Genomic DNA, 144,179 nt, shown 5'->3' on the forward strand with positions numbered 1-144,179 from the left:
AGAATTGAAGAGTCAGTGAATACAGGAGTTAATCTTCTTGATGGGGTTGTGGTCAAGGTTACTTTCCTAGAGAGAACAAAGTAATCGGCGGTGTGGGAAGAAAGCTGATTTCTGAAGAACTTGAAGGACTTCTCTGTAGCACTGAAAGGATCTTGGCATGGGTATTATTGTAGTACTTGTCATTGACTGAGCTCTGACGCATGGCAACCTTGGTATACAAGCAAATAGACCAGAACTTTGCCCGAACCCGTGCCACCATCACAATTGTTGGTATGTTTGTGTGCCTTGCTGTGGCCACTGTTTATTGTGAGTGACTTCGAACCCAAGGTATTCATCCACCTGCATAAACTCAGACAATGTGCCTTCTTGATCCACAGGCTTTTCACTAGCCAATTTTCAGAAAGGGACCACCAGCTTCTCTGCCTAATATACCTTATTCTGGAAGTTCTGCTGAAACCTGGCCACCATGGATAACCTTGCTGGTAATTGGAATATTGGTAATATAGCTTTGAGCATGATACTCACTGCCATTGGGTAAAACCAGACTCATAGCAAGTCATTGTGACCGTATATGTCAGCATAAACCACCCCTTGTGGTTTCCAAGGCTGTGAATCTTTGGGGAGCAGAAAGCCTCCCGTGGACCAGCTGGTAAAGTCAAACTGTTGACCTTGAAGTTAACAGCTTAACTATATCTTCACTGGTCTTTTATCAGCTTTTTCTGGGGAATTCATAGGACAGAATGAGTGAGTCCTGGGGACTCCGGCAGTTGGGTGAAAGTGAATTAGACTCAGTGTCACCTACCAGCAACAGCCATCAGGCACAAAGGTGTTCAGAAAGTGTTTGCTGTTAGGTGCCATCAAGTCAGTCCTGACTCAGAAATCAACATGTGCAACAGAATGCAACATTGCTCAGTCCTACACCGTCTGCATAAATGTTATGTTCAATCCAGTGTTGTGGTCACTGTGTTACTCCCTCTTGTCCCAGGTCTTCCTCTTTGCCACTGTGCCTCCATTTTACCAAGCATGATAAAGGCAATATTTTTTTGACAGTTGAAGTCCATGGTATTTTTAATATTTTTAGCTAACATCATAATTTAATGCATTAATTATTTGGTCTTCTTTGTTCATTGTCCAGATTTCACATATATATATGAAGCTAGTAAAAATATCATGGCTTGGGTCAGGCATACCTTAGTCCTCACGTAATATTTTTGCTACTAAATACTTTAAAGAGGTTGTACAACAGACTCACCAAATGTATTATATGATTTGAAATCTTTTTAAACTTTTGATAAGTAGTTGATATTTCATAATTTCATCAACATATAATCATCATACATTCCAGTAGCTCAAAATTCATAGGAGTTGGGCCACTGTCACTGCAAGCAATTCTAGTGCACTCCTTCCTTGCACTCGTTGCTATTAGCCCCCATTTCCTGCCAGTCTCCCCTGTCAGATATCTTTGAATCTATTGATCTAGTTGCTGTCTCTATAGGTGTATCTAATATCGGTTTCATATACAGAAAATCGTACAAAAATCAAGATGGAGTAAAAAAAAGCCTAACAATAATGACAGAATGAAACAGAGAAAGACTTCAACCAATCCACAACAAAACAGAAAATATTGAAAACTGGAACAATTATACCTTGAATCAAGAGGGAGACCACTGACAAGATGTCACCATGTGTCCTAACTAGACTTTCAGTAAGCCATCCTGCAATGTACTCTGTCTGGTAACAAGGCTTTCCCATCTCTAGTCCATAGTCAGAGGGGATTCACTAGTGGCTCAGTAGACCCTGGAAATGGGTTTGGGTTTTTGCTGTCATCCACAGACTTCTGCAAATTGGGTGTTCAGAATTTAAGCATTAATATTATTCCCTCCTCTGGGGTTGTTTACAGTTCTTGGATTATACAGGCTGGTATGCTTTTTCATGAACCTGAATTGATGCCTCCCTTAGATGGCTGCTTGTGTGAAGACAAGCCATTAAGATCCCATTCTAATAGCCAGGCACCATATGTTTTCTTCACCACGCTTTGCTCCAGTGTCCATATCTTCAGTGATCACTTAATAGGGGTAGGTATTGAGCAGGGCTATTTCATAAGAACAAATTGGTCTGAGATTGAGGCTCCAATTAAACGTGACCTCAAAATCCATTCTTATAACTATAGTTTATATATTTCCCTGGTTTACTTTAAAGGCATAATTATTATTTTATTCTACCATTTATCAGTCAATATGTCATACTGTGCTGGCTTGTGTGTTGCTGTGATGCTAAAAGTCATGCCACTGGCATTTCCATTGTCAACAGATTCACCCACAGTGAACAGCGTTCAACGGAGCTTCAAGACCAAGAATGGACGATGAAGAAGGAATTGGCTGCAGACTTAGGAGGAAACAGCCACTGAAAACCTTATGTATTGCTTAAAAACTTTTTAAGATTCTTAAGGCCTAATAAATGGAAGAACATTGTCAGAGATAGTTCCAGAGCCTTGGCACCTCAGTTCAAAGGGCACTTGAATATAAATGAGGAGAAGCTGATTTTTTTTTCAAGATAAAACATGAAAATCCAGATCACATTTAATTAGAGTTGTCCACAGTTAGCAATGGTGATTTTCTTGCTGGTCTTGCCATTCCAGGAACCAAAACGCTCCATGGCTTCCACAATGTTCATGCCTTCTTTCACCTGACCAAAGACCATGTGCTTGCCATCCAACCATTCAGTCTTAGCGGTGCAGATAAAAAACTGGGAACCATTCATATTGGGCCCAGCATTTGCCATAGACAGGATGCCAGGACCTCTGTGCTTCAGGATGAAGTTCTCATCTTCAAATTTCTCTCCATAGATGGACTTGCCATCAGTGCCATTATGACGTGTGAAGTCACCACCCTGGCACGTAAATCCTGGAATGATTCTTTGAGCTGAAGAGGTGCAAGGAGTCTCCGGGAGAAGGCACCGCTGGGAGCGCAGGCTACATGGTGCTCAGGTTGCAGGCGCTCCTCTGGCTCCTTGCGTCGAAGCTGATTTTTTTAAGAATGGAATTGATTGTGATAAGAGTGGAATTGACTGTAGTGACACAAGTGGGACCTATAGAAGTGGAGTCTCTGGAATTTGCTGATAAGGTACAAAACAAGGTAAGGAGAAACAGCTTCAAAATTTATAATGATTGGAACTTGAATGTGCAAAGTATGAAACTAGCAAAATTGGAAGTTGTGAAAAATGAAATGGAACACATAAAAATTGATATCCTAAGCACTGCTGAGTTGATATGGGCTGGTATTGGTCATTTTCAAACATAAAATCATATGACTTAACTATGCTGGGAATGAGACAATCAAGAGGAATGGTATTGAAATTATTGTCAAAAAGGACATCCCAAAAATAAAATTTGAAGTACAATATTATCTATGATAGGATTACATCTTCCCACCATCAAGGAAATCAAATCCATACAACTGTTATTCAAATTTGTGCACCAATCACAAGAGCTAGTGAAGAAATTGTTCAATTGCTTCAGTCTGAAATTGATTATAAATGCAATCACGATGGATTGATAATTATTGGTGATTGATATGTCAAAGTTGGAAACAAAGATGATGGTATAGCAGTTGGTGAGGGAAATGAAGCTGGAGATCCCATGGTAGAATTTTGTAAGACCAATGACTTGTTCATCACAAATACCTATTTTCAACCACACAAAGGGCAACTAAACACATGGACTTTTCTTAATGGAATACACAGAAATCAAATAGACTCCCTTGTGGGGTGAGATGATGGACAATCTCAGTGTTAGCAGCTAAAACCAGGCCAGGGGTACTATATAGAATAGACTATCAATTGTTCATATATGTGCTCAGGTTACGACTTAAGAAAATTAAAATAAGCCATGAGAGACAAATAAGACCTTCAGTCTATCCCACATGAATTTAAAGACAGTCTAATGAACAGATTTGACCCATTGTACACACATGACAGAAAATCTGATGAGCTGTGGGAGGTCATCAAGAATATCATTCGTGAAGTAAGCAAAGGGTCATTTAAAAGACAGGAAAGGAAGAAAATATAAAAGTGGATATCATAAGAGACTCTACAACTTGTTCTTAATTGTAAAACTGAGAAGGCAAAGAAAGAAATTATGGAGTTGAAGAGCTGAATAGAACATTTCAAAAAAAAACCCAAAGAGCTTGAGATGAAGTCAAATGTTATAATGAAATCTACAAAAATCTAGTGTTAAAAGACCCAAAAGGAAGAGCAGGCTTAGCATATTTTAAACTGGAAAAACTGAAGAAAACATTCAAGCCTTGAGCGGCAAGATTGAAAGATTCTATGGCAAAATATTGAAAGGTGGAGGAAGCATCCAAAGAATATGGAAAGACTCTATCACTGTTCAAAACTAACGAGTCAGGAAGTGGCATATGATCAAGAATCGATGGTACTGAAAGAAGCTCAGGCGACATTGAATGCATTAGCTTAGAAACAAGGCTCCAGGAAGTGAGGGAACACCAATTGAAATGCTTCAACAAACTGAAGAAGCACTGGAAGCACTCACTCCTCTCTGCCAGGAAATGTGGAAGACAGCTACTTGGGTACCTGACTGGAAGAGATCCATATCTGTACCTATTCCAAAGAAAGGTGACCCAACAGGATTCTCAGACTATAGAACAGTGTCATGGATATTACACGCAAATAAATTTTTGCTGAAGCTCATCCAACAATCGTTGCAGCAAATGGACAAGAAGCTGCCAGAAGTTCAGTCCAGATCAGGAGAGGATGTGGAACAAAGGATACCATTGCTGATTTTAAGAGAATCTTGACTCAAACAGAGAATACCTGAAAGATGTTTCCTTGTGTCATTGATTATGCTATGTAAAGGCATTCAACTGTGTGGACCAAAATGCACTATGGATAACACAAAAAATGGAAATTCCAGAACACTTCATTGCACTCCTGCAGAACTTGTACATGTGTCAAGGCAATTGTGTTAACAAAACAAGGGAATACTGCATGGTTCAAAATCAGTAAAGGGTGCGGCAGGGTTGTATTCTCACTGTATTTGTTTAATTTGTATGCTGAACAAATAATCAGAGAAGATGGTTTATATGAAGAAGAATGTGGTATTAGGATAGAGGAACCCTTAGTAAAAACCTGTTATATACCGATGACACAGCATTTTTTGCTGAGAATGGGGTGGAATTGAAACACTGGCTGATCTAGATCAACAAGTGCAGCCTTCAGTATGGATTACAACTCAATGTTAAGAAGACCGAAATCCTCAAAATTGGACCAATAACTAGCATCATTCTAAACATAGAAAAGATTGACGGAACCAAGGATTGTGTCTTGCTTGGATCCACATTGAATGCTCATGGAAGTAGCATTGATGTCAAAAGCTGTCAAGACACCAAAAGACAAGTTGCATTAATTAAATCTGCTGCTGATGCAAAAATACAACACCTCTTTAGAGTATTGAATGGCAAGGTGTTACTCTGAGAACCAAGGTGAACCTGACCCAAGTCATGGTATTTTTCATTGTCTCATATGCATGTGCAAGTTGGACTTTAGGGAAGATGGAAGAAAAATTGGTGCATTTGAATTGTGGAGCCGGAGAAGAATATTGAAAATACCACTGACTGCTAAAGGGACAAACAAATCTGTCTTGGGAAAAGTATGGCCAGAATTGTTTGTTAGAGGCAAGGATGAGAAGACTTCATCTAACATACTTTGGACATATGGTCAGCAGAGCCCAGTTCTGGAGAAGGGCATCATCCTTGGTAAAGTGAAGGAGCTGTGAATAAGAGGGATACTCTGAAGGAAATGTGTTGACACAGTGGCTGCAACAACTGACTCAGGCAGAGCAACAATGATGAGGATGGTGCAGGACTGTGCAGTGTTTCATTCTCTTGTGCATATTGGCTGGAACCAAATTGATGTCACCTAACAACAACAACAACAACAACAACCTATGGGCTGCTTCACAGAATATCTCATCATGGAGCTGACCACACTATGTTAGATCATATTACTCTATGATCTAACCTGGCATACCCAGTTGAAATAAAATCTATCACAAATGTACACTAATGTTGTTGTTAGGTGTTGTCAAGTGTGTTAGTCTGAGTGACTTAGGGAAACAAATCCACAGTAACTCATATGTATATAAGAGAGAGTTTTATATAAAGGGTTAGTGTACATTAAGAAAGCATCCCAACCCAGGCTGTCCAAACCCATTAAGTCCAACATTAGCCGATAGAGCCGACACCAATCTACAAAGTCCTCTTCCATCTCACATATGCAATGATGCCAACTGCAGGAAGAAAGCCAAATCAGTGAGTGTGTAAGCATCTCAGCACTGGCAGGGGTCTTCACGTGGCTGCTCCAGCACCCAGGGTTGCATTGGGGTAGGTCCATGCGACTTCTCCTCAGGGATGTCTTGAAGGAAGTGAGTCTTTCCAGTTGAAGCAGGGAACTGGCTAAGGCAGCTGCACCCTGGTCCAACCACCAGAAAACAAAAAACCTGAGAACTAGAAAGGCGAGGCCCACCAAGCCACTTATCTCTCCACCCTTCAGTTAATCCCACATCTCATCAAGTCTATTCTGAGTCATAGTGACCCTGTGATTAACAGAATTAACATGGCCTGGTTCTGTGCCATGCTCAGAGTTGTTCTTACATTTAAGCCCATTATTGCAGCGACTGTGTAAATCCACCTTGTGGATTGCCTTCCTCTTTTTCTTTGCCCTTCTACTTTAACAAGAATTATGTCCTTCTCTAGGGACTGGTCTCTCCTGACAACATGTCAAAGAATGTGAGAAGACTTGCCGTCCTTGTCTCTAAAGAGCATTCTGGATGTGCTTCCTCCAAGATAGATCTGTTTGCTCTTTTGCAGTCTGTAGAACTTTCAATATTCTTTGACAAGACCATAGTTCAAGTGCATTGATTTTTCTTAGGTCTTCCTTATTCATGGTCCAACTTTCACATGCTTATGAGACAATTGGAAATGTCATGACTTGGGCCAGCACAACTTAGTCCTCAAAGTAACAAAACAATATTTTTACACTACTTTTTACAACTTAATTAGAGGAACTAATAAAAATGAAGAATAAAAGAAATAGAATTTTTAAAATGACTTGAAGTCTTCCTATTGAAAAGATCCAACAATTTTTTATCAAGATGAATAAACATCCGAAATTCCTTGACACCCTTACAAATTTCAGGACTCCAAGAAAAAAAGATTTTGAATATTGTATAGTGCAGGAAATACTAAGGAGTGGGAATTAGCTGTCACATGTCAGAGTAATCCATTGGGACAAAGATCCAAAATGAAATCAATAAGTAAACCTTTAATCACCTACTGATGCAGTGTGAGTAAGATGTTAGAACAAGAAAGAAGGTTCTGGGCTCCCTCTTCCACGTTTCTCCAGGAAGCGGTCCAGGAGGGAGTTGGGTGGATCAGCACAGACATGGGATTTATCACATTGCTTAGGGAGCCCTTCACAGATGACTCTTCTCGGTACGATTCCAGGGCAGAGGTTGGGAGAAGAGCTAGTAGTTAAATTGTGTCTTCAAGCAGGTCTTCTGCTGAGGTCCTTAAGGAAATCATCTGTTGAAGATCTGGTCTGAAAAACATCACCTGAACTCTTCCAGAATAAACCGAGTTTTTTTTTTTTGCTGTTGTTTGTTTGTTTATTTTGTTTGCTTTAAATAAAGTGTCACCTCCTTGAATAATTAGCAATATCAGAAAACAGAGTCCTCACAGGAGGCTTCAATCCATAGGAGGGGGAAAAAGAGGTCTGTGTCTAGAACTGTCAAAGGACTGATAAGGACTTGAGGGCAAACTCCAAAAGCAGATGGAACACAGAGGAGGGGCTCATAAGTATCTGTCCCAGCTCCTCTCAAGGTCCTCACCCACTCTGAAATCGTGCATGTAACCCATGAGACTCTAAGGCGCTGTAGCAGCCAGCAGAGGCTTGGGAATAAAGATCTGAATAAGATTTCGGCAGCCATATGATGCTGGCCAGAGGCAGGACTAAGTAGAAGACCTGTTGGAGTGGCTTTGTTTTTTATTTAGTCCGGAGAAGACTGTCTCCTAGGAGTAAGGGTACACCTGAAATTAATCAGCCTGAGAAAGCAAATGCTAACTCTATTTTTCAGAGTAAAGCTGCTCTGTAGGATTTTCCATGGCTGATTTTTTAGGAATACATCACCAGGCCTTTCTTCAAAAGTGCCCCTGACTAGACCTGAACCTCCAGTCTTCCGGTTATCAGTCAAGAAAACGGCCGGAATCTACTCAGCAGCACCTAGGGCATGGGGGGTGGTGGGGGTGGGGGGGAGGGGTTAGGTAGGGCAGAAAGAACCATCAGCCCTGAATAGAGTTAAAGGATTCTGCTTGTATTTTCAGTAGAAAATTCAGTCCTTTGAGGAGACAGATAGCATAATTCAAAGCTCTTTAAGTATACAATTTTAATATACAATTTCATATATCTCTTGAAAATTTGATATATAGGTAAAAAAATCAATCCCAAAATTGGAAAGCCAAAAAAATAAATAACACAAGTGATTCAGATATTGAATTAGAAGTCATTCAGACAAATGAATCAGGTAGAGATTCAAAATAGCCATAATTCATCTGTTCAAGAAAATAAATTAAAAAGGTGGAATATTTCAATAATGACCTAGAATTTATTTATAAAAAGTAGGATGAAGAACATAGCTTAAAATTTTAGTGACTGTGGCTCAACTAAAATAAAAGTTCCAGGCGAAAAAAAAAATTAGTGACTGAAACTAATGTATTAGCACATAAATTAACCATTTAGACAGCAGAAAAGGTATGTGTTAGACAGGGTTCTCCAGAGAAACAAAACCAGAGTGCTAATAATTACAGATAGATAGATAGATAGATAGATAGATAGATAGACAACATAGGAAATAAACAGCTAATTAAATTATAAAGCAATACAAATGGCTCAGTGCTAGTAACTCCCGTGAGACAGTTGTGAGACACTGGTAGTCCTTCAAGTCTTGAGGGCTGCCAGGTAGTCCTCTGTAGAGCAAGGCAGCTGCATGCTGGTCCGATGATCAAAGAGCAAGAGGCAAGGCTCACTGAACCATTTATATCTCTGCCCTTCAATTAATCCCACATGCATTTATCAGCCAGGTTGGCACAATGAACTAGCTACCTCAAGAGATTTAGTGAATTTGAAGAGTATCCATAGAAAATACACATACACACACACTAACTAACTAACTAACTATATATATATATATATATATATATATATATATATATATAGAGAGAGAGAGAGAGAGAGAGAGAGAGAGAGAGAGAGAGAGAGAGGGGGGGGGGGGTTGAATAAGAAGGAGGATAGAAAATTCAGAAAGGAGCAGCAGAGACGTGAAATGGTCAACCTATGTATAATTAGAGTCTTATAAGGAGAGGAAGGAGAAAATCAGACAGGGAAATATTTGAAAGAACATAGTATAACATTTTCCATAAAAATGAAAGCATATCAAACAGACATCCAAGAGGCTCTGCAAATCTTAAATGCAACAACTTTATGTGGGCACATAAAATATCAATTTCTGAAACCAAAAGACAGAGAGACTATCTTATAAGAAATAAAATGGTGTGTGTTGGGGGAGGAGGAAGGGAAAATCCATTACCTTCAAGGAAAAGATAGCAAGATAATGGATGAATTTTCAACTGAAATAATGAAGCTAGAATACAATGAAGTGGCATATTTAAATGCCTGGATAAATTGCCAACTCATAATTTTTTCCTGGTAAAAATAATTCAAAATTAAAGTATAGATAAAGTAAAATATGTTGTTGCCAACAGACCTGTTCCACAAGACATGCTAATGAGAATATTTCATGCAGAAAGCTGATTATTTATATGAAACCATAGAAATTCAGGAAGGAATATAGAACACCAGAAGCAAAAGAGTTGATCAAATGAGTTAAACTTTTAGGTTCTTGAACTGTTTGTGAAGCGGAAAATGTTTTCATTAATTTAAGGTCGAGTATAATGAGGATTCTTGGTGATGTAGTGGGCAATGCGCTGAGCTCATGGAAGCAACAGTCAAAATGTCAAATGACATGTTGCATTAGGTAAATCTGTGGGGATGGCCCCTATCACAGCTACATTGACTCCCCTCCCCAGAAGAATACACTACAGAGGACAGAACTGAAGATAGAGCCTGGGCAGACTGGCAGGTCTGCCCAAACCACACTGGAGAAAATTAAAAGGGAAAGAGAGAGGGAGAGAGGACAGCAACCTGGCTCATCAAGCTTAGAGGACAGCATTCCCACTCAGAGCAGCCAATGCACAGAGAGGATCTTAGGGTTGGCCTCACCATGAGACACGATGTCCCCATACTAACCCAAAGTACTATGAGGGCAGCACCGGAGACACAGTTCAGGAATTGTGGCTGGTCTGACCACCCCACACTAGGGCGTAACAAGAGGGGAGGATAACAGAGCAGCAAGAGGAGCAAAGCAACAAAGTCCCTGAAGAATTCTAAAAATAGACTTCAAACTCAGGGGCAGAGCTTGGCACTGACTCACACCCAATTTAAAAAAAAAACATTCATAAGGGTCAACAGACAGACCTGAAACTATTCAAACGGGTATTTTGAATTTTTCATGTCTATCTATTTAAGATAGGCAGGATAATTAGTCCCGAGGAGAAAACAATGGGACCAATGGTTTGGAGGAGACAGGAGAGAGGAGGAGGTAGTGGAAAGGAAGGATGTTCCAACAAACCCAGGGACAAGGGAACAACAAGAGATCTAAAATCTATGGTGAGGAGGGCATAGAATGCCTGGTGTGATTTGATCAAGTGCAATGTAGTCGAGAGGAAATAAAGAGAGCCGAATGAAGGCTGAACATGATAGTGGGACAGGAATAAAGTAAAAGGAAATAATGGAAAGAACTAAGAGACAAAAGACATTTATAGAGGTATAAACATAGATATGTACATATGTAATTATATTAATATATAATGATAGGGATATAGGTCTATGTACATATATTTATAGGTTAAGTACTAAGGTAGCAGACGGATATTGGTCTTCTACTCAAGTTCTCCCTCAATGAAAAAACATTTTGTTCTAATAACATGACAATCTGTGATGCTCACCTTCCCCACACTGAAGACAAAAGGGGTACGTACATAAGCTAATGTGGTAAAGAAAGCTGATGGTGCTGACCATTGCATCTGGAATCTTAAAGGCTTGAAGTTAAACAAGGGCCATCTAGCAGGGAAGCAACACAGCCCACATGGAAGAAACACTCCAACCCACATGATCACAAGGGTTCGACGACCAACCATGTTTATGTGAATGAGGGGGTTTGGAATGGAGACCCGAAGTCCATTTGTAGAAAATTGGACATCCTTTCGCAAAAGGGTCACAAGGAAGGAATGAACCAGCCAGGATAGCACTGATGAAACACAACATTTCTCTAGTTCTTTAATGCTTCCTCCCACCCACTATCATGTCCCCAGATCTACCTTCTAAATCTGGCTTGACTACAGCACGTACACTGTAACAAATAAGAGCTTTTGACACACAGATTCCAGGACATACGAACCACTCAGGACCAATAAGGAGGGTAGTGATACCATGAGCCAGGGAGAAGGGGCAGGGGGAAGTGGGAGAAAGGAGGAACTATCACAGTGATCTACCTACAAACCACGCCCCCCATGAGTATGAAAAACAGTAACATTAGTTAAGGGAGACAGCAGATGGTGTAAAATATGAAAATAAAATAATGCAAAAATTATCAAAGGCTCAAGATGATGGGGGCTGGGGTGGGGGAAGAAGGGGCAAAAAGAAGAGCTGATACCAAGGCCTCAAGTAGAAAGAAAATGTTTTAGGTAAGATAATGGTAACATATGAACAAATGTGCTTGATTTAATTGATGTGTGGATTGTTATAAGAGCTGCAAGAGCCCCCAAGAAAAGGATTTATTTATTTTTTTAAAAAGAAAGAATCAACAGGCCTGTCTTGGGATAAATACAGCCAGAATGCACCTTAGAGATGAAGATAGTATTTCACATACTTTGCGCATGTTCTCATGAGAGACCAGCTGCTAGAGAAAGACATTTCTCTTGATAAAGTAAAGGGTCATAAAAAATAAGGAGAATGGCCCCTGACAAGATGAATGGGCACAGTGGCAGAACTAGTGGGTTCAAACATAGGGACCGGTGCGAGGGTGGTTCAGGACCTGACCGTGTTTTGCTCTCCTAGACTTGGGATCACTGTGATTTGGAACCACCTGATGCCACTTAACAACACCAACACCACAAACAGCAATACTTACTTACCCTGTTTTCTTAGGCTGACTTCTCTAGAGAAACAAAAGCAGTTATATATCTATATCAAATTACTGCCATCGAGTCAACGCTGATTCATAGTGACTGCCTGTGGGTTTCCAAGACTGTAACTGTTAATGGCAGTACAAATACCAGTCTTTCTCCCATGGAGCTGTTGGTTGTTTCAATCTGCTGACCATGCAGAGTGTAGCCCAATGTGCAACCACCACACCACCAAGTTTTGTATCTAAACAACTCCAACTTACTGCCATCAAGTGAATTCTGACTTAATAGCAACCCTATAGTGCAGGATAGAACTACCTCTCTGGGTTGCCAAGAATAGAACTACTTATAGACATAAAAGCCTTGTTTGTATCTATCCCATGGAGCAGTGCTTTTGAATTGCTGACTTTTAGGTTGGCTGCCTAACACATAACCACAATGCCACCAGTGCTCGTTTTACACACACACACACACACACACACACACACACACACACACACACACACACACTGCTATATGTGCAGTTATATACCGTATATACTCGTGTATAAAAACTCTTGCTGAAAAACTGAGGTTCGGCTTATATACAGGTCAGTGGTACCCCAGTGAGATGAAACATCTCCCTGGGTCCCCCGAGGTAATGGGTCGAGCGCCCATTGTCTCGTGGGTGATTGCCATTTGTCTGCTGCTCATTCAAAGCCCCGCTGACACTGAAGGGCTTTGAATGTTTATTTACTCACATTTAACCAATCAGAGCCGTCCTATGACAGAAGCACCCGTAGTGTCTCTGGATGTACTTTGAATAAGGCTTTTAAACACCATGTGCGAAGGATGTGGCATGAATGGATGTCATCTGGTCAAGCCCGACTAACAAAAGGAGAAATCTCATGAAGCCTGACATAGAGTTAATAACAAAGTGGGTTCGAGATGCATGGGAAGACATTCCAGAAGACATGGTGCGATATGCCTTCCAGAAATGTAGTATTAGTAATGCTGTGGGTGGCAGTGAGGACTGCGCTTTGTATGAAAATGACAGCAGTGATGGTGATGACGGCGATCTCAGTGAGGACAGCGTCTATGATGACCTCACACCAGCTGAAGCTCTGCACTGGGATATGGATGATGATGAGGAATGCAGTCTTGGAGGATTTTAACTCTTTACATTTTAGCTTGGTTGCTGATTGAGCTCAGGGAATAGTACTCCTAAGGTATCATTGTTGATACCTTATTGTTTTTGTTGAGCCTATTTTCCACTTACTATGCTGATTTACCAATGTTAAATGACTTGCTGTCCTTTTATTTATGTTTTTTATTTAAAATAAATATTTAAATACATCATTCCACTGATGTCTCAATTTTTAGTAATTTTATTTTCATTTGTTTTGATTATTGAAACTCACCAATAGCTTCTGCATTTTCAACCCTAGGCTTATACTCGAGTCAATCAGTTTTTCTGATTTCCCAGGTAATAATTAGGTAACTCGGCTTATACTCGGGTCAGCATATTTTTGAGTATATACAGTAGTTATAAATATACTATGTTTATACATTGTATATATTTTAATACATATTTTTTATTTTATATACTTATAACACAAGTGTAGAGGCAGGCAAGCCCCAAGACCATGGGTCAGATGTTAGGCTCGAAGCTTCTCTTGACTTTCATAGTATAGGAGCTAATGAACCCAATATCTATCAGCAGGTCAGACAGCAGGATTCTGAATGCAGAAGTAAATGAAACCAGGGTCAGGATGCAGCATGCAAATTGATGCTATATCTCAGGATTGGCAGGCAACACAATAGGCTGTGGACTCAAATTTAAAACTGTGCAGGTTAATTGGTGAGACATATGCAGCATCTAGATCCAGCAAAGTAAGCCGGTTTCCCCCAAGTATCCATTTGTTTTGGAAGTTGGCCACACTCCTAAGGAAGGGGTCTTTCAGTTTATTGACTGCTGATAGCATATCTTACCATTGGGGATTACTATATTCTAATTACAAGATCTCTGAGAATGCTGGCTCAGCCAAGTTGACATAAAACCTTTACTATCACAATTGTAGAAAAATATCTGATATGATTTAAAGGTGGAATATCAATATGTGATACAATATATTATTATGTAATAATAAATTTTGGTATATTGAGCAGGAATATAAGTAACTTTTTAAGGGAACAAACAAGGCTGTATTCAATATAACTTTTTAAAAACACATTTTGCTGATGTTTGTTGTTAAAGTAGAGTTGGTTCAACCCTATATCAACAGAAGCAAGAACTCACTACTCATTCTCTGCCATTCTCACCATCTTTTTAAAAAATCATTTTATTGGGGGCTTGTATTGGACAGGGTTCTCTAGAGAGACAAACCAGATTGCTAGTAATTATATATAAATATATTTATAAAGATAGATATAATTCAAGAAATGAACCGTTAAATTATATACAGATAGATAATACAAAAAATTAACAGTTAAATTATAAAGCAGTGAGACACTAGCAGTCTTTCAAGACTTGAGAGCTGCCAGTTGCCAGTCCCCTTCTGTAGAGAGAGCTGGGTTATACATACCCAGGCAACAAACAGCAAGGCAGGTCCCCAACTGTCATCAACTGTCAGTCCCCAGCTCCAGAGATGAACATTCCAATCGTGTGGGCTTAAAGGGACCTCAACTTACAGCGACACAGTTCACAGGCTAGGCATCCCACAGGTAGTGTACCCCTTTAAACTGAGGCACAGAACAACCAAGGTGAGACTCACCGAGCCATTTATCCCTCTGACCTTCAGTTAATCCTACTTGTGTTTTTCGGCCAGGCTGGCACAATAAACTATAGCAGGGCTCTTACAACTCTTATCACAATCCATACATATATCCATTGTGTCTAGTACATTTGTACATTTGTTTCCATCATCGTTCTCCAAACATTTCCTTCCTATTTTAGCCCTTGGTATAAGCTCCTCATTTTTTCCACCTCCTTTTCCCACTCTTCTTCCCTCACGAACCCTTGATAATTTATAAATTATTATTATTTTTCATGTCTTACACTGTCCAATGTCTCCCTTCACCCACTTCATGGTTATCTGTCCTCCAGGGAGGGGGCTATATGTAGATCATTGTGATCACTTCCTCCTTTATCCCCCCCACCTTTCCCTTTACCTCCTGGTATCTCTGGTCTCATTATTGTTCCTGAGAGGTTTGTCAGTCTTAGTTTCCCTGTTTTTCTAGCTCTGATCTGTACCAGCGTACATCCTCTGGTCTAGCCAGATTTGTAAGGTAGAATTGGGATCATGATAGTGGGTGGGGGAAGAAGCACTAAAGAACTAGAGGAAAGTTGTATGCTTCATTGGTGCTGTACTGCACCCTGGCTGGCTTGTCTCCTCCCCGTGATTCTTCTGTAAGGGGATGTCCCGTTACATACAGATGGGCTTTAGGTATCCACTCCACATTCCTCCTCATTCACAATGATATGATTTTTTGTTCCTTGATGTCTGATACCTGATCCCATCAACCCCTTGTCATCACACAGGATGGTGTGCTTCTTCCATGTGGGCTTTGTTGCTTCTTAGCTAAATGGCCGCTTGTTTATCTTCAAGCCTTTAAGACCACAGATGCTATATATTTTGATAGTTGGCACCATCAGCTTTCTTCACCACATTTGCTTATGCACCCGCTTTGTCTTCAGCAATTGGGATAGGGTGCATTATGGAATGCCAGTTTAATAGAACAAAGTGTTCTTGCATTGAGGGAGTACTTGAGGAGAGGCCCAATATCCATCTGCTACCTTAATACTAAACCGATAAGTGCACGTAAATCTATATGCATATAGATCTATTTCCTCATCATATATATATATTTTCATATATACATGCCTATATTTAGACCTTTATAAATGTCCTTTGCCTACTAGTTCCTTCCTCTATTTCCTTTGACTTTCCTCTTTTCCCACTATCATGTTCAGCCTTCATTTGGGTTTTGGTATTTCTTCTCAGTTACATTGCCCTTGATCAAGCCGTACCAGGCCTCCTAAACCCTCCTCACCATCGATTTTGGAACACTTGTTTCCTTGTCACAGGAGTTGGTAATACCCACTTCCTTTCCCCTGCCTCCCCCTTTCCCATATACCCCCAGAACCATCGGTCCCGTTCTTTTTTTTCCAGATTGTTTATCCTGCCTAACTCATCTAGATAGACCTGCAAAGATAATAATATGCACAAAAAACAAGACAGAGCAAATCAAAGCAACAAAACAACAACAAAAACCAATGCCAAAAAAGGAGAAAAGCCTGTTAATAGTTCAAGGTCTGTTTATTGGCCTTTAGGAGTGTTTTCTGGTCAAGTCTCATGAGTGCCATGCCCTGGCCCCACAGTCTATTTTTTGGTATTCTCTTGGGACTTAATTGCTCTGTTCCCTTTGCTATTCTGTTACATACCCTTAGTGTTTCGCCTCAGTATGGTGGGGTCAGATCAGGAGCAATTCATTCACTATGTCTCCAGTGTTGTCCCGCCTAGCACTATGGGTCAGTGAGGGACATCATGTCTCATAGTGGGGCTGGCCTATGGTCCTCTCTGTGCGTTGTCTGCTCTGAACGGGAATATCATCCTCAAGGCTTGGTGGGCCAGGATGTGTTCCATTCTCCTTCCTGTCCCTTCATTTGCTCCTATGTGCTCTGATCAGACATGTCCCTCTCCTTTGTAGTACTGTGCAATAGTTCTTTGGATTTCATTAGGATCTGTTGTTATGTCCCCTCTATCATCCCTTATCCTTGCTATTGAAATTTGCTCCTTTCTTTGGTTTTCTAGCAGTCTATTGATTTTGTTTCATAGAACCAACTTTTAGCAGCAATAATTTTTTCCATAGTTTTCTTATTTTCTCTATCCTGAATCTCAGCCCTGATTTTTATTATTTCTTTTGCTATTAGTAGGATTGTCTTGTTGACTCTGCCTAGTTTCTGAAAAATTTGTGCCAGCATATCAATCATACGTGTGTGCATGTATTGCTATGAAACTTCCTCTGATAACTGCCTTTACTGGGTCCCATAAGTTTTGGTACATCATGTCCTCATTCTCATTGGTTTCTAGAAATTTCCTAATTTCATCTCTGATCTGGGACAGTACACACTCCTTTTGCAAGAGTGATTTATTCATCCTCCAATTGTTTGCTCTTGTTTTCTTCATGTTCATTTCGCTGATTTCCAGACTCATGGCCTAGTGGTCAGAGAAAGAGGTCTGTATCATATCAAAGTGCTAAACTTATTCAGATTCACCTTATATCCCAGCATATGATCTATCTTCGAATATGTGCCACGTGGTCTTCAAAAGAATGAGGATTTTTTGTATTTGAGTGAAATGCTCTGTAAATATCTATTGTCTATTGTAAATATTGTCTATTGTAAATATTGTAAATATTGTAAATATCTATTGTCTATTGTTAAATTGTCTAATCGTAGTGTTTCAATCTCTAGCCTTCTAGTGGAGTTTCTCTCCATGTGATCTGTTTTTCTCAGATAGCAGTTTATTGAAGTGCCCTACTATAATTTTTGAGACTGTGATTTATTTTTTCATTTTCTTGGAGCATTTGGTTGACGTATTCAGCAGGTCTCTCGTTTGGAGAATCTATGTTCAAAATCATTATTGATTCTTTGTCTACTGTTCCCTTAAGTATTATATAGTACCCCTCCTTATTTTTTTTATGGTTTGCACTTTGAGCTCAATTTTATCCGAGATTAGGATTGTAACCCCTCCTTTCATTGAATTGCTGTTTGGTTGGTATGTTTTTCTCCAGCCTTTGATTCTCAGGCTATTTTTGTCTGTAGTTTTGAGATGTGTCTCCTGTAGGCAGCAGATTGATGGGTTGTGTTTTCTAAGCTAGTCTGCTATCCTCAGTCTTTTAGTTCAATCCATTGATATTCAGGGATGTTACATCCCACTGTGGACTCTGTCATGTCATCTTATATCTTTTGTGTTGGGTGTCTTCATAACTCCCGTTCTTATAAGTTTAGTGTGTGTGTGTGTGTGTGTGTGTGTTTCATTTTCATTCTTGGCTTCTTTTCACCCTTAAGCTATCTTGGGAGCTGTTTTCTCTTTGTTGTCCACTGAGTGGGGTTGTTATATGTGGCAGTCTCTTATTTGTGCTTGGTGAGTGCTATTCTTCTGCCGATACTGGGTCGGAAAGGATATTTTGTAGGGCTAGGTTTGTTCTTATGTATTCTTTGAGTTTTTCCTTTTCTGGGAAGACGCTTACTTCTCCATCTATCTTGATAGATAATTTGGCTGCATAGAGTATTCTTGGGTTTGTGTTATTTTCCTTCCATTTTTGAAATATGTTACTCCACTCTCTCCTCTTCTTTATATTGTCCACAGATAGGTCTGAGCATATTCTTATTTGGGATCCTTTATCTATGATTGCTTGCTTTTCCCTACCGCCTCTCATGATTTTCTCTTTTCCCGCAAAGTTGGATAGTTTAGCTATTATTTGCCTTGGTGACTTGTACTTGGGATTTAGTCTAGCTGGTGTTCTTTCAGCCTCCTGAGTGGTTGCCTAGTTTTCATTCATTAAATTTGGGATGTTTTCCTCCAAGAATTCTCTCACTATTTTTGTAGGTGACTTCTTTGTTGTGTCTTCCTCCAGTAATCCAATTATTCTGATGTTGTTCCTCTTCATAGGATCAGGCATAACTCTTAGGTTTTCTTCAGCTTACCTTCAGGACATTTTCTGACATTGCCTTTTGTTTCTCTTGTTTTTTCTTTGAGGTCATTTGCACTGGTTGGTGTTTGCATTGTGTTGTTTTAGAAGAGCCAGGTGCAATTTTCCAGAGACTCAGAGAGCACTGGGCTCTTTATGGAAGACTCATAGGAATGCTTCTTTGAAATACCTGTAGCTAATTGCACTATGGAATTGGCTTAATGCTTTATCCTCCTGTGACTTCACTCTGTCTCTAGTATTGGAGGGCAAGTTGGTTGGTCCTCTTAGAGGACGCTGGATGGATGGTTGTGGACCCGCGAGAATGGTATTGCACTGAATGATCTCACAAGAAGCCATGATGGTGTGGCCCATGGCAGCTTGGGGAACCTCACAGGGCATGCAAGAGTGCCTACTGCAATTGGAGTGCCACAGAAGGCAGGGAAAATGTGGGTGGGAGATCCCCGTCCACATGTTAGGTCCTGCAGAGGGCAGGCCAGTGGAATTTCCCCTGGAGGAAGATGGCTGATATTTCCTCCAGAGGAGGGTGAACAGGACTTTTCTGGCAAAAGGTGAACAGGAAGGCGTTGGAGGAAGGTGGGTATACTTTCCCCAATTCAGGCTACACTAAAGAGACTTGAACTCTACTAGGTGGGTTGAGGGCAGGTGTAAATTTCCTAGGCTAAGGGGAATGGTCTGGAGGTTGGCAGTGGTGTGTGAGATAAAAGGGAAGAGAAAATGAAAATGAACGAAAACAGCCCACTGAGATTGGGGGTGGGGGAGAGAAGAGAGGGAAACAAAAGTAACAGGATAGCTGAACCCCAATTCCTGACAGAGGGGCTGGAGGTGTTTAAACCCTGCCCCAAGGCAGTGGCAAAATATGTCTGTATTGATATAATGCTCTTGGGTGGCCTCCAAATGATCCCAGCTCTGGCCAAGACAGTGTTGGGGCTAAGGTTAGACCCTAGCTGGCCTCCACTGTGGTAAGACAAAAGTCCCCAGCTCCTCAAAAACCTAGTGGATCGGTGCCTACTTATCTTTATGATGCTCTTCCTGTGATCCAGCAGTGTGGAATTTCCCTCTTAGTAACTCTCTGATGCTGATTTCTGCAGAGTCCCTTTGGTATGTGTTATTCAGTTGTCATCTTGCTGGAAGTCCTCATTAGTAACTTTTTTTTACCTTCTAAAGATTCATCATAAAATGGAAAACATCAACAATTAATAATAATTGTCTCTGAAGGGGTAACAGATTACAAGGATCTACATAAAACTCCTACTTGGGGGCCAGACAGTGGAGAAGTGGGTGAAGGGAGACATAGGATGGTGTAATATATGATAAAATAATAATAATTTCTTAATTATTAAGGGTTCATTGGAGAGGGGGGAGCATGGAGGGAGAGGAAAAATGAGCTGATATCAAAGGCTCAAGTAGAGGGCAAATATTTAGAGAATGATGAGGTAAACAAATGTACAAAAGTGCTTGACACAATGGATGGGTGTATGGATTGTGATAAGAGTTGTATGAGCCCCCAGTAACATGATTAATAATTGTCTCTGAAAATTGGCATAACAAACTTAAGCTTTTTGTTTTATGGCCGTATCTGCTGTTTGTGTTTTTTTAATGCAAGGAATAGTTAGATCATTACACATTTCCAAATAAAAAATACATTGAAAAATCATATAGTTTACCTCTGTTTTAAAATATTTTTAGCATAAATTCATTGGAAGTCAGATACAATTCTTTACCTGTGTTATTCATTACTTCTTTAAGAGTAGTAGATTTTGCTGTGAGGCAATCACTCTCTTGGTCAAACTTAGTTGTGCTCTTCTCCCAATTTGTTATGGTGTTTTGTAATATATCTCTTTTAATGGTTTTGTGTCCTTCCCACTCTTGATCTTCAAATGTGTTGCTGTTCAGTCAATTCTGGCTCCAATGGATAAAGTGGAATGGCTTATATCACGTCAAACCTCGGTGAAAGTCAGGGACTCCATAGCTTTTTTGTTTTTTCTCAGTATCTCCCTTCACCCCCTTTTCTGTTGTCCTCCATAGCTTTCTTTGCTTTTGAAATTTAACTTTGTAATTTGAAAAGAATTTATCATGAATCAATTTGCCTTTGTTGTTACCCCTTTCAAAGTAAGAGATTAAGGTAACCTTTAATGAAATAATTTAAAAGGAATATTAAATCCATCCATAGTAAAATAGTGAAGAGTGAGTTAAGAATTATTAAGACTTTTAGTCGTTTAGTGTAATTTACTATAATTTCCTCAGCAGTAACAATAGAAACAAAGAATAGCTTGTGATTTTAAGCAAGAGAACAGGAGTGCTTGTTAAAGGGTTACTGGACTGAAACTTGCTCTTTGATTCCCCAGGAAAAAGCAAGATACATCGTTCCATTGTGCTGCTCCCACTCACAGCGCAATGACCACCAACCATCAGAGCAGAACATAGCATAAGGAAGAAGTTCTTATAGTTATTGAACAAAATCCCATAACTTAGTTGCAAGATTATTAATAACTTAAATGAAAGCTATTATTCTTTTCCCCAATCCCTTCCTTATATCAAACACCCTCTTTTCTTTGTTCAGGGAGGCAGCAGAGAAGCAAGTCTCTGGCTCCTACGTGTTACACATCTCACAGATAAAACTGTCTTTCTTCTGGACCAAAAAAAAACACCAAACAACTGTATTTGAGCATTTGGGTTGGCCTCAGTGGCAGGTAATTTTCATAGTGATATTGCCCAAAAAGGTTTTCAGAACTGTAAATCTTTACAGAAACATACCACCACCTCTTTCCCCCACTGAGTGGGTGGATACCTGACCAAACAGGACTCCTTAGAGTAACCCTATCTAAAATTCACTGCCAGGGATGCTGACTCATAGCTAGTGACCCTACAGGACAGGGTAGAACTACCTCCATGGGTTACTGAGATAGACTTTTTCCAGGAGTAGAGAGCCAAGTCTTTCTCCTACAGAGTGATTGGTGTTTTAGAACTGTGGACCTTGCAAATATCAGCCCAATGAATAATAGCTATGCCATCCAAACTCCCAGGAATCCCATAGCAGGACTGATTTCTTCATTTTATTTTTCCCAGTATTTAGGAAAATGCAGACAGCTTTAGATGATTACTTGGTGACACTATAGGGTGAGATAGAACTGCCCCTGTGAGTTTCCAGTACTATAACTCTTTACAGGAATGGAAAGTCAGGTCTTTCTCCCACAAAGAAGATGGTGGTTCTAAACTGCTGACCTTGCAGTTAAGCAGCCCAAGACTTACCCAAGGGCAGTGAGTTTGCTTTTTTTTTTTTTAGACGATTAATCACTGAATATTGAAAAGTCATGATGTCTTTCTATTCCTTTCTATTAGACCTTATTCCAGGAGAAGAATTTCTGTCCAAATTCTTGTTTCCTACAAGGGCTTTGAGCATCTTGTTTGGCTTATACTGTAGCAAGCTTGTTATGCGTCTGTGCTACATGAAGCGGTTGTGTAGTCTTAATGGTGATTTTTCTCATTTCTCTTTCCTGGTTATTCTTCATCTAACCACATCACTTGCACTTGTTTAAGTTAATTGATTATGTTAAACACCTACAATTCCAATAGAATGAAAGTCAATTATGCATTTTGTACTCTCAGCCCCTTTCTTAGATTATGGCTGTTTCATGATTAGCTTTTTTATATGGAATGTGACAAACATTTACAGAAGAATAGTATAAAGAACTGATATGCTCATCATCCAGTGTCAATAACTATCAATAAATGGTAAATCTTGTCTCAGCTATATTCCCATCTACAAATCCTCCAAACTATTTTTAATAAAAATTGACACATGATATTTCATCCATAAACACTTACATATTTTAAAATATATAATAATTTTAAATATTATAAAATACCCAAACTCCACATTTCCCCATTGTCTTCTAAATGTATGTATGTATATATGTATGAGAATATACACATATATATGCACATGTTTGTATTTAAAAAAGCTATGCTCACTGCCATTAAGTCAATTTCAACTCAGAGTGAGCCTATAGTAAATGTATTTAAAACAAAATAAAACAAAAATGGAGTGTCATTGAGTCAATTCTAACTCATGGCAACCGTGTGGGACAGGGTAGAACTGCCTTTATGAGTTTCCAAGACTATAATTCTTTACCAGAATAAAAATCCCAGTCTTCTTCTGTTTGAGAAGCTGGTAGTTTTCAACTGCTGATCTTGTGATTAACAGCCCAACACATAACCACTACTCCACCAGGGCTCCTGTAGTGAACCAATATGACTGAGTTAAGTGGCCTTTTGGGTTTCGAAGACTTTAAATATGTATGGGACTAGATAGTTTCATCTTCTTCCTGTGGATCAACGTGAATTTGAACTACTGATGCTGTGGCTAGCAACTCAATGCATAACCCAGTCCCACTGCACATGGTGGCTTGCTGATATATGTATGCAACTGAAATTTCTATGTGTTCTCCTGTAATCTCCTTCACCACCACCACCCACCACCCTTGCAATTTTGCTGTTGTCAAAGAGATTTGAGTTTCCCATAGCTGGAGTTTCTTAATTCACTCACTTGGTACATTGAAATATAACCTGTTGTTCCTTGAGTGCTGTAATGGTAGTTGTGTCTAGAGGCTTCATTGGATTCAACACCCACCCCCCCCCCAACCCAACCCTTCCCACAGACACACGCAACTTTTTGCAAGGTGTGATAGTTAGACTTAGTGTAAAGCAGGCTGGGCCAGGATTCTCAGTAGTTTAGCAGTTGAGGTCTCTTCCACAATGTGGTTTAAACAACTCCATGATGGGCTCTGGTGTGAGAACCAAGTCGCTTTAGGAAGTTTAGATGGAGTGCCCCCCTTACTCAGGGCACAGCCTTGATGGTGTTTCTTTGGAGGCCTGGCCTACTTCATATAGAAGAATAGGTGGTATGGAAACTTCTTCACTTGTTGCTGGTCTGAAACTTACATCTGGCACAGCAACTCTGGTCCTTGGGACTTGAGCCAATGGCCCCACTTAATCACCCACTGACTCGGAGACCATCAGAGCTTCCCATCTGAGCTGATGACCTTGTATTCATCTGCCTCTGCATCCCCCAGCCTTGGTCTTGCAGCTTCCTAGTTGGTCAGTCCGGGCAGTTTTGCAAGTCCAGTAAAGTCCCCACCTTAATACTTGACCCATGGACTGAAACTGGACTAACCGTATCTGTTTCTAGAACTGCTTGAGCCACTTCCCTGTTGAAAAGTGCTTTCTGTACACGTAGCTAAGCTTCACTGCTTTTGCTTCTCTAACTCACCAGGCTATCTCATAGATGGTGCCTTGTGTTCTCAGCAGAAGGTACATTTCTTATAATTACCTGTCTTATGATATAACTAGTCATTAGATTTGTTAATAAAGGTTACAATGTAATGGTAGTCAAATCTCAGTATTACATCTTTATTATCTAGGACATATTTTAAAAATCATTTTATTGGGGACTCATACAATTCTTATCACAATCCACACATAGCACAACATCTGTTGCCATCATCATTCCCAAAACATTTGCCTTCCACTTGAGTCCTTAATATCAGCTGCTCATTTCCCCCTCTCCCTCCCCACTCCCCCGCCCTCATGAACCCTTCATAGTTCATAAAGTTTTATGACTTTGACATATGTTACACTGTCTGACGTCTCCCTCAGCCCACTTCTCTGCTGTCCACCCACCAGGGAGGAGGTTATATGTAGATTTTTGTAGTCAGTTCCCCCTTTCTACCCCACATTCCCTCCACCCTCCAGGTATCACCACTCACCATTGGTCCTGAAGGAGTCATCTGTCCTGGATTCCCTGTGTTTCCAGTTACCATCTGTACCAATGTACATCTCTGGTCTAGCCAGATTTGTAAGGTAGAATTGGGATCATAATAGTGTGGGGAGGAAGCATTTAAGAACTAGAGGAAAATTATATGTTTCATAGTTGCTACCCTGCACCCTGACTGGCTCATCTCCTCCCCACACCCCTTCAGTAAGGGGGTGTCCAGTTGCCTACCAATGGGTTTTGAGTCTCCACTCTGCACTCACCCAAATTTACAATGATATGATTTTTCATTTTTTAGACTTCTTAATGAACTCAAGTTTTTAATTTTTTTAAACAGAAATGACTGACATTTTGATATACTTGATACAAGATCCTAAAACTTCTCTTTATTTACTTTGGTGTCTCTGCTAAAATATTTGAAAGACAATCATAAAAAATTAAGGATAAGTGTATGAACCTTTATTTTTCCATACCTGTTTCCAAAAATAATGAGTGTTTAGTACTTATTTTTTAATTTTATATGAAATCCAAGATTATTTATATGTTTCAATGCATCTGTTTGGAAATTACCCATCTTTTTTTTTTTCCTGTGGTAACTTCTTAGTCTGAACTAAGAAGTTCCTGGGTCACTTTTAATCCATTTTACTTGGAACCTGTCATTTCTCTAAGAAATGTACAGTGAAAAAGGACTCAAATTACACTGACACAGCAGGCTTAAACTGGGACTCACCTGGGGAAATTGGAGTGCACAATTGTCTCAATTGTGGGGTGTCTTATAGATTAGTAGTACTGCATAAAAGATTCTTAGCTCCGGTCAAAGTGTGTGTTGAATAAATTGTAGCTATTATTGTTTGTGCTTTCTCCCCATCCATCTTTCTTTGCTTCCTCATACTTAGCTTCTGACATTGGAAACCATTTAAGCTAAGGACACTAATATCAGGAAAGAAAAGATATCTCATGGTTAACAAAAAAATAAATCCGCTACAGTTGAATTCAATCCCACTTATTATGACCCTATGTTGTTCAGTGCCATAGAATTTTTTCCCAACATATAGTGAACCTGTATTTTGTGCAATAGCACAAAACATTACCATATTCTGTACCATCCTCATTAGGACTCCTATTTATGAGATTTATGAGTGCATTGTTATGGCCACCGTGTTTACCCATTTAACTGAGAGTCTTTCTTTTATGCAAATCCTCTGCCTTACAAAGCTTGATGCCTTTTTACTATTAGATTGTCCAAAATGTGTGAGATGAAGTGTTACCTTCCTCGCTTCTAGAGAACATTCTGGCTAGACTTCTTCTAAAAGATAATGTTATTGGGGGCTCTTACAGCTCTTTCCATAGAGTTTCAAAGGCTGTAAATCTTTCAGGAAATAGAACACCACATGGCTGAGTTTGAACTGGGGTGAATTTAAACTGCTGCCCTCACAGGGAAACAGCTGGCCACATAGCCAACTGTGTCACCGGGTCTCCTCACACATCCTTCTGTTGACAAGCACTATGTATTGCTGCGAGTTACAGATTGTCTAGATCCTTCCTAGATTGCTCAGACCCTATCATTTCCATGACAACTTCCAACTGCCAGTATCTGCCTCTCTGTGCCTATGTGTGTGATAGACTTAAATAACTAGAAAATTAGTATCCTCTTCAATGAGCCCTCAATAGCTAACTGATGGCAGTTGATATGTATATATCCCAAGCTGCTAGCTTCTTTAATATGATAGTGATATGTCTGTGTTTTCCAAGAAACTTCCCACACATGTCACATCAGTGTGGCAGTTGACTTAATTACACACCAGATTTTGGCCGCCAGTCTTTCCCTGTGGCACTTCTCCATTCCCTTTTCCTTTGTTCATGAAATTAACAAATTCCGGGACAGCGTCTACTTCTCAGAGGACCCAAACAAAGACACGGATTCGTGTTGTTTTTATGAGTTCGCATGGCCAAAAAGCAATTGTGTTTTGGGGTTGTATCAATTATTCCTTATTGAAGGCTAAAGAAAAATAAATACTAAAAAATTTTGTGTTGCTTTCCCCACAACCTGGAATTCTCCTAGTATACATGCTAATGTCTTGGATATCTCATCAAGGTGCATGGTATCTTGAACCTGCTGCAAGGCATTGGCATCTACCAGCATGGATATTTCTATAAGGTAGATGGATTAATGGAGAAGAAGCATCATCAGAGAGTGTGGGAGTAGTTACAGACAGCATGGTTAATTGATTGTTTTACTGCTTCATCATTCCTGCATGAAAATTTCTAACTTTGCTAATTGCCTTGAAATAATCATGTGTAGGTGTGACAGTTAAGTTTTTCATGCCAATATGGCACCTGTGATATGATTTGGGGAGAAATTAGCCTATCGATCTTGTCTCAGCCTGATGACCTCCCTTGGAAGTGTTACTGTGATATGTAGCCCAGCCTCTCTCTCTTTCTGCCTTGATATTCCTGCTTGCTGACCCAGAGGGCTGCTGTAGCTCTGCCATGTTTCCACCAACCTTGGATCCACAGGACTTTGCACCCACCAGCCTGTGATCTTCCTGCATTTTGTATCATTGCATGTGGCTACATGAGTCTGAAGAGGGACTGATGGACTAGTATGGAATTTATGGCTTGAATTTGACTAGGTTGGGATGTTATCCTGATTTACAATAACTTCTTGATATAAAGCTCTTTCTTACACATATATTAGTGTCACTGGATTTGTGTCTCAAGTCAACTCATTCTAGCACAGTAGACTATAGGTTCATTGTATAGTTTGTTTACTAAATACAAAAGACAGCAAGAAATCAATAGATCAAAAGAAATTGCATGGATGCCACAATAATTTAACAAAATATATACCTTATGTTGAGTTCATTGAGATTTCTGACAGAAAGAGCAGAGGACACATTTTTCTGAGTAGGAATAATTAATATAGAAATTTCCTTGGGTAATCATACCATCTATGAGGCCATTGAGATAAAGTTCATGATGTCTCACAGATTATTATCTCAGGCACCACCACTGATCCCAGGCATTCAGGTCACTTACCATCAGGTCACTTGTCATAACCTATAATATGAGATTTTTCTTTCCATGGTCCCCTTCCAATTCTTCCACAGTGGTCTGTGAAACTTTAACAATCTGGGTTACAAAAATGTCCTCCTTTTTTCAACTCTCTTTTAAATGCTCCTTTCTTATTTCTATGTTCCCAATTCTACCATTAGTCTGTCAATCTATTGGGCTTTGGTGGCTTGTGTGTGCTATGATGCTGAAAGCAATGTCACCAGTATTTCAAACACCAGTAAGATCACCCAACGTGAACAAGTTTCAGCAGAGCTGCCAGACTAAGAACAGACTATGAAGAAGGAACAGGAGGTCCTCTTCAGAAGAATCAGGCAACTAAAATGCCATGAATGATATTGAAACATTGTCAGTTACTAAAAACCTCTCGAATATAAGTTGAACCTTTTCCAGAGATGGGCAGGCCATACAAAGAGCCCCCTCAGGTCAGAAGTTGCTTGAAATATGACTGAGGAAGAGCTGCCTTTTCAAAAGCAGAGCCAGCCACAAAGATGTGGATGGAATAAAGCCAGCAGAGTAAAGCTTTTTGGGCCTTCATTTCTGGTGCGACTTGACGCAAAATGACAATAAAGAGTGCAAATCAATTAATCATTGGAACTTGCCATGTATGATGTATGATTCTAGGAACACTAGAAGCTATTAAAAATGAAATGGAATTCACAAAGATCAGTATTCTAGAGGTTAGTAACTGGTGCTGGCCATTTGAAATGAGGAAATTATCTGGTTTACTGTGCCAGGAAATGAACGATAGGAATGGCGTTGCATTCATCACCAAAAAGACACTTCAAGATGTATTTTGGTGTACTCTGCTGTCTGCAATAGAATGATATCTACACTCATAAAAGTAAATTAAATGAATATAATTAGTATTCCAATTTATGCACCAACCGCTAAAGCTAGTTATGCAAATCTGGAAGAATTTTACCACCTTCTTCAATCTGAAATCGATCAAATATGCAATCAAGATAAATTGATAATTATTGCCAGTCAGAATGCAAAAATTGGAAACAAAGAGGGAGGAATATCTGTAAAAGAATATGGTCTTGGTGATAGAAATATAGTTGAAGATTGCATGATAGAATATTGCAATACCAACAACTCTTCATAGCAAAGACCCTTTTTCAATAACACAAAAGATGACAATATATATGGTCTTCACCAGATAGAATACATAGAAATCAAGTTGACTACATCTATGGGAAGCGACACTGGAGAAGTTCCATATCAGCAGCTAAAAGCTGGCCAGAGACTGACCGTTAAACAGGTAATCAATTGCCTTTCTGTAAGGTGAGGTTGAAGTTGAAGAAAATGGAAACAAGTCAATGAGAACCAAAATAAAACTTGAGTCTATCCCACCTGGATTTTGGGAACATCTCAAGAACAGATTTCCTTCATTGCACACCAATGTCAGAGGACCTGATGACCAAGAATATCGGACATGAAGGAACCACAAGGTTATTTAAGAGGTATGAACAGGTCCAAGTGGATATCAGAAGAGACGCTGAAATCCGCACTTATGGTAGGCTAAGGCAAAGAGAAGAGAGGATGAACTTAGAGTCGAATAGAAAATTTCACAGCACAATTTTAGAAGGCAAAGTACAATATCGTAATGAAAGTGCAAAGCCCTAGAGTTAAGAGAATCAACAAGGAAGAACACACACACCATGTCTTAAACTGAAAAAACTAAAAAAAAAAAAAAAGAATTCAAGAGTTGGGTTGCAAGATAGAAAGATTTGTATTGGCAAAATATTGAATAAATGCTGAGAGCATCCGAAGAAGATGGAGAGACACCAGTCACAGCACCAAAAATAACTAGATGACATTCCACCATTTCAGGAAGTAGCATATGAGCAAGAACAAATTGTACTAAAGAAAGAAATCCAAGTTGCCTTGAAACAGCCAAAAACCAGTCTCAGAAATTGATGGACTATTGATTGAACTGCTGCAAGAAGCTGGTGAAACACTGGAAGCATTCACTCATCTATGCCTGGAAACTTGGAAGACAGCTACTTGGCCAACAACTTGGAAGAGATTCATATTTGTACTTATTCCAAAGAAAGGTGGTCCAACCAAAGGGGCAAATTATGGATTCACTGATATCGCATGCAAGTAAAATTTTGCTGAATATCAGCCAACAACAATTGCAGCAGTGACAGGGAGCTGCCAGTGGTTCAGGCCAGATTCAGAAGAGGACTTGGCACAAGTGTTATCATTGCTGATAACAGATGGATCATGGCTGAAAGCAGAAAGCACCAAAAAAAATGTTTACTTATGTTTTATTGACTATACCTAGACATTCAACAGTGTGGATCATACAAAATTATGGATAGCCTTGAGTAGAATGGGAATTCCAGAACACTTCATTGTACTCATGCAGAATGTACACATGGATCAAGAGGCAGTGTGTGAACAGAAAAAAGGGGGTTATTTCATGATTTTAAAACCAGGAAACGTATCATGTCAGGGTTTGAGCACCTTAACATAATTATTCAATAAAAATAATATTCCTCACCCCCAATGGTTCCCTTACATTGCATGTATGCCCTGCCCTATCTTAAAGTGCTTTTTGTATTCACATTCCCTATTCCTCTGATATGTGTCCTCCTTGAAGCTGCCCAGCCATAGATCCTTCTCACTTAAATAATCAGTTTTTAATTAATATTCACATTTTGAGACTATCTTAAGATATGTTCTCTAAGAAAAGTAAAATCAGTGAAGTTGATAGATAGATAGATAGATAGATAGATAGATAGATAGAGATTTATATCACAGCAATGAGTTGCACTGTCATCGAGGTAGGAAATTTCCAGGTCCATGGGTCAGCTACCAGGCTGGAGGCATCTCTTGATTCATGTACATGGAAGGGCTAATGACCCCAAGATCTGCAGCTCAGAAAGCTAGCTTCTGGTAGCAGAAACAAATGAATCCATGGTTAGCAGGTAACATGGCAGCTGCTCCTGATTCAGGATCAGCAGGCAATATGGCAGGCCATTGGCTGAAGGCTAAAGAACCAGAGGTCAGAGAACAAGCAAGGTGCAGTGTGCAGATCCAGAAAAAAGCAAGCAAACTTTGCAACAGGGTCCACTTAGATTGGAAGCAGACCAAGGCAACCCCAAGGAAATTCCCTTTTAATAGATTGTATCAGGGCTGTGATCTGAGTAAGAAGTCTGCATTATCTTCTTATAAAGGATTGGCTGTTGCTTGCTCTTGCCGTCATTGTGGAAGTGATTACATTGTGTTCCATTTCATCATTGAGCAGTATTAGGTCTTAACAAACCAATGAGAATCCTGGCCTAGCCAAGTTGATACAAAACTTTAACTATCACAAAGATTATTTTTAGCTTCCCATCCTCTTTTCTATTTCAGCCCACCTTTTACACACCTCATCACCAAGGTTATATAGAATCTGGCTCTTTACCTTTCTCTCTACCTCTACTACCAACATCATTCATGGTGACACCAAGCAACATTTTTTTAACTACTCTGCCAAAACCTAGGCAGAGTGATGTAGTTTTGTGGCATCCTCACTTTCAATGATCACTCCTTCAACCAACTACTTTCTTGGTTATATCTCAGACTATATAATCACTTTTAACTTATACTCACTTAAAAAATCATTTTATTGGGGGCTCATACAATTTGTACCACAATCCATACATACACCCATTCTGTCGAGCACATTTGTACATTCATTGCCATCATCATTCTCAAAACATTTGCCTTTTACTTCAGCCCTTAATATCAGCTCCTCATTTTCCCCCTCCCTCCCTACAACCCCCTCCCTCATGAACCTTTCATAATTCATAAATTATTATCATTTTGTCATATATTTTACTGTCCAACGTCTCCCCTTGCCCACTTCTCTGTTGTCTATGCCCCAGGGAGAAGGTTATATGTAGATTTTAAAAATCAGTTTCCCCTTTCCACCCCACATTCCCTCCACCCTCCAGGCATCACAACTCTCACCACTGGTTCTGAAGGGGTCATCTATCCTGGGTTCCTGTGTTTCCAGTTGCTATCTTTACCAATGTACATCCTCTGGTCTAGCGAGATTTGTAAGGTCGAATTGGGATCATGATAGTTGGGGGGAGGAAGCATTTAAGAAGTAGAGGAAAGTTATATGTTTCATTGTTGCTACCCTGCAGCCTGAATTTTAATTGTGCTTGAAAACGTCTTGATTTCAGGCATCTTACTTTCTGGTAATACCTCCTCTCCTACTAGTTATTTTATCCTATTACTCCTACTCTAATAATTCGTTAACTTCTTCATTACCCCCAACATATTAGCCTGCATGTACTTGTTCATTTTTTTCTCATTAAAAATATGTATTCACTCCCTTGCTCATGCAAATTAAAATTCTGTGGTTCGTTAGTACAATTAATCTTCTACTTGTGCTTTCAATTCTCCATTTCTTATACATAGCTCTCAAAACTCCACTCACTGCCATCGTGTCGATTCTGACCAATAGCTACCCTGTAGGAGAGGGTAGCACTGTCCCTGTGCTTTTCAGAGACTGTGAGTATTTATGGGAGTAGAAAGCCCCACCTCTCTCTCTGGTAGTGCAGCTGGTACTTTTGATCTGTTGACCTTGAAGTTAGCAGCCCAACGAATAGACCCCATGCCACCAGGGTTCTTGTCACACATGCCAGTGGCTTCAAGACGTTTGTGCAAAACATCCGTCACCTTTTAAGTTCAGGTTCATGATCTTTTTGCATTCTCTTCATATCAAGTATAAATTCTAACATAGTTAAGGTAGGTACCTGCTAACTTTATGTCTAAGCAGCTGAAATATTTTGGAGAAAATCATAATTATTTTCATTTCTCTTCCACAATGCTCATACCTCTAAGAAGGCATCTAATACCTTGTTTGGGTTTTATTATACAAAACCTTTAAAAGATTTATCTTTTCTTCCACCATATTTTCACCTTCTCTATCAGTCTGGATCTGATCAGGATAAAGAGTGACATAATTATTGTAGGCAGAGGAAATGGAACATGTCCTAATCCTGAGTACAGAGCATTCTTGATTAGTGTGGAAAGATGTCTTTGTATGGTGTCTGCTTTTGGACATTATTCTTTTTTGTTTGTATGTTTGCTTGAGATGAACTTATTTGTCAGTAAAAACTACAAGTCCTTTCCAATTTTCTTTTAGGGGAGGGGCATGTTTAAGAAGCATACTATACATATTTTCACAGCCCACCTCAAGAAATGAAATAAAAATATATCTTGCTCATCTCTTTATCTATGGGCACCCCCCACCCACACACACACACACACACCAATCTCTTATTCTAAGCACAAGTGAGACAAAAAGTTACATGATGTGATTTGTGGGGCTTGTTGTTGTTGTTATTGTTATTTTGTTTTAAAAAACTACCGTCTCTTTTTAAATAAGAAAGAATAGAGGCTTAAGAATAGTGGGGGAAAGCTAGCCCCCACTTTAGGGTTACTGTTCGGATTCTGTATCAGTTGGAGTGTGGGAGAAGAACATGCGGGACCTTTGATGCACCCGGATTGAATTTTGGACAGAACGAGAGTCTTGGGGATGTTAGAATGTTCTAGAGAGGAAGAGGATAAAGAAAACAGCACAACTGTGGTCTCGGAAACTAGTGTGCAAATTTGGTCTCCTAATATTGGAGGGAAAGTAAAAAGGCTTTCCAAAGACTGTGAAATCACAGGATCATTGTTTGATGCTCCAGGGACAAGATCTCATGCTGGGAATTGGATTTCTCCGCTTCCTCCAGGTACACAGCTTGAGTTCGTAGCTTTAAATGAAAGTAAACTTGGCAGCAACCATATACAGAGGCTAAACAACTCCCTAGGGAAGGCAGTGCTCCTAGGAGAGGAAGCATTGGAAGATGCCAGATAGATAATTGAACTTGTTTCTCAACTTGTGTCACTCTTCTTGGCTCTGGGAAAAATAACTGAATGAGACATGGAAAGAAAATTATATTAGGAGATAAGAGTTGATGTCTACATGATTGTGAATGATAATACAATAAGGAAAATATTTCAGTGACTCGGCATTGCTCTTGGTGTACAGCCAAGGTCTAACGCTGCATATTAGACCCTACTGAATGTTCAGCCTTCTCCAGACCCCTGCAAACCATCAAGCTTAGCTGCACCTCACCATGTCAGTCCTTGGAGTACAGCAGGCTGTCTTATACATAACAGCTGACATTCGTGAATGCTACTTCTTCTGCCTGGACACCCATGCCATTTTTGTCTTGGTTTAGTGATTCATATTCATGCTTAAATTTTCATGCTCAAAAGTATTTTCCAGAATGGACTAACTGCTACCACATCCTTAGTTAGGTACTGTTCATCCCAGCCTGCCAGACACTCCCACGTATGAGAATCCCAGGGCACTTCCTAGATTGGAAATATATGCATATTTAATTAAAATACTACTAGCATGAAAATTCATGACAAGGGTTATTCTGTATTTTGCTAAACTTTTTTACTTCTAGGCTAAGTTCCTGCAACTGAGCATGTATTAAAATATTTATTAAATGAAGAAAACCTAGAAAATGGAAAGCAGTGGGAAGCAAACAGGATACAGGCGCAAAGCAAGTGGGAAACATTGACCAGGATCACGATCCTTCCTTCAGATATTAGGGATAATTCTCAATAGCAGCTCCTTCTATCTTCCCCTTTGAGTCTGTTCCTGAAGCTTTTCTGTTAACGTTAATAGAAGGCACTGTGCTATCTGCTCTGTTCAGAAAAGAACTATTGTAAGGCTTTACTGTGCATTCTTCCAGGCAATATTTCCCGAGAAAAGTATTTTGTAGGCACTGCGCTATGTCACAGAATGATAAATAAACCCTTTGCCCTCAACTAGCAAAGATCTTAGCGAGGAGAGGATCACATATGGAGCGGATCACATATGGAGAGGATCACATGTCGAGATGATCACACGTGGAGAGGATCACACATGGAGAGGATCACATGTGGGGAGGGTCACATGTGGAGAGGATCACATGTGGAGAGGGTCACATATGGAGAGGATCACATGTCGAGATGATCACACGTGGAGAGGATCACACATGGAGAGGATCACATGTGGAGAGGGTCACATGTGGAGAGGATCACATACAGAACTATGTGTGATTTCAATGACTATAATTGTTTGCGGAAAGAAAGTAATGTATGAATTGTATCTTGAAAAAGGAGAAAGGGTTTTTTAGCCCGTGCCAAAGCTTCTCTAATTCTCCACAAATACCCTATATCTTTAGCTCTTTTTTTCAGGAATATTAATAAGAACAATTCTGTGTCTTCTCCTTTGGGAAGCATCACATTTATTGCTGGTGTCATTTCTTACTCCCCACACCCCTTTTCTCTGCCCTGTATCTCCCTCAGTTAGGACAGCTACACACTGATACATTCTCTTCCAAGCTTATCCTTCTGTAAAGTTATAGCATGAACCCTCCACCTATTGACAGAAACCCATATATCAGGATAACTAAAATAAAATGAAGACAAAAAATAAGTATTGATGAATATATTGAATAAGTTGAACCTTCCCACATTGCTAGTTGGATTGTGAAACAATGGAAACATTTTGGAAAACAATTTGCAGTTCTTCAAAATATTAAACATAGAATTACTGTATAACTAGTAATTCTACTCCTATTTTTAAACACATATATGCACAAAAAGTCCACGTAGGAATATTCCTATTATTGATATTCATAGCGACCTAAATGAAAACGACCTACCCTAGACATCCAACAGCTGGTGCGTGGGTAAACCATGGTACATACATGCAATGAAATGTTATTTGCTAACACAGAAAGAAGTGTAGTACTGACACATGCTTCAACGTTGAGGAATCTGGAACACAGTGTGTGAAAGGAACAGTCACAAGAGACCACACATATTGTATAGAATGTATAGATTTAGCAAATCGTAGAAACAGAATGTAGATTAATGGTTTCTTGGGATGATTGAATGGAAATATGTGAAATTATTGCTAATGGTTTCTTTGTGTTACAGTCAAAACATTCTAAAATTAAATGCTGTGATTGCATAAATGAATATACTACAAACCATTAAATTGTTCACTTTTAAAGGGTGAGTTTTCTGCTGCTAATTCTATCTCAATAAAAAGCAAACAAACTTATTGCTATGGCTTCCATTCTGATTCATGGTGACCCTGCATCCATTGCTCTAAATAGATAGATACCCACCCACCCACCCACCCCCCAAAAGAGGGTTTTTTTTTCAAAGCTATGTAGTTAACCTTTTTTTTTTTTTACAAAACAACTTTATCACCTTCAAAGTAGTCTCCATTACACTCAATACATTTGTCAAATCTGCAATTCCATTCTTGAAAACATTTTTCAAACTCATCTGTTTGGATGGTTGACAGCCTGTCCCTCTTTGTTCTTCACCTCTTTTATGTCATCAAATCACTGTCCTTTCGTGTCCCTCTTCATTCGTAGAAACAAAATGAAGACACACAGAATGAGGTCAGATGAGTAAGTTGTGTGGGGCAAGAGAGGCATGATGGTTCCCCCCACCCCCAAACACTGGTGAACCGAGATAGCTGCATGAGCAGGTGCATTTTCCTGGTGGCAAATTCAGTCCCCCTTCTGCCACAGGGTTTTTTTTTGCCGCACACTGTTACCCAATCTTCTCAGAATCTCTAAATCCAACGAATCTCTAAATCCAAATAGAAAGTTTGATTAACAGTCTGACCTGGTGGAATGAACCCCAAATGCACTGCAAGTCAACATTTTCATCCGTTCAGGAAGTTGATAGACATTCAGACTGAGATTGTCATCAATGGACATTTCAGCTATTTTGAAATGAGAAAACCACTTAAAAAACATTTTATTAGGGGCTTATATAACTCTTATCACAGTCCATACATACATCAATTGTGTAAACCACATCTGTACATTTATTGCCCTCACCATTTTCAAAGCATTTGCTCTCCACCTAAGCCCTTTGTATCAGGTCCTCTTTTTTTCCCTCCCTCCCCACTCCCCCTTCCCTCATGAGCCCTTGATAATTTATAAATCATTATTTTGTCAGATCTTTCCCTGTCCGATGTCTCCCTTCAACCCCTTTTCTGTTGTCCATCCCCCAGGGAGGAGGTCACATGTATATCCTTGTAATCGGTTCCCTCTTTCCAACCCCCTTTCCCTCTACCCTCCCAGTATCACCACTCACACCCCTGGTGCTGAAGGTATCGTCCACCCAGGATTACCTGTGCCTCCAGGTCCTATCTGCACCAGTGTATATCCTCTGCTTTATCCAGACTTGCAAGGTAGAATTCGGATCATGATAGTTGGGGGTGGAGTGGGTGGAGGAAGCATTTAGGAACTGGAGGAAAGCTGTATTCTTCATCGATGCTACATCACACCCTGACTGACTCATCTCCTCCCCTAGACCCCTCTACAAGGGGATCTCCAGTGGTCAACAAATGGGCTTTGGGTCTCCACTCTGCACTTCCCCCTTCATTCACTATGGTAAGATTTTGTTGGTGTTGTTGTTCTGATGATGCCTTACACCAGATCCATTCGACACCTCGTGATCGCACAGACTGGTGTGCTTCTTCCATGTGGGCTTTGTTGCTTCTGAGCTAGATGGCTGCTTGTTCACCTTCAAGCCTTTACGACCCAGACATTATCTCTTTTGATAGCTGGGCACCATCAGCTTTCTTCACCATATTTGCTTATGCACCCATTTGTCTTCAGTGATCATATCCCGAAGGTGTGCACCCAATGATATGATTTTTTTGTTCTTTGATGCCTGATAACTGATCCCTTAAGAACCACGTGATCACACAGGCTGATGTGTTCTTCCATGTGAACTTTGTTGCTTCTGAGCTAGATGGCCGCTTGTTTACCTTCAAGCCTTTAAGACCCCAGACACTATATCTTTTGATTGCCGGGCACCATCAGCTTTCTTCACCACATTTGCTTGTTGACCCGCTTTGTCTTCAGTGGTTGTGTTGGAAGGGTGAGCATCGTAGAGTGCCAATTTAATAGAAGAAAGTATTCATGCTGAGGGAGTGCTTGAGTAGAGGCCCAATGTCTTTCTGCCACTTTAATACTAAACCTATAGGGCATTTATAGAGGTCTAGACAAAGACATGTACATATGAAAATATATATATATGAGGTTGGGGAAATAGAGAAAACCACTTTTACACTTGAGTTTTTCCCATAGTGCTGTCCTTGTAAGCTGTGTTCAACATCACAATAGTTTCTGTGGTATTATTCCAAAGCAGGAACAAAATTTCACAGACACACATTGTCCTCTTAAATCAGCCATCACAAAAATAAAGTTTGAGCAAAACTGCTTTTATGAAAAAATTCACCAGAGAGAACCTTCCCAGGCCATGCCACTGGGTGCACTAACTCAGAGCAAGTTTCTAGAGTCTTGCTCAGTGGGAAAAGTGTGTACTATGAAAGGTCTGTCCAGTGGAGCCTTTTACCTTTAAAAATATTTTTGGTGGGGAGGGTGGCTACCCCCTAGTAAAGCTGTCATTTTTCAAAATGTGGTTAGAAAATTTTGAAATAATAAAGCAGCTGTGACTCAACAGAATTGATTTATGATACTTGTCATTCAAAACTAGTCACTTCTGGATCAAACGCTTTGAAAACATGTCTCTAAAACACCACATTACGTTCCACTGAATTTCTTGACAGAGTTAATGTTATGTAATTGCTTATAACAAATTCGATAATAGTGAAATGTGGAAAATAGAAAGAAGTAGGAAATATAACTCCAATATGAAAACCTCTCCATTTAATTTAGAAAATTAAAACATTTTAAGTTTAACAGTGAAAATTACCAATAACACTTGTTACTATTTCACAACTCCAAAGTAAACTCTAATTGTTATTCTGGTTACATTAAACTGCTTTCGATACTTTGGGTCATTGCCTTTGCAAAACATATTCAATACTTCCCAAAACAGCACAGGGAAAATATGACCAGCTACATACAGAAATGAAAGCATACAAATAGAAGAGAATTACATATTTCTAGAAGCTACACAATATACAAAGTTTTGCTCATTAAAGGTGAGACAGCCCGTAGCAGTAAGCACCAGCTGCTGCCCATTTTACTCATATTCCATACATTTAGGAGAACAGATTTGTCTGACACTGGGCTCTGAATAGCAAAATCTCTAAAGTAAATGGATAGACTCTCACCATGTGAAGACTGGTGAACCTCAATCTATGCATCAGGAGTCTGGCTTGAGTCTTCTTCTAATTTACATGGTTGCAGGAGGTGGAAACCCCAAAATTGATGAGGCTGTGGAAGCTGGCCAATCTCAAGATCTTCAGGTCAGGTGACACCCAGGTGCCACAGGTTCTAAGAAGCAGAGATCAGAAGATGATGTGTGAGGTGTAGATTCAAAGACAAATGACTTTTGCCCCCAGTCCACCTATATTGGTTGCAAATCACATCTACAAGGAAACCCCAATTTCACCTGTTAGCTACTCACATCAGATCATAAAATGGAGCATGATTACATAATATCTGCCAAACCACTGAAAGTCATGGTGTAGCCAAGTTGACATATAACCTTAACCATACCAAGCTGTAGTAATGAATTTTAGTTGTAGAACTACAGGTGCAACCAAGACCTGCCATGGGGTACCATGATCCCCAAGAAGAACATCACAGGGCTGGCTTTGTGGATGCTGTTAGTGTCCCTCAAGTTCATGCTGACTCCCGGTGACTCCATGGAGACAGAGGCAAGCTGCTCCATGGGGTGTTCACAGCTGTGGCTTTCCAGAATGAAATCTGCAGGCCTATGTGCTGAGACGCCTCTGGCTGTACTGGAACATCGACCCTTTTCATTCAGCTAATGGTCCAGAGCTCAACCAGATGGACTACTCTGAGGGGGCTTCTTAGGGGTTTCATGTTATTTCTCTACCAATTAGTCTTGTTTCGTGCCCTTTCCACCTCTGTTCAAGCAAATCTATCTTTGAAGAAGGGCGGCCAGACACCATTGACAGAGGCAATGATGGTGAGACTTTCTCCTATGTATTTTAAATGTGTTTCCAGGCAGTACCAGTCATCAGAGAAGGACATCGTGCTTGGTAAAGTAGAGGAGCAGCAAAAAAAAAAAAAAAAAGTCCTCAACAAGATGAATTGATACAGTGGCTGCAACAAGGGGCTCAAGCATGGGACTTGCCATCAGCAGTGTTTTGCTCTGTTGTGCCCAGGGTCGTTATGGGTCAGAACCCGCTTGGTGACAGCCAACAACAACAGCTTCTGTGCCTAGATTGTCTGGCACAGCAGCATTCACACTCATATTGAAGTACAAGGAGAGCGAAGGACTCAGATCAAGGAAGTTAGAACATGGGTCATGGGAAAAAATAAATCAAAGTAGAGAACCAAAGATTTAAAAGGTCATGGCCCACATCATTGTTGGCCCAAAACTTTCTTTAAAAATCTTAATGCAAGTATAAGCCTCTAACATGACATTGGGAATTTCTTAAATTGATAGCCGTAATTATGTGCCTTTTGAGATGAAGAGCCAGGCATAATTATGTTTGCAAGGTATAAAAACACTTATACTCATTATCTGTTCTGACCTGCCAAAAATGTTGTTTTCTGAAGTTGCTTACTGAACTGGCTGAAGTTGCTAAGTGGTGTTTCCTGTGTGTTCTCAAGACACTCTAAGGCCCCACTTGACTCTTCAGCTTTCCGTAATGAGCAACTGAAATTCAGGGTCAGCAGGATTGAAGCTGGCTGTCTTGGAAATGCCAACTGATAACTCAGCATCTCTGCTCAAGAACTAATTTCTGGTGTGGATTCTTGAAGGAGCGAGAAAACAAAATGCGCTTTCTCTGTACTCTTTAAAGACCAGGGTTTAGGATGCAAATTATGCTTTACCAATTAAATGCACACGGGTGTGATTGGGGAGTTGGGAATAAAGCAGAAGCCATATTCCTGTACTTTTACCAGGCTTTTCTCTTCCGGAAAGTAGTTACGGAGATCCGGGGTTTTCCTCCTATGATAGAGTGTTCATCGTAGAGTGTTGTCATTGGAGCAGAGGTGACTACTACTGGCTTTTAAAAAATCCCTGGATAACATGTATAGTCATGTTTGTGTTTGTTTGTTTTAATCTCCATTTTTCTACTGGCAGTCTCTTGTTTATTCAACTGCCAACTTGTGAGAGAGGGACTAGCTTCACACGTGGATCCTTTCTGCAGGGTGCTGAGTCAATCTGGGCCTCTTTGTAGCACAACCTAGTGTTCACTCGTCCACTGACCTGGAAGGACCTACTTTCCATTGGTACATCTGTTTCTGATAAAAAAGACCTAGAGGTATTCCTGATTTTTGGATTAAACATTGATTTCATGGCCAACAGATGTCATTAATTTTTAAGATAAAGCAAAGATTTCAGTACTGTATAAAATCACGTACCTTATAAATTCTGGTACAGAATAACTCAGGGTTTTCTGACTGCGTCTAATCTGCATCGACTGTGACTAATACGGAACACAATATGATTTTAAGCATCTTCGAAAATGAAATGAGTTTTCCTGAATCTTATGGAAATAGATGATTATTGTTTGAATGGAATGCTGTTTTTATCTCTGTAGAAAACCTGAAAATTCATATTCATGAATGCAGAAAAACATATTTAAGGAGGAAATTGCAACCAGAGAAAATAAGATGGATTTTGTATGAAAATGTATATATAACCACTCTAATTTGCATACCAATCTCTCAAATGTGTTGAATTACTTTGAAGCTTTTCTAAATATTAATATTGTTTAAGAACCTGAATTCCAGACTTAGCAATGCTTTAATGATCCTTGGGTAAAATCTAGAATTCAAGGCTCTAGAGGGGAAAGGATAGGAAGCAGGGTAGATGAATACATTTTCAAAAAGGAGCATAGAAGAATCCAGTGCTACAGACCAATCAGCTTAATACATCTTGTTGAATTACAGGTCTGATTATTAACAAGATATTTGGAGTTTTAGAAAGGAATTAGTCAACTGCTTTCCTTATTAAGAAAATGGAATTTTAGGAAACAATGGCACACGGACCTCAAAAAAACACTCTTCTCTAGAATTGCTATTGAGGTAAATCGGGACAAAAGAGGTATATGTAAAGGCAAATAAGTAGGAGACAACCTTGAGCTAAAAGTGAGAACACTGCAAAGATGATGGCAATTTATGATAAAATTGCTTTCAAAAGGCAAGTGTTACTACAAGTCCATATAACACAATACCTGTGGAATAATTGTCTCAAGAAAGTGAGCTGCAAACCTGCTACATATTAAATACTGCCTGTGAGTAAGTCAAATATTTAATTGGCACTATTAAAAGGAATGTAAAATGGTGGATATACTTTTACCTACAAAATTAAAAGTTTTAACTGATAGTATTCTTTATTGTTTTGGAATTAATGTTCAGTAATGTTTGTTATCATTTACAGTGTTTAGCACAATGGTTCATTATCTGTTTCTCATCTTCAGTTTATTCATTAATAAACCCTGGTGACTGTTTGGTTAGCATTGGACTGCTGTCCACAAGATACATATTTCAAAACCACCAGACACTCCATGAGAGACCAGGGAGGCTCCTGTGAAGATCCACAGTCTTAGAAATCCCATCTAGGTTTGCTGTGGATCAGAACCCACCTGATGGCAGTTGGTTTGATTTGGTTTATATTTGTTTCTTAAGTCCACTATAAATTGGCCCTCTAGCCTACCTTTTATAACAACTTTATTTTTGCTCAATCTCATGAAAAACTTAAAAATAATTCGTTAACCTTGGGACTGCATTTTATTCTCTGAAAAATTCATTCCTTCTTTCATTATCTGGTGCTGCTCTCCTCCTTCTTTTTAGAAGTATAACCCTACAGTGTTATACAAATGATATCAGAGATGAGCAATACAGGAAAAATAAGCAGGTTACCAGGATAATATCTCAGTTACCTTTTGCTGTTATGGAGCCAGTGCTAACTCATTCCTATCCTGGGTGGGTTTTCTGAGACTCTAACAGTTTATAAGAGTAGAAAGCCCAGTCTTCCCCAGAACTGATCTGCTAGTGGTTTTGAACTGCTGACTACGTAACCTTTATTGCACCAGGGCTCCTAGTGTAGTTTTAATAAAAATACCACAAATGAATGGTTTTGCCTAACATGCAAGTGAACTTGGCAATCTGGCTGAGGAAATTGTAAAGGACTCACCTGGCTTCTCCTTAGTGATTGTGCTATGATGTCAAGGAAAGTGACAGACTTAAACTGTGCAAAATGAAAACACACCTTTAAGATGTGGAAAATTCTCTTGTACAACTAATTTGAATGTGTATCACGGCATGCCAGAAGAATGAGCAAATCTGCCTTAGGAGAACTTTCCACACACTGAACACATTGTTCTGAAGTTTGTCTGTTGGCTCATTGATGGAAACTCAGTGATTAATACATTGCCTGGCACATAGTAGGATTCCAATGGGTGAATAAAAATATCCTTATACTCCCAGTATACATATTAAAAATAGTAGTGTTGCTTACACAGACAGTGTAACATATGTATTAATAACAACATATGATTGATCAGGGTGAAGGGAGGGGAAAAAGAGGAGCTTATACCATTGGCTCAAGTAGAAAATGTTTTGGAAATGATGATGGCAACATATATACAAGTGTGTTTTACACAATTGATGTATGGAATGTTATAAGAGCTGTCAGAGCCGCCAAATAAACTGAATTTTTAAAAAAAGAAACTAATGCAGAAACTGCTCATTTTAACAGAAAAGCAGATGTTTTATTGACAAAACCTTATGTGTTCTAGAAAATAAACATTGTTTATTTACTGGAATGGAGAAAACATCTGGGATTCGCCTGCGGGTATTAGGAAGAGAGAAGGTGGGTTGCCATGGAATGTGAAAAGTTGGCTGAAAACTTCTTAAACACTGAGACATCCTTCAGATTGATTTTTTTAAACAGTGAAATGAGATTTCCTTTGCTAATCTGTAAAATTTATATCAGAGAAACTGTAAGTGGTCCTGGTATAAATTCAGAAAACCAAGGCACAAATAATAGTAGCTAACAGTAATTGAGTGCTTATGTGAGTATGTTCTGGCTGTGTCATGAATGGAATTTGTCGTCAGGTCCTTCCAAGTCAACTGTGAATCAATGATTGTGTGTATAACAGAACAGACCGCTGTCTAGTCCTTGAACACCATTGTAAGTGTTGCAATGTTTGAGTCCATTGTCACAGCACTGAATCAATCCATCTCATTAAGGACCTTGCTCTTTTTTGCGGATCTTCTGTTTTACTAAGCATGATGTCCTTCTCCTAGAACGGGTCCACCTGGTGACATGCTCAAAGTGATGGAAACCAACTCCCACACCATCCTCACGTCTGGCTATGGTACCTCCTAGACAGATATGCCTGTTATTGGTGAACCCACTTGGCATCAAGTCAATTCTGATGGCTGATACTCTTTCCAGCAAGCCATGGTATAGTCTATAGTTAGGCTTACTTGTTGTTGTTGTTACTGTCGTTAGGTGGCCTCAGGTCAGTTCTGACCCATAGTGACCCTATGCACAATAGCACAAACCACTGCTTGGCTCTGCTCCATCCTCACAATGATTCCTACGCCTGAGACCTTTGCTTCCATCACAGTGTCAACCCATCTCCTTATGAGCTTTTTTCTTTTTTGGCCGTCCAGCTTCATTTCTATCACCAAGTCCATATTTTCCAACTATTGTTCCTTACTCTTTGTTTCTAACTTTTGCATTTCAATGGTCAACAATTATCCATGCATCTTGAGTGCATGTTTGAGAAATTCCTCACTAGAGTCATCAGTAGAATTCCCCAATTTCTTCACCACTGTGTTTCGTGGTTTATGCATACAGTTGAATGGTTGTTGCCTTGAGTGGATATCCTTGAAAGTGGACAGATAAAATCCTATCACAGACAACATCGTGCTTCAGGATTGATTTTAAAATGTTCTTTTTGACAATGGATATCACCATTCCTCTTAATTGTATGGTTCCTGGCACAGCTAATCATGCTTTTCTGATTCAAATGGGCCAATACAAATCCATTTCAGCTCACTACTACCTAGAATATCAATTGTATGCATTCCATTTCATTTTTGACGACTTCCAATTTTCCTAGCTAGATCCATACTTTGCACATTCCCAGTTTTAATCATTATCCAGTTTTTGTAGCTGTTTCTTCTTACTTTGAATCCTGCCCCATCAGCAAGTGAAGATTCTAAAAGCTCCACTCTCCCAGGCTGTCCTCTAGTCACCTCACTGTGGCCGACTCCATGCCGAGAAAGCAGCTCCTCCTCAGCTACCTTCCCAGTGCCCTCTGCAGGGATGTGCCCACCCTCCTGCACTAGCTCTGGCAGTGTTTTGCCACCATTCACTAGCCCTTCAATATCTGACAATTTGTCAAAACAACGTGTAAGGTTTTCAGTGACTACTCCCTATAAGGGGCAGTAGACTCCTTTTTCTTTGTCTGTTCTTGGTCTGGAAGCTCTGCTGAACCCTTTTCACTTAAGGTGACCCTGCTGGCATTTGAAATAGCTTCCAGCATCACAGCAACACACAAACCGTCACAGTTGGACAAACTGACAGACAATTTGTGGAACAGTCTCACTTATGTACCTTAAAAAAACATATTGTACCAGAATTTAAAGGATATGGCCTTAGGGATCTTAGAGGCTTGAAATTAAATAAGAAGCCATCTAGAAGAAACAAAGCCCATATGGAAGAAGCACAACAACCTGTGTGATCATCAGGTGTCAATAGGAATAAGTAGCAGAAATTCAAAATCAAGCAACAAAATTGACATGGACAAAATGGAGACCCCAACCCACCTGTAAGATAATTGGACAGTCCCTCACAGAAGGGTCTCATGGAAGGGATAATATATCTAGGGTGCAGTATAGCACTGATGAAATATATAACTATCTTCCAGTTCTTTAGTATTCTTCCCCTTACTATTATGGTCTTTGCTTTTACCCCATTAATCTTGTTAGACCTGAGTTCATTTGTATGACAATAATCCTTCTATTCACACAAGCCAAGATAGATAACTCTTCACAAACAGTAACAGGAGTAATGATTCCTTGAAGGTACAGGAAGAGGTGGGGGTGGGGACTGATACCAATGATGACTGTATAGCCCCACCAAGGTAAACGAATAACAGAATTGTCGGTGAATACATACATTGGATGATGTAAGATATGGCAAAATAATAATAACTATATATATATGTAATACAGGTTTCTGTGGGTATGGTGGAGATGAGGGGATAAAATGGAGCTGATATCAAGTTCAAGAAGAAAGAAAATATTTTGAAACTGATTGTGGCAGCAATTGTAAGACCTCCCAATAAAATGATTAACAAATTATATATATATGTGTGTGTGTGTGTGTGTGTGTGTGTTACATAATCTGGTATCAATTTGGGACTTGGGAGGATTAAGAATTAAGAGTGAAGGGGTGAAGTCTAGTATGTCAATCAGATTATAGCCAATGAGGTCTCTGTGTGGGCATGGCCTTCTCCGGAGAATTCTGGGAACGCCTGGATTTCTTCCTGGGAGGCAGGAGATAGATTCTCTTTCTCCTCACTCCCTTGGAGACTCTCTACTGATCAGACTGACTCCCTGCAAGACATCCCTGAGGAGAAGTCACATGGACCTACCCTGATGTAGTCCTGGGTGCTGGAGAAGCCACGTGGAAATCCCTGACAGGGCTGAGATGCTTACAACGCCACTGGATCCAAAGATGTTCTACCCACTGGCATGTGATATTCTTGTCATTGTATGTGTTTTGTGAGTCTTGAAAGTATGTCATAGATTCATATCAGATATATGGGCTAATGTCAGACTTATGGACTTGATCTGGACTGGGCTGGGATGTTTTCTCAATATTCAGTTGCTCTTGTATATAAATTTATTTCTTATATACATATGTGTGCTTATGAATTTGTTTCTCTATTCTACCTAGACTACTAACACAATATGGAAGTCTTAATACCTGTACCTGTAAATATGACCCAGTTGGGAAATAGGGTGTTTGTTATAGTAATGGCTTAATGCCACGGTACATTTGCTTCATCTCATTGACTGTAATTCCTACAATGTAACATCATTTAACCCACTTTCTCTTTTTTGCTGTTGCTATTCTTCCTCCTTTGCTAACCCTTCTGAGCTTCATCCTCAGGTAAATGCTGCACTTTGATCTCAAATAGTTGATTATTCTTAGGTGTGTGTACCTCATTAGTTGTACTTCCCCCTTACAGACCTGTCTATTTGGCTTAAAATTGAGTCATGGGTTGAATTTTTCATGAAGGATGACTAAGGTCTAGAGCCTCCTCAGTTCTATTAGTCTCTATCTACACAGTAAGCCATTTTTAAGAAAATTTAATATTTTAAAATTTTATTCAACATTCTTCTGCTTTATCCAGGAGAATCTGATGGATTTCTTTCAAAGGGGTTGGTAGTGGTAGCTGGGCACCAAGTAGTTCTTCTAGCATCAGTGTTGTGAAGATTGATGTTGGTGTAGTTGTTTTCATGTGTCTGATGTAATAAGAGGATGGTTCATAAAAAATGATGGTGGTAGGGGAAGATCCTTGGAAGAGTATATGCTTAGAATAATTAATCCGAATGCATGATTCAAACTAAGGAAGTGTCACTGTCTATCTGTTTCTTTTCCAGAGAGAAGGAAAGAGAGAGATGGTTTAAGGATATGTGTTGTAAAGTAATCCTCCTGGAACATGATTTCTTGCATAGAAATCTCCATCTTTCCCATCTTGGGAGAATAGGAACTAGAAATCTGAGACGGAAGGCATCATCTGAGTAGAATGACTTTTGAACCACAATAGCCTAATCCTGTGAACAGGAGTTATTTAGAACTTTGATAGCATTTGGCTTGTGTGATTACATCTGTGCCCAGCAACATAGCAGTGAGAACAAAGTTCTTCCTGTTCCCTTTTCCTCAAGACTTCTGAATTTCATGTGAGGGAACTAACTATCTCTCCTATGGTCACGTTTCCCTGCGCCATAATAGAAGGACTAAGGATTTGTTATTGTTTTAGTTGCATTATTATGTTTCATGAGTTAATTCATATAAAGTTGGTCACAATATGTTGGGACACATTGATGAGTTTGGATTCATAGTGTCTTTGATTTCTAGTATGGTTGAATCAAAATTTATTTTTGGACTATACCATATTTCTAAAGGAAAATAAACAGCAATATTCTGTAGAGAAAATATAAAATGTGTATCTGCGTGGCCAAGTCGGATATTGCACTAATATCAGATGATATCTTAATATGGTAAAACCTGTGAGGACCAGAACTTGACAGAATTGCTGTTTTTACCATATAGCCCAAGTTTCCCCCATTGACGAGGTGCGCTCTTACAGCTTTCTAATTTAATGTGAAATATTTTAGTTTTCTTTTCTGACAATTCTCATACCATATACATATTCCAATTTCTTTGTTTTACTATATCTTGTATTGGAAAGTTTCTGCAGAATATCAATATATTTGACATACTTATAAGCTTTGGATAATTTATTCAGTATTTATTCAATTTCTAGTTCAACAGGGATTTGAAGCAGATTTAAAGAACAATGTTGTCTCCCAATACTAATGAATCTTTGATTACTTTAAATAAATAAATAAATAAATATCCTGTATATATACATATATCCTGTATTTTTTTCTGGCAAAAAGCATTTAATATATTTCATTGACATAGAAAAAAACCTGAATTTTCATTGTACTTGTTTGGAATTATTTTATATACATATATATGTGTGTATATATATATATATATATATATATATATATATATATATATATATATATATATATATCCACTTTAAAATAAAGCTCCTATGAAAAACCCGTAAAAGAAAAGTCAAGGAGCATCCCAGAGCTGTTAAAATCATAGAGCTATTTGGAATTAGGTAGTCCTAGTTTATAATTCTGTTTTTGTCTGCCTACTGCTGTTGAATTTAGGGGAACAAATTAGCTGGAATAGTCTTCAATACTCTCCATTTGTCTAATGGAGTTCTCTTTTTGGGTAATTGAGCCATTAACTTTTCCCTTCATTTATCTCCACTAAGTTCTCTGAAAATATTTTGAAGTTTTCCCACTAACCTCAAAGGAAAGATTATTAAGAAACAGAAACTACAGGACCGTCATTGACTTGACCCTGACTCACAGTGACTCAACGACAGATGACACTGTGCACATTTGCGGGAGCTCACGATCTCCTTTTCCTCCAACAGAACTTCTTGTGTGTTTGAACTGCCAAACTTGTAGTTAGCAGCCTAACTCAAAGTGCTACCAGAGCTCCTAAAAGAAAAAAAAAAACATTGATAGATAGATAACCAAACCCATTGTCATCAAGTTGATTCTGACTCATACAGACCCAATATAAGGTTCCTGAGGTTATCGATCTTCATCAGAGAAGAAGGAACCATACAGCAAACATTAACTACAACTTTCCATGCTCCTTCCAAGTTCTCAGAGGCAGAAAGCATCATATAGAAATGTATGGTTTAATGGCTCAGTATTCCCTAAATCCTCACTTTCTCCTGAATATGATTTTAGTCATGTTGAAATTTGCTTGTTTTCGTTTTTATTCACCATCTGTTTGAATCTTCGACTTCTCCCTAATATTAAGTGCCATTCATCAAGTTGGTTCTGACGTTTCGGGCCCTTCTATGTAACAGGACAAAACGTTGCCCCAACATTCCGTCGTTCCTGTGCCATCCTCACAATTGTCCTGTTTGACCACATTGTTGCAGTCACGTTGCCAATCCAGCTCATTCAGTGTCTTCCTCTTTTTAAGACTGATCCTCTATTATACCAATCATGATGTCCTTTCCTAGAGACGGGTTTCTCCTCTAATACCATGTCCAACGTACATAATACAGTCTTCCTACTCTCTCTTCTAAAGATCCTCCTGGTTATATTTTTTTCCAAGACAGATTTGTTAGTTCTTCTGGAAGTCCACAGTATATCCCTAACAGCACATTTAATTTATTTTTTTAATTTTTCATGCCAACAGACAATCAGGCAAGAGAATCTGTTGATAGGGACATGGCAAGTGTCAAGCATGAAGTCTGTTCATGTTGTCCACACTGTGGGCTGCAGAACACTCAGACAATTCCAAGAGGGAACTGCGCTCTGAGGAAGCTCACCAGTGAGCATGGATACATGGAGCTGAGGAGCTACCCTGCTCTGGGAAGCCAGGACTGGCCTAACAGCAGCACAATTTAAATGCACCAATTCTCAAGTCTTTCTTTTTCGCAATCCAGTTTTTGCTTGCGTGTGTTTAAATACAAACATGAGGTTAAATAATATGTAGAATATTTTTAAAAAGTCTTAGTTTTATTGCTTCTACTAGTGACTAGAATGCTCAGAAGTAATGTAATATCCTTTAAAAAAAAAAAAAGAAAGAAAACCTCACCACCATCTTGTTGACTTTGACTCCTATTGAACCCATTGGACCGAGCCGAATTGCCCTTTTTGGATTTCTGAAACTTTAAATCTATATGGAAGTAGACAGCCTCATCTTTCTTCAGCAGGGTTTGAACTATTGACCTTGTAGTGAACAACTCAGTAATGTAGGTATTTTCAATTTTATTGTTGGGTTAGAATAAGAAATTAGAAAAAAGGACATAAAGTGTTTTTGTTGTTTATTTCCAGTTTCTGTGTTAAGTTTCCGTGGCTGTTAGATTTTCTATCAACTTGAACCTGTGTGAAAGTTTAAGGACGGAGTCCAACCTGTCAATCAGGTCCCAGGATGCTGATGCCTGGGGGCGTGGCCACTTTACAATAGCGACCAGAGGAACTTCTCCTGAATTTCTGCCCTAAGCCTTCCTCCATGAAACTCTGGGTCTGCCTCCAACGCCAGTCTCATGTGGGATGCTGACCCAGGAGCTGTTGGTAGCCTGTCAGATCTGAATGGCCGGGGATCCACGTGACACTCCGCCCACAAACATGTGACCTCCCAGTTTCTCACGTCACGTTTCTGTGTCATTGACCTGCAGCTATTTGAGTCTGAAGAGGGCTCTGGCTAGTATTGGACCCAGGGACCTGAATTGGACTGGGTGGGGATGCCTTCTTGATATAAAATTAAATCTTGATATAAAGTTGTTTCTTAAGCATATATGAGTGTCACTGACTTTGTTTCTCTAGGAAACACAGCCTAAGGCACGTTATTCTGATAAGACTTTGGGCTGGCATTGAAACTACTGCTGAACTATTCACCATGGGGAAAAGTGAACCATTATAAGGCAGAGTATCTTGAATTTCCCCAAGGTGGAACTACTGCTGTCCTACAGTATATTTATCAATAGATGGTAAATTTTTCTTTCATGTGTAAGTACTAAAAAGAAATAAGTTGAAACCTTTATTTTTATGTTCTGGAAGCAAAGTAAGTTTGCCTAAGCAATCAAAATTCACTCAGGGCTTTAGGGTAGACAAAAAAAGATCTAAGCAAATCAACACTAAGCTTTAAGTGATTTGAAAATGCACCAAGAAACACTGGATTTCAAAGGTTACTTGGCTTAGTGATTAGGGTGATTTATTTATCACTTTAGAAACAGCAGGTTATTCAAAGCCCTCTCAGATCGACTTAGCACCAGTAGTGTGAAACTTCAGTCTTAAGAGATACAAACATATTTTGTTTTCTTCACATAACTTTACTGAAATAATTGTAGCTATTACATAATTTAGCCATTCTGTTCTTTCACCTCCTGAAAAGATAATGTGATAGATTTAGCTTGAAGATAAATAGGAAAAGTGAGAAACAAAATAGCTCAAATAAATTAAAATATTACATCTTTCTAGACCTGGAGTGACAATTGTTTGGTGGATTTTTATAATTTCTCTGTGCTTTGATGAGACTTAAAGTTAAACAAAAGAGCATAAGCAACAAGGACAAATTAGATTAGCTGAAGCTCATCAATACTGAACTCAACCAAAGACTGTATTGGCTCAGTAGAAGCAGCCTACAGATTGGGGAACAATTTTTGAGAACTATATAGCTGATAAAATTTTAATATAAAAAATACATAAAGAACTACCACAACTTAACAACAAGAAAACTAATTGAACAACTAATTGAAAAAATGGACAAAGGATTTGAATAGATATTTTAGCAAGGAATAAATGTTAGTGGTTAACAAACATATGAAAAGATGTTCAGTGATATTAATCATTCTTATGTTTACTATTTGATATCTAATTGGCTAGACTTATGGAGATTATATAGAACAAAGTGGTAACCAGTCCTGTGTCATCTTCTTAATTAGTGCTTCATTGGTCATTAGAAAAATTTAAAAAAATCATAATCAAGATGTCACATTTTACCCACACTTGTTTCTGACTCACAGTGAACCTACATAGGGTTTCAGAAGTGTACATTTTATATGGGAGCAGAAATCCCAGCTTTCTAAGTTGGAGTAGATGATGAGTTTGAACTGCAGACCTTCCTATTAGCAGCCCACTGCTTACCCAGCAGCACACCAAGATTCTAAAGTCGTTATAATTACAAATTCAAAAACAGTTTGTTGGAGAAAATATAAATTCTAACCCGCATTCATGGCTGATGGGGTTGTAATAAAGTACAGCTGCTGTGAACATCCTCAAGGTGTTAAGCACAAAGTTCCCATGAAATCTTCACATCTGACTCCTCGGAATAGAAATAGATGAAGTGAAAGCAGAAGCACAGACAGGTGCGGACCAATGACCATTGCAGCACCTTTCGCCATAGCCCAAAGATGGCGGCAACGGGAACACCCCTCAACAGGGGAATGAACAAAGTGCGATGCATACACTCAATGGAATATTATTCATCCAGAAAGTCCTGATATGTGTTACAACCTGTATGGACCTAGAAAACATTATGCAGGTGAAAAAAGATCAGTCACAAAATGACAGGTGATTGTATGATCCCAAACCCAAACCCAAAAAACCCCACCTCACTGCCATGGAGCCAATGCTAACTCATAGCAATCTGGTAAGAGTTTCCAAGACTGTAACTATCTCTCTCTCTCTTTTTAATAATCATTTTATTAGGGGCTCTTACAACTCTCGTTACAGTCCACATATCAATTGTATCTGACATAGTCATACATATATTCCACCGTTCTTTTCTAGACGTTTGCTTTCCATTGATCCCTTGGGATCAGCTCCTCAGTTTTCCCTCCCACCCCTCATTCCCAGAGCTCGTGGTCCCTTGATAGATTGTAGATTGTTAATTATTTTCAAATGTCACATGGACCGCTGTCTCCCATCACCTCTGGTTTCTGTTGTTCTTCCCCCTAGATGGGTGTGTGTGGTTACTTGCCATTCCTTGTGATCCGTGACCCCTCTCTCCTCACCTCTCCACCCTTTCCCCCTACCCTTTTGTTACCTCTATTCCCCTTAGAAAGCCCATCCCATCTGTCTCCTGCAGAGCAGCTGGTGCTTCCGAACTGTAGACCTGGTGGGTCCCAGCCCAATGCATAAAATATCTAGAATAAGTAAGTGAATCGAACAGGGAAGAGATCCATTGATGGACAATAAGTGCAGGAAAAGGGAGGGGAAAGGGACCACAATCTGTTTAGGGGACATTGAAATTGACAGCCCAAACCAAACCAAATGCGCTGCCCCCAAGGTGGTTCTGATGCAAAGAGAGCCTGCAGGACAGTGCAGAACTGCTCCAGTGAGTTTCCACGATTGTAATATTTACTTCATTAAAAGATCATTTTACTGGGGGGCTCTGAAAGCTCTAATAGCAATCCATACATAATATTTGTACATATGTTTGTCATCATTATTGTCTAATCATGGACTCTCTATTGAACCTTTGGTATCAGTTCCTCTTTTTTCCCTCCCTCCCTCACCCACTGTGTTAGTCTGGGTACGTCAGAGAAACAAATCCACAGAAACTCATGCGTAAGAGAGTTTTATATAAAGTGTAAGTGCACAGCAAGAAAACACCCCAACCCAGTGCTGCCCAAGCCCACAAGTTTAACATTGGCCCATTAACCCATATGTCCAACACCAAATCACAAAGTCCTCCTCCATCTCACAAAACACATGCAGGGAACTGGCTAAGGCAGCTGCACCCTGATCCAACCATCAGAAAGCTCAGAAAGCAAGATACCTGAGAACCAGAAAGGCGAGGCTCACTGAGCCATTTACCCCTCTGCCTGTCAATTAACCCCCACATGTGTTTATCAGCTAGGTTGGCACAATAAATTAATTACCTCAACCACCTTCATGAGCCCTTGATAAATTATAAATTATTATTATTTTCATATCTTACACTGGCCACTGTCTCCCTTCCCCAACAGTTTCTGTTCCTTGTCCCCCTGGGATTGCTTCCCCCTTCCGCCCTCCCTTTCCCTCCCCATCTTCTCCCTGACTTCCTGGTATTGCTACCCCCATTCCTGTTCCTGGATTCTTTGTGCCCTGAGCTCTTATCTCTTATCTGTACCCGTAATTCTGTAATACTTTCTCTTTTTTTCCTTTTTGGCAGGAATTTTATATATATACTTTATATATGTAGATATATAATTTTACTGGGGGCTTTTACAGTTCTTTTCACAATCCATCCATCCATTGTGTCAATCACATTTTTGCATATTCATTCATCCTTTTCAAAACGTTTTCTTTCTACTTGAGCCCTTGGTATCAGCTCATTTCTTCCCCTTCCCCACCCTCTCTCCCTCATGAACCCTTGACAATTTATAAAAATCATTTTCATGACTCACTCTGACCTCTGCCTTCCTTCATCCACTTTTCTGTTGTGCTTTATGGGAGTAGAAAGCCCTGTCTTGTGTCCCATGGAGGCACACCACCAGGGCAAGTGAAAGTGATAATGGGAGCAGAAAATTAGAAAAAGATAATGGTGATGGTTGAACAACATAATAAACACAATTAGTGCCACTGAGTTGTATGTATAAATATTTAAAGGGAACTATTTATTACACTTTAAAAATTACATGTATATGAAGTAGCTCCAAAAGTTAATAGAAAATAAGGACCACCTACAGAGGAGGTTTTTTTGTTTTTGTTTTTTTTGTTAGGGTAGCGGTTAATGTTAGGGGTTAGGCTTAGGGTTATGGTTGGGTTAGGGTAAGTGTTAGAATTAAGGTTAGGTTTTGGGTTAGGGTTAGGATTAGGGGTTAGGAGTTAGGGTTTATGTTAGGGTTAGGGGTTACGGGTTAGTGGTTAGCGTTAGGGTTAGTGTAAGGTTTAGGGTTAGATTTAGGGTTAAGGTTAGGGGTTAGGGTTAGGTTTCAGGTTAGGGGTTAGGTGTGAGGGTGAGGGTGAGAGTGACGGTGACCCAGAGGAGGTTTTATTAAAAGAAAAATCCTAGCTTAGGCCTGCCAGATTTTTTCCTAGGACCCACTGATCAGGGCGTCGCTTGGGCTGACAGGCAGCTGCCAAATGATCGAGAGTTAACTTTATATGTGCAGAAGCCCTTCGGCAAGCACATTACCTTATTCCCCATTAAGTATTCTGATAACCCCACCTCCATGAGCTCAACATGTAAGCCAGCAGAAAGCCCTTAAGTATACATATCCTGCAAGATTCTTTAGCTATTTTTAACCCTATGGAGTTTGATACAAATTAATTCAAAAAATACATTGCAATTAACTCTTTTGTCCAGTTTAATAAAAGATCCCTTCATTTGGAGAGGTTTGGAGAAATAAAAAAAAAAATAAGGAGCTAACCCAAAGGGCTCAATATAAAGTAAATGTCTAGAGAGAATGATGGCCACATATGTTGATAGAATTGATGTATGGGTCATTATGAGTTGTAAGAGCCCCCCCAATAAAATTACCTTTTAATAAAAAGTATATAATTGAATTTTTTCATGAACTTTTGGAAATCCCTATTATATGCCATAATAATAAATTAATTAAATACATGACCAGACTAAATTTCATTGTGCTTGCATAGGGGAATTTGGTATTTCATGTTTTTCCCTCAATTCTGTATTACTAATCCAAACCTAAATACACTGCAATGAAGTCCATTCCACCTCATTGCAACCCTTTGACTGCAAATCCTTATGTGAGCAGACACCTTCACCTTGCCCCATTGGAGAAGCTTTCTGCAGTGAACCATCAACCTTACAGTTAGAAGCCCAGCCTGCATCAGTTTATAATAAGCCAGTGGATTATATAGTGTGAGCCATCAGCATGCACAGGGCTTCATAATTTGTCTGTGAGACACTCAAATAATAGAATTATATTATTGATGTTGAGTACATATTTAGCTTGCCATCTTCTGAATTCCAGGATAGTAACATAAGTGTGCATGAATTGGATTTTTGGGGTCACACTTTTTAAATTTTATTTTGAAAGTTTAGTAATTTTTCAAAATGTCCTCTAAGGGACATTCCAAGAAGTAATGAAACAAAACAGTACTGTGCAAAGGCTGGGGACAGATGACTGGGTTCTTTGCTCCTGATTGCCTCCTTTGTGAAATAAAAATAAATAAAAATCCAATGTTTGAAACGGAATCTAATATAAAAAAGCATATAATGTATCTTACATAACTTTTATTTTTGGAAGAGCCAGGAATGTTGAGTTGAACTTAAAACTTCTGCCTTCATCCAAAGGGCAAAATGAGTGTCCTCTAGTCAAGTCAAACATCAAGGAAAGTATAATTCCACCCATAAGATCAAAAGTGGAGTGGAAAGTGGAGTTTCAATATTGGAGAACAATAATAAAGTTTAGCTCAGTCATGCATTTTTGTCATAAATATTCACTTCCCTTCTGTGATGAGTTTTGTGCCAACTTGGATGCACCTATAAAAAGATACGGGTAGAGTGCAACCTTTCACTCAGATCGCAGTCTAATGATGTCTCTTTGGGTGCACGGCCTATTGGAGGTGCTACTAAGAACTCTTTCTCTCTTCTTTCTGGTATGGACCTTGTGCCACTTCCAGCACATTGAACTTGGATCATGACCCACAATGTCACGTACCAATCTGGGGTACTACCAGTCAAGTATATTTAGTATGCCAATTTGACAATGCCCCACCACTTCATGATATTCTGGCTTTCTGGCTTTCCATGTTTGTGGTTTCCCAGCCCCAGGCAACCAAGAGAGTTATGAAAAGCTTCCAGCTTGATGGTGCCTGGCTATTAAAAGATACAGTGCCTGGGGTCTTAAAGTCTTGAAGGTAAACAAGCAGCCATCTAGCTGAGAAGAAACATTGCTCACATTGAAGAAGCACACCAGCCTGTGGGATCATGAGGTGTTGAAGGGATCAGGTATCAGGCATAATCAGAACAAAATATCTTATCAGTGTGAATGGGGGGGAGGTGGAGTGCAGAGTTGAGACCCAAAGCCCATTTGTAGGTCACTGAACATCCCCTTACAGAAGGGTCGTGGTGAGGAGATGAGCCAGTCAGAGTAAAGCAAATGGGAGCAATGATGAAGTCAACGAGCTGAATGGATTATTCAAATGGAAGTTTGAGAGAAAAAGCCAAACACTGTATGTACAAAGACATGGTCAAAGAACTAGATCTAGAAAACCAACAGAGAAGAACACATTCAGCATATCTTAAACTGAAAAGAACTCAAGAAAAAAAACCAAGTCTCCTGGTGCAATATTGAAAGATTCTATGGTCAATATAATGAATGATGCAATAAGAAGCAAAAGAAGATGGAAATACTACATACAGTCCACTGTACCAAAAAACACCTACTTAACATTCCACCATTTCAGGAGATACCATACAAGGGGGTCACCCCCCCAAATATAGAATTTTTTTCAAAGCTATGTATTCAATTTTACAAATCAACCTTATCACGTTCAAAATACTCTCCATTGCACTCCATACATTTGTCAAATTTGTGATTCTATTCTCAGAACCATCTTTCAAACTCATCTGTTTGAATAGCTGACAGCACCTCCTTGTTTTTGTCCTCACCTCTTCACATCGTCAAATCTCTGTCCTTTCATGGCCCTCTTCATGTGCAGAAACAAAACAAAGTCACACGAAGTGAGGTCAGGTGAGTAAGATGGGTGGGGCAAGAGAGGCATGTTTTGGGGTTTTGTTATTTTTTTGCCCAAAACTGGTACACTGAGATGGCTGCGTGAGCAGGTGAATTGTAATAGTGGCAGAACCAGTCTCCTGTCTGCCGCAAATCAGGCCTTTCTTTGTCACACACTATCCATGCAATCCTTTCAGAACCTCTAAATAGAAAGCAGATTAGCAGTCTGACCTGGTGGAATGAACTCCAAATGTACTACAAGTTGACCTTTTTGTTCATTTGGGAAGTTGATGGATGTCCAGAACGAAGTTTGTCGTCAATGGCCATTTCACTTTTTTCAAATGAGAAACCCACTTATATACTTGAGTTTTCCCCATAGTGCTATCCTTGTAAGCTATATTCCATATCACAGCAGTTTCTGTGGCATTTTTCCTGAGCAGGAAATAAAATCTCACAGCTGTACACTGTTCTCTTAAAGCGGCCATCACAAAAAACGAAGTTCAAGTAAAACTGCTTTTTAGGAAAAATTTCACTGTTACCAGAAAGAACCTTCCCAGGCAATGCCACTGGGCGCACTAACCCAGAGCAAGTTGCTGGATGCCCTCCTAGCAGGAAAAATGCTTACTAAGAAAGCTCTTCTCAGCCCAGAGAAATTCAGAGGGTTTTTTGGTATCCCTTAGTAGTAGCAAGAACCCATGAAGCAGCACTGAAAGCAGTCAAGCCAAGGCTGCAGTACTTGATGGAACACTAACTGATATGTTTCAACAAGCTGATGAAGCACTGTAGGCACTCACTGGTCTATGCAAAGCCAATTGGAATAGAATTCCAGAGAAAGGTTACCCAACAGAATTAAACTATAAAATGATATCATTGATATCGCATGTCAGTAAAATTGTGATGAATACAACCTAACAACTATTGCAGCAGTACTTTGACAGGGAGCTCCTAGAAGTTCAGGCTGGGTTTGGAAAAGGACTTGGAACAAGGGATATCATTGCTGATGTCAGATGGATCTTGGATGAAAACAGAGGCTACAAGAAAGGTGTTTACTTGTGTGTTGTTGACTATACCAAGACATTCCATTGGGTAGATGATGAGATGATCTTGAGAAGAATGGGAATTACGGAACAACTCACTGTGCTCACGAGCTTGTCCATGGATCAAGAGGCAGTTCTGAGAACAGAACAGGGAATATTTCATGGTGTAAAATCAGGAAAGGTGTGCTGCAGTGTTGGCTCCTCTCACCATACTTATTCAAACTGGCTTAGTTGAAGAAGAATGTGGCGTCAGGATTGGAGAAAGACTTTTTAACAATCAGTGATATGCAGGTGACCCAACATTGCTTGCTGAAAGCAAGGAAGACTTGAAGCAATTGCAGATGAAGAGCAAGTATTTAATTCTTTAATGTGGGTTAAAAATGTTAAGACCAAAATCTTCACAACTGGACCAATGGGTAACAGGATAAATGGAGAAAAGGTTGAAAATGTCAAGAACGTAATCTTGCTTGGGTCCGCAATAAATGCTCATGGAAGCAGCTATAAATAGATCCAAAGTTGAGTTGTATTATATAAATTTGCTGCCCAAGACCTCTTTGCAAGCTCACTGCCAGCGAATATATGCTGACTCATTCCGCTTTGTGAGTTACCCAGACTGAACTGCTCAGGAGAGGAGAAAGCGCCATCTTTCGCTTGCGGGGCAATTGGCAGTTTTGCAATTCTAGCCATGCAGATCCCAACTCAAAGTGTAACCATGACACCACCAGGGCTCCACGAGGATATTACTGTGAGGACCAAGGTACTTCTCATCCACGTCATGGTATTTTCAATTGCCTCATAGGCAGGTGAAAGTTGGACATTGAATGAAGAAGCCTGATGAAATAGCGATTCATTTGCATGGTGGTTCTGGAGAAGAATGTTCAAAGTACCACAGACTGCAACAGGACAAATAGATCAGTCTTGGAAAAAGCAGGGCCAGAGTGTACCTTAGTAGCAAGGATGGCAAGGTTTCATCTAACATATTTTGAATATGTAGTCAAGAAAGACCAGTCCTTGGAGAAGGACATCGTGTTTTGCAAAGTAGAGGGACAGCGACATAAAGGAAGACCCTCACGGAAATGAATTTCACTGTGGCTTCAATGATGGGCTCACATTAGAAATAACTGTGGGGATGGCACTGGACGGGGCAGCGCTTTGTTCTGTTGGACATATGGTTGCTAGGAGTTAGAACTGACTCGTTGACATCTGACAACAACTACAACAATAATAACAAGTGTCATTAGTTTTGCTTCTCTGGAAAGCCCAGCCTAACACACCTTCCTTCCATAGACAAAATATGTCCAAGGAAAACAGCAGAAAAATCATAAGATCAAGATGCTAGTTTCTCTCTTTCTCTTTTGCAGTTTTGTTGGCACATAATTTACATATCGTAGAATTGAATAGTTCCATCATTCAAACATATCAAGGGGGACTTGTACAATCACCACCACATCCATCCTAGAGCATTCCAAGTTTAATATTTTGAGTCTGGACATAACTCCCCTAGATTGGAAAACCCATGAACTAAAATAAAAACAAGCACTTCAAGTCCTATATACAATCCTGGAATAGACCGCGGGGAATTATGATAAGCTTATCGATTTGGAAAGAAGTAGAATGAGAGGCACACACAAGTCTCTGGTTTCATGGCAACTCTGAAATTCTGCTGGAGAAACATTGCCGGGTGTGGATTTCTCCATTAAGTCCATGACTTTCCCCCCTGGGATTCACTCCTCCATCCATTTCAATCCAGATTGGTTGGTGCTTTTGTCCAGGAAACCCTCAAAATGTTCTCAACTATTTTGCTGTTGGTGTTTTGCTCTTTGACTCGCATGACCAAGTTAAAGGCTTTTACAGTTGAGGTTTATTTGTTTTCTATTACTACTTCTTTCATTTTTTGGTCATAATTTAAGAAGATTATTCACCCTGAGAGTGCATTTGTTAAGCACGCAGCAGCTCCACAGTTAAAGACATGGTGATTTACTCCCATAAGAATATATCCTGGGGATCCCTAGGGACAGTCTTCCTCCACAAGGCAGTCACTTTGAATCAGAATCTGGAGGCTTAACTGGGAGAAATGGTGTTTCCAAACTCACCCAGCAGCCAGGAAAATTCATTTCCTTGTGATTCGAGGACTGAGGGCCCCAGTTTCTCACAGACTGTATCCCTCATTTCCTAAAGGTTGTTAGTAGTCCCTTGACATTAGATCTTTTCCAAAAAAATCTACTAACTTTAATAAACAAGCAAGGAGTGCCTCTTGTTAGCACAGCAGAATCTTAATAACGTGACATCATCGTGGGAGGGATATCAATCACGTTTGCCATCTTCACTGGAGAGTTCATGGTAGAATTCTTGCCTTGCCCTCTGGAGACCTTGGCTCAATACGGGGCCAGTGCATCTAATGTAGAGCCATCACCCCCTAGTAGCACCTTGTATGTGGCTAGAACTTCAGGACAAAAGCAGCCTGAGAAGAAAGTCCTGGCAACCTATTTCTGAAATGAGCCATTGAAAATTCTACGAATCACAGTGAGCTGCTCCACAATCCATCCTGGAGATAGGGCGGGACTGGCTAGTATGTTGCTCTGTTGTGCACGGGGTTGCTGGGATTTGGGAGCCAACTGAATGGCATCTAACAACAACAATCTGTTAGAAGGATGTAAGAAATCTCACCCACATTTAAGGAGAGGGAGTTACATAAAGGTTTGAACACAGGACCTTGGGACCTTGGAGGGGAGGCCACCTTAGAGACTGCCCACTAGCAGCAGTAATGACGCCTTTTGCTCTACAGTCCATTTCATACTCTAGTAGTGCATGCCCTTGTATTGGGTTCACATTGCTGGGTGTGGACTCTTTCATGTTTTTCTTTCCCTTCCCTTCTTCCACAGTTGAGGGGGGAGGAGCCGCTCTACCTTAATCTTCCTTTGCTCTTTACCACATTTAAACACGTTTCACCTGATTTTTCCTTTCCTGCACACTACAGATTTATCAAAGGACCCCCCCATATTAACTTTTAAGTTATCGATTCTGTGTGTTCAAGGACTACTCTTCCACAGTTCAGCATGTATACTTGCCTAAACAAAGTTTAGATGCAAGCAACATCTAAGTGAGCCCATTGAGATTCAAGGACAGTAGACCGCTTTTACTCAATTCCCTTGCCCATCTACAAACCTATTGCTGTATAACATTAGAGTTCCACCGTGCTTCTAATGGCTCACCGCAAGAGTTATTTCTATCATTTTTCAAAGAATGCTCAATTAGGCTTAACAGCATGTTTACCGATGTCACCAATCACGGTTGCTTTTTGCACAGCATTTCCTCTGGGATTCAATTGCCTGTGCACTAAAAACAAACAAACACAAAAGACATTTCTTTCTGTACTGTTGGGTGAAGAAATGATCCCAGTCTGGAAAGGCCTGAAAATGTTTGGGCCGTCATTTGGGCTGTTACTTTTCTGCACGTAGAATTCTAAGCTGATGGCTGTCTTTCAGTAGTCTGAAGGCAGCACTCTGTTGCTTTTGTCAACTATTGTTGCTGTTGCTGTATTCATTTAAAGTACAATCATCATTCTTTATAAGAATCTAGCTTTTGTGTGTTTTGCAGGAAAAATAGTTTTTCTCTGGACTTTTTTTCTAACATCTGTTGTTATTATGTTAAACTTCTGTCTTTTTGTTTCAATAAGTCCACATACTGATTGGCTTTGTATTTTTGCTTGTTTTGTTTGTTTGTTTGTTTGTTTATTTGAAACTAGCTTGTGTGTCACAAATAATTTAAGTCAATTTCAATTTTACTTGTCTCCTCTTATGACCACCCAGACCAGTGTTTAGATCTGACAGGTATGGAATCTGGAGGGTTTTTTTTAGGCTGCTGCCCATCTGTTTTTCCCTCTTAAACACAATAAATTTATACATTTTCAAAATTATTGTTTCCCTTTGTAAAATATAATGCATACAAAGAAAAATACATTATATATAGTCACACAGCCCCGCTGATCCAATTGGTGAGAGTATGCCAGTGAGATAGTTAAGGTTTATTGTCCCAACCTGGCCGATAAACACATGTGGAGTTAATTGAAGGGTGGAGAGATAAATGGCTCAGTGAGTCTCGCCTTTCTAGTTCTCAGGTCGCTTGCTTTCTGATAGTTGGACCAGGGTGCAGCTGCCTTAGCCAGTTCCCTGCTTCAGCTGGCAAGGCTCACTTCCTGTGAGACATCTCAGAGGAGAAGCCACGTGGACCTACCCCGATGCAGCCCTGAGTGCTGGCACAGCCACGAGAAGACCCTTGCCAGAGCTGAGATGCTTACATGTTCATTGATTTGGCTTTTCTCCTGCAGTCAGCGTCATTGCATGTGTTTTGTGAGATGTAGGAGGACTTTGTAAATTGGTATAGGACATATGGGCTAAGGTTGGACTTAATGGGCTTGGACAGCACTGGGCTGGGATGCTTTCTTAATGTATACTTACCCTTTATATAAAACTCTCATATATATGAGTTTCTGTGGATTTGTTTCTCAAATGTACCCAGACGAACACAGCCATTAAACCCTCTGTCCATGTAGTTCTCTATTCTCCTTCTTCTATTTCATTTCCTCTTTTCCCACTCACTCTCCCTCCCTGCTTACCTTCCTATCCCTGCCCCACCCTCCTCTCCCACTTCTCAGACCTGGTGTTGTCTTGAACGTCTTCCATTGGTGTGATGAACTTTCTGGAGGGCCCTTGTATATATAACATCGGTTGATCCAGAAAGAGAATACATAGAGAAGAGATGGAGAAAAGGCAAATTGTTGACTTTTCTTTTAAAGTAATATCCACCCTTTCTAAATATTTGTGATCCACTAGAACAGCGGTTCTCAACCTGTGGGTCACAAGGGGGTTGAAGGATCCTCCCACAGGGGTCATCTGATTTATGACAGTAGCAAAATTACAGTGATGAAGTAGCAATGAAAATAATGTTATTTATGGTTGGAGGTTCACCACAACATGTGGGTCACGGCATTAGGATGGTTGAGAGCCACTACACTAGAACCTCTGCCTGCAGCAGCTCTTTCTGAAAAATGTTGCTTGAAAAAACAGTGAATGCCAGTAAGTATACTCTTTTTCTATTATTCAAGCAACCATAAACCCTTTTGTCACCATGTGCACTCAAGTGAAATTACCTACTATGGCTCTTCTATCCATGGTTTTGTAACTCCCATCAAATAACGGTGTGAGCATGCAAATATGGTATACGGGACTCGAGCTTGGACGAGGGTCAGTTTTGCCATTCTGATGGGCAGTCAAGAGAGCCAGTTCAAGATACCAGTTCCCATACCTTTCAAGAAAGAAGAGTCACCCTAAGAGGGTGTGTAACATCCTTACCTTAAGGGATGGAGGCTGCAGAGACACCAGAGGCTGTAGTGGTGAGACCACGAGACAGAGCAGAGAAGTAGCACTGACCATAAGGTAGAATGATGACTGGGTATCCTTGTCCATGGACTGAAACAGAAGCCAAGGGGTCACATGGCTGAGAGACAAAGACGAGAGAGAGAGACATGCCTGCCAAATGTCTCAGAAGTGCACTGGACAGAATAAATGTATTTTAACATTTTGTGTCCCCATAATTGTGAGTTCAGTCTATGAGTCCTGTGTGCATTTGCAGTGAGTTATAGAAGAGAAGGCGTGTGCTATGGGATGGCAAGGGCAGCTGGTGGCAGGATAGGGCTTAGAAGAAAGGAAGGTGGAAGCATGTATACCTTTGCCTCATGCGAATTAGCCTCATGGATTTGCATTCTCTTGCCTCCTTGTGTAGCCTTAGCTGGTCAAACATAACCTGCACATCATTTCCTCACCACGTATCACACGCATTGGTCAGCATTGTCTTTGAAAGTAAAATCTATCCGCATTTGAGCGCATTGTGGTACTTCGCATTAGCCATCTTCCAGAAGGTAGAAAGAAGTTTCAACAGAAAAGGAAAAACAACATGTCATTAGACTTGAAAAATACCGTCTGTCAATCACCAAAATAAATAAAACTTGAGCCTATACAAGTCTAATAAATCAGGATTATTATAGTAAACATTATTTGATTTAAGTAAAATATATTTATCTGCCATTTTGGATAGCTGTTATATTTTTATTTCTAGCTTTGGCTAGCAAGAATGAGCTTTTATGATTATCATTGCTTTCTTTTCTCTGTTTTCTTTCATTTTTATCTCTAGTTATATACTTTTAAAAAATGAGGCAATCAAACACACTGCCATCGAGTCAATGCTGACCGATAGTGACCCTGCTCTGGGTTTCTGAAGTTGTAATTGTTTGCAGGAGTAGAAAGCCCTGTCTTTCTCCTGCAGAGCTATGGTGGTTTCGAACAGCTGACTGTTTGGATCACAGTTCAATATTTAACCACTACACTAGCAAGGCACCTCTAATAAGAATGAGATTTGCTTATCAATTGAAAGCTATGCTCAGAAAATATTTCTTCTCATATAACTGTAATTTCCCTGATCTCTGAGAATTTTAGTTTGTTGCTACAAAATGGGAAAAGAAGACTTTGATATATAAAGTTAGTATTTCACTCGCATAAGACCCTTGACTCAGTGGCTGCAGCAATGGGTGCTCACCTGACCCTTGTGACGCTGACATAAGCCCTGGCAGTGTTTTCATTCTGTGGTCCCTGGAGGCACTAGACTTGGAGTGGGGGGTGGAGTGGAGTGGAGTACTTGTCCGTGCAGTGATTCCACCAGTCACTGGTGCTCGGGCGACAGTCCCAAACCACTAGCCCTCCTCCGTTGGAGAAAGACGAGGCTTTCCATTTCTAAAGAGGTAGTCTCAGAAACCCACGGGGCAGTTCTCCCCTGTCCTGTGGCATGGCACCATGAGTTGGTATGGCAGTGAGCTTGGTTTGGGTTTGGAACATCGACAATGTTAGACAATCATAAGTATTATAGCTTCTCTACAAAATTTTCTAATAGAGAAATGAGGCTGTTTAAAAAATTATTTCCTATGACATCTTGAACCCATTTCACTATGTGAAATATGCATAATTTTATTACCATTGTGTTTTTGTATCCAGTATTGAATAGAAATCCTGTATTAAAATTTTTAAATAAGTGAAGTGACTATCATTGGTGACTCTTTTTAATAAGGTCTGAAAACTAGTTGATCTCTCCATGGGGTTGTTATAAGATCATTTATTTGCTCATTGCTAGCTAATCTGATCTCTTTCAGGGAAAAGTAGGTGGATGGGGGAAATAAAAAGCTTCTATTAAAGCTTTTCAAGGCTGTTTGGAATTCTGCAAACATTACCCTGCTTCTCCAGGGGCCAGGCCAGCAGTGAGGAAGGTATCATCTATGAAGAGCCTCTGTCACTTTGCAGATGCATCATAAAGAGGGTGAGAGAAGAGTTATAGGATGCACTGCAGTTTTCAAGATGAGCAGAAACTCATTGGAAAGCTCAAGACAAGCACGCACACGAACAAAAGCCAGTCCGCCGTCATAGAGTAGATTCGGATTCGCGGAGGAGGAGGAATACTTTCCCTAATGTTTTCCAGCTTGTACTTGAGGGACAGGTGTTTGTACTACATTATACAAGGCATGTGTGTGCGCCTCAAAGCAGTTGAGACTTACAGTTGCGTGTGGATGTGCTAGAAGCAACTCAGGGAGGAAAGCATCGTATTTCATCCTTTAAATATAACACTTGGATTTTCCCTTCATTACTTTCCTTGCCTTCTAGGCACTAGTGTCTTTAAGCATGCATGCATATATTTAGAATTTAACATATGGCTAATGCTCTCGGCTGCCAGCGGAATGGTTAGAAGGACATATCTTCACAGAGGGACCTCCGAAGGAAGACCTAGTTATCTACATACAGGAAACTAGCTGCCACTGAAAGCCCTCCGGGGCACAGTTCTGCTCTCCACACACAGGGTTTGCCATCAGTCAACTTGGATGCGACAGGAGCTAGTATATGCTCCTATTGCACAGAATTTTAATGCAGCCTTTGACCTACGCTTTTTTTGTTCCACATCTTTTCTGCCTGCTCTCCTCCCTCATGAGGACATATTCTTTCCTCTTTTCTGCTAGGTAGATGGAGATAGTGAGAGAAGGCTTTCTACGCCCATGAAGAGTTACGGTCTAGGAGACTCACAGCGACAGTTCTGCCCTGTTCTAGAGGGTCACTATGAGTCAGCACCGAATCCATGGCAGGGAGTTTTTTGTCTCTTTATATGGATGGGTATAGAGTGTTTTCTTACTGTTGTTTAAAATATAGACATTTTTTCACATTGCTTTGCTCACGCACCAGAACCTTACAGAAACCCCCAAATATACAGGTCTATAAGTTCTCTATTTCCTGTCTCAGCGATGTTAAAATATGTGGGTGTTCTTGTCCTTGTTCAACAATGGCAATGTTTCCCTCTGTTTTAAAGAGGCTTGTTTTGAGTCAGAACTGATGAGTTGGTGCCTAACAAAAACAAACATCCTTATTCTTATCTTCTTATTCCACCTTACTTTAATATCATAGATTAGAATTCCAGGATCAAAACCTATGTGTAGTTTAAATAGAATAAGTATTGATAAATGATTATTCAAGCTTTATTACTGTCTACTTTCCTCAGGATATTAAAGGAAGTGCCTTACTTACTAATCCCAATTATTGTTTTATTATATGCTTAAGTATTTGTCAGTCTAACAAGTGTAAAATGATGGTTACCTATTACTTTATTTTGTATTTTCCAGGCTGAAATTTTTACACACGCACACTCGCCATTTAAATGTGTTCTTCAGCATCTTTTATCTATGTTTCTCTTCTGTGTTGTGCTAGAATTTGACATCTCATATTTCAAGAATACATAGAGTGCAGATATTAACTCCATCCTGTGATGTGTGTTACAATTTCCCCCCTAATATATCATTTCTAAAGTACTTTGTTTATAATTGGTCAGTCATCTTAAAGTTTTTTTCTAAACAAATACACCTTTATTAATCCTTTTATGGATTTACGTTGTTTGATAAAAATGTTATTTTCTGCTCCTGGCTTTTAGTTTCCTAAGTTTGATTGCAAGGTTTTCTTTTTTTAATTTAATTTTTACATTTCATTCCTTGGCCTATTTTAAAGTCATTTATTTTTGTATATCATATGCTGTTGCTATGAGCTTTCATCCATATGGACAACTGTGCCATCACAATTTTGTCCAATATCTGTTGATGTCTCATTATTTTCCATGTTTCCTTGATCAGATACTGAGTCTTCATGCATACAAGGGCAAATGAAAACATATTGTTACTGAGATTCCAGTTAATACATAAATAGGCTTATTCCACACAAGACATGTTTAATGTGTCTCTGCAGTGAGTGCATGGCTGCAGACAAGTTCTCTCAGGGATACACTTGTCTTAAGCCCCTCAGGGCCCTTCAGCAAAAGGTTGACCCAGAACAGTGGCTTCAGAGGATATTTCCTGGGCTGGTCAAATCCAAAGCAGAGAAATCAGCTAAGAAAGTTGTGTCTGCTTTTTTGGAAATTCTAATTTGCCATAGATTTTCTCAAAGGTCACAGGATAATAACAGTGGCTTATTTAAAAAGAGATTTTAAAGCAATCGGAAATGACATCATTGATAAAAGGCCAGGAAAATTTGGCAGAGGAATTTCTTTCTATCACCACAATGTACCTGCTGACTGTTCAAGGGCACCAAGGACTAACCTACAAGCATGGATTGGTAAGCCTTTCTCCACTCACTGTATAGCCCTGATCTCATCCCATTCAGGTGGCACTTTATTGTCTAAATATGCAGAACATTAAAAAGAAAACAAACAAACAAAAATCCAACAGATTTGACTCCCTCAAGAAAGCCAAATCAACCATTTGACTAGTATAAACCTAAGAGTGTAGAATTCTCAGGGGCAGACTTAAAGAGATGGAAACATCGCCTTCAGAAGTCTATAGACCTAGATGGGAAATGTATCGAGAAATAATAGTGTCACATTTTTATAGTGGCGTTTGGTAAAGGTCTCTATGGTTCTGTGGGAGTAATCTTGACACAGCAGCATGCTCGCATACATAGTGGCTTTAGGAAAGTTTATGGAAACAGAATGAAAGGATAAAGGAATTTCCCATGAACCTTTGAAGCCCCTTTTGTATTTATTGAGGTCTCATTTGCTTTCTTTATTAATACCAAATATTATGACTAGGGCTTCTGATAAAGCAGGTTGCACCTTCTCTTTATTTTAATATTTTTAAACCAATTCCAGGAATTGGTTTTTCATATAAAATTTAAATTATCCTTGCTACTTGAGCTATGTCAGAGTTTCTGCTTCATTCCTTTACCAACGATGCCAATGAAATAGTCGCCATCTCTACTGTTGCCTTTTCATAAGAAGAAAAACAGGACTTGAGAGGCTCTATTGCCAATCATGTCTGCTTTTGCCTGAAAATGAAAATCATCGAATCTTACCACAACTCTTAGGTCAGAAGTCATCAACACGGTTCTACAGGTTGTCAGCCAGATGAAGGTGTCTTCAAGAGTGATCAACCACAGGTTCAGAGGAACGGAAGAGAAACATTTGGTGACCTTTAATGATAACCACAATGATGTGCCATTATTAATTTGAGAGCTCTATTTTTAAGTTAATCTTTCATATGATCTTTTTATAAACAAAGAAAAACAAACCGTAATGCCAATATTAACTTTAGACTCGGTGTACATTATAGTTCAAAGTTTTAATGAAAGTGAAGGAGGGTATTTTATGCTGCTGAAGCTCATTAGTTTTAATTTTCATAGACCCTACAATAGCCAAAAAATTAATATAACTAGCATACTATGAATCAAATTTTATTTCCCCAAACTGTATGTTATAACCCTAAGTGTGACTGTTTGGAGACAGGGCCTGTGAAGATATTATCACTAATTACTATGAGGTCATATGCTGTGGTAGTTCAAGTCCTATTATAATGTTATTGATAGCTTTTGTGGTGAAGAAAAATTGCTTGGTATGACTCTTCTGTTCAGAGTCTTTGTAACTCCCATCAAATGACTGGGTATCGGCATGCAAAAAAGGTGCCGAGGACTCTAAGAAGGGGATTGGTCAGTGTTGCCTTTACTTTAGGTATGAGAGCCATCTCACAAGCAGGAATAGGAATCCCAAGACTATCAGGAAAGAAAGGCCACTAGTGCACAGGCAGGAGATCCCTGCTTGAAGAGGCAGAAAGCACCGAGGTTCCAGAGGCCTGAGCACCAAGACCAGTAGCAGAGCAGAGGTGTAGCACAGAAACTGTGAGGCAGATCAATGGGTGGGCTCTCTGTCTCTGGCTAAGGGCCATGTGTCTGAGAAGCAGAGAACTGGAGAGAAACATGCCTGCCAACAAGACTGAGCGGTGCTGCAGACAAGTTGTACTTTGCAGATTGCAACCTGCTAGCTTTCCCAATAACATTCCAGATCATAAGTACTGATAGTGAGTTCTGTGTGGCCCATTGTCTTGGATTATCAAACCCAGCAAAGAAATTCAGGGTTGTGGGAGGGATGGTTGTTATTACAATAGGGAAGAAGAAGTTGGGTGGTGGAGGTGTGTCTGACCTCTGCCGCGTAGGAATCATCCTTGGACAGATGTGTAGTTGGATTTTTCTTTCCTCTTGCATCTCAGACATGCCCCGCCCCCACACTTTATCCTTGCAAAGAGATGAGGAGAGCGATAGGCACAGAGAGACCCAAAGTGAAGAGAGCGATGTGAAGATAAACTTCATCTACAAGCCAAAGTACGTCAAGGATAGACAGGAACCATCAGAGATAGAAAGAGGCGAGAACAAAGCTTCTTCAAGAATATTCAGCAAGCGCGTGGCCCTGCTAGCATGTTGGTTTCAGACTTTTACCCTGTAGAACAATGAGATAATAATTCTCTTCTTCTTCTTCTTTTTGAAATCATCTACATTGTGGTAATTTGCTATGGCGTGAAACTAATACATAGCACACTCCCCAAATAATTAGATATTTAAGGAAGCTTTCATAAAATAATTATATGACACGATATTTGAATTGTAAAATTAATTAACTTTGCTTATTTATATGCCCATAGCTTTTGTTTTTCTCTTTGTTGGTAATGTATTATTTTTTTGGTCAGAAAGTTTGAAGTATTTGTTTCTTTATTAAGAAACAAGAACTTAACTTTCAAAAGGATATATTAAACACGTTATGACGAAGCAGATTCTAACCTTTCCCACATGAACACTGTGAAAAGATATTAAAAATGTGCACTTAACCCTATAAGAATTCTGAGAACGTAGGCAAAAAAAAAACAAAACCTGACAGAAAGTAGTCATGAAATGAAATAAGGTAAAGGAAAAATCTTACCAGTAGAAAAAAGCTCTTTATCCATTGGCTCTACCCCCTACTCTCACAAGTCAACAGTTGAAACGTTTTGGAGTCCCAGCTGCAGCCCCAGGGGACCAAGGACTGTCTTGTGCACTAAGATAAACAAAATCCAAGCCACCGCCATTGAGTCCTTCATACTCAGAGCAATCCCATATGACAGAGTGGAGCTGCCCCTTTGAGTTTGTGGGCCTTTAAATCTTTATGGGTGCAGACAGTCTCCATGTTTCATCCGAGAGCAATTGGTGGCTTCACACAACTGACTTTATTGTGAGCAGCTCAGGGTCTAACTCATTCCACTGCGCAGGCTCTTTGTAGCCTCAGAAGTAACTAGGTTCGATCTTGCTAGCAGTGCTCAGGTGTATACTGTAACCAGTGTAGGAGTGAACTCAGAGGTGGAAACCTCAATGCTGTTTGATTCAGAGATTTCACACCGCTGAGGAAGAAACAGAAAACTAAGATGGAAGGCTGTGATGGCCTGAGGGAAGATTGAATGATTGCTTGTGAGTGTGTGTGTGTGTGTGTGTGTGTGTGTGTGTGTGTGTGTGCGTGTGTGTGCGTTTTCTGATGAATCTAGAAGTTGCCTGAAGTACTGAGATCACAGTTTGGCTCGAACCTGACCTTTCACAGGTAGGGGCGGAAAAAGCAGACTGCGGCTGTGCCTGGCTAAGATTTTCTTGCATAAATTAGTGCTTTCTGCACGTTGTATATGCAGACGACTGAAAATGCTAACACCTTGCAATTTTCTAATCTCCTGGCATCAACAAAAACAACATAATCACAAGGCACACAAAGAGACCGGAAATGGTGGTCCATTCAAAAGAAAAAGACAATGAGAGAGAAAACCTTTTATTAACAGAAGGCTGGCTAGTGAACAAATTACAAAAGTTTTAAACAACAGTATTTAATAGTTTTGAGAACTAAAGATAATTAGAAGCAAAGAACCCCAGCTAAACAGGAAAATAATGCATGAGAAAAACAACCCAGTACTAAACCTCCTGCTATCGAGCTGCTTCTGACTCATTTGTGACTCGATGTGTTTCAGAATAGAACTATGTGCCCTGGGATTTTCCACTGCTAAAAATCTTCTACCAGTAGATTGCCTTTCTACAATGGCATCTGCGAGTGGATTAGGCCTGCCAAATTTGAGGCAAATTGTTGAGGCAAATAGTTTCTACCACCCAAAGCTGTATATGAGCGGCAACAAAAATATTTAAATAAGTAGACACAGAAAAAACCGGAATTAAAGGATACAATGAATAAAATGAAAACCACATGGGAAGAATTAATAGGTGGTTTGAGCTGCCAAACGAAAGAATCAGGGGGCTAGGAAATAAAGTAATTGAAATGATGGAGTCTCTCTGCTTTGGAGATGAACTGAATGGAATGATCATTGCGAAGAAACGCTCCACTCTCCTCACTCAACAATGTATCATTGGAGAGCGTACTGTAGTTCATGGATGCTGGTTTAGGGCTCACTGGAATCTCTTTAAGTGCTTTCATATTGCTTTAAAATATATCAAACATAGGGCATTACCTCACCCAGGGGGAGAGTATTGATGGTGTCTCCACAGAATTGGAGTGTGCATACGGACCCCACCAAGGCACACCAAGCCAGGAGGGCAACGTAACACGTGGAGGAATCATGAAAAGACTGGACTACTGGTCGGCCCCAACCAGAACCAGCCTGACCTCTACCTTGGACATGTGTGCTACAGAGAGTGACACTGGACCTTCTGGTGGGGGAAAGGAACCGATCTACCATGCCCAGATGGGAGCAAACCAGGAAGGAAAAAGAGAAAGGGGCAGCCGGTCTAGACTCCATATGGGCACACCAAGCCCAGAGGATGAGGTCCCTGCGTGGAGCTGCTGGGGCACAGAGAGGACTGTGGGACTACCAATAGCTGAAGACATGTTGCCCCCTAACTGGAGCATACACAGACAGGGGACAATCATGGGACACCCGGTGGGGAGACTGTGAGAATGGAGAATAATAGATCATCAGCCAGAGTATAGCCAAGCACAGAGCCCCTGAGGAGCCCCAAGAATGGACTTAGGGCAAGGAGGGGCAGCCCCCGGATACCCCTCAGGACGAGCAGGGAGGGTCCCATGGGGACCAGCACACAGACCTGGACCTATCTAGGGTCCTTTTTCTTTTTTTGTTTTTTTCCTTTAAAAAAAATCAATTTATTGGGGGCTCATACAACTCTTTTTAAAAAAAAATTTATTAGGGGCTCATACAACTCTTATCACAATCCATACATATACATACATCAATTGTATAAAGCACATCTGTACATTCTTTGTCTTAATCATTTTCTTTTTTTTCTTCTTTTCTTTTTTTACATTTTATTTATTTATTTATTTTTAAGCATTTTATTAGGGGCTCATACAACTCGTATCACAATCCATTCATATACATACATCAATTGTATAAAGCACATCTGTACATTCTTTGCCCTAATCACTTTTTTTAAAAAAAGGTCTTTTTTCTTTTCTCTCATCTTTTTCTCTTCCCTTTTCTTTCTTCACCGTATGTTTTCTTATTGTACAGACCAGGACATGGATGGATTGCCTGATTATATGGGTTGGACCATGGAAGGGAAGCCCTGGGAGAAGGTAATGGGACCAATGGCCTAGGAAGGTAGATGGAGAAGGAGGTGGGGAGAAAGGGGTGGTGAGCAGATGGTGTCATGAACAGGGGACAACTAGGGAAATGAAACCAGCAGCTAGGAGATGGTAGAGATCTTTTGAGTATAAGAGCAACACCAAGTTACTGAAGAGAAAGCACTAAGGGGTAGAAGAAGGGGGATGGTGATGGCAGGGTAGGAGGAGGCAAAAGCAAATGGAGGCAAGCTCTAGGAAGCAAAGGCATAGATAGGGAGATTAACTGAGGTGTGCACTTATGCAAATACATCAATCCAACAGTGGTATTGGCCTTTGTACATATATTTATAAGGCAATACACTGAAGCTGCAGACAGGCCGTGGGCCTTGACTCATACCTCCTCTCAATACAAGAACACTTTTTTATAACAAATTGGCATTCTGTGATGCTCACCACCACCACCCCACTCCACCCCCACCCTCCACACACACACTCATGATCACTGAAGACAAAATGGGAAAAACAGAGTATGGTGCCTGGCAATTAAAAGAGATAGTGTCCTCCTGGTTTGGCGCATCTTGGTGGGGTCTGTATGCACATTCCAGTTCTTTGGGGACACAACCAATACTCTCCCCCTGGGTGGATTAGTGCCCTATTCCCCCCATGTCATCATCTCAGTTTCTCCCCACCCCATTCTCCCCCTCCTTGCTGCTTGCCCCTTCTTTATGTTGGACTCACATGTAACTCCCTGGGTGTGGTCTGCCCTCGCCCCCGCTCCCAACTACCTATGCCTCCACCCATTTATTTCAAGATAAGTGTCTTTTCTTCTATTCCTGCCATGCTGATTGTACTTACCTCAGGGGACTCATGTTACACCTGCCCTTTTGAGACTGGCTTACCTCATGTAACATAATTCCTTCCAGCTCTTCCCATGAAATGGTGTGTTTCATGTGATCATCCTTGCTTTTCAGTGCTGCATAGTACTCCATTGTGTGTATGTGCCAGAGTTTACTAATCCACTCAATGGAGGAAGGTGGGATTAAAAGGGGGAACTGATTACAAGGATCTACATATAACCTCCTCCCTGGGGGATGGACAACAGAAAAGTGTGTGAAGGGAGACATCGGACAGTATGAGGTATGATAAAATAATAATGTATAAATTATCAAGGATTCATGAGGGAGGGGGAGCAGGGAGGGAAGGGGAAAAATGAGGAGCTGATGCCAGGGGTATACATGAAGAGCAAATGTTTTGAGAATGATGAGGGCAACGAATGTACAAATGTGCTTGACACAATTGATGTATATATGGATTGTGATAAGAGTTGTATAAGTCCCAATAAAATGATTTTTAAAAAACAATATAGTGTCTGGGGACTTAAAGACTTGAAGTTAAACAAGCAGCCATCCAACAGTGAAGCAACAAGCCCACATGGAAGAAGTACACTAGCCGGTGCAATCGTGAGGTGTTGAGACTGGGCAAAGGGCATCAGAAGATTCACAACAAACAGTAAACAAACAAACAAAAACATACTGGTGAGAATGGAGGGGGTTGGAGCAGAGACCCAAAGCCCATCTATGGACAATGGAGCATCCCCCCAACAGAAGGGTCGCAGGGAGGGGTGTTTGAGTCAACCAGGGTGCAGTAGAGCACAAATGGGTCACGCAATATACCTCTGTTTCCTTGAGACCTCCCCACCCCCCGCTATCATGCCTTCAAATGGCACCTCCCTATCTAGACTAGACAGGAGCATGTCCATAGGTATAGGCATGAGATAAAACTCACAACACATGGAACGCAGGAGCAGGAATGGGAATAGAGATACCAAAAGGGGAGGGGGAAGGGAGGAAGACATTTCCTATACAAAGGAGCTTTAAAAAGTTTGTGGAAAAACTCCATTATCCTTTCCTTTAATTTTTCCACAAACTCTTTGAAGGCCCCACGTATACATTTATGAGCAGCGTATGCATCCAGACACAATCGTTTTATGTTTAGGTTATATTGGACTGCACACATACTTTGACATTTACATTTTTCACTTGACTTTGTGTTTGTAAAGTCCATCCGTGTTGAGAAGTTTAACTGTGATTTCTACAGGAAGCCCTGGATGGGGCCAATACTTAACACCCTTAGCGTTCAGGGATAAGATTGGAGGTTCAGATTTCACTTAGGGGCTTCTCAGAGCAACATTTGGTGATCTAATTCTAAAAAGTCAGCTGTGCCATCTGTTGGAATCAACTTTATGGCAACAGTTGTCTGTTGTGAGTTATGAAGACTAGTCCAGGGTAAGAATTGACCACATAAACAACACACTCAGAAAGTCTAAAATTTAAATTATAGGGTGGGCTAAAAGAAGGAATACAAATAAATAGAATAAATAGATAGGAGGAAATTAATGGTTAGATAATTTAATTAAATCCACAAAATTTGAAGCATCTGGACCTCTACATTGAAAGAGATGAACGTTTGGCATCACAAATGTGAACCAAACTACACCTAAGCTCATCATTATGACCCTTTCAGAAGACTGGCTTTAAAAAGGAATCTAAACTTTCAGAAACCAGGAAGCAGCCATATGGGATGAGGAATCAAAACCCAGACAGTTCAGCACTATTGTGATTCTCAGGTGCCATCCAGTGAGTTCTGGCTCGTAGTAACCGTATGCACAGAGCGGAATCCAGCCTGCTCCTGTTCCATCCTCACAGTTGTCCCTCACAGCACCCATTGTTGTAGTCACTACAGCAAGCCTTCTCTTTTCACCTGTCCTTCTCCAGGGACGGAACTCTTCTGACAACATGTCCAAAGTATGCACGATGAAGTCTTCCCACCCTTGCCTTTAAGGAACATGCTGGCTGTACTCATTCTAAGATAAATTTGTGTTCCTTCTTCCAGTCCACAGTGCTTTATTCTTCTTCTCTAGCACTACAATTCAAATGCATCCATTCTTTGGTCGTCCTTCTGCCATGCCCATCTTTCACCATGCCTAGGAGGCAATTGAAAATACTGTGACTTGAATCAAGCCTACCTTAGTCCTCAAAGTAACAGATCACTTTTCAATACTCTAAAGAGAACAGTAGATTTATACAATTTAATGCATTGTTTGATCTCTTGATTATTAGCAGGGTTTGAAGCTGTTTCTTTTTTTTGTTTGTTTGTTTGGTTTTTTTTGAAGCTGTTTCTTTTTACCTTGCATTGCCCCCATCAGCAGGTGAAGACTCTGAAGGCTCTGCTCATACAGGCTTCACTCCATTCACTTCGAGATGGTGGACTGTGCGTTGAGAGGGCAGCTCTTCCTCTGTCATATTTTGAGTGCTTTCCAGGAAGAGGGACTCCGCTCCCGACACGATCTCTGACAGCGCTTGACCTCTCTGCATGAGGTTTTCAGTATCTGGCCGTGTTTTGATGAAATCCATGTTTTTTCAGTAGTCAATGTCTCAGAAGTGGATAGCCCATTCCTACATCATCTGTTCTTAGCCTGGAGGCTTCCTGAAACCGGCTCCCTCCTGGAGTGACCCTCTTGGAATATTGAAATAATCACTGGCATCGCTTCCAGCATCACAGCAGCACAAAATCACAATACACAGACAGACAAGCTGTGGCCCATTATTTTAGTCCTTTAGTATTTCCCAGTCTTTCCTATGATTGGCATATCTTTGTTGTTCTTTGTGCTTGGTGTTTATTCATGTTCATGCTTTAAGTTCCTTATTGAGAATCTGCTTATTGTAAACACTTTTCTTTCCCTGAGGGGAAAAATCTTTATTTTTATTTGAAATGGTTTCACAAGATACAACATTCTAAATGAACAGCAACTTTTTGTCAGCTTGGTTGCTATTGATAATGATGGCTGGTAGAATTCAGACATGGTCTTCAACATCCTACCCCATGCAAGTGATACTTGCACTGTACAATCCCCAGAACTGAACTTGAGACATTTCACTCCTGTGATTGGGTTCCAGTTTATGCCACAGAGAGATTATCTGGTGTCTCTAATCCCAGGAGACATTTAAAACCAGAGAGAACCTTGTGATGCACAAAAGCATCAACTTAGGAAAAAGACTGGTGAGATTTTAAGCCTTTTCTTGTCATTCAAACCTGTGTGAAGTTGGGACTTTTCCTGGCCTCAATTTTGACATCTGAAAACTGAATGATCTCTCCCTCATTGTGCTGTCTGTGGTGTAATGGGTTCACCATGAACTGCCAACTGCAAGTTCCATGGCTGGTACCAACCATCGTGCTCCATGAAAAAAAAGATGGATCTGTCTACTCAGCCTAAAGTCTTAGAAAATCAAAGGGAAAATTCTATTCTGTCCTGCAGTCACTATAAGTCAGAATACATTTGAGGGCAGTGGGGTTTGTTTGTTCATTTTTTGAAAGGATAACATAACAAATACTACAATATGCATGGTTGGCCGTTTGAAACCACCAGAAGCTCAATGGGAGAAAGAGTGGGCTTTCTGTTCCTGTGAACAGTTACAGTCTCTGAAACCCACAGGGGTTGCTATGAGTCAGCATGATTTGATGGCAGTGAGCTTTGTGTTGGCTTTTTAAATACCTTAGAGCAATGCCTCATACATAAAGTATTCAGTAACAGCTGCATTTGTACAACCATGTCCATCACAACATTATTCACAATAGCAAGATGTTAGAAACATTCTAAATGCCAATCAGTGGAAGAATGCATAAAAAATCATGGCATACAGTGGAAAATAAGATGAAAGGATAATGACATAGCTGCAATACACCTCATAACACAGAAGAATCTAGAGGGTATCATGCAGAGTAAATAAGTCAAACACAAAAGGACAAATACCACGAATATAAAAAAATTAAGAAAAAAAGTTTCCACACTAAAAGAAACATTATTTGATGGCTCACCAGGAGCGGGGAGGAAAAGGAGAATAAATCACTTGCTGGGGGGTAATCAAAGCCCAATCACTGCCATAAAGATAATTCTGACTCATTGCAACTCTCGTAGGGCTTCCGAGACCTAGCACATTTACAGTAGCAGGTTGCCTCATCATTCTGCTAAGGCACAGTCGGTCTGTTTGACCTTGCTGACTTTCTATGTAGCTGTCCAGCACTTTCTCGATACCACCACCCTTACGTTTCATCAATACTATAGATATTATGACGCACATCTGAACTTGTCTTCATTTGCTATTACTCCCTCGCCACTATTCTAACGAGCCACAGTAGTGCAGCGATTAAGCATTCAGCACTAACGTTTGGTGGTTGAAAACTAGAGGGTAGATACATATTAACTCAGGTGATGGGGAAAACTGTACCAAAAGGAGGTCAGCAAAACAAATAAAGGTAAAGGGAGACACTGAGAAAAGTGTAAGAGCTAAAGGTAACAGAGGTAAATACTACTATATACACAATCATCGTAATAAAAATAATTTGTGAGTGGATACATCGATGTGCAAGTCTGTTGAAAATTGCACAGGGTCAGATAAACCTCCTCTGGCTACTCAAGGGTGAGGGAGCACCCCACTTCACACACAAACCCGATTTCCACAGGCAGAGGGTCTTCAGGCCTCCATCCTCCATCCTTCTCTTACCCTATTCTGACACCAACCGTTCCTTTCACAACACTCTACTCAGCCGGGTCTGGCAATTCATTGCAATGGTCATACATAGGTCACAGACAATACTCAAAATTAAAGGGGGTTATTTTGGAAGGTAACAGGTTACCGCAACTTGGGATCAATAAATAGTAAAGATACAATACAGACCTTGATACACAGCGGTGCCTCTTTTCAGTTAATAGCCAAGTCACCCTTTGCTATTCAGTTTCTCAGCCACATGGTCCCTTGGCCTCTGCTCTGTGAACCAGAGGCCAGTCTGCGGTTTTACCTCCTAGTCTCCTAGTCTTGGTGCTGCTGTGCTCTGTTGCATCATCTCCTTGCTTCAAACTCTGGCCTTCACCTGGCTTCTTTTCTCTGTCCACGGTCTTCATGCCACTGTCTGTGGTGCCTCCGGTCTCAGCCTCTGCCACTGCAGAGAGAGATGTGAAACAAGCACCCTTGGTGGGTTTTCCCCAATGATTCAGGGATCCAGCTGCTTCTGAGATGTCTCTTATACACCGAGGAATGGCTTTGGTGAAGGTGTGACTTTTGTCTTTCACAGAACGTATCCCCAAAGAAACAAAGTTCAATGGCTCGGTTCACACCCTCTAGTAAAGTGGAGACAGAATAACTTTAATCCTGCCCATTAGCATAGGAAAGGACTCCCTCCAAAATGGAATTATTGTCATGGGCATAGAGGCTAGAATTGTTAACACACCACATACGGAATTATCGAAGAGTCCCTTTAATTGCCGACATCTCAAAGTCAAGTCAGTGTGGGAAGGAGAATTGGATTATGTCTATGAATAAGTGAGGAGGACTTGAAGCACTTGCTGATGAAGATCGAGGACTGCAGCCTTCGGTATGGATGACAACTCAATGTCAAGAAAACCCAAATCCTCACAACTGGACCAGGAGGTAACATTATGAAAAATGGAGAAAATATTGATGTTGTCAAGAATTTTGTCTTGCTGGAATTTTGTCATGGCTCATGGGAGCAGTGCATCTGTTGCACAAGACCGCTTTAGAGTGTACTGAAAAGTGTGGATGCTGCCATGAGGACTAAGGTGTGCCTGACCACAGCCATGGCACCTTCAACTGCCTTACATGCATGTGAAAGTTGTATATTAAATAAGGAGAATTGATGGGCTGGGATGACTATCCTTGCAAAGAACATTGAAAGTACAGTGGGCCGCCGAAAGACCAAGCAAATCTGTCTTGGAAGAAGTACAGCCAGAATGCTTCTTAGAGACAAAGGTGGCAGGACTTCATCTCATGTACTTTGGAGAGCTCAGTCCCTGGGGATGGACAATTGCCTTGGTAAAATATAGTGAAATATCAAAATGGGAAGATCTTCGATAAGGGCTTGACTCAGTGGCTGCAGTGACGGGCTTAAACATAAGGGCAATTGTGGGCTGGTGCAGGACTGAGCAGTGTTTCATTCTATTGCACACAGGGTTGCTATGGGTCAGAACTAACTCCACAGCAACTAACAACAACAACAACAGCATAGAGGTTTGACAGGGGATATTTTTATTTATTTATTTTAACAATTTATTGGGGCTGATACAATTCTTTTCACAGTTCATACATATACATACATCAATTGTATAAAGCACATCTGTACAGTCTTTGCCCTAATCATTTTTTTTCTCTTTTCTTCTTTTACATTTTATTAGGGACTCATACAACTTTTACCACAATCCATACATATACATACATCAATTGTATAAAGCACATCCATACATTCCCTGCCCCAATCATTCTCAAGGCATTTGCTCTCCACTTAAGCCCCTTGCATCAGGTCCTCCTTTTTTTTCCCCCTCCCTCCCCATTCCCCCCTCCCTCATATGCCCTTGGTAATTTATACCTCGTTATTTTGTCATATCTTGCCCTATCCGGAGTCTCCCTTCCCCCCTTCTCTGCTGTCCCTCTCCCAGGGAAGAGGTCACATGTGGATCCTTGTAATCAGTTCCCCCTTTCCAACCCACTCACCCTCCACTCTCCCAGCATCGTCCCTCACACCCTTGGTCCTGAAGGTATCATCCACCCTGGATTCCCTGTACCTCCAACCCTCATATGTACCAGTGTACAGCCTCTGTCCTATCCAGCCCTGCAAGGTAGAATTCGGATCATGGTAGTTGGGGGGAGGAAGCATCCAGGATCTGGGGGAAAGCTGTGTTCTTCATCGGTACTACCTCGCACCCTGACTGACCCATCTCCTCTCCTAAACCCCTCTATGAGGGGATCTCCATTGGCCGACACTTGGGCCTTGGGTGTCCACTCTGCACTTCCCCCTTCATTCAATATGGTATGTATGTATATATATATATATACACACATACATACACACACATATATACATACATATACACACATATATCTTTTTTTTTTTTGCATGATGCCTTATACCTGGTCCCTTTGGCACCTCGTGATCGCACTGGCTGGTGTGCTTCTTCCATGTGGGCTTTTTTGCTTCTGAGCTAGATGGCCGCTTGTTCACCTTCAAGCCTTTAAGACCCCAGACACTATCTCTTTTGATAGCCGGGCACCATCAGCTTTCTTCACCACATTTGCTTATGCACCCATTTGTCTTCAGCGATCCTATCATGGAGGTGTGCAGACAGGGGATATTTCTAGCCTCCAAATATCCCCACAAATATAGTAGAGCATACATGAGGCAAAGTAACGAAAGCTTCTTAGCTATAACCGAACACTTTGGGGGGACACCAATGTTAACCGATATAACACAGTCCACCTGGACATCATTCTATATCCTACTTTGCTAAGTGGTGACTCAGGACTTCCATGCTCATGAGGGGCCATCTGAGGTGTACACATTGGTTTCTTCCTACCAGAACGAAAGGCAAATGAAGAACATTGAAGACACATGCAGTCATTCCAATGGACTCGTGGACTGCATGAACACCAGTCTCTGAGACCCTAAGACCAGAAAAGTGAGATGGTTGCCCAGATCTCCACCACCACTAACTGCTCTGAAAGGGATCACATTTAACAGGTTCTGTGTAGAGCGGGAGGAAAATGTGAAACAAAACTCAAAATCATAAGACACACCAGGCTTACTAATTGGATAGTGACTGGTGGAGCCCCAAAGACTATGGCCCTTAGTTATCTTTCACATCGAGAAGTGAACACATCCCCTCAATTCAATTGTCAGTCAAATAATAAATAGGTCTATAAAGGAAGAGGTGACACTGAAGTACCACACCTGAGAGTGAGATCAAAAGAGCATCATTTTCCCAATGACAAAGTTCAAAATCCAGGTGGGGTTAAGGGAGGAGGAATGGACACAAGAAAGGTAGGGAAGAAGCAAAGTTGTGTTATATTATGGGACTGACAATATTATAAACAAAATGTGTTTGAATTATGAAATGGAAAACAGATTTGCTTTGTGAATTTCAATTTACAATAAAAAGTAAAAACAGAAACCAAAGCAAAACGAAATACCTCACCATTATTTACATCTTTTCTTTTTAATATTCTTTCTTAAACTGCATTTCTGATGTGCGCTTTGTCTTCACTTTGACTTAGTGTTAATCAATTTCAGAGTTTTCTTGGTGTGGCTTTATTTTTATTAATCTTGTTTGAGCTCTATTACTCTTCCAGAGCCCATCTTGTTATCTAGGATGTGGGATAAATCTCAGTGATAATCTCATTTAGTATAGTTTCTTCCTCTATTCTATCCGTTCACATAGTTTTATTCAGTAGCCTATATGTATGACATTCCAATTTTAAATGTTAGAACTTGCCACTATAATTTATGTCTCTTGAACACATTTTTACTTTTGAGAACTTTTGTTCTTTAAGCAGTCTTCTTCTCAAGATCACTTATTTTTTTAAAAAAGAGGGAAAAAAGCCTGAGTTTAAAGATTTGGACTAAGCATTCCACGGAGTCTAACCATGAAACTCATTAAAATCCTTCATGGCCCAAGGGCTGGAGTAAGCCTCTTCAGAATGAGTGGCCCTTTGACTCTGTCAGGCACCTGCAGTTGGCGGCAATGGAGGTGGGCCTACCTGACCTCCTCTGACTTTCCAAGAACCAGCAGGTAGGGTTTCAATGTGCATCTGACCCGCATCCCTCTTCATTCTATTCTGACACCATGTTTCTCCCTCCACACTCTACAGCTATGCTGAGTTGGATAAATTGTAGCAATGGCCACACAGAGCTTGCAGACAATACTGACAATTGAGGGGGGATAAGAAGATGACACCGTCCTAATGGCTGAAAGTTAGGGAGCCAGAGTGCTCCTTAGAGACAAGGGTGAGAGACTGGATCTCACATACTTTGGGCATATTATCAGGAGAGATCAGTCCCTGGACAGACCGACATGCTTGGTAAAGTGGAGGGGCAGTGCAAGAGGAAAACCCTTGAGTCGATGGGTTGACAGAGTGGCTGATTCAATGGGCACACAGGTGAGAACAATTGTGAGGATGGCGCGGGACCAGGCAGTGTTTCTTTCTGTCGTTCAGGGGCACTATGATTTGGAACTGGCTCGACGGCGCTTCACCACAGCAACATTAGGCCAGTTAATAGATGACCACAAATCAGGATCAGTAAACAGTATGGATGTAGTCATTGACCCACAGCAACATGACTCCTCACTTAGCAGCCAAGTAGCTTTGGGGTCCTCAGTCTCCATGGGCCAGGAAGCCAGTCATTCTGACTCTCGTTCCCAGGGCAGGTGAGGTACCCCCTCATCTTAGCGTGGCTCCTCCAATGCTCTGTGGTACTGTCTCTGGTGCCTTTGGTCTTCACGGCCTTGGTCACTGTAGAGTCTACAGTTGATACAGAGATCTTGGACATGCTCCTTCACATGGTCCTGTGATTTCTCTATGACCCAGGTGGCTCTTATGGAATGAGGAATGGCTGTGATGGAAGGTTGGCTGTCTTTTAGCTGTCCCTATCCCCAAGGAAAATGAAGGATGGTGTCTTAAGTCATACCCTCTGATAAAATTGTCTTAACGATACCCCCCCACCAAAAAAAAAAAAAAAGCGTGTGACTTGGTTCACACCCTCCCCTATGGTCAGGATTTAGCCCCACCTTAATCCTATGTCAGCGATCTCCCTCTAAAATGTGATCTTGCCACAAGCATAGAGTCCAGAACTATAATATATCATCAAAGGAATAATTGCTAAAGGGCCATATTAATGGACTATCTCTCTCATCATCACCAGGCCCTACCAAATCAGGGCCACATACTCTCACATTGGGAATGTTTGAACAATTAATTGGCAGTTGAAACTCAAGTTTATGTGAAGCCAAAACTCGGTTTATGATTACTCATAGGAGATTGTGTTGTTTTGTATTGTAATTTTAGGCCAAAGTATAAATATTCTTCCTCAAATTCCCTCTGCCCCAAGAGCTAGCTTGAAGTGATCCCCACTAATCCAATGTGGGAAAATTTGGACATTAAAATAAACACTGAGAGTAAATTATCATAGCCCATTGATTATAATAATTCATGCATACACATTTATATTTATTAATATGAAAATGGGAAGCCCTTCCTGAATGTATAAATGCAGAAGGAATAATGGAAATTGAAAAATGATCATTTGCTAACCACACAATTGATTAAACATCAATTAAGGGATGCTAAAACTATTGAGTGAAAGTTTAATGAATATAACTATATTTACATAGTCTCAATATATCTCCACAGTAAACACTTATTCATTTCAAATACAAAAATACTAACTTTACAGTGGAGAGATCTAGTAGACATCATCTTAACCAAATGATGAAAGTTAAATTGTCACCAATAATAGGACGGTTCAGTATCATCTAACATCCTCTCTGTGCTACTCCTAACAAAAGAGATATACCCATGTTGAGATGGTTAAGGTTTATTGTGCCAACCTAGCCAATAAACACATGGGTTAATTGAAGGGTGGAGAGATAAATGGCTCCATGAGCCTCGCCTTTGTAGTTCTCAGGTCTCTTGCTTTGTGATGGTCGGACCAGGGTGCAGCTGCCTTAGCTAGTTCCCTGCTTCAGCTGGCAAGACTCACTTCCTGCAAGACATGGACCTATCCCGATGCAGCCCTGGGTGCTGGAGCAGCCGTGTGGAGAACCTTGCCAGTGCTGAGAATGCTTACATGCTCACTGACTTAGTTTTCCTCCTGCAGTCAGCATCATATTGTGTGTTTTGTGAGATGGAGGAGGACTTTGAGGACTGATGTCAGACATATGGCCTAATGTTGGACTGTGGGCTTGGACAGCACTGGGTTGGGATGTTTTCTTCATGTGCACTTACCCTTTATATAAAACTCTCTCATACATAAGAATATCTGTGGATTTGTTTCTCTAATGTACCCAGACTAACACACATGTATATATCTGCATCAAACCTCGAAGAAAATATCAGACAAATTCAAATTGAGAGACATTTGATAAACTAAAGTTGTGGGTTCTTCAAGAATGTCAATGGCATGAATGACAAACACTGTAAAACTCTTGCTGATTTTATAAGACTACAGAGAACTGGCAACTAGATGTAACACAAAATCCAGACTTTCTATAAATGGTGTTATTGGGACAGCTCATTATATCTTAATTAGGCTTATAGATAAGAATATTATATCAATATTGATTTCCTGATTTTATTATTGCACCTAGCTGATAATAAAGAACCCCCCCTTTTCACACCTTGAATTATTTTAATAGAACAGGGCATCAGATATAGGTCACCTTCATAGTACATTCCAGGAAAAAATATTTGTACATGTAAATGGAAAATGCCAAAGCAGTAAAATGTAAGGGAATTTTAGTGAAGAGAATGCACAAAACATTCCATATTATGCTTTCCACTTTTTCTATGACTTAAATTAAGTCAAAATGCAAATGGTTAATAGGGGGAAAAAGCCCCTATGGCAGAAGGCAGACATATTTCTAGTCCAGAGTTACTACCAGAAGTCCTGTTCTTGATGTATGAACTTAAAGTCCTCTAGGAACTGAACGTCCTGGCTTTATGCAAGTGCTGAGCATCAGCTGGCAACCCTGTGTGAACTCAAGTCTTAGTTATGTTCCCTAGCCATGAACACTCATGTTTATTGAAAAGTGGACAATACAGAATAAGGGCCCTTGTGCATTAGGCAGTGATTCCAGCCCCAGGGCGAAACCTCACAGAGTTCCCAGGAGGTGGGTCCTCTGAGGTTCCTGTTTCACCAGCTGCTCCCCAGCCAGCTGCTCCTACCCTCCTCCCCCTCCTCAGTGTGTGTCTAAGCCTGCCCCTGCCTTTCCAGAAGAGCCCCAGGAATTTTGACATGGCTTGGTCCACCGCCTCTTATTTGCCAAGGCAACGAGTTTGGTGGCTCTAAGCTTGGCTCTGTTACAGATGTCTGGGAGGCCTAGGAAAGCTCTTGGACTTAACCTCTTGGACTCTCAGTCTCAACTAGAAGGAGCCCTAGTGGCGCTGTTGAGTAAGCATTGGACTGCTAAGCACTAGGTCAGCGGTTCAAGCCCACCAGCCACTCCACAGGAATAAGGAAGTTATCTGCTCCCTGCAAGATTTACAGCCTCAGAAAGCATGTGTGTAGGATTCCCAACACCAAACTTCATGCCATCGCCTCACAGCGACCCCGGTGGGAACGGACTGGAAGGTAGTGGTGGGTTTGATAGTTACTTCCCCAACAGGCTGTTGTGATGACGATGAAGGTAAAGAGCATTTGTAAAATGCTTAATGCAATGCAGATGGAGCACATTCAACAGTTTCAAACTACTCAGTGGGAGAAGGATGAGGCTTTCCTTTGAAATATGTAGCTAACACCAAGAGGAAAACGAGGAAATATATCTGTAATTACTCAGTTAAAAGTCTAGAATATATCAACATCCTGAGAATTGAAAAGTAGGGGAATCAGAGGAATAGAGGATGGAGCTATGATTCGGGTGTCCTGTAGATATAACCGTTTCTTTAAATAGGTAAGAAAAAGAATCAAAAGAAACAGAAAAGGGGAGGCTGAAAAAAACATGTCCAGCCAGCGCCTATTCTTCCTTCCTTACAGAGCATGGGAAAGGCTCACTGTGGGGTGATCGCCCGCTGTTGTTCTTCTTGTTAGATGCCCTGAGTTGGGTCCAACTCTCAGCAACCCAAACACTGCCTGGCACAGCCGAACGAAACACTGTCTGGCCCCGTGCCAGGCTCACAATAATTGCTGCGACTCAGCCCACTTCTGTAGCCACCATCTCGGGCTGTTTCACTGAGGGTCTTCCTCTAGGGCTGGGACCTCAGGTGGGAGCCAAATGCATCTCAGTTCGACCGAAACAACAAAACAGACATTTTGTTTTCCAAACAGTCTCCTGCCATTTCCTTTCCCGTGCCACAGCCATGGACTGCAACATGTGATGAGGTGCAGTCTTGCTTGCACTGAGAGGCTGAGGGATGAGTGAAGAGGAGGGTCCCACTGCCAGACTTCATTGGCAGCAGACCAACTCCGGATGCATCAACTGCCCTCTTGGACTTAGTCGTAGTCCATTCTAACCAAGTCTATACTGAATGCTGCCAAGATATCTGGACCTGTTTCTAGGGAATTTGGGGCCTATTTCCTTTTTTTAAATGGCCCAAGAAAAGCAAGGCTTACACGCTCCTCTACCTAATTACCAGAATCCAGAGACTTCCTGATGGAATGCGGAGCTACACACAGACACTTGCTTGCATGTCCTCTGGGAGGATCTGACGTCTCCTGAGGACAAAGCGTGCCAATGAACTTTTGTTATCACCGACCAAAGAGCAAAAGAAGTTGAAGCGACAACTAGTCAGGTGGCATTGATTGTTTTAGTCATTTTAGGCAACAGGTGTTGGAACATCTGTCTCCAAAGAGCTGTGTGGGACTGCCCTCTAGAGGGCTTGCTTAGAGCCAAACAGGAAAGTAGGCTACTGTTTGAGCACTGAGTAGGTGCAAAGGGTGATATAGGAAGCACTGTTGGGTGCTGCTGGCCCAATAAATACTGAAAGAAATTATCAGCAGGGGGTTTTCATGCTGGTGAGATTATTTGCTGGTAAAGGCACTCCGTTAGAAGTGTTAGTGGAAACCCTACTTCTCTAACGTCAAATGTACACATGATCCACCCGGGGATCTTGTTAATCAACAGGCTGCTGCAGTGCATCTGGAGCTGGGGTCGGGCAAGAGCCAACCTTCCTAACAAGCTCCCAAGTGATGCCAAGGCCACGAGTCTTCAGTCTACATCTGGAACAGCAAGGAATGTCATTGTTTTTAGTGATGGCTGCACAATGGAGAGCGGTAAACGTGATGGATGTTTGGCTGCCACCCCTAGGTATTCCAATTTAATTAGCCTACCAGTGACGTAGTACCTGGACTTTACCGCCCTAGGTGATCCTAATGCACAGCTGCAGTTAAGAACCACCGAGCTAAAGCCTGGAGTAACTTTCTGTGGACACAATTTCAGTTAAATGGCCATATAATACTGGCCCTATTACCCTTTCTCTCATGGGCTCTGCTTGCAATCCATAGGGATGTGGGGGGGTTCCTAGCATTTTAGAAATAATAATAATTACAATTAAAGATAGCATTTCTGCGCACTTATGGTATGCCAAGGGCTCTGTAGAACAAACTGTATTGATTCTCTAATTTATGAAATATAAGTACTATATTAACCCTATTTGTAGATGAGGAAATTGGGTTCTAGAGAGGCAAAATGACTTGCCCTAGGTCACACAGCAATTAAGCTGATAACCCAGAGGTAAGGTCAGACAATATAAGGGTAGGAGTCATGCGCTTAATTATTACATTGCTCAATGCTTGGCAGTGAGGAGAATGGCTAATCATCATTTTTTCTTTCTTTCCCTGTACTTTCCATGGAGATAGGCCCAAACTCTGGGAAGGAATTCAAATACATTTCAAGGCAACCCCAAATGCCAAACAGGATATCATGGGGTAGGGGGGAGATCATAAATATCTTTTATTGAGGGTCGATGTTCAAATACCTCCTTTTGGACATTTCCACCATTGCCTCTCCCACTCTTTCTTGGTAGCTTTCCCATAATCATTTGTTTTTAGTGATTTGGAGGGAAAAGACTTGCCTCTAGCATCCACCTGAGTCAGAACACACAGTAGGCTGCTTCTGGGGTCGCCTTGCTCCTGCCAGTATGAGACACCTTCTGTGGTACAGCTTCTGTTGGCTGGGACTTTGCCACACATTGCTACCTTCCTTGCTACTTGTGCCAGTTAGGCCATAGCACAGGGGCACTGGAAACACACGGGCCTATTCGCGTCTGCTAAAGAGGTTTCGTTCCCTTTGCCCTTGCACTAATTTTCAAACACCACCACCCAGCATAGGACGAACAGAAAACTTTACCAAGTACCTCCTATCTAACGCCAAGCCACAACTATTGTCCCTGGGTTGTTTCCAACTCATAAGGAGCCTCAGGGATGGAGGAGAACTGCTCAGAGGGCTTCCAAGTTGTGATTTTTATGAACGTGGCAGACACAACGTTTTCCTGTGCGACAGCTGGTTGGTGTGAAAAGCCAACTCCTCAGTTACCAGCCAAGCACTCAGCCACTATATTCCACCAGGGCTCTTCGATGGAGAAGACTAGACACAAAACAAGACTCCCTGCCCTCCAGTCACTGCCAATTCCTAAAGCCCCGCCATCAGGTTTCCAAGATTATAAATCTCCATGGGAACAGACAGCCGCAGCTACCTCTGCATGTTAAAGAATAGTGAGAAGAAATTGAGTCTTTTGAGCCCCCAATAAAATGATTAAAAATAATAAATAAGCATTTGTGGAAAATATATATTTAAATGGTCAACAATGGAACTTGAAAGTCTATGAATGTACAGAAGTGCCAAGACATAGTGTGTAGTAAGATCGTGGACTTGTGGGTCACAGAGCTGTGGGCTTAGATACTGACTCGTCTAACTGTATGGCCTTGGGGAGATCACTCAATATTTCAACTATGATTTTCTTTTATGTGAAATGGAGATAATAATAGTGCTTCTTTCTAAGGACATAAGAATTAAATGTGATAAGTAAAGTATTTATCAAGGTAAAAAAAAAGAAAACAATTTTGCTCTTGGTGCTAAATAGGATGGTGTGTTAGACAGGGTTCTCTAGAGAGCTAAGACCAGATTGCTGATAATTTTATATATAGATAGATAGATATAACACAAGAAATGAACAGTTAAATTATAAAGCAGTACAAATGGCTCAGTGCGACTTACTCCCGTGAGAGAGTTGTGAGACACTGGCAGTCCTTCAAGTCTTGAGGGCCTCCAGGTAGTCCTCTGGAGAGAGAGAGAGAGAGAGCTAAGCTATCCCAGCACAGGCAGCAAACAGCAAGGCAGATCACCAACCTTCAGCCAGGTCACCAACTGTCAGTCCTCAGCTCCAGAGTTGTAATTTCATTCGTGTGGTCTTAAAGGGACCTCAACTTACATCGACACAGTCCACAGGCTAGGCGCCCCACAGGTAGTGTGCCCTTTAAAGTGAGGCACAAAACAAGCAAGGCAGCTGCACACTGGTCCGATGATTAAAGAGCGAGAGACAAGAAAGACGAGGCTCACCAAGCCACTTATCTCTCCACCCTTCAATTAATCCCAGTTGTGTTTATCGGCCAGGCTGACACAATAAACGATCTCAGATGGGTTCTGAGAAGCCAAGGAGAGAGAAGGTTACACTGGTACTCTTCCAGCCGCAGATAGTCGTTAGTCTTCAGGTTTACCTCTGTCTTATTTTTGGAAAGGTTTTTGGTTTGGGTTTTTGCTCTCATTCTCAAGAAAAATTCTCAACCAACTCCATGAAAATTTCACTGCATGGCCTACAACTCTTTTGCATGAATTTTTGCCTAGCCAGGAAGGGCATTGGAAGCTGCCTCCTGAAAGAGTCCGCTACAGGAAACAAGCAACAACTGGACATAGAGCTTGTGATAATACACGGAGATTTCCTACTTTAGTGCAGAGAGGTCTGTCCATAAAATATGGGAAAGATTAGCCCTCTTTTCTCTAGCTTCTCCTTGAATCTTCTTTAAGACATGATGTGTGTGGAATCCATTCAACATGAACAGGTTTTTATTTAGGCTGCAAAATGTTATGGGCTTAAGTTATTTGTCCCCAATTATGAGGGACTCTAAAATGTTGATGGGAAAATTCCGCTACCTCTTCATTCCCTTCCTTCATAAACTCTCTGAAGCACCCACCTCATAAGTGTTGTCAATCCTGAACTCTATGGCTATGATTCCACCACTTGTCTGTCAGCTTGTCATATCGTGATGGCTTGTACGATACTATGATGCTGAAGACAATGTCACTGGTAACCCAAATACCAGTAGTGTCACCCACAGTGAACAGGTTTCAGCACAGATTCCAGAAGAGACTGCTGAGAAGGGCTGTGCTGTCTGCTTCAGAGGACCAAGCCCATGAAACCCCTGTGGATATCATTAAATCATGGTCAGTTACTGAAAACCTCATGACCAGGAGCAGAACACTGTCAGAGATGGGGTTAGAAGACAGAAACTTCAGACGAGAAAGCACTCAAAATATGACTCAGGAGGCACTACCTTCTCTAGGAAGGTGGACCATAATAACTCTGATGGATTAAAGCCTGCAGGGGCAAAGCCTTGGAGACTTGCAATTGCTCTTGATCATGCCTCAAACAAAGAAGAAACAACTGTAAACTTCTATTAGTAATTGGAATTTGGAATGTACCAAGTATGAGCCTAGGAAACTTGTAAGTCATTAAAAATTGGAGTACATCAAGATTGATATTCTAGGTGTTAGTGAACTGAAATGAATGGATATTGGGCACTTTGATTCAGAAAATCAGATGTTTACTATGCCAGGAATGGCCCAATCAAGGGGACTGGTGTTACATTCATCATGAAAAATAAAAAGAAGAAGAAAGAAGGAAAAAAAATTTCAAGAGATACCTTGACAACATGCTCTCTGTGATAGGATAGGAGGAAATCCAATCAATATACCTATTATTACATTGATGCACAAACTACTGTAGGTAGTGATAAAGATGTTGGAGAAGTTTACCAATGACTTCAGACTGAAACTGCTCAAACATGCAATAAAGATGCATTGATAATTATTCTGGTGATGGAATACAAGACTCAGGAGCAAAGAGGAAGGTACCATTGTTGGAAAATATGCCTTTAGTGATAGATATGAAGCAGGGGATTGTGTGATAGAATTTTGCAAGACTAATGACTTCTTAATGGGAAAAAACCCAAATTTTGTTTTCAACAACACAAAAGGCACTGGGCACCTGGAATCCTCTGAATGGAATACACAGAAATCAAATAGACGACACCTTTGGGAATATTTCCTGGAGAAGCTCAATAACAGCAGCTAGAAAAAGTCAAGGGGTCAATTGGCTCTCAGACAAACCATCAATTACTCTTATGTATGGTCAGATTGAACCACCCCCCAAGCCCCCACAAAATTCTTCAATTGTAGGACAATATCATTAATGTCACATGCAAATGAAATTCTGCTGGAGCTCATTCAACAACAGTTGCAGTTGTACATTGATTGGCAGGGAGCCGCCAGAGGTGCAGATTGGATTCAGAAGTGGACATGGAACAAAGATTAGCATTGCAGCTGTCAAATGGATCTTGGCTGAAAGCAGAGAATATCAGAAAGGTCTTGTGTATTATTCACCATACCAACATATTTGACTGGGTGGATCCTAGCAAGTTACGGTTAGCCTTGGAAAGAATGGGAATTTAAGAATGATTGTGCCCCTGCAGAACTTACCCATGGTTTACAATCAGCAAAGGAACACTCGGGTTAAAACCAACGCCATGGCTCCTTAGAACAACCACGTGGTTATGATTCTACCATGTGAGAGTTTGTAGCCACTCAAATTGTATAGAAGCAAATAATCAGAGAATCTGGCTTCTATGAAGAAGAATGTGGCATCAGCATTGGACGAAGGCCCACTTAACAATGTGTGATATGCAAATGACACGGCCTGGCTTGCTGAAAATGAGGGGGGCTTGAAGCACTTCATATTAAAGCTTCAGTATGGATTACAACTTAATCAGATGAAAACAAAAGTTCTTACAACTGGACCACTAGGTAACCTGAAAACCAAAGAAAAGATGAATGTTGTCAAGGTTTCCTCTTGCTTGAATCTCTAATCCATGGTCATATAAACAGTAGTTAAAAGATTAAAGGACACATTGCATTGGATAAATCTGTGGCAAAAGGACCCTTCGAAGAATTGAGAGCAAAGAGGTACCTGACCCAAGTCATGATATTTCTTTGGCCTCCTGTGGTATGAAAGTTGGTCACTGAATAAGGAAGACCAAAGGAGAATGGGTGTGTTTTCATTATGGTGCTGGTAGAGACTATCGAAAGTACCATGGACTGCCAAAATAACAAAAGCATCTGTTTTGGAAAAAGCACAGCCAGGATGCTCCTTAGAAGCAAGGATGGTGTGACTTTCTATCATGTACTTTGGACAGCCCCTGGAAAGGGCATTATGCTTGGTCAAGGAGAGGGGCAGCAGCGAAGAGGAAAATCCTTGACATGATGGACTGACACAGTGCTGCCGCAATGGGCTCCAACATAAGAACAATTGTGAGGATGGCACAGGACCAGGCAGTGTTTCCTCTTATTGTGCAAATGTTTGCTGTGAATTGAGGTTGACTTGTTGTCACTTATCAATGTCACAAACAACATGCCTACTAAAATTCCATTTGGGAAAGGGTTGTCTTTATGTTAATGAACGAGGGCTAGTGTAGCAGATGTCTTGAGTCAATCATTTTCAACATATAATGGAGATTAAATAAGCAAGCCAAGTGAAATATGGGGTGAGAGAGACGCCAGGACACATGGAGTTCTTGAAAGAATAGGAGAGCAGAAGTTGAAGAGACACAGGCTTTCTTCTGGAGGTGACAGAAAGAGAAAGTCCTCCCCATGAACCTTCACCCTGAATTCAGACTTCACGTACCCTAAATTATAAGAAAATAATTTTGTGTTTGTGGTATTCCGTCAAACGATAGATCACTAAGACCCAACATTTAATAAAGGCGCCTCCTCTCAGAAGAGCCAATCCTTCCTGAAGCACCCAAGCAATGTCATTTTATTTGATAGCATCACTGCTCTTGCTTTCCCACTGGCTTTGAGGATCTAAAGACACTCTGGGGACACCGCTGGGTAAGCATCAGGCTGCTAACCTCAAGGTCAACAGTTCAAATACACATGCTGCTCCATGGAAAAGATTAGGCTGTCTGCCTTCATGTTTAGTTTCAGAAAGCCTAGACAACAGTTGAACTCCATCCTATAGAGTGGCTATGAATCGGAATCCACTCAATGGTAGTGGGGTTGTTCTGTTTTGTTTTGAAGATATGGCTTATTATCCTCACTAGAAAAGTGTAAGAGGGGCTCAAAAAGCTGGTGAAAAATAGAATTAAATGATGATGTCATTTTCCCACAAACTTTTTAAAGCTCTTTCATTATAAGTTGTGGGCAAGGCTTGGGAGCCAGACTACAGACTACAGCCGTTTTGATTTAGTCGTCCTTGTTTAATCAACATTGTTTAAGTATTTGATGTATGTATCACTGTGTGATTTAGCTGTTTCCAACTCAGGTTCAAATAGTTGTTTGATTACTATTGATATTAATTATTATTTGAATCCCTCGTAAAGTCGAATCCACCCTTGTAGAATTCTTTGTTAGTGTATAAGATTGATAAGGGGAGGTCATCTGGACAAATAGATGGCAAGATGATGCATAATAAAATTATTTTTATGTACGCACTGTGCTTTATGTATTCATTGTATTTTGTGGATGTTGTGGCCTGCCTTGTATTTGAAGAATCATAGCCCACCTGCAGGTTTCATTATATTAAATTATAAAATTATAATACATAATTAATAATATTTTATATGTGATACAAAACTAATGATATTAAACCTTCAGGTGAGCTAAGATCATATATGTATATAGCATGATTAATATTGTTAGGTATTAATATATAATATGACAGATAGAAAGAAGAGGTAAAGCTGCCACCCCAGTATATAGTAGCCATGATGTTTCAGAGAAGTTATTTTACCTTCCTTTGCTAAATTCTAACGTGTTCATAATCTTACCGCATCAGCTGTGAGGACTCAATAGGCTATCCATATCACTTGCCTGGTAGAAAGTTCATAAGCAGAAATGTGAGAATCCTTCTTCATTCCTTCTACATTCTGAAATATTTCTAAATATTTATTTCTCAGATGGGCATATAAAATACACTTTTCCTTAGAACGACCTCTTTGTAGGAAACAAAGGTATTCTAAACAACATGCCACCATTGTGCTTGCACAAAAATGAAGCACTTGGCTGCTAATCTGAATACTAGCAGATTGCCTGTCCAGCCCCTTGTCGGAGCAAGGCCGCTGTTCTGCTTCCAGAGAGACTGCAGTGTAGAAAGCAAGTCCCGGGGGGCAGTTCTACTCCATCGCAGGACATAGCTATGTGCCAAAATCGCCTTCGTGGCACCTAGCAGGAACAAATCATCACAGCAGTCCTGTCCCATTGGCATTATGACAATCCTTATGAAGCCAATGAGAAAACAAAATGAAAGTGCTTTTCTTGGATTTACTCAGATAGCATGAGAATTTGTACATGGGTCTTCTAAAAACAACCATTTTTTTAAAATTGTGAATTGGGTGGGGTTTCACATTTCAGATCATAAACTTTGTATTCGACAATTTAACGTGGCTCAAACCCCCAGGAGCTTACCCTACCGCATCCTTTCCAGTCTCTTGTTCTTGTGGGTCACAATCTTTCATGCCTATCAACCTTCGAGCCTGTTGCTTAGCTTGCTTTCCTTGCTCTGCCCACCTTGGTACCGCCAATGTGTGTTTCTTTTGGCATGCAAGTCATCGTGGTTGGTTGGTTGTTTTTCTCCTTTTAACAATGGACTCCTATGACATTTGTGACATTTGTCCTGTTGGGATGGACAAGTTCCACTCAGCATGATGTGCTCCAAGTTGATGCATGCCATAGGACTGGATAGAGAGTGTAAGGCACCAAGGATTTTTAACAATTTTCTGGGGAAGTTGAATGAAAAGGTCATGGAGTTTTTCCAAGAACTTGTTGAAACTCTGTTGTAAGCAGCAGCAGATTGAAATGTTACAAGGCTGTAGAAGTCAAACAGAGTCCATTTAGTAAGGTCAAAGGCATCTTGAGGATAGAGGCTCTAGAACTGTGCTAAAAGGTTTTGAGTGAGGCCATAGCAATACCTGTATGCATACCCTTTGAATGTTAACTCGGGATTCAGTCAGATCCCTGCATAAGGAAGGCACAGGAGATTGACTTGAAGGAGAACTTGAATCAGGAGAACATAGCAACATTTTCCATAGTATGCGAGATATTTTGCTAGAATGACTATGCTCAAGCATTCCTCTTAATAAACGAAGTTTAGCATTATTAATAGCTAAGCCTTACTATAAGATTTTTAGTTCTCAAGTAGAAGAAACTAACTCTCTTTTACTGTTCTTCAGAAAATCTATTTCAGAGCCATTACCCAAGTCCTACACTGCTCCATCCCAGACTCTGGGCCAAGCACTTACTTGATAGTGGCTTTCCCATGGAGGATTCTAATCATCTGGGGAAGAATTGTCAGAAAAATTCCTCAAATAATGTCCGGGTGAAATAATTGTAAGTGCTGCCTCAGCTGCATCATCCAGACAGGCATGTCCGAGTGGAGTCCCCCCAGCTGCTCTCCAAGAGCAGTGCTGCGCACGGAGTGGGCAGTTACCGTTCCCTCTGCCCCTCTTTGCTTCATGTACTCCCTGAGAGAAATGTCTGTTTCCTTAACGACAACAACAAAAGATTTCACTAACAGCTTTTTCTACTAGAAGCCCAAGCTTCTTTTCAGTGGAGCTCCTTTTACGTCTTCCTTGTAAAATTAATTTAGAAAGAGATGTTTCCAGCAGAGTGCATATTAAATACCAATTTATGGTGAAGATTACCAACCACTTATGGAACTGGTCAGAACGTATACAAAATTGATCTGCCCTTTATGCTTTAAGACAAAGAGGTTGAATTCATTTCTTACAGAGACTGAGCTTTGAAAGTTTTATTAATTCATAACATAGAAGAGATATATCCATCACTGATCTTTTGTGTTTTCTATCTGTGGAATACAGTGACTTGTTAGGTGCTGTCCAGTCAGCACCAACTCATAGAGACCCAAGGGCAACAAAACAAGCCTGCACAGTCCTTACGATTGCTGACATGCTTGAGCCTATTGCTGCAGCCACTCTGTCTCTTTGGCAGTCTTCCTCTTTTAAACCAATCTTCTACTTTATTGAGCAGAATGTCTTTTTCCAGCAACTGGTTCCTCCTGATAGCATTTCTAAAGTATGTGAGATGAAGTTTAAACATCCTTGTTTCTTTTCTGGAATTAAATTTTTTTTACGTCCATAAATCATTTTACAGCTTTTATAACAATCCATACATCCATTGTATCAAGCACATTTGTACATATGTTGCCATCATCATTTCCAAAACATTTTCTTTTTACTTGAGTCCTTGCTATCAGCTCCTCTTTTTTACCTCCCTCCCCCACCCTCCCACTCTCATGAACGTTTATTTTTATTTTCATAATTTACACTGTCCACTGTGTCCCTTCACCCACGTTTCTGTTGCTCATCCCCTGGGGTGGGGGCGGATTTTACGTTGACCATTGTGATCAGTTTCCCCTTTCTCCACTTTCTCTCCCCACCATCCCTCTACCCTCATGCTATCACTACTCTCATTATTGGTCCTGAGGGATTTATCTGGCCTGGATTTTGTGTGCTGAGAGCTCTTATCTGTACCAGAATATATGCTTTGGTCTAGCTGATTTGTAAGATAGAACTGGGGTTATGATAATTGGGGGCATTAAAGAACTAGAGAAATGTTGTGTGTTTCATCAGTGCTATACTACAATGTGGTCGGCTTGTCCCTTCCTTGTGACCCTTATGTGAGGGGATGTCCAATTGCCTACAAATGGGCTTTGTGTCCCCATTCCTTCCACCCTCATTTGAATCAAAATGGTTGTTTGCTTGGGGCCTTCTAACGCATGACACCTCCTGATCACACAGGCTGGTGCGCATCTTCCATGTGGGTTTTGTTTCCCTGCTATACAGTCACTTGTTTTACTCCAAGCTTTTCAGACCCCAGATACTATATCTTGTAATACTAGGGCACCATCAGCTTTCTTCACCACATTAGCTTATGCACCCATTTGTCTTCCGCAATTGTGTCAGGAAACTCATCACAGAATGCCAGGTTATTAGAACAAAGTGTTCTTCCATTGAGGGAGGACATGGTTAGAGGCCCAAGGTCCATGTGTTACCTTAATACTTAACCTATAAATATTTGTGCATAGACCTATATCCCTATTGTTATATATTAATATATTTACATATGTACATGCCTATGTTTATACCTCTATAAATGTATTTTGCTTCCTAGTTCTTTCCTCTATTTCCTTTGACTTTCTTCCTGTCCCACTATTATGTTCAGCCATCATTCGGCTCTCTGTACTTCCTCTCCACAGTCGATGGCAAGGAGGGCTTAGAACACTTGATGGGGTTCCCTCAAGTGTATCCTTGTTTTAAGGGTCATTCTGACTGTACTTCTGTCAACAGAGACTTTTTTCTTCTTCCGGAAGTCCTTTCAATATTCCTTACCAACCTCAGAGTCCAAATGCACCAATTCTTCTCTGGATTTATTGGTTGCTTAGCTTATAATGTAAATGAGACAGTTGAAAGTTAATTGTGTCAGGTGCACCGTGGTCCTCAAAGTAATATCTTTATTCTTTAACACAGTGAAGAGATCTTGTGCGATACTTTTTCTCAATGCAGTAAATCCTTTGATTTATTGACTGCTGTTTCCATGAGTGTTGATGTGGGTTGAATTAAAATGAAATCACTGACAACTTTGATCTTTTCTCTCTTTGTCATGATATTATTCATTGATCTGGCTGTGAGTATTTCTGGTTTGTTTGTTTTTACATTTAGTTTTAATTCATAATTCAAAAATGCTTCAAGTCATATTTGTTTTCAGTAAACAAAGAAGAATAGATGGCATTTGATCAATTTTAATTTTTTTTTTGCCTGCTGTAGCAAATGCCCAAAAGCTTGGTGACTGTCTTAGCTTCCTAGTGCTGCCATCATAACATATGACAAAGCATGTGGTTTCAGAGAATGGAATTTTGTTTTCTTACAGTTCTGAAGACGAGGACTTCAAATCAAGATCGTCGCCATGTCCATTCCTCCTGGGGCTTTGAAAGAGTAGCATTTCTATGAGCCTTCCTAGTTCCTGGTGGTTGTTAGCAATCCCTCATGTTCCCTGGCTTGTATAGAGATTTCCATATACTGTATTTCCCCTGTGTGTGACCCTGTGTGTGACCACTCAATTGGATTGTACTCCAATGTAATATTGTTGATTTACCTTTACAACATGTGCAAAGAAAACTCTATTTCCCCAAATGTGACCACAGTCACAAATATAAGGGTTATGATTAAACTTGTCTTTGGAGGGGGGAAGCAGGGGGCCACAATTCAAACCAAAGCAGTGAAGTAAGATTTTAAAATCCAATTTACAAAATTATTGTCACACAGTTTGGGAGATCCTATGTCTGAAATATAATTTATGATGTTAAAATCACAGTACCAGCAGAGTACCTTCTGAATATACCTTTCTTATTTTATTCCAGCTTCTGAGGCTGCCTGAATTGTTGGGCACATGTCTCCTTTCGTCATATTAAAGGCTCTTTACTTGAGGCGCATGTTGTTTTTCTTGTTAAGTGGCCAAGAGTTGTTAGTTATTCATAGTGACCCAAGGTCCAAATGAATGAAACACTGCTCTCCTCTGCACTCTCCTCACGCTGATTGCTACTTTAAGTTCAGTGGCAGTGCAGTTCCATCCCCTCTATGGACCTCCTCTTTTAAACAGATCCTCTACTCTACCAAATATGCTGTCCTTTTCCAGAGATGGGTCTCTCCTGATAAAATGTCCAAAGTTTGTGAAACAAAATCTGGCCCTCCTCGCTTCTAAGCACCATACTTGCTGTACTTCCTCCAAGATAGATTTGTTTGCTCTTCTTGCAGTCTTTGAGACGTTCAATATGGTTGCTAACATCACAGTTCACATGGATGAATGATGTGTTCTGTAAACTTTCACATGCATATGAGGTGATTTAAAATGTCAGGTCTTTGGTCAGGTTCACCTAAGTTTTCAAAATCACATCTTTACTCTTAGACACGTTGAAGAGGTGTGTGTAGCAGATTTGCCCAATGCAATGCATCTCTTGATTTCTTGGCCGATGTTTTCATAGGTGTAGCCTGTGCATCTAAGCAGGATGAAATCCTTAGCAACATCAACCTTTTCTCCGTTTATCACGGTGTTGTCTGTTGATTCCGTTATGAGAAATTTTTCTTTACATTGAGTTATAATTCATGCAAAGCCTATAGACTTCAACCTTCATCATAAAATGCTTTACATATTCCTCGCTTTCAGCAAATAAGGTTGTGTCATCTTCGTTTCGCAGGTTATGAATAAGCCTTCTTCTAATTCTGATGCCTTGTTCTTCTTCATATAGTCCAGCTTCTCAGATTATTTGCTCAGTGTACAACTGGAGCACTGAGGTGAAAGGATACAGCCCTGATACACACCTTTCCTGATTTTAAACCACTCAGAATTCCCTTGTTGTGTTCAAACCACTGCTTTTCAATCTATTTACAGGTTCTACATAAGCACAGTTAAGTATGAGAGTATACCCCCCCCAAAAAAAAAGTACTGGAATATTTTTTTCAAAGCTATGTATTTTTTTAACAAAACAAACTTATCACCTTCAAAGTACTCTCCATTACACTTAATACAATTATCAAATCTGTGATTCCATTCTTAGAAACATTTTTCAAACTCATCTATTTGGATGGCTGACAGCACTTCCCTCATTGTTTTCTTCACCTCTTCTATGTCATCAAATCGCTGTCCTTTCATGTTCCTCTGCATTCATGGACAAAAAAGAAACCACAGGGAGTGAGGTCAGGTGAGGAAGATGCCTGGGGCAAGAGAGGCATGCTGTTTTTTGCCCAAAACTGCCACACTGAGATGACTTTGTGAGCAAGTGCATTGTCATGGTGGCAAAACCAGTCCCTGCCTGCCATAAACAGGCCCGTTTTGTCACACATGGTTACACAATCTTTTCAGAACCTCCAAATACAAAGTTTGATTAATAGTTCTGACCTGGTAGAATAAACTCCAAAATGCACTATCCCCCTCACACCAAAGAAAGAAATGAGCATCGTCTTGATCTTTGATTTCACTTGATGAGATTTGGGGGGCAACGAGGTGACAATAGGGTCTTCCACTGGCTTGATTGGTGTTTGCTTTTGAGGTCATAAGAATAGCCCCATGTCATGTCACTAGCAATGACCTTTGCAAAAGGCCTGGGTCACTTCAGAGCTGTTCTTTTAAAGTATGGCAGGTTTCCAGTAGACGCTCTTTGTCTTTGTCCTGGTCAGTCAGAATCAAAGACACAGATTTCACAGCTATGCTTCCCATTCTCAAATCTTCCATTAAATTCTCTGAACTGAGCTCCAAGAGAGTCCAGATAACTTCCCTATCTCTAATGGCCCTTCATGGGTCTTTGAGCACAAGTGCACAGATTTTGTCAAATGTCAGTTTAGGAAGTTGATGGATATCCATACTGAGATTTATCATCAATCAATATTTCACCTTTTTAGAAATGAGAAAACCACTTTGTACACTTGAGTTTTTCCCACACTGCTGTCCTTGTAAGCTGTGTTCAACATCACAACAGTTTCTGTGGCATTTTTTCCAAGCAGAAAACACGATTTCACAGCTTCAGACTGTTCATTTATATCAGTAACAAAAACACAACAACAACAACAACAAAACTAGGTTCAAGCGCAATTGCTTTTAAGGAAAAATTTACTGTGACCAGAGAGAATTTTCCCAGGTGACATCACTGGATGCCCTGACTCAGAGCGAATTGATCCAGATTCTCGCCTAATGGGAAAAAATGCTTACTACAAAAGCTCCGCCCCGCAGAGTTTTTTTTTCCATTTTGGGGGGTCACCCCCTCATATTCTATAATTCCTATAATTCATGATATTTTCCATAGTTAGTTATTATCTTCACAGTGAAATTCCTTTGCATAGTCAATGAAATACAAGTCAATCTCTGATGAAGATCGAGGATTGCAGTCATCAGTATGGATTACAAATCAATGTAAAGAAAACCAAAATCCTTAAAGTAGCTGTAACAATGGGCTCAAACAAAAGAACAATTGTGAGGATGGTGCAGGACTGGATGGTGTTCTATTCCATCTCACTGTGGGTCAGACCAATTTGAGGGCACTTAACAACAACAAGAACAACAAGTATCTCTGGCATTCTCTACTTTCAGCTGAGTTCCATCTGATGTCAACAATGCCAATCCTTGTTCCACTTCCTCCTTTGAACCCAGTTTGAATTTCTGGCAGCTCCCTGCTGCTGTGCTGCTGTTATATTTTGACCTGTCTTTAGTAAAATTTTACTTGGGCATGATTTTAACAAGATCGTTTGATAATTTCTGCATTCTTTTGGGTTGCCTTTCTTTGAATAGGCACAAGTATAAGTGAGCTTGCTGAAACTTTTCAATTGGTATTATAGCAATTGCTGGAACCTTGATTTTGGCTAATGGCTTCAGTACCACTTGCAATTCTCCCATTATTTTCATCCTGGTTATATGTTCTCTCTTAAAATAGTTGAATGTCAACCCCTTTTTTTGGTTTAATGACTGTGTATTCCTTCTATCATCTTTTGATATTTCTTGCATCCTTCTCGCATTATTTTACCCAGAGAACTCATCAATGTGACCACTGGAGGTGTGACTTCTTTCTTCATAGCTTTCAGCTTGAGATGTGCTGAGTGAGTTCTTCCTTTCTGGCTTTCTAACTCCAGGGCTTAGCACTTTGCATTATAATAGCTTAGCCTTCCAAAGCTGCCCTTTAACATTTTCTTTCAGCTTTTTTATTTCATGGTTGCTTCCATTTGCTTTAATTACTCTATGTCACAGAGTTTCACAGCCTCTTCTCACATTCACTTTGACTTTTCTTCTTGTCTTCCTAATGGCACTTTATGTTCATCATGTGTAAACTTCCTGTTGTCATCCACAACTTGTTGGGACATTAGTAATTAAATGTGCCAAACATATTCTTGAGACATTTTCTAAATTTAGGTAGGTCATACGCAATGTCACATTTATCACTTGTGATTGCTTTCTTGTTTTAATTTCTTCCAGCTTCCACCTGAATGTACACAGGAATAATGGATGGTCTCTTCCACTGCTACAGTCAATTTGATTCTTGGTATTCCATCTGTCGAGGTACGCATGTATAGCCACTGTTCACGTGGCTTTAAAAAAGTAATTGAGATCAAGAAGTCATTGATCTTGCAAGATTCTATTATGCAATCTACAGTCTCATTTCTATCACCAAAGCCATGTTTTCTAACTACTGATCTTTTCTCTGTTTCCAACTTTTGCATTCAAATCGCCAGTAATTGTCACCGCATCTTGATTTCATGTTTGGTCAATTTCAGACTGCAGAAATTGGTAAGCATCTCCATCAATGGCTTTAGTGGTCTGTACTCACATTTGAAAAAGAATTGTATTGACAGGTACTCCTTATAGGAATAAACATATTTTCCTATCACAGATAGTATTATTTTTCGAGATAGGTCTTGAAAAGTGCTCTTGGACTATGAATGCGATCCCATTCCTCCTGCATTTGTCACTTTTGGCATGGTCGTGCATATGATTGCCTGATTCAAAATGGCCAATCCCAGTCCATTTCATCTCACTGCATAGGATATCAAACTTTATGCATTCAATTTCATTTTTATGACATCCCATTTTCCTATAATCATATCTTGTACATTCCATGTTCTCGTTATTGAGGGATGGTTACAGCGATTTCTCCTCATTTTGAGCCATGGTTCTTCAGCGAGTGAAGGACCTGGATCCATCCGTGCCGTCGGTGGGTGACTCTAAGATTGCCAAAGGTTGACTCTACTTGAGGAGGCAACTCTTCCTCAGTTGTATTTTTGGTGCCTTCCATGTTGACGAGCTCATTTTCCAGCGCGGTATCGGAAAATGTTCAGCTGCTATTCATAAGACTTCCGGTGATCTAGAGGGTTACATGTTGGATTGCTAACAGCAAAGTCAGAAGTTTGAAACCACCAGCATCTCCAAGGAGAAAGAGGAACTTTTCTACTTTCATCATGATCGACAGCCTTGGATATCCTCAAAGTCAGTTCTACCAAATTCTATAGGGTCAACATGAACCCAGTCAACTTGGTGGCAGTGAGTTTCCTCCGTCAAAGATGGACAGCCTTTTCCTCCTTAGTCTATTGTTAGCCTGGCCGCTCCACTGAAACCCACACACCTTTATAGTATGATAGATGGACAAAAATATAGTGGGGGGCATCTTCAAATGTTGACCTCTGAACTATCTCCTCTTACTTTCACCTCCTTTCCTCTTGTGATTATGTAGGGCTCACAGGGACAATGCAGTATGAGTCTCCAAACCAAGGTCTGGCAATGTTGCTTTTGTCATGTAATATATTCACATGTTTCAGAGATTGAATTGGGATGCTGTTATTTCTGCCTCAACACCCTCCAAAGCAAAACTCACTGCCATCAACTTTTTTGACTCATAGTGACCCTGCACAGGGTTCATGAGACTGTAAGTCATTGTAGCAGCAGACAACCTTGGATTTCTCCTGAGGGACAATTGGTCAGCCTTATGCGTAGCAGTCCACCACCTAACCCACAGTACCCAGAGGGCATCTTATGCATATGCTAGGGAGGTAGGAATCAATAACTATCATACAATTATTATTTACCTAGAGAGAAAATTAATCCCATGTTTGTGAAAATTAGCATTAAAATGGCTGGGTGTGGGGGGATGTTTATAGCATAATCTTTTTGAGATTTCATGTGTTCAGTAACATAAAGAACAAATTCTAAAAAGGACACATCTGTGGAATAGATTTTTCTTAACAGATCAGGAAACAAACAAACAAAAATCTGTGAAAAGTTGCTCTCTCCAAAGACTAAGGAATTGATGCATGGGTTCTGGTTAATTATCAAGTGTGTCCATAAAACAAAGAGCCAGATTTCAGGGTGCCATATTACGGATCAGGAGGGCACCTAAATTTGAAAGTTTGCGTTTTGCTTTTTTCCCACATTACTTGACTTTCTAGAAAAATTGTTCTCTAAAATGTGTAACACATCAGCTCACTGAAGGTTTTCAGATCACTATGAAGTTTGTGTAATTAGACTTTAAAAGCACTTCTAAGGGAACCCTGGCATTTTAGAAATGAATAAACAGATACACACAGTCTATTTAATCTGCCCAAAGTCTTGAGGTACCATATGAGCTCTAATTAGAATATGGCTTCACTCCACTCCAGCACGGAGCTTCTATGGCAGGTTACCTCTGGTTTTATTTGCAGAGAACATTAGGACAAGCAAATAGAACTGCCAGGTGGTTGAACAGGAGAGTGGGAGCGGTTCTTTCCTGGTCAGTCTGCTGCGAGGATTAGTCTTAGTTTCTGAAGCCCAGGTAACACTCTGGTGTTTAGGAATGATGAGGTAACTTTTAAAATTAAAAGGTACATGTTTTCCATTTAAATTTGTATACCACACATTTACAAGAATCAGTATATAAGGAACAGCATTGCATCTCTTGTTTGTTGCTATGTTTTTAATTACTGTGGAGTTAGCTCTGACTCATGGAAGACTTAAATAAAGCAGAATAAAATATTACCAGGTCCTGTACCATCTTCACAACAGGTCCACTTTTGCAGCCACCGTATAATTTGAGTGCCTTCCAACCTAGGGGATTCCTCTTCCTGAACTATATTGGACATTATTCTGTTGTGATCCTTAGGACTTTGTTGGGTAATTTGGGGAAATAGATAATCAGCCTTTTCTTCTAGCCTTACTTTGAAGCTCAGCTGAAAGCTACCCACCATCCGTGACCCTGCTAGAATTTAAAACACCGCTGTATTGCTCCCAGCACCATAGCAGCAGGCCAGCCACCCTAGTGTGACAAAATGACATATTCATGGAGGCATCGACCAGAATGTGGTATAATCGTGCTGGTCTCTGTAACGCTCTTTCCCACGCCAATGTATTATTTATTCTGATAAAATACCATCTGCTTTTGAGGTAAAAGAAAATTTAATCTACCCTAATTTGGAAGGGAGTCCAGCATTCTATTGTTTTCTAATGAAAATGGAAAGTTCTTGAAGATTCCTCTCAGAGAAAAATATCAACCTCTTGAGATTATGTTTACATGTTTTATCTTTATATAACCAGAATGTCCTTAGGCTTCCTCAAGCAGAGGTTGCAAATGAGAACACATTAACAGCAGCAATTTGAATTTCATACGGTCATTAGTCCCACCTGGTGCCTGAGCGGCCATCCCAACCCCAGGTTGCCTCTGCATCCCCTCCAGCTCCTCCTGGGGGCAGCCAGTGTCTCAGCTGTGCTCAGTTCCAAGTCTAAGCCAGTCTTGCCTCCCTTGCCTCTTGTCTGATGCCTTGAAGGCTTTTTCCACTTAAATCAGAAATTGGGAGAGCCTCTCTCCCATCTCACTCAATTTGTTCTTGCCATTGCTTATTTAGACACCCAAAATGCTCATAGTTATCTGATATGTGATAGAATCTCCTAGAAGTCTCTTGGTTTCTGCTCTTCCTAGCAAGTTCTTTCTTCTTCGAAATTAAAGAATAGAAATGATCGATTTTTTTCCATTTCTCAGTCTGTCTATTCCAAGTATCAGAATGAGTCTCCAGCTCACATGTACATAATCAAGAGATATTGATAGATATCTGTTGGGAAAGGAGCATATCAATCTCTCAGGTTCAGTAGGAATTACCATTGCATATTAAAATAAGTTACTGCCTGTAATTTACTATTATGAAGTGCCTGCAAGCTGTGATTTACCAGAGTGTGGTGCCCCTGGGCACTTAATTCAGAGAGCTAGATTGGTGGACCTGGAGTTTAAGCTGACCACCTTCAGACTGAGGTTTACAGAGGAGCGAGTGGCATGTCTTTTGGGCACCTATTCGTAGCCCTGAAAGAAATTTGTAATGTGTTCTGACTGAACAACTCTGTCCGACCTACACTACAACATGCTAACTCCCTTAAGAAGCCCTTTAATCATGAACATTGCCTGGGAGTTCCGTGTGGCTGTTTTGAGGATTTAAGGAATCTAGAGGACAAAGTAAAGGGCAGAAAAGTAGACAGTGTTGTGAGGGACTTCCTAGCACTTACTAGCACAGTCTGACTAGCACAGGTTCAGTTCAAACATGTACAGGTTCATCCCCCCAAAATCCCAACGTCTACATGTGCTGCTGGGATCAGTGGTTGATGGAAAGCATTCTCTTAGTCGTACCCTGGTTTTAGTATTGTTAGGGTACCTTGTATCAAAAAAGGTCTACTCAAAACAGCCCTTTCAAGGGGATCTGCTGGGACAGTTCAATTCAAGGTTGAGAGGTCAGCTCAGAAGGTTTTAGAGACTGTTTAGGGCCTGGGAGTGGTGGTGGTGGTGTTAGTGATGGTGGTGGAGGTGGAGGTGGTGGTGGTGGTGGTGGTGATGGTGGTGATGGAGGTGGAGGTGGTTGTGGTGGTGGTGGTGGAGGTGGTGGTGGTGGTAATGGTGGTGGTGGTGGTGGTAGTGTTGTTGTTGTTGCTGCTGGTGGTGGTGGTGGTGGAGATTTAAAGTGTAGCATCAGTAGTATGTATGTGAGTTACCACAGTACAACAAAATGACAGCCAAGGTGATAGGCATATCCTTTTCCATTTTGTTTATTAATATTGGTCTGTCTCCTCATTCCCACCTCAGGATTTATGTTTTGAGAGATAGAGAATAATATATTCTTTTTATATATTCCTTATACAGTTTTTTGATCAGTGCCTGTCATACAGGAGATATTTATAAATATTCAAATATTGGTTATATGGAAAAATGAATATCTCTACTACTTTCCTTTTCTAGATAACTTGAAACTGTTCTATTCTTCAAAAAAAGGGTGGGGGAAATAAAGAGAAATGAAGTGTCTGTGAGACTTGAATTTAACCTAAAAACGAAACAAAAAACAGACATGGAACATCAAAACAAGATATGAGACAAACACATCAGCTACCACAGTAACACTTGTTTCTCCCTCTGAGACATGTGAGCACACGGATGAACGTTAACATGAAAGCTTTGGTGAGAAAAACAGAAAGGAACACAACTTGAGAGTCGCACTTGCAGAAAACCTGGTATGAATCTCAAAATAGCATGTCATATAGGAAGACAGAGCAAAGGAATCAGGACACAGCTCAGTTTCAAGGCGTAATTTTTCACCAATAGTTTATAACACAACCAGGAGGAACCAGGGGGTCAGGAAAGCGACTTAAAGACTGAAAATGGACATGGACCACTCAGCCAGGCTACACAGTCACTCCTTCATAAAACTGTGGTCCTATGGCAAAAACTATTTACTTATGGCTGGTGAAAAAGAAAAGTGTAAAATAAGATAAAGAAGAATGTTCAAAGGAGTTTGGATAATCTATACTAATTATTATGGGGAGCTAAAATTTGAAAGAAAATAAAATTGTCAGAAAATTAATATATTTATTTAAAATGATTAAAATTATAACAAAGGCCCCTCCCCCAAGGAGAATTTCTTTCAAAGGACGGCATTAAATCTGCAGCTCCGGAAGAGGGACATATCTGATCAGAGCACACGGGAGCATATGAAGGGGGAGTAGGAGAGAGTGAAGCACATCCTGGCCCACCAGGCCTTGAGAACAATGACCCCAATTAGAGCAGCCAGTCCACAGAGAGGACCACATGGCCAGCCCCACTGTGAGACATGATGACCTTCACTGACCCATGATCCTGCGGGGACAGCACCGGAGACACAGTTTGGGAATTGCACCCAACCTGATGCCACCACACCGAGACAAAGCACTGGAGAAGTGCAGCTGAACAGCAAGGGAATGAAGCGGCAAGGTCCCCAGGGAATGCTGAAGGTGGACTTTGGGGCCAGGGCGTGGAGCCCCAACAGACTGGACTGGAAAACACCCCTAAAGGCCAACAAACGATCCTTGAACTAACTACAAAAAAAAATTATAACAAAGTATGACTTGATCCCATAGCTGGTATTCCTTTCAAACCTCTTTACATATTTAACAACATGCCTTATTATGTAGACATTAAAAAGGCATAGGATGGTTATCTGGACAAGTGAATCACTGCTTTTAATTAGAAGGGGATATTGAGGATAGTTTCATCTACTTTAAATTAGAAAGGAATGTTGAGTAAATTTTCAGCTCAGATTTCCCTTGTTTTAAAATGTTATTGTCAATAGATTTTTAAAAGAGCACTAGTTGATAAATGGTAATGAGTTTTGAGGGAACTCGTTGTAATGAGTCACACTTTCCTTATTTTAGTAATATTTGGATCCCTGTGAGTTACAGATAGTTAATGTGTTCTCCTGCTAACAGAAAGGTTGCCCATTCAATGGGTATGGTACATCTAAAAAATAAATCATTGTAAACTCTACAGAGTACAGTTGTACTCTGACAAACATAGGGTCATAATGAGCTAAATAATTCATACCAATTAGTTATTTATTTGACTTTTAAAACAGATCTTGTCTAATTCTGTCACAGGTATAATTAAATAATAAGATGAAATCTAATAGGAGTGGTACCTTCTATATGTAACTATTGGACTGCTTACCCACAAGGTCAGAGGCTCAACCCCACTAGCCACTCATAGGAAATATATTATATACATGTGCTGCAAATACACATATAGTAGAACATACAGGGAGCAAAGTTTGAAAGCTTCTTAACCACAGCCAAAAGCTTTAAGGGAAATACTTGCTGGGTCTAGGGGTTCAGGTCCATAATCTCAGCAGACACCAAAGTCAGACAGTGTTCTACATCCTACTTGGGTGATGTCACAGTTAGATTTATTGTGCCAACTAAGCCACTAAGAGCATGTGAGAGGAGTTTAATCAGGTCACAGCTTGATTGGAGGATGACCTAAATAAATAAAGACAAACAGCATCTCTGGTGACCAGACCAGTGTGCTGCTGCTTTAGCCAGTTCTCTTCTTTGATCTGTGTGCTACACTACCAAGTCAACCCATGGATCTTGTTGCTAGCGCTTGAGGCTCCTTTGGGATCTGCTTCACCATGATTTGCCGCTGGTACATACATTGCTTGGGCTTGAGGCTGGTGGATCCTGTCACCCCTGAGTTCCAGATCCCAATAGGGTCTGCTTCAATAAGCTCCTGAGCTACTGACTGTTGCTGATCCACCCTGCTGTCTGCTGCCTGCAGGCAGGCGCTGCCTGCCTTGCCTGAGGGAAGACTCTGCTGTCTGCTTCTTTGACTTCGGACCCAGCAGCCCACATGAGTTGAAGGACTTCCAGTATATTAACTCTTCCATGAAAGTGAATTGAACTGAGCCTTCTGTACTACTGTGAGGACTAATTAGCTGTTAAATTCCTTCGCGCTGTCTAAACCTATCCTCTTATATATATAAAATCATAAGTGTCCTGGTTTGGGTTCTCTTGAGAATCCTGCCTAACACAGTGAGTAGTGATTATGATCCTAAACATTAGTGACTAGTCAGCTAAGGTACAACTCTTGGTGTTTCCTTAACTGGAGCAAACAAGGGTGAAGAAATGAGTGAGTTAAGGACACAAATAATCCAAAGGACTAAAAGACCACCTAAATCCAAGTTTCGATGACCCTGAAACCAGAAGAAACAGATAGTACCCAGCTCCCACTTTTGACTGTTCTGAGAGGACTCATAATACGATGACCTAGATAAAGTGAGAAAAAATGGATTAAAACCCATAAAGAAAATATCAGTCTTACTGGTCTGATTGATATTGGTGGACCCCTTAAGACTAGGAGCCTTCAAGCCCAGAACAAAACTCACCCTGCGGCTCATTTATAAGCCCAATTATAAATAGGTCTATAAGGTGGACCATAACACCAGGGAGACATGCGCTCCTTGAAACAATCACACAAGACCAAAAAAGCAACATCAGCCCAGGACTAAATTTCAGAAGGCAGGATCAGAGAGGAAAGAAAGACAAACGAAAATTATAAACACAGAGAAGAAGTGGGAAGTGTGTTGTTACATTGTAAAGATTGCAATGCATCATATAAAACACAATGTAAGAATTGAGTTTCAGTTGAAAACAAATTTCCTCCATAAACTTTACCCTATATTATAACAAAAAATTTTAAAGAAGTAAGTTGACACATATACACAAACACACAAAAAATCATTAGGGAAAGTCTTTGGTTTCAGAGTGGGCTCACAGCCTCCTCAATTTCAAGAGTGGGGCTACAGCCCTCTAGTTTTGAAAGACTTGGATCTTTGCCAACTCAATTCTGGAGTGTGCCAGAGGGAAGGCACTGCCCAAGACTGAGGGTGCAGAGCTCCATGCTCAAAGGGCAGAAGAGATAGCCCTTCCTGGGTTGAAGGAGTTGACCAAAATGCAGATGAGCTGGGAGAATGGGACTGTTCAAAGTCTGAAGAGCAGAGTTGTCACCCTAGAAACCCAGGAAGGGGGAGCCTTCACCCAGATTCCAGAATCAGGGCCAACAGCGTCTGAAAGGTGGGCTCTTGCTCTGATGGCTTCAGAAAAGAAGGTTATTTAATCTTGAGAGCTAATATAATTTGTTCTGTTAGGCTTTTGGACCTGCTTGGTCCCTGTTATGCCTTATTTACTTCCAAATTTCTCCCATTGCTAACGGCCTTGTGCCAATTTTTCCATTTAATTTTTGGAAACAGACAGCTTGTATTCTAGATTTTATAGGATCACATGAAGAATTTCATCCAAAGAGGGAGTATATTTAAAGTCTCGATCATATTCAATTTAGATGAAATTCATGATTTTAAATTAAATATCAGACTTGAAGTTTATTTCAGACTTGTGGGATAATGTGATGGTGTGAAGGTACTTTGCATGTGGCAAAATGTGGACTTTTAAGAACCAAAGGACAGAATTTTATGAGGGTATGTCAAAAAAGTATTGCTACCAAATCATAGAAACATTTATTAAAGACATAAAAGTGTGAAGCAATTGTTTTTCAATATACCCTCTACCTAGGCTGATAGTCTTCGGAAGACATTTCCATCAGGAACCCTTCTCCAAAGCATTCACACCCTTTGATTCACATAGCACTGCAAAGGCAGTCCTGGGATCCTTGAGAGACCCAGCCGTGTTCTTTTCAATGTTCGTTGAGTGAAAAACTCAGCTGAAGGAGTAAGCTCAGGGGCGTGCAGTGGAAACCCCGTGCTAGCTCTGAGGGTGCGCAGGTGCGTTGTCCTGAGGGAACACATTCCTGGAGGCGACTATCCTGGTCTTTCGCTCACCATGCAGCTTTCTACTTTCTTAAGGCGTCTTCGTAAGAAACTCCCTGATTGCCAGGTGTCCCTTGAGAAAGTCTACTGATACCACCCTTGGAATTTCAACCCCCTTCCCCTGCCTCCATACTATCCCTAAAACCTTATGCGCTGACCTCTCTTCCTTGAATTGAACTGCCCCACCAGATCCCCTTGAAAGGATGGTTTTGATTAGGCCGCTTTTATATAAGGGAGGCGAGCAAGACTAAACCAAGTATATTACTAAGAGAACGTGTTGTGCGTCCACAAACAGGTGTCGTCTCAAAAGCTCACATGGGGCAGTTCTCTTCTGTCCTATAGGGTCACTATGAGTCAGGTTCAACTTGATGGTGGTGAGTTGTTGCTGTTGGCGCGTTGTTTATAAGTTTAAGTGTGGGATAGTAGGATGTGTGTACACGTTGAATAGCGAGGCAATGCTCCAACTCATTGTAGTCTATTATGTCTTATTTATTTCAGAATTAGAAGCCAAAATCGCAGATCACATACAATCTTGAAAACTAGGAATCTAGACATGCCTAAGGTTCTATCAATGTCATGCTTTTAGACATAGAGATCATGCGATTTGAGCAGCAGAAATGAGGTGAGAATAGTTTTCTAGACTGTTTCTGCCTTAAGCATCACCTAGATATGGTATCTTCCTGATCATCTATCAATCTTACTGTTAATTTCACAATGGTGCCAGCAGTGGCTTGGCCCTGGGGTCAGTCAATGAAGCGGTACCTTCAGAACTTGACAAGTAGCTTCCCCACTCTGCGTGCCAGTTTCTCTTCCTGTGCACTGCAAGATGCTCCTGAAAGTTTCAGTTTGATGTCTGAGCCTTCAGAATGGGACGGTACATAATGTAACACCTGTGGTGAAGCCCTTCATGTCTGTGTTCAGTAAGAAACAGTGACATTTTCTGCCATGAGTACTGACTGGCAAAATGCCTAGGGAAAAATCCGTGGGAGAAGGGGTGATGGGAATGGAGGGAGTATCACATGAGCAGAGAATTTCACCAGAATGAAATGGAGTAAAACGTGAGATCGCAAGGAAAACGGAAAACAAACAAACCCCCAACATAGCACAATGAAAGAAAAGAGACAGACCGTGGAATGTAAACAAACAAACAAAAACCTTCACTGTCATGAGTCTCTTCTGACCCACAGAGGCAATATCGGAGAGGGTAGAACTGCTCCTGTGAGTCTGCAAGGTTGCGATGCTTTACGGGAGTAGAAAACCTCTTCTGTCTCCCAGGAAAGATAAAAGGTACCTTTTCTTTTCCTTTAGACTACCATAATTAGCAGGAGGAAATTCAGGGCAGGAAGGCCTTCTCCTCTTCATATTTCTTAGGAAGAAAGGCCTGGTTCTCTACTTCTGAAAATCATCCCATCACAGTCACATCTGCCCCAATGGTCCAGTCTACAGATGATGGTGGAGACGGCACAGAACTGGGCAGTGTTTTTCTTCTATGGACCTGGACTCACCATGAATCTGAGCCAAGTCTACAAGAGCTACGAACAAATCGAGCAAGCGTTTCTAGTGACCGTATGAGCACATCAGGGATTAGATGTCTCTCTCCACAGAGTCACACCGCAGAAATGAAAGAACTCTAGAAGGAAATCCTCCTGAAACTCTTCTCCACTCAAAGAGAACCAAGAAAAGATAGACACTGCAGCTGCCACCCGAGGAGAAGGAATTCTTTGCCTTTGGGGGAGCATGATATCTTCTTAGTCTCTCAATTCTCTAGCTCTCCACAAAAGACACATTTCTCTCTCTCTCCCCTCTTGGTATTGAGCATGTGTACCAAGCCAAAGATGTTCTGACCTCGTTTTTATTCTTAACTGCGCAATTAAATAATTGACAAACACAATTATTAATTCACACTTTGTCTTTAACATGATAGAAGAAATACACAATTATTCAAGAGGGTTCCAAAAAGTTCCTGGGAATATGGAAATTTTTTTCTTATAGGGCTGAAATGAGCTTGTATGTCACTTCAGTTTTACATTCTGCACTTTTAGCTACTTAGACCAATATTTAGATCTGAGAAGTAAGGAATCTAGAGGGTTTTCATGTTATTTTATTTTTTTTATTTTTTATGTTAAATACTCCATTTTTTGGTCTCTCCCTCATGCTGTTCCCACCCACCAGCCCCATCCTCCACCCCCAGCCCTGGCCTCCTCAGTAGTCATCAAAGTCTTCGCACAGTTGTCCTTTGTTTTTCCTTATAACAATGGTGATTTAAAATATGTATCTTTGCAAGACTGAATTTGCTAAGCACGACTTTCTCTAGTTTCCTCCATGGCTTGCAGTGTCTAAGAAAGTTAACATTATTTTTTATTGATGCACAAAATCCCATAGTATGAATGTACCAGAATTTATTCCTCTGTAGTGGGGGCTTGGGGTTGTTTCCATGTTTTTGTTATTGGGGATATTGCTTCAATAAACATGTCCGTCGGTGTTATAATGTTCATTTTCTTAGGCTGTATTCCCAGTAGAAAGATTGTTGCGTCATGAGGTAGTCGGATTTGCATTTCTTTACGGAAGTGCCATACGTATTTCAACAGGGGTTGTACAATTCTATAGTCCCACCAGCAATATAAAAGTGTTCTAATCTCTCCTCATCCTCTGCAGCACTTATTCTTTCCTGTTTTATTGAATTTTGCCAAAAGTATTGGTGTGAGTCATCTTTGATAAATTGCCTATTCATGTCTTGTGCCCACTTTTTTATTTAGATATTTGTAGCTTCCTTGTTAAGATGTTGTAGTTTTCTATAGATTTCTGAAGATTGGCCTTTTGCCTGATATATTATTACTACACATTTCCCCCAGTCTGTGGGCTCTGTGTTGATTCTGTGGATGAGGTCTCTTGTTGTGCATAAAGTTCATATGTTTAGTAGGTCCCAGGTTTTTATTTTATCTTCTAGACTGGGATATTTTTCATTATGTTCAGTACTGTGTTTATGCCTTGCATTGGGGTCCTTATGTATATTCCTATATTTTTATTGATTGTCTTAATAATTATGCAATTTATATTTAGGTCTGTGATCCATCTGGACTACGTTTTTGTGCATGGTGCGAGAGGTAGGTCTTGTTTCATTACTTACCAGATAAAGATCCAGTTTTTCCAGGACCATTTGTTGAAAAGACTGTGTCTTGCCTATTTAATGTATTGAAGTTCTTCTTCAAAAAAATGGGTATCAGCAGGTACTTGGTTGTCTTTTCCTGAGTTCTCAACTCTTATTCATTGGTCTTCATGTCTATCATTGCACCAGTACCAGGCTGTTTTGATTACGGAAGCCATGCAGTAGGTTTTAAGGTCTGGGAGTGAAACACCTCCTACTTCATTTTATTTTTTAATAGTGCCATTTATCCTAGGTTTCTTTCCATATAAAGTTAGCAATTAGTTTTTCAATTTCTTTGGAAAAAACTGTGGTGGGATTTGGATTGGAATTACATTGAATGTGTAAAAATAATTTTGGTAATATAGACAATTTCTCAATATTTAATCTTCCTGTCCAGGAACATGATAGCTTGTTTCATTGTGTAAGTTTATTTCCATTTCTTAAAGGAGTATGTTGTAATTTTCTTTGTTTATCTGGTAACATTTATTCCTAAATAATCTATCTTTTGTGTACTTATTTTAAATGATATTATTCCTTTGATATCTTTTTGGCATCATCTTTAATATACAAGAACCCAGTGATTTCTGTTATGCTGCCAAATGTTTCAATTAGTTTGAGCAATTTTTTAATCGTATTTTGGGGGTTCTCTAAATATAGCATTGCGTTGTCTGTAAATAAAGAGATTTTTATTTCTTCAGTGCCTATGTGGATAATATGTCTTACAATCTAGCTGAAACTTCTAGAACTACATTAACTTAAAGTGGTGATACAGCACAGCCATAACTAGTTCCTATTCAAAGACTAAATGAATCCAATTCTCTCCCTCTAGTCAGATGCAAACTATTGTTCTTGGATATATGGTTCTTATTATGTTGAGAAAATGGAACTAAAATTAACATATTCTTTGAACCCCTCTCATATAAGAAAGAACTGGTGGGTTTTGTGTTTCTTCCAGACACTTCCCACTTATAGGGTATTCTTCATCATTTTCTTTTCATCCAGTGGTCATCTGACTACTTAGTGCTTATCAACTACCTATATTTCAGTAAAGAAAACACTGCCATCGAGTCAATGACTACTCAGAGTAGCCTTAGAGCACAGGGTAGAACTGCCCCTGTGAGTTCCCAATTCTACAACTCTTTATAAGTTTACAGCCCACCATTTTTCTCCCACACAGTGGTTGGGGGTTTTGAACTGTGGACTTTGCAGTTAGTGGCCCAATATGCCACCGGGATCCCTTATATTTCAACAAAAAGACCTCCTTCTTTATTGCTTTTAAGAGACTAACACATTTTTACTTTGGATTTTAAATTTGAATTTCTAATCATGTAGTCACCATGTACCATAGAACTCACTGTTGCATAATTAATATTATTTTCCCGAGTGGATTATGGGTAATGAAGTATAAACTGTTGCATTACCAAAGAGTCTTATACAGAACCAAAATAACCAGCCCACTGCCACTAAGCCAAGTTTGACTCACAGACACTCTATGGAGGGGTCCTGAGGCTCTTCCCTCGTTACAGACACAAACAGCCACAGGCTTTTCCCACGGAACTGCTCGTGAGTGGAAACGGCCTGCCTTGTACTTAGCTGCCCAAGCTTCAAGCACCAGCGTACACTACTAAGCTGCCTTAAGAGTCTGCACATTACTTGCAAATTCAAAAGTCCATTATTACAGATACTATTTTCAGCATGATGAAATTGCAACAGGAATTGCCAGTCATTGTGGAATTTGCGTATATCTAAAATGGTACATCTTACTAATTCATCGTTTAGTATTAAGACAGTGTCTAAACCAAGAAGAACTTGGCAATTGCTTCACATTTATTGAACTTCGCGGAGATTCACTTGACATCATTGTCTATCTATTTGGGAATTGCCAGTTCTTTATTTTCCCAGGCCTTAGTGTCATTGTAGAGCCTGTCATCATCATGATTTCATTGTTTTTCCTGTCTTGTAGGTCATTTTACAAATGCTTAATGGACTGACTGTAGACGGAACAGAAAGAGTCTGCTGTTTATGTCACTGAATTTAGAGAAGACACATTTATCTTTTTGGCTTTCTATTTTATTATTTAAATACCCCTGTGCTTGTTTTTTAAAGAATGTTTTAATGATTAAAACATCAATTTCTTGAAAGTACAAATATAACCTAGACTTTACTTGCCCATATGCTTATTTTTTAATTCTGATATATAGAAAAAGGCATCAGGAGAAAAGTATGTTTACACACATATTATCTTAACTTCATCAAACATATGAAAGCACTAAACACCGCATAGAGACAACTGGAGGATGGAGGATCAGTGTAGCAGGCGCTACATTTTGGTTTCTACCAATCAAATGTAACTCTAATACTGACCATTCTTCAGAAAGAATTAATCACAATATGTCATTCCATATTATCGATTGGAAAAGAATTACAAGAGGCACAAAATAAGAAAAGGGAAAGTAAGATTTATGTTTCTCTAAAGTGAAATGATAAAATATTACCAGGGTACCCTTTTGAAATAGCTCTGTATTTTGATATTTGAAACTTGTATGAAAATACACCTATGACTATAATCCCCAATGCTCCTGCCTCTCTTACCTATCTCATCTGTCTAGATGGCTAGTGGCTGTTTTGACTGTATTTTTCTATTCAGGTAAGGCATGGCGATTTACAAGGGCAGGAGTGCTTTTCTTTCCTATAATGATCAGGTCAGACGTCTGCATTAGGAAGCCTACTGTTATTTTTCTCTTTCTCTGTTTCTGTCTCTCTCTCTCACACACACATATATACACATACACGATCCCTTGTACACATACACCCATCTATTATTTAATTTGAAAACCTATCCCCTATTTAATCGTTATGCCAGCTCTGTAACTGATTCTTTTTTCCATCATAAATTCTAATGTCTTTAATTCCTAAAAGCCTTACTTCTAATCTACTTGACTTGCTCTAAAAATATCTTGGGACCAGGACTCCAAGACCATAATTTCTTTAGTGTCAGTGCACCATTAAGGAAGTAAAAGTTCTTGTCAATATGAGCTCATCACTCTGAGATGTGATGTCAATATGTCTTTGGTAAGTATTGTAGAAATTACTTCAGCATCAATTTATCATGACCTCATGTGTGCAGAACAGAACGTTTTCCATGCGATTTTCAAACTGTGACCTTTCAGAATCTGAAAAAGTTCTACAAAGGCCATGCCTGACCTCCTCCTGCTACAAAGAAGGAAGGAGAATCCAGCAGTCCACCAGCCTAAGGCAAATTCCCACAAGGTGGGTTAGGTGTATCTCTTCCCTCCAGCTACCTTTACCATATTCTGATACCAACATTGCTCCCAAAGCACTCTAATTCTCTACTGGTTCTATAATCCATTTCAATGGCCATCCAGAACTCAGAGACAACACGAGTATGGGTTTATTAGGGAAGTTAACAGGTTATAAGAAGTCAGGGTTAGAACGCATTAAAGATACAGAGCCTTTGCCTACAGAACCTCTTATCAGCCATGTTGGCCTTGGCCTCTCATGAACAGGGCCTGGGCTCTGCCCTGCCCAGGCAAGTGCTGCACAAAAGCTCCTGTAGTGCTGCCACTTGCCCAAAGGGAACCCTAGTAAGCCTCTTGCTCAAAGGCATTTAGCTTTACTCCTTCAGTGGGTTGGGAAGCCATCTCATGCTGCCCCAGCCCCTCTTCTGCTTCTTGCTGACAGAATCCTCAGATGTTCTTCTTTCTATTCACTGGTCCTTCGTTCTTGTTGGTTGTGAGATTCTCTCTTCCTGCTTGTAAGATGGCTTTCCTTATATGCAGTGTGATGGAAAAGCTGAATGCAATAGTTAGGGCTTATGTTTATTTGGCTACATCTATAAGAAAATATGGGTGTAGTGCAACCTCTCATTCAGATTACAACCTGGCGATGTTTCTTGGGGGGCGGGGAGGGCGGTGGCCTATTTAATATCACAAAGTGAGATGTTGCAAAGAACGCTGTCTCTTGTCTAGTTGGTGTGGCTCTACCTCTTGCTTCTCTGCTTCCCAGGCCCAAGAAGTTATTTGGGATGCGTTCAGCAGTCTGCAGTAACATCTGCTCCACCAATTCATCTCTCCCCCTGCAGGCTTGTGATCTTCCAACTTCCTGGCCTGCTTCCCAGCCCCAGGAAGATACATGTGTCAGGAAAAGCCTCCAGTTTAATAAATGACACACAGACCTGAACCAACGAAACGGTTTTCATAACTGTGTGAACCATTTTTCTTGATATGAACTAGTCTCGCTATGTATATAAGTATCACTGGTCTTTCTTTCCCAGCGAACCCAATGTAACACAATAGCAAATTTCATAATAGATAGGCAACAGGCTGCTAACCCTAAGGTTTGTGGTTCAAGCCCCACCAGCGACTTTGTGGGTGAAAGATGATGTCTGATCCTATAAAGATTCACAGTCCAGAAACTTTACTACAGGGTCACTACAAGTCAGAATCAACTCAATAGCAGGGAATTCCGTTGACCCCTTGTGAGCATGCTCCTAGCCAATTATTTGATGGGAGTTATGAAGACAATCCAATGAAAGAGTCAATCCAAGGATTCACAGCTCACCACGGAAGCAATCGCCAAGCCTGTCTCCCGAAGTCCCTCTAGATGCATTCAGCCAGAGGCACCTTCTTGGCTGAGGCACATTTGGACATTTGTACCACAGACTGAATCACTAATCCTCCACGAACCAAACCCCAACCCACTGTTGTTCTTGCCAACTCAGAGGAAACCTAGAGGAGAGAGTGAACAGCTCAACAGAAACACTGCCCTTTCCATAAGCATCACAAGGGCTCCTTAGGAACTACTACCAGCTCCCTTTTAGGAACCCTGGGGGCATGCATGGTGCCTTAGTGGCTACCTGTTTGGATGCTAACCTCAGAGTCAGCAGTTTGAAACCACCAGCAACTCCATGGGAGAAAGACAAGGAGTTCTACCCTTGTAAAGCCATAATCTCAGAACCTACTAGTGCATTTCTCTCTTATCTTATAAGGTTGCTATGCATAGGAGTCGACTACCTGGCAGTGGTTAGATTTAACGGTAAATAAGTTAGACTATGGGATGCTAATCACAGGTCAGCAGTTTGAACCTGGCAGCTCCTCTGATGAAGCTCTGCTTTCAGAAAGATTTGCAGCCTCTGAGACCCACTCTGTCCTGCAGGACGGGAGGCCAGCAGTGAGATTTAACCTCGTGGGAGTGAGTTTTTGAGTTGGCGCTCTCCTTTGCCAATGCCAAGAAAAGAATACGCCAAGAGCACCAGGACAAGAGCTTCTGTTCTTCAATCTCTGTCACTGAGTGGCTCTTGCTTGCTCGGGCTCACCTCTGTTCTCCATCTGATTGCATTCTGCAGTCTGAAATGCTTATGAGCTTTGCTGTGGAGGGGAAACATCCTTTCAAAGGATCTTAAGAGAATTTATTCAGGAAAAGTAAAAAAGATATACTTGAACACAAGGAAACATCAGCTCATATAACAGGGGACTGAGGACTCTGAGTAAAGAACCTCTAACAAAGTAGAGTGCGGGGAAGGAGAGCGGCCACAATATCATAACACAGTCATTTGACCATCTGCTCTTTGGTTGAAGTAACACAGAGGATGGAATAGGTCTTTTATTGGCTAGTTGTTTTCAAAGGCTTATAGTGATTGATTTCAGGAACTAGTTACAGAGGTTTCCAATCAAAATTACAAATCTTTCAGGTGGAATCATGAAACAGCACTGATCATGCTTAAAGCAGCAGTTCTCAACCTGTGGGTCGTGACCCCGTTAGGGGTGGAGCGACCCTTTCACAAGAGTGGCCCAATTCACAACAACTGTTCCTATGCTTGAGCCCGTGGTTACGGCCATTGAGGTTAGTCCAGCTCCTCGAGGGCCTTCCTCCCCATGACTGCCCCTCTCCTTATCAAACATGATGTACTCTGGGGATTGGTTTCTTTGGACAACATGTCCAAAGTATGTGGGACTAAGTCTCACTACCTTTGCATCTAAGGAGGACTCTGTTCATACTTTATAAGGATGACTTGATCCATACTTTTTCCAAGCCAGATTGGTTTGTTCTCCTACAACCCATGGTACTACCAGGATTCTTCACTGGCACCACAATCCGAACACATCAATTCTTGTTCAGTCTGACTTAATCAACGGTCAACTCTCACATGCAGAGGAGGCAATAGAAAATACCATGGCTTGAGTCTAGCACACTTAAGTCCTCAAAGTGACATCCTTGCTTTTCATTACTTTAACGAGGTCTATGCAGCATATTTGCCCAATGCAATGCATTTGATTTCCTGACTGCCTCTTCAATGAGCCTTGATTGTGGATCCAAGCAAGATTAAATCATCGACAACTTCAAGCTTTCCTCCATTTAGCATGAGGTTAACTATTGGTCCCATTGTGAGGATTTGGGTCTTCTTAACATTGATTTGTAATCCATAACAAAGGCTACAATCCTACAGCAAAAGTTTCAAGTCCTCTGCACTTTTGGCAAGAAAAGTTGTGTTACCTGCATATCACAGGTTGTTAATAAGTCTTCTTCCGAACCTGACTCCACATTCTTCTTCATAAAAGTCAACTTCTCTGATTATTTGTTTAACATACCGATTGAAAAAGTATGGTGAAAGGATACAACTCTGACACACACCTTTCTTGATTTTAAACCATGAAGGTTCATTGATATAAATTTCACAAGGAAAAATCAGAAGAACAGAAAGGGATCATGGATGTAGATGCAGGGAAAAGGAGGGACAGAAAAGACAACTAAGGCTCAGCTGCATCTTGAGTGGGATGTGCCACTCTGTTGCTTTGGCCAAGTACAGGTCTGCGCACTCGTGGGGGGCAGGAGCCCGTGCTTTTGCCAGGGTTGTTGCATAGTCTCAAGAGGGTGTGATCACACCTAAAGTGGACACTGGAAGGGGAAGTGGGAGAGAACTACAAAAAATAACAAAAGTATTATAATGGAACGTGACAAATGAAACTGCCTTGTGGGCATGGATTCCTGCTCCCTTGGTAGTGTTATTGTGTGTACATGTTTGCTGTGGGGCAGGGGGCGGAGGGACATGTGGGTGGGGAGGGCACCAGAGGCCAAAGCATGAAATAAGGAGGAAAGGAAAATAAATGGTGAAAAATGTAGCTTGGGTATGGAGAATGGATGCACTGAGCTGCCCACCTCATCTGCTATCCATAAAGACCTACAGAGGCCAGCCAGGTAAGAGTTTGGACTGGCTGGGTTGCCTCAGGGCCTGTGAAAATTAGACTGTGCCAGGGAAGAAGAGGGCTCCCAGAAGTGGCTTTTGCCACTGGTCAGTGGTAAAGGGGAGTTGGTCAGCAGGCGCCAGAGCTCTCCCACTTTAAGAAAGTTAGATCAGCAACATTTTTAGGTTGAATGTTTTGCTGCCAGGAAGTACAGCATATCGCTCCTATGGACCCTCTCAGGTAGTTGCTGAGATCTCCCTAGGCTTGCTGTCTGGTATCCATATTCTCCCAAGTCTTTGACTCACTTATTTTTTACCTAAATAAATTTAATATGGGACTTTTCATCATTATAGAATTTTTTAAAAGATTAGTAGCACTTTCAAAATCAAATATTACTTAATATATTATATTACAATAGATCAAAACATTGATAAAGAAAGCAATGCAGTAAAATAAGGCAATATTATAAAATCCTAGTTAAATAAGTTGTCTTTGTGTTTTATGTCCAAAGATGGAGAATCATAGACCTACTTGATAATTGTGATACAGAAAAGTTGGCTCATTTCAGATACCATGGAGACGATTCCAAATCAGAGTGACCCTCTATGGGAGTACAGAACTATTTCATATGGTCTCCTAGGCTGTAATCATTACCAAACCAAATATCCAGATATTTTCTCCTGCAGAGAAATTGGTGAGTTCTAACTGCTGATATTTGGGGTTTTCAGTCTAACACTTGCGCCTTGTACTACCCCAAATCAAACAAACCAAACCTGAGCCTAACCTACAGCCATGGAGTCTTTCCCAACTCACAGCGACCCCTAGGCAGGGCTTCCAAAGCTTTGTAAGTGTTCAGGGAAGTCTACAGACTCATCTTTCTCCAGCAAAGCAGCCATTGAGTTTCAACCTCCAAACTTGAGGTTAGTCAACCCTTTCCCAACAGCACTACCAGGGTTCTGGGTTGTCTAGAAAAAATCAAAAAAACCAACTGACTGCTATCAAGTCAATTTTGACTCACAGTGACCCTGTAGGACAACATAGAACCGCCCATGTAGGTTTCTGGGGGTGTAAATCTTCAGACCTACAGGAAGCCTCAGTTTTCTCCTTCACAGCTTCTGGTGGAGTAGAACTGCTGCCCTTGTAGTTAGTCGTCTAGCATATAGCCCACAACGTCACCAGCACTCCTGTAGTAAGGTAGTTCTATTTAAGAATGCATTACGTTAAAACACTTTATAACATTGACGAACCGCACAATGCATTAAAACAAGGCAATATGTTAAGATCCAACTAAATAAGTTGTGTTCGTGTTTTCCATCCAAAGATGATAAGTCTTAGGCCTGCTTTATCACTGTTATATAGAAAGCTTAGCAAATGTCAGGTGCTAAAGATAGCCTAGCATGAACTTGAGACTTTCTCTGTGGGAATATTCAACAAATGGAAAGAGAACTGACCCACCCATTGGGTTAATGTTGTTTTGGGCTGTGCAGGGGCCTTAAAATCATCTGCTTTGAAAACAACTTGCCACTTTATTTCCTCTTTTATCTCTTCAATTGTGACCTTCCAGTGAGCTTGAGTCACAAGCTGGGTCTTTGATCTCTATACTCCCAAATTGAGTTAATGTTGGGGCCTCGAAATCTAACATTGCCTTCTGTTCCTTCACCACCCTTCCTGAGTTCACTCATGTGCTTCTATGCAGATTAGATATCACTCTGACATCAGAAAGTTGATATAACAGTGTCTCAAAGGGCGTCAACCAAGTGCTTTTCATGAGCACTTTCTCATTTGTCCTGTTTATATACTGTGAAGCCCACAAGCAAACAACATGGTTAGGCATAAGAAGGATATGTTTTGTAGAAGAATTGGGGTTGAAATTTTAGAAAATGGATTTTGTAGCAATTACCATGTGTCTGCTCTAGCAAAGACTTTAAGGCTTTGGAATAAGCAAAAGAGATTACTGAGCATTCTTTCAGCGCAATGGGAGGGTCCTCCAGAGGACTGTCTGGTTACTTGGGGTTTCTGTACTATTCATCATCACCTTTGAGATATGTTGCAAATCTGTGAGCTGTAGATAGCTGATAGAAATGCAAATATTGTCAACAGCCATCCCGAAAACATCTGATAAAGGCAATCACTTTTGAGTTTATTTGTAAATTTGCCTGAATATCTTCCTACTCCATTCAGATGAATAGTTCTTCCATTTCTCCTTTGAATAGACTGGGCTTTGGTGTGGTTTCCTCAAAAATAGCAAGTAAAATCAGTGGATATGTGTTCATCTCTTATCAGTATGAGAGACGGAGTTTATTATCTTCTTTTGAAATATTTTATTGTCATGCAAATTTAAGATGCATGTTTAATTTCAAAAAAGGCTTTTATTGGTGGATATAGTTTTTCATCTTAAACTAATATGAAAACAAAACTGCTACTATATACCTAATCCACCTCTGATTATTCTGTAATGAAACAACACACAAACCACAAAATTTTGATTTGATCTGCTGAGAAACAAAGAAAAAGAATCAATTTACATGCTTAATTTAATAGTTTGTCTAATTGTGTTTTTTGATGTATGTAATGGCTGGGGTGATTTCCAATCTCCTCCTTTGATTGATATTTTATATGTTGAAAATGTACCCAGAGAAACCTCTGTCCTAAAGATATTCTATGAAGGGAGTCTTAGCATCGGCAAATGCCTGGGGCAAATTCTAGGCACAATTCTGAAATAGTGGAAGTTTTCCCTTTATAACATCTTGTTTTGATATAGCCCCTCCTTATTATCTCCTTATATTCTCTCTCTGTCCTCTTATTAAAGTTGCTTATCCCACGTGGATCTCTACCTGCCTAGGAGAGCTGAAAATTTGAAAGTGTTTGGACTTCTGAGATATAAGAACTTGGTTCAGATTCCTGAAACATCACTAGTTGCAAGGCTTGGGCAAGTTAATATACACACCTTCTCACCTTCAGTTTCCTCTTCTTTGAAAAAAAATAACACCGTCTTGAGATGATTGTGGTATTACCTAATGCCTTTGTGGTGCAAACCTCAATTGGTGTTTTTTTTTTTTTCCTCCTCTATCTCATCCATGATGCTCACATGTGTAACTTGGCAGGGGAAGTGTGGATAGTTCCAAGAAGACTAAATATTCTTTTAAAATATAAGTGATTATGGACTGACTTCATCACCTTCAAAAGGCGAATATGAAAGCCCCAGCCCTTGTGCATGTGAGAGCAGTCATCTTCTATGCTAATGAGGCCATTCTAGAGTGGATCCTACACCTAAATATTTAGGAGTGATTACTACGCAATGAATGATGTCTTCCAAATATGTGTATTGTAAATCCTGTCCTCTGTGCCCGTGGCTTAGGAATTGTTTGTCTTTGCTGCGTTCCTAAAGCAGGATTCGCCATGGTTGTGTCCTTGCCTTTTGAGTCTCTAAAGTGGTCCTTATGCAACAGACTTACCTAATGCAAATTTCCTTTTGATCTTCTGAGTACTCCTTCCACACGCATTGATTGCATAACCAAGCAAGACAATCCTTGACAACTCCAATGCTTTCTCCGTTTATCATAAAGTACCAATTGGTCCAGGGCCAGATAATTACAGAGACCAGCTCTTCTCTTCCATTACAATGGGTCCGCGAGGAGTGTGATCTGTAATGAGAAAAACTATGGATAAGAGAAAGGACAGGTGCAGCTGGGGTGCAGGATCCCTGCAGCATAGACACTCTAGGGCCCGGGGCTTTATTGGGGGCAGGCTGGAATAGTCTCTCTGCGCGCAGCCTGCAACACATGACAGGTTTTCACAGAAAAGCAGTTCACAATTCTTTAAGAGTATACAAAGGAGCGCTAACACGTCAACCAAGATGACTCACAGACAGAGGGGAGGATGGGGCTGGGCATGTCTTTGCAGGTGTTGCTTGTCTGCATCCTCTGCCATGGAACGAGGGCCAAAGTGTCCATTAATTTCAGACATCAGACAGTGCAGAAACTGCTTAATTCTCTCTGATGGTAGGCCTGTGATGTGAGAGATCATTCTGTTTGGATTGCCTAAGGAGCGAACAGCTTCTTCCCCACAGTCCAGTTTGATGGCTTCGGGCTACTTTATATTGAGGTGCAATCCATATCGAAGGCAGCAATCCTTGATCTATCAGCAAGAGCTTCAAGTCCTTCTTACTTGCAGCTAGCTAGGTTGGGTCATCTGCATATCATGGGTTGTTAATAAGCCTTCCTCCAATCCGGATGCTGCATTCTTCTTTACATAAGCAAGCTTCTCTAAGTACGGTGAGAGGATCCAACCCTGATGCACACCGTTCCTGATTTTAAACCATGCACTATTCTCTGGTTCTATCAACACAAGTACCTAGATTCATGTACAAATTCTGCATGAGCACAATGAAGGGTTCTGGAATTCCCATTCTTGTCAAGCCTCTCCAGAGTTTATTATGAACTACACACTCATATGCTTTGGCATAGTGAGTAACAAACAAGGAAACATCTGTCTGGAATTCTCTGCTTTCAGCCAAGATCCATCTGACATCAGCAATGATATACTTTCTTCCAAGTGCTCTTCTGAATCTGTCCTGAACCTCAGGCAGCTACTGTCAATGAACTACTGCAACAGCTGTTGGATGATCTTCAGCGAAATCTTATTTGTGTGTGCTATATTGCTCTACAGTTTGAGCATCTTATTGGGTCACCAGTCTTTGGCATGGGAACATACATGGATCTCTTCACACAGTTGGCCAAATAGCTATCTTCTAGGTTTCTTGGCACAGACCAGTGAGTGCTTCCAGTGCTTCAGCAGCTTGTTGAAACATTTCAATTCGCATTGCCTTGTTTTTGTCTAATGTCTTCAGTGCAGCTTGTTCCTTCAGCATCGTTAGTTCTTGCTCATATCCTGCCTCCTGAAATGGTGCACTGTGGACTAGTTCTTTTGGGAGCAGTGACTGAATATTCTCTCCATCTTCTGTTGATGCTGCCTGCATCATTCCATAGTTTACCCATATTATCTTTTCGTATTTCAACATGAGGCTGAATTTTTTCAGAGGTAATTTTTTTTTAATGCTGAACATGTTTTCCCTTTTTGGTTTTCTAACTCTAGGCCTTTGCACAGAACAATTTACTTTGTCTTCTTGAGCAGCCCTTTGAAATTTTCCACCCAGCTCTTTGACTATTGTTTTTTTCCATTTGTTTCGACTACTTTATTATTGACAGCCAATTTCAGAGTCTCTTTGATGAAGAGCAAATTTCAGACTCTCTTCTGACATCCACTTTGATCTTTTCTTCCTTTCCTGTCTTTTTTCTAACTCATAATAACCCTAGAAAGGGTTTCCAAATCTCTAAGCTTTATGGAAGCAGAGAGCCTGATCTTTTTCCTTGGAGCAGCTGATGTTGAATGAATGACCTTGCAGTTAATAGCCCATTGCTTACTGAAAAGCACCTTGCAACTAAGAAAGAAGCATTTTTATAGAAAAAAGAGGATAAATACAGAGACATACATGGGAGGAGACATGTGTGATGGCCAGTCTATAAGCAAAGTGCTGGAGTACCAGCAAACACCAGAAATACACCATGCCACAGGAGGAATATATAGCAAATACAATATAACAAAGTCTGATTCAGAAGTTTAGCTTTCAGAGATTTGAGAAAATAAATCCCTGTTCTCTAAAGCAAACAGCTGTGTTCTTTTGTAGAAGCACGAGGAGACTAAGATACAAACCTACTTAGAAATTCTGGTGGAGGCTAAGCTTTGAAATTCCCTGACTAAGTACAAAAGGGAGGCTGTCAATTTGTGATGTGTTAAATCAAACAGAATTTCCAGGTTAATGGACACAAAAGCATTAAATTAGAGGTAAAATTGTTGGTATCCACCTTATAAACAAGCCCTTTCCTACCCTACCACCAGCAGAAGGAGCTTCACATGAGATTAGTTTCTCAAGTCAACAGAGGCTTGAAATTTTGAACACCATCGTTGAAAAGCTGACCCTGAAGATTTGACTGTTTGGTACTTAAATCATTCATACACAAGACTTTCTTCTGCCGCAAAAAGGGAGAATAAAAGGACAGGGTGAAATATCTGGAGCCCCCTCCTCCCATTATGTGTCCAGCTACTTCAGCTCAAAAAGGCTTCTCCGCACAGCGGGAAAGGTCAGGAAACTGAAACGCACTGCAGTTTTCTGGCAATACATGTCCTCATTGATGATGCTAGTACTCTCTGGCTCAAATACTGAGTCCTTGCTCCGAAGCGAATAAGCCCATTTAATAACCACTCCAAGGGGAACAGAGAAAGAGGAAAAACTGGTTTACTAGTTAGGCAGCTAACCAAGAAAGACTCTCTCGGCAAAAAGCCTCTTTGGTTGGTGTTCAAATTATCACAATTTCCAAATGATATTTATACAAATTTTATAACACTTATTCCTCATGAATTACATGGAGGTAGATGATAATTCTTAAAATACATTATAGGTTACACAAATCCATAAAACACAGTAACTACATAAAACAGTGAGTACATAAAAGGAGAATTCTATAATTAATTTTCTTGGCAACTTCTTTCCAAGTGACTGCTTCTTGTTAATTTTATGCCATGATGAGAAAGCTGGAGGGTTTGAGTCTCACCTTGCTGGTAGGTTGACATCGTTCTGCTTTGCTTGAGTTCCTATTTCTTTAATACACTGACAGGACTGAATTGAACTTGAATCCTGTGACCCTGGAAAATGATCGTTCTGCGGTTTTGTGTTCTTCGGGATGACTGACTAAGATGGCCCCGTATTCTCTTCAGCTTCACTACACTTTGGGCAGATGTTTTATTGACTCTAGACCCTGACCACTGTCTCCTAAGAGTAAACTTAAGAAGTGACTCCATGTTATCCAGCCTACGCTAGTCTTTTCACTAGCTCAATCTCGGCTTCAGCTGATTTAGAGCCCAGACTTGTTTCTGGTTCCTCCACCTATGTTAACACTTTCTTTCCCATCTAGTCCCATGGTCTTTGTTCCCTGCAGTAAGAAGACACGTGTTGTGGAGGGCTTCTCACCTCCTCCAGCTACAGTAGGGGGAAGGAAAAAAGATCAATCACATCATCAACTAGCCGAAGCTGATTGTTTCTTAATAAATCTTTTTATTGGGGCTCATACAACTCTTATCACAATCCATACATACATCAATTGAGCAAAGCACCCTTATACATCCGTTGCCCTTGTCATTCTCAAAATTCGCCTTCCACTTGGGTTCCTGAAATCAGCTCGTTTTCCTTTTTTCCCCTCACCTCCCTCCCAGCTCCCCCTTCCCCCTGAACCCTTAATAGTTTATAAATAATTATTTTTACTTATCTTACACTGCCCAGCGTCTCCCCTCACCCACCTTCCCACTGCCCATCTCCCAGAGAGGAGGTTACACATAGATCCCCAAGATCAGCTCTCCCTTTCTATACCCACTTCCCTCCTGGTGTCACCACTCCCACCGCTGGTCCTGGGGACTTAAAGGCTTGAAAGTAAACAAGCAGCCATCTAGCCCAGAAGCAACAAAACCCACACGGAAGCAGCACACCAACATGTGTGATCGTGAAGGGAAGAGGGGACCAGGTTTCAAGAAACAAAGGCGGGGGGGTGGGGGGGTGGGGGACGATCACATCACCGTGAATGAGGGGAGTGCGTGATGGGGACCCAATGCCCATCTGTAGACAGCTGGACATCCCTTGCAGAGGGGTAGTGTGGAGGAGATGAGTCACTCAGGGTTCAGTGTAGCAACAATGAAACTCAAAACCTTCCTCTAGTTCCTGAACGCTTCCTCCCCTCCCAATTATCATGATCCCAATTCTACCTTGCGGACCTGGTTATACCAGAGGACGTACAGCGGTGCAGTAGGGATCTGGAAACAAAGGGAATCTAGGATGAAGCTGATTTTTTAAAAGAAACGGGGTGAGGGCCACATCTGACCACCTTCTGCTCCCAAGGTCAAGTGCCACAAGGCAGAATTTAGGCATGCCCCACCCTCCCACCAGCCCTCTCAAGGCTTTCTGCTTCTCAGCTGAGTCTGACAATTCATTGCAATGGTCACACAGAACTCAAACAATATTATCCTTTATGTGGTTTATCAGGGAAGTTAACAGGTTATAATTCCGATGAGAAAAACTCAGGATAGACTTGTTCACTCAGAAAAGTTTCTTCTCTGTCATGCCCATAGGCAGACCTCTCTCTGGCACTCGGTGTCTTAGCCTGACCTCTGTCCTGCTTGGGCTCTGTATGAAAGTTCTATGGGGGCTGCTAAAGAAGGCCCAAAGGGCATGTAGCTTTGCCCTAAGCCTCAACACAAAGGCACTCGCCGTCAGGTCTGCAACCACAAACCCAGCTCCCAGGCCAAAAGCCAGCCCCTGGCCCAAAGCAGCCCGCCTTTGTTGCTTTGTGGGTTGAGAAGTTCACCACTCTCTCCCTGTTGCTGATGCCCCCCTGGCACTCCTCTGGTGGCAAAGCCGTCTTCTGGTTAAAAGAAGTTCGATACACAGGAATCTCGGGGCTCAACGGCTATATGCCATCCAGACCTTCCCTCTCCCTAGTAGTTAAATCTCTGACTCGCGCAACCCCCCTTTCTAAGATGGTTCACTTTATCCCCAGCAGGATGGCAAGCATGCCAATCACAATTAGCCCTCTTAGCAATCATTCATAGATGAATTGATGATGGTTTCCCGCTACCTTCTTAGCTGGACTCATTAGGAAACGGGTGGCCATTTGATGGTAGTAGTAATGGTATGGCTGGAAGAGCTACATTAATAAATCACGGCATATCACGCCCCCCCCCCCGCCTGGTTCTTCATTTCTCCAAGTTTATGATAATCCTTTTTCCATGAGGCTCTTTTCGTTGCCTGCTTTTTCTGATACATTTTTTCCCTTTGATGACGTTTCTCATTTTAAGGGCTGAATGACATAGCATATTTGATAATCCAAGGTTAGGCGCGTGAAAGTGCTCAACAGATATTTACTGGAATTAAAAGGAAGCCCTGCTTTATTTATTAGACGCACACGCTTGACAAGGTCCTGGAGCGAACAGCTTTGAAAATAGCTGTGGGCGCCATGTGCTTGGTCTTTCATCTCTGAACCCTGCGCTTGCTGTTCACCGGCTGCTGATCACGCTCCGATGTGCTGTGAGCTAATCACTTGCTTTTTCAGCTGCCATTGAGCACATTCCAACTCATGACGACCTATCCACAACAGAACCCCTGCCTGGCCCTGCGGTAAACACCACCACCCCCAGCATCCTCCAGTCCACTGTGCAGCAGCTGTGCCTCGCCATATCCCTGAGGATGCTCAACCCTCACTGGCCTCTCCTTACCAAATATGACATCCTCCGCCAGCAAGCTGGACAGTGATCTGTGTGATACCTAAGGTTTTCATTGGCGGATGTTCACCGTTAGAAAACCGTGTCTTTCTTCTTAGCCTGTCATAGTCTGGAACTTCTGAAGCTGCCTGCAATGGATAACCATGACTGCAGTGGAAGCCAGAGGCACAGCTTCTGGCATTACGGAAACACACAAGTCACCACAGTAGAGTCAACCACCAAAGTATGAAAACTAGCTACTAATGTGTACTCTCCCAGGGATCACAGTATTTAAAAAAGCCTTGGCGAAGTTCTCACAATTGTTCTTCTCTTAGGAGCCAACAGAACTGCCTGGCAAACATTTTCCTTTCCCACCTCACTCCTCTTAGCCCTGTCTCTTAGGCACTGTCTCTCAGGTGAGCAAATGGAAGAAGTGCAAAGGAGTATAGATGACAGATAACTAGATTCAAATTGATCATTTATATTTGAGAGGCAAAACCTACTGAACATATTTTAAGTTTGAATTATTAACTTTACACCCCTTCCTTTTATGGAGCATATTCTAAACATCTTCTCAAATCAGATGGCAAGAGGAATAGGAAGGTATAATTATTGCTATTTTTAGTGTAAGAAAAATAGACTAAACTGAGGAATAGAAGTTTGCTTTAAAAATGTTTTCACTTTACTTCCTCAATGGAAGAACACTTTGTTCTATTAAAATGGCATTCTATGATGCTCACCTTCCTGACATAATCGCTGAAGACAAATGGGGCATAAGCAAATGTGGTGAAGAAAGCTGAAGGTGTCTGGCTATCCAAAGATATAGCATCTGGGGTCTTAAAGGCCTGAAGGTAAACAAGCGGTCATCTAGCTCAGAAGCAACAAAGCCCACATGGAAGAAGCACACCAGCCTGTGTGATCACGAGCTGTCAAAGGGATCAGGTATCATGCATCAAAGAACAAAAATCTTATCATTGTAAAGGAGGGGGAGTGCAGATTGGGGACCCAAGCCCATCTATGGGTAATGGGACATCCCCTTACAAAAGGGTCGACGGGAGGAGACAAACCAGTCAAGGTGCAGTGTAGCAACAATGAAACATACAAATTTCCTCTAATTCTTAAATGCTCCCCCACCCCCACTATCCTGATCCCAATTCTACATTACAAATCTGGCTAGACCAGAGGATGTACACTGGTGCAGATAGGAACTGGAAACACAGGGAATCAAGGACAGATGATCCCTTCAGGACCAGTGGTGAGAGCGGCAATACCTAGAGGGTGGAGGTAGAAAGGGGGAACTGATTACAAGGATCTACATATAACCTCCTCGCTGGGGAACGAACAACAGAAAAATGGGTGAAGGGTGGGAGATGTTGGACAGTATAAAACATGACAAAATAATAATAATTTATAAATTATCCAGGATTCATGAGAGGGGGGAGCAGGGAGAGAGGGGACAAAAAATGAGGGCCTCATGCCAGGGGCTTGGGTGGAGAGCAAATGTTTAGAGATTGATGAGGGCAACGAATGTACAAATGTGCTTGACACAATGGATGGCTGTGTGGATTGTGATAGGAGTTGTATGAGCCCCTAATAAAATGATTAAACAAAATGCTTTCACTTTGACTTTTTCCCACAAATATCTTCAAGTAATGCATACCGATGAATAAGAAAACAATTTTGTTTTCATCAAAGTGTAGGAAACAGAATTAATAATGAGCCAGTCAATCCATTTTGGTATTTAGTGTCAGTAGAATTTAATTATTCCTAAAGTCAAAATTTAAAAAGTGATCAAGTTTACTTGTTGGATAAAGACAGATGAAGTCCTGCGATACTGTCAGCTCTGGAACTGAACTCAGGCCCCACACTCCCCTCATCCCCCAGGCCCTTTGGTTCCATTGTCATCCAAACAGTAGACAGCTTTCTAAAATGTATAGTACTTCTGGGTAGGGAAGCAACCCTTAGAATTATCAGCCATTTGAGATCAAAAGGTTACCATTTGTCCAAGGTTAAAGGTGAGTGGGATGAATGGAAACACAAAGAGAAAGTGGGATAAGAGATTTGGGGATTGCAGTTAATAGCAGGAAACAAAATGTGTATGAATTGTCGAATGGAAAACAGATTTGCTGCTCAGTAACCTGCCACTCAATTTACCCAAAAAAAGTTGGGGGAAAAAGAAAAGAAAAAGAAATTAATTGTTCCTGTAATAACTTGGGGAACAGGTTTTTGATAGACTTCATTTCACTATTATTTGATTCTCAAACATACTGAACCACTACTCAGAATTTTATTAAACCTGAGTTTCCTACATGAGAAAATCAGAGCAGTTAAATTCCTCCCACTGAGCAGAATAATTTAATATCTGATTGCTCTTTTAATATCCCCACAGTTAATATCCCCAGGATATATTGGGATTACAATGGACCTCTGATAAGAGATCTTTTATAAATGCATCTCATTTTTTCCCAAATGTTGAAAAAAATCATTCAAGCCAAAATTTAGACATTCTTAAAGCTAACTTGCACAATGCAAGGGTCTGAATGGTAAAAACCTAGGTAGATTTTATTGGCTGCTGCCAGCTGAAGATCCAACCAGCTTATAATAAACAAAAGTTTTTAATCTTTATCTGCCGTTTATACTTTTTCCTCTGTGTGAGATGGGAAACATTCTATTACTTTTTGTTATACTAATTCTGGATCATAAACTAGGGAAAGTTCTGATTTCATTCATTTTAACACTGACTGCATGTGGATTTACTGCCGGCATGCTTTGGGGGGCCCCTGAACAGCTGGTATTAGAATAAGGGAGGTCATGGAGATTGTGCTCCCTATGTTTAAAGATTTTTATTTCTTTTTAAAATTCTTATCTTTCAATTCTGTGCAATCTGGTTTGGACATTGACAAGCAAGTGGGAAGATATTTACTGGGTCAGGCGAGATTCAGAAGGGACTATTGTGCTGTTCAAGATCTATTCCCAGAAGCTACGGGGACTACACATGTCTACTTCTTTTGGGTTCTGAGACACGGAGCTGCCCTCTAGATCTCCTGCCAGCTGTTTCCTCTGTTCTCTTCTGAGCACTGGAAGCAGGATGGCAAGGGCAGAAAGAAATGCGGGGCCAGGTTGGCACGGGTGTGAATCTACACTCTTCTTCCTGAATACCTGGGATATATTATACTTTTTTACCTTTCCATCTAAAAAGATAATAAAACGTTCTGGCTTGAGAGAGAGGGAGTGTCTATGAGACATCTGGCACACTGTAGGCAATAGATGACAGCTGTCACCATTAGTCTAGCTCTCTGTCCCAAGACTGCAAGGCCAGACTGTGTTGTAAATCATCAGACATTACTTTGATTAAAATTTGATGCTGTTTTTTGTGTCCTGAAGACAACTGACCACACAGACAATCAAACATGCCTGTGTAACAGTATCTCAATACAACTCTGAACACAGAGGGCTGGGTGAGGTTCCCAAGCACGTGTTTGTGCTTCTTCCCTTGGATGATTTCAATGTGTGTCCTTTCTTTATCCTGTAATTAATAATCCAATGTGTGTCCTTTCTTTATCCTGTAATAATCCATAATGGTAAGAATGATAGCTGTGAGTTATGAGTCCTTCTAGTGAATTATTATACCCAAGGGTGTGTTTGAAAACACTCCAAAAGTATAGTTTGTACCAAAAGTGAAGGCAATCTATGGAATGCCATTGTTCCCCTAACTCCATTGTTGTGATTGCTCTTTCTAACAGAGCATTCTTTTACCTTTAGGAATGCAAGTTTTAATTGAATAAAGGTGTCCTTAGGAGCCTGTTTTCATAAAAAGGGACATAAACACACTAACTGCATAAGAAAATCAGTTCATTATCTCAGTTTGGTAAATAATAATATTTATTGTCTTGCACTATAAGAAGATGAAAATGTATCTTTTGGAAAGTAAGATTTTACTAATTTCTAAATTATAGATCTGGACGATATTTATTTATTTGTTTGTTTATTTATTTATTTTAAAGTTCTTTTTATTGGATTCTCGTACAACTCTTATCACAATCCATACATACATCCATTGTGTCAAGCACATTTGTACATTTGTTGCCATCATCATTTTCAAAACCTTGTCTTTCCATTTGAGCCCTTGATATCAGCTTCTCATTTTTTCCTCTTCCACCCCCATCTTCCCTCCCTCATGAACCCTTGATAACTTATAAATTATTATTATTTTGTCATGTCTTACACTGTCTGACGTCTCCCTTCACTCACTTTTCTGTTGTCCGTCCCCCAGGGAGGGGGTATATGTAGATCCTTGTGATCTTGTGATCGATTCCCCCTTTCTACCCCACCTCCTCTTTCCCCTCCTGGTATCACTACTCCCATTATTGGTCCTGAGGGGTTTATCTGTCCTGGATTCCCTGTGTTTCCAATTCTTATTTGTACCAGTGTACATCCTCTGGTCTAGCCATATTTGTAGGGTAGAATTGGGATCATGATAGTGGGTGGGTGGGGGGAAGCATTAAAGAACTAGAGGAAAGTTGTATGTTTCTTCGGTGCTATACTGCAACCTGACTGGCTTATCTCCTCCCCACAACCCTTCTGTAAGGGGATGTCAAGTTGCCTACAGATGGGCTTTGGGTTTCCACTCCACATTCCCCCTTCATTCACAATGATATGATTTTTTGTTTGTGGATGCCTGAAAACTTATCCCACAGGCTGGTGTTCAATCACACCTCATGATCACACAGGTTGGTGTGCTTCTTCCACATGGGCTTTGTTGCTTCTCAGCTGGATGGCTGCTTATTTATCTTCAAGCCTTTAAGACCCCAGATGCCATATCTTTTGATAGCGGGGAACCATCAGCTTTCTTCAGTGCATTTGTTTATCCACCCACTTTGTCTTCAGTGATCATGTCAGGAAGGTGAAATTATAGAATGCCAGTTTAATAGAACAAAGTTTTTTTGCATTGAGGGAGTAGTTGAGTACAGGCCCAAGGCTGGACAATGTTTTAAGAGCATGTGTTTTTCTTTCAGTTGTAGAAATGGTGCACAGGGAGGTGAACTATCTTAGCTTGCACAGATAGCTAGTGTCAGATTCCTACTAAAGGCAGATGAAAAGACCCTTAGTTCAAGCCCAGGACTGCTATAGCTCTTTTTTTTAAATCACAGGCATTGACTGCTGGAGGTTCTTTCCCCACTTCTCAGTTGCTGGAAGGAACTTCCACAGCATGCCCAGAGACCAGACTGCGGGCAGACAGGACTGTGATCCATCTTTACCCCCATCTTGAGGAGCAGCTTCTACTCAAGACATTCATGAGAATTAGATACTGACTGCTCCTTTGAGATGTCAAAGAATTAACTTATTTCTTTAGAGAGGTTTGCTTGACTTCCTTCATCCCCGGCTGCCTTGATGGTTCTTTTAGGCAGAAGCCACGGCCTGTGTGAGTACTAAGCAGCAGCTGAGAGTGAGGACGAGGCAAGTTTAACGCGTCCGCCTACATCGGATAAGAGCCTGAGAAAACCTATCTCACAAATATGGAAACATTCTAAATAAATCATCAAACACAGTGAACAATCAAGAACCAAATATGCTTTCTTCTATGTTTGCATGTATATTTGAATGCCTATAAATGTAATTATATCAGAGGAGGAAATTGTATCATTTCATAGATAATGAAAAGGCATTCAGTAAAATTCAACATCAACTTTTTTTAATAAGCTAGGATATGATGGAGAAAATAAATTCTTACCTTATTAAGAAAACTAGAAGCATCCTTGCTACAGTAATAACATATCATTTCTCCATTTGTATATGTTTAAGGTTTTATATATAAATATTAGGAAATAAACCACAATTGAGCCAAAATATCAAAAAGGAGGGGGTAAAATTTTCTGTATTTTTAGATGATAGGCAAAAGAATATATCTAGATTCAACAAAATCAATGAAAAAAATCATTTTCCAACAATGAGGAAAATGTCGTAAGGTGGTGAGATATATGAATCACATAAAACTCTATGGGTTTAAAATTTTTTTTTGCAATAACCAGTTTGAAAATACATCTCTCACTTATAATGAAAACAAAACAAACAAACAAAAAAAGAATTAACTAGGACCTTAAGAAAAAATTGAGAAGAGGAGCTGAGGCAGAAAGGCTTAAGTGGAGAGCAAATGCTTTGAAAATGATGAGGGCAATGAATGTACAGATGCGCTTTACACAATTGATGTATGTATGGATTGTGATAAGAGTTGTATGAGTCCCTAATAAAATGTATTAAAAAAAAGAAAAATTTGAAATCTATATGTAGAAACCACTGCTAAAAGCCACAACTTATAATTCAATAGCAAGATATTCCATGTTTTTGCATAGTATAGCTCAATATCATAATGATGTCAGTTATCTTGAAGGGTTAATATATAAATTGAACACAATTATAACAGAAATAACTACAAGCTCCTCCTCCTCCTTTTCTGGAACCATAAAGGTCTATTTATAGCTCATGTATACTGAAAAAGAAGTGCTAATGAAGTGATGGTGGAGGGTTGGCCTCCCAAACAGATGCTAAATCATACAGACTCCATGATTTAAACAATAGCTATGGGCACACGAATAAACAGACAGATATTGGAGCAGCAGATCAAGTCAAAATAGACCCAAGTTCACATAAAAAAAATTCAAAACCCTACCCAAACCTACTGCCACTGAAGCAATTCCAGTTGGTAACAACCATTTTAGGGTCGCCAAGTTTGTAAATCTTTGTAGAAACAGAAAGCCCTGTCTTGAATGGCCAACAGCAAATTAGCAATGCAACACCGACCCGACAGCATCACAACGAATCCTAAAAAATATCTCTCACTGCCGTCAAGTTGACTCCAACTCATCATGACCCTAGAGGATTGGGTTCCCAATACTTTAAATCTTGATTGGAGCCAATAGCTTCATTGTTCTCCAATAGGGCAGCTGGCAAGCTCACATGACTGACCTTGCAGTTAGCAGCTCAAGCAGCCCATGATGCTACTCATAACACAGCTTTAAAATATAGGACTTGACAAATCACTGTGGGGTTAGGGACGGTCTAATTATTGATATTGTAACAAATGGTAGTGGTTGATGATATGCATCACTTAAAAGGTCACAGCCAAGAAATCCCTATGGATCAATATTATCTAGTTGAAGCACTCAATGACATTTGGTTTGACTTTATGGTTTTTGTGTTTTGGAGAATATTAAAAGTTAAGATTTATTATTCATGCTACACATTAGATTAAGCCATAAGTCAATCAGACAGCTCAACATCAACAACGAAATTATACAGCTACCAAAATGACACTTTCTTAGAACTGGAGACAATCTTTTTAAAATGGGAATTAAAATAACAGCCCCACTGTACAAAGACAAAGTGAAAACTCGTTACATTGATAACATTATTATTAATATTATATAATATAATAGTGTATATAGATAATTTTCTCTTGTCTGGAAATTCCTTGCTATTTTTCAAGGATAATTTCACTGGGCATTACCAAAAATAATAATAACAATAACAAGATCCCTAAGAGCAAAGAATCATCAACAGCAGACATCTCTGAGAACATCATATGGGGCGCCACTGCCCAGAAACCTCTACAATGAAAGAAGAACCCCAAAGAACACAGAATTAAAGGAGGAACAAAGACACCAGTAAACACACACACACACACACACACACACACAGATGAATACCGTGGAAGCCCCGTGGGAGAGTGCTGCTTCGTCCTGTACGTTCTCCCGTAGTTGGAATCCACTCCACAGCAATGTTTTTGGGTTTTCGGTGCTTGCCTGTGTCTCTCAAACACTCTACATTGCAACATTTGTCTGCTTCAAGTATAATTTTCACACCATTGATAAGCACTGCACTACTCTTTCCAGCATTTAAAAAATTCAGTTTTCTCAAGTTTTGGGTTTCTCCTTTAAAACTTTCGCAATTAAAATTAAACCAGCTTGAACGTTGTTAGGTAAATAATGAGTAAGCATCATGCAAGTAAAGATTTTTTTCTTTTGCAAAGAAAATTGTGTTTTTGTCCTTTAATAATGTTGAAGACATTCTTACTCAAACACCTAATAAATTTAATTCATAAAGAGAGTATGCTTTATAAAAATGGTTTTATTCCTTTACTTAATATTCAAATTTGCATTTAGCATACTTTTTAGAATTAAAACTTAAAAATTTTTGACACGTATATTCCTCTCATTGAAAAACCTAAACAATTGTCTAAAGCACATATCCAAAAATGTCTTTATAATTATCCTTAAAAATTTTTAAGCTAAGAAGAAAGAAATTTCTCCTAGCTGAGATAACAAGACACCTACAAGCTTTGATTACATTTCAACCACATGGGAGAAATAGTTTTATGTCTTAAGTTTTCTTTTGAATATTATTAGCTCTTGGATATAGGTATAACTTGTTTACTGCTAAAGTGAATGTTCTGTCATTCTTTGTGAGGGAAAAAAGAAAAAAAATAAGTCATTTTTTCCCTTTGTAATTCTCAAAGCTACTTCAAACTTTGATGTTACCTGGTTGTTAGCTAGATGTTAAGGTAGATAGATAGGCAGATAAAATGTGGTCACGTAGCAGAATTGCAATTTGCTACTAAGTGAATTGAAGATAGCTGTGGCCTTGGGATTTTATCAAAAATTGTTCTGCTTTCTCAGAATGTTTCCCAATTAGGACAAGTTTCTTGAGCTATATGGCTCTGAGCAGAACAAAAAAGTAATGTGTTTCATCAGATTCAATGTATCAAAATGGGTACAGACGCGTGAACATATTACGGCTGCATTTATAAATTGAACTAAGTAGAGGTAACCTTTATGGCCTGACATTGTGGTCCTTAAAATGAAATTCGGTTGTTCTGATCGAAGAAAGACATGTGTTATTCACCAGACCTCATAAGTACATTATTATTACATGTTCACCACCAGTGAGATCATCTGGGTTTGATAAATTAAAATACCTGATATCAGAAACAAGGTGATGGGGGTTTTCTTCTAGAGAACCTTGTTGTAGAGATGGTCTTCTAAAGATAATGGGAAATGTTTGCATTTAAGAACTCCTTACAAGTAGTCAATAAAATATAACTGAGGGAAGAAGTATTTGCCTGAGAATGGAAGGATAACTTGGACTTCTATGCCATCTTTATTCTCTCCAGGATCTCCATATTCCTCAAAATAAGCCTTCCGAATTAGAAATGTGTTGCTATGTTGTGGTAGCTACATAATCTGGTGTCAGTTTGGAACTTGAGAGGAGTAAGAGTGAAAGGGTGGAGTCTAGTCTGTCAATTGGATCATAGCCATTGCGGCCTCTGTGTGGGCATGGCTTTCTCCTGAGAATTCGGGGAATTCCTAAATTTTCCTCCTTTCTGCTCTCTGCTCACTCCTAATGGTTCCAGGAGTGGGGTGCTAGAGAAAGAAATCACAAAGTGGAGAGAAGATGTTTGTTCAACCTCTGCCTCATGGTAGTGTTTCTTATTTGGCTAGCAAGAAGTCAGATGTGTCTATGAATTTCTTTTTCTAGTTTACCTGGATTCTGTATACAGAATCTATTTCAACTATAAAACAAGATAACACTTGGGTAAAAAAAAGTTCTAACATGTCTGTTTTATTCCATACCTACCAAAAGAACTAGGAACCGGGAGTATGTTAGCAAGAAGATCCTGTTCAGATTCCTAAGCCTTTTCCATGGTTTCTTACTCCAAATTCCAATGTTGATTCGTAAAATTTGTTCAGATCATTCTGTACAGCCACTAGCATGTGGGGTTCAGTATGAAAAAAACAAAAGTTTAAGTAGGTAACTGGAATGAAAAAGGAAGTAAAGTGCAGGCCTAGGGTTATAGGATTGTCAGTCATTTAACACAAAAAACAACAAACACCCTCACTGACATGTTAATCTAGAGCCATGGATTGCACACCAATCACCAAGGACACCTACATCGTGGATCGAATAACAAGACTAGTGGGAATACATTTTACCATAACAGAGTAAAAAATTCTTTTCTTTGCTCACTGTGATCATTACATAATATTGTGTCAACTTGAGGATATTAAGAGTGAAGTGGTGGAGTTCAGCCTGTCAGTCAGGCCACAGACAGATGATTCATCCTTGTGGGCATGGCTTTCTCATGAGGATTTTGGGAACTTCCTTTCTATTGATTCTGCCATCAGAAGAAGGTCTCTCTTCTCTCTCTCTCTCTCTCTCTCTCTCTCTCTCTCTCTCTCTCTCTCTCTCTCTCTCTCTCTTTCTTCTTTTCTCTCTGTCTGTCTTTGTCTTCCTGTTGGTAAGACATCTGGCACCACTCTGAGACCTGAGTGAGCTATGTGGCTCAAGACTTTTCACTCACCAGCCTTTGATTTTCCTGTATTCAGCATCATTGCATGTGCTGCATGAGTCTGAAGAGGAATGTATAGACTAGTATCAGACATATAGGCTAATATTGGCCTTATAGACTTAATCTGGACCTGGCTGGATGTTTTCTCAATATACAATTGCTCTGACACATATATGAATGTCCCTTAACTTCTTTATCTAATAAACCCAGTCCAACATACTCAGTTACTGCTTTTTACTAAAAATGTGTTTCTAAGTCTGTTCATTTTGTGGGCAGTGGCTTGTGGATCCACAGGTATATGCATGTGTGTGTGTACATGAGTCTGTGTGTACATGCACACTGGGGTATTTTAGGGATATATAAACCGGGTATTTCCTCATTATCCAAATTGGGCATCAATCATTTAAGTTTGCTACTGGTAGTTTATGTTGATTTGTGTGATCCATTGGCTAGAACCCAGAACAATTCAAAAACAGATGTTTTCATGGAGAGAAAGCCAGAAGAGGAATTTCTGGCTGGCTTGCCTGGATAGCTAAACCCACTCAATTCTACCTCCTTGGCTAAATGGAGTGAGGTACAGCTTAAATATCCTGGGACTACTTGCTTGTTTGGAAAGGTTAAGGAATCATTGAATTACTATATTTTTAATTTTTAAAATTTGATTAGACTTTTAAATATTGGTGTTTTTAAAATAAATATGCTAACAATATGCTATAAAGCTTCATATGAAAATATGAAGTTGAAACTAAAAGCTTTTTCTTCACCCTCTTCATTCCCTTTCCTAAGAAGTAATTGCTGTTCATGGCGTTGGACAAGATTTTTAAAAGCAGTGCGTTAAAATGCAAACAAAAGTGCACTACAGTCATAAATCTGAACAAGGAAAGACTTAAAAATTCCTAGACAATTTTTTGTATTTTATAGTCAAATTGTACATAGTCAAATTGAAAGACAAACATTTGCATGTCTGATTGCAGAATTAAGCCAGTGCTTGTGTTTTGGGAGCACAAATGATGATGAATGAAGTTGGGAAGCATATTAGACAGGTGTCAAAGCCCATTTTCATTAATTAATGGTATTAGCCAGTCGCTCTCTGGGTTTTAGTTTTCATAATTTAAAATAAGAGTAGTTAGCTTTTTACTGAACATTTTGATCCAAAATTCTCTAGAAGAATCTGAATCAGGAAAAGGGAAATCCAAATTCGCATGCAATCCAGATGCTCTGGAGCAACGGTGCCTGTTTAAATCTTCTAGATGATTGCTTTGAGATCATCTTTATAGCTTAGATCAAAAATATCCTCTGAAGTACCTTTTACACTAAACAATACGTTAATTAAAAAAGAATGTTTTGTGCTTTTTAAAAGAACCATGGGATC

The 144,179-nt window shown here is 40.4% G+C and overlaps 1 non-coding gene and 1 pseudogene across 1 annotated transcript; both read right to left on the minus strand.

Moving 5' to 3' along the window:
• Positions 1-2,583: 2,583 nt before the first annotated feature.
• On the minus strand, positions 2,584-79,765 carry LOC142442312 (peptidyl-prolyl cis-trans isomerase A pseudogene; annotated as a pseudogene).
• Positions 62,599-62,717, minus strand: LOC142444183 (small nucleolar RNA SNORA61). The gene has a single exon (XR_012783840.1). It is a non-coding gene; the product is annotated as a small nucleolar RNA SNORA61 (small nucleolar RNA).
• Positions 79,766-144,179: the final 64,414 nt, after the last annotated feature.

The sequence above is a fragment of the Tenrec ecaudatus genome, chromosome 3 (genome assembly GCF_050624435.1).
Source record: "Tenrec ecaudatus isolate mTenEca1 chromosome 3, mTenEca1.hap1, whole genome shotgun sequence".
Taxonomy (NCBI): Eukaryota; Metazoa; Chordata; class Mammalia; order Afrosoricida; family Tenrecidae; genus Tenrec; species Tenrec ecaudatus.